The sequence below is a fragment of the Nyctibius grandis genome, chromosome 9, assembly GCF_013368605.1.
Source record: "Nyctibius grandis isolate bNycGra1 chromosome 9, bNycGra1.pri, whole genome shotgun sequence".
Classification (NCBI taxonomy): Eukaryota; Metazoa; Chordata; class Aves; order Nyctibiiformes; family Nyctibiidae; genus Nyctibius; species Nyctibius grandis.
In genome coordinates this window covers 22,702,469-22,846,647 of record NC_090666.1, presented here as the reverse complement: position 1 = coordinate 22,846,647, position 144,179 = coordinate 22,702,469, and the positions used below count along the sequence as shown (strand labels likewise).

General features: G+C 44.9%; 1 protein-coding gene across 9 annotated transcripts; it reads right to left on the bottom strand.

The window, feature by feature from the left end:
- Positions 1-34,351: 34,351 nt before the first annotated feature.
- BIN1 (bridging integrator 1) lies at positions 34,352-137,439 on the bottom strand. Of its 9 annotated transcripts, none has more exons than XM_068407450.1 (17): positions 137,249-137,438; positions 94,545-94,625; positions 87,307-87,361; positions 86,761-86,855; positions 84,767-84,862; positions 80,274-80,381; positions 70,230-70,315; positions 68,290-68,365; positions 66,201-66,283; positions 63,418-63,468; positions 58,468-58,618; positions 54,266-54,394; positions 45,827-45,919; positions 44,931-45,041; positions 43,432-43,533; positions 42,148-42,198; positions 34,352-39,944 (listed from the first exon to the last, which is right to left on the bottom strand). In XM_068407450.1, exons 1-17 carry the CDS (start codon positions 137,330-137,332, stop codon positions 39,837-39,839), a joined length of 1,560 nt encoding a protein of 519 aa, XP_068263551.1. In that variant the 5' UTR covers positions 137,333-137,438; the 3' UTR covers positions 34,352-39,836. The 9 variants fall into 9 exon arrangements, with proteins under 9 accessions (XP_068263551.1, XP_068263552.1, XP_068263554.1 ...); XM_068407451.1 differs by having other exon boundaries at positions 63,424-63,468; positions 137,249-137,437; XM_068407453.1 differs by lacking the exon at positions 63,418-63,468.
- Positions 137,440-144,179: the final 6,740 nt, after the last annotated feature.

Below are 144,179 nucleotides of genomic sequence, written 5' to 3'. Positions count from 1 at the left end.
TTGTGATCTTATTTGTGTTTCCTACAGGAGCTGCTGAGGGAGCAGGGCTGGTTTAATCCCTCCCGGCAGGCAGCACTCCCTGAAGTATGAACGACCTCTTGGAAGCAGCTCTCTACCCCCTCACCACTAAGGGAGACCACACAGTTTGATGTAGGTGTCTGCATTGTGGGTGGCTAAACTGGCCAGGTGAGCTCTGGAGACTGAAAAACGAAGAAAGAAAAAAGAAAACAAAAAACCCAAAACAAACCAACAACAAAACAAAACAAAACAAAACCAAACACAATAAACTGTTTGGGACTAATCTCATGATCATTATAGTGCTCATTTCACTGGTCTTTTTTGCAAGGCTTTATCACAAGCCATTTTTAAAAGAGGGGGTGGGAGTAAAAGGGTTATTTTTGCTTTAATTGCCTTAGTCAAGTGATCAGCTATTTGAGATGAAACAGAGCAAATGTCAAGAGGAGGGAGTGTCTAGATGCAGAAGAGAACCTTCTGCCTTGAGAATTAATCAAACCTCCACAGAAGTTCAGAAACCTTCCAAAAGTTTTTCCAGTTTTTTGATCACTACAGAGATCTTGTTTACAGCAATATATTGGAAGTCTGATCTTTAGAGTGCCCCAAAACAAAGATAACAATCTTGTAACAGATTACAGCGTACTCGATGCACAGTATCTGAGCATTAGCAGAAGAACTTGCTCTGCAAATGCAGATCCTTTCAGGAACTCATGGAACCACCTGAACCATCGGTAAACTGGAGCAGTCTGGCAAAACACAATTTCACTAATGCTACTAAGATGTTTTATCACAGTTTTCTTTTGAATGTTTTATAAGCTCCACACACCCATTAGTATGAAAATTGGACTCACATCTGCTCAAGAGCAAGCTGGAGCCAAGTTAAAAAGTCATCCTGTGTATAACACCTCTTCTTGGCAACCACGGTTTATCAGTATTGGAAAATATTATTTGTGGAAAGTTCATTTTGCAAAAGGCAGAAACTGTAGAACGAGAAATTCCCTGCAGTGTTTACTAACCTCAGTGGCCCTATGCAGCCCCTGCCAGTTACACCCACAGGAACCCCTTCAAAGATCAAAGAACAAGTTCATACCTTCTCCTACGAATCAGCTGAAATGCTCAAGAAAGGTGGGGTTTAGTTCATATTTACTTTTCCCTCCCACACCTTTTTTACTGTTACCATCTAAAAATCAGGAGGATGTGGAAATGTAACAAACATTTCTTCTCAGGCAGAGCAGAGATTTGAGAACATTGTCCAATTCTGCTCATACATTCAATAAATCCCCTAACTTCTAGTAGGATTACTTAGGTGCTGCATGTGCATATGTATCAGCACGCTTGAGATATAGGGCTTCACACTTGAATATAACACATTTAACATGATTTGCCATATGGCCTGGCAGCAAAAAAACTTTCTTAGTAAGGCAAGTTAGACACTCTTTCCTCTGTCCTTATTCTTACAAAGACTTAATTCCTTACTTCCTACTAAGAAGACAACAAAGCACACAAATTTTAGTCTGATGCCCAGGACATGGAGATTTCCAATGCCTCTGAAATGGCCGTGGTCCCAGGAGGATGGGGAAAGGACTTCAGGGAAAGAAAAGAGAGACTCATTCTTCCATTTTAAAGGTCCAGCCTCAAGACCTTGCACACAGCATGCTCAGATCCTCTGAGATGGGATGCAGTGCTTGAGAGGAAGGCTGTATGCTTATCGGAAGGGCTTTGAAATATATGGAAGAGCATATATTATGCTCTTCTGCAGCCCACTGCGTGACCAGTTTCCAGCAGAGCACTATTCCCAGCATGCAGGTAATGAGATCACACCATATCAAAAGTCAATTAAGACTTTGAAGCTCTGAATTCACAAAGACAAACTAATTCTTACAGTTTTTTCCTTTCCCAGGCTAGCATTTCTGGCAGGCATCTGAAAAGAAATGCTAACTAGGCACCGAGTAAATACAAACAATTACTGTGTTTTACCCATGTGTTATCCCAGCGGTACCTGGCATTTTAAGAGTTTAAAGTTTAATTACGTTTTTGCTTTTGGTACATTGGATAGCCATTCACCTATGAAGAAAAGCATCTGAGAGGGTTTCAAGCTCATTTAAAACACTCAGAGGCAAAAACTGCTGAAGCGTGTGAGGCTGGCTCTGTGTTTTGATGTGCTATAGAATAATGTATGGAATTATTTATGCATTCATGAAGTGGTGCATTTTCATTGTGCTTTCAGCTAACTTGCAAACTCCACTGGCTACATCTCAGGAAACCTTTCTCTCCCTGCTTGCTAACACTTCCAGTAATACGATGAATTTTTCCTTGCCCAATTGCACTGTTGTGTGGAAGAGATATTTGAAAGTCTGCCTAGGCTGCAGATGTTACAAGAAAGGGGGAAAGAGATGATCAAGAACATTTCAGTCACTCCACTGCTCACAGAATTGCTTATTTATTCAGATTTTCCACTCCCAACTTCTGCTGATCACCTTGGTTTCTGATACTTTTCCTGCCACTCCTTTGTGAGACAGGAGCTGGGGATGTCTCTGAATGCATTCATTAGTGAGGAGCCTTCATTACAGCATTAGGCTCCAAAGGCCATGTCCACAAGGTCATAACATGCTCCCCAAAAGAAGTCTGTCATGGCAGGCTGTGTTGAGGGGACAGAAATGGCCATGTAGAAGGCAGCTTTTGATTTTTGTTGGGGGCTGAGAAGCATGAGCAAAGGCAAAGAGCCACCAGTCCTATCAAGCTGGAAAGGCTGAGCAAATGGTATAGCCATGGCCTTGAGCTGTGAACCCTGCCACAGCTGAGCTAGTGGAGTAGAGCACTTTAAAACTGTCCCATTGCCTGAAGGAAATCAGGCATGAAAAATCACCAGCCTTCAAACCCCGCTTCAGCAGGGAGCCCACACCACCCTGGCCTGGAGGAGGCACCTGGAAACCAAAGACCACAACATGAGACCACAGAGGAAATTAATCCATGAAAGTCTTTCATATGTCAGGATGAAGCATATGCAGGTGTGCACACATTGCACTGTGCTTCGACCCCAGTGGTGGCTGCTTCATATGGCAGCAATGTGGGCTTGGAACTGCCCCACCATGGTGCCTGCATGGAGCTGGAGGCTACGGGGTTGGGGGAATGCCCATCACAGTGAATCACTGCAGAGGTTTCCTGCTCACCTGGTTATGTCCTGAGCCCCACGACCTGCATGTCGTTTGCCCCCTCCATCCCTCGCTTGCTGTCCTGAGCACTCGCCTGCAGCCACGGGCACGGAGCCCCCGCTGTGCTCAGCCTCCACCAGCCTGCGTTCCAGAGTGGGCAAACCGATTTCGCTAACACACGTCTACAAACACAGTTCTTTCTGCTGCGGTAAATCAACACAGCTCCACAGGATCAGACCAATAAAACATGAAGCAAGCTGGGGGTCTATTTCCTCTGCCTGAAGAGTGCTCCATCATGCCAAGTCATGATTACTACAGCCCCACGCCAGCAATCTTTTCCATTTCTCAGGTCCAGTCTCAGTAGTGGGGTGTAGAAGCATATGGTTGTTTGTTTTAATCTAATCACCATTTATTTTCAGTTATCCAGGGAAAAGAGAAAAATCTTTCACATGCACAAAGCCCTGTGTTTCTTTACTTCTGGCTATGAGTGGGCCGACTGCAGAAAGACAGAGCCTGGCCACATGGGTTCTGATTTGGGGAAAAGATGGGAAATGTGTTAGTGGGGAAGAAAAGTACAAAAAAGAGCACAAAGAAGCAGAGGAAAATATATGACCAAAGGGAAACAGCTAAAAAAAAGGTCTACGATGTCTTATACATACATGTATACATATATGACTATTTATATACGTAAAGTGGCTGTGTACCTATGTATAAAGGCATGCATGTATGTATAGAAAATTCCTTCCTCACCATGTGCGGGGTTCATTAGGAAAGCCATATTTTCATTCTGATCTGTGAGGGAAATACGTAGCCTGGTGCGATTTTTCAAAGAAGGTGGGGAGAGCATGTGAAGAAGCTAACTCCTACACTGCCTTCTCCCGCTTTCAGTGAGGCTTTTTTCCTCACTCAGAGCTGTCCAAAGGATTCACACACGCACACACACATATGCTGATCTCTTCGCTCAGATGCTTGAAAGGCTGTCCTGGCCACCAGCTACCCTCTAAGTCACAGGGGAAGCTTGTCTTTTAGCAGGAAACTTTATGAGATGTCTCTGGACTTCCTCACTGTTGTTTCAGGTTTTGTTACATTTTCTTATTTAGCTGCAGAAAATTATTAAAGAAGTCCAGCTCCTCACAGTGCCTTTCAAAAGCATTTCAAACATACCCCACTGGGCGGGGACAGCTGTTTTTCCCTTCTTAGGGAAAAAAAAAAAAAAAGTGAGGGGAAATGGAGTCCTTTTTTTCCACACTACAGACTTTCCTTTAAAAAGCCTCATGTGTTTCCAGTTCTGGCCAAAGTTTCATGGCACAAAGGCAGCATCTCCCCCATGGCCAGCAGCCTCAAAGAAGAAATGAGGTGGTTTGCAAGATCAAGTCACGTGCAGGCCACTGGATCTTGGGCAGGACTGGATTTGACTGTGGCAACAGATCAGGCTGCAGAACCCAAAACCATATACAGAACCAGGAATCCATCAATTTACACAGGACTGATGAGCAAACTGTCTTGCTGCTCTCCAGCTTTCTTTTTTGAGGACTAACTTCTCATCACTAGCATGGGATGTCCCCAGCTTGCACCAGGGAGCTGAAACTCCCACTAATTATGGTTAATCATTGTCAAATAACCCTTCAGACTCCAGTCCTATTGGGGCTGCTGCTGACATCAAGAAAAGGGATATTTTGGGATCAGCCCTTTCTAAACCAAGGGCCAGATGAGTAAATTTTCAGGCATTGGAAAGTTATATCAGAAATTATTTATAATCGTAGCTGTTACAGAGCAGCTCCAATTAAAACAAAATAGAACTGCTTTGACAGAAATAAAGGCAACTACAAAATAACCTTTCTGAGGCACTAGCATTCCCATGTAAGAGCCTGAAACCAAATCTAGACTGCAAAGAAATAGTTTTCAGAAAAACCATGCCACAGTCCATTGGCTGGGTCACACGTGAACTGAACTGTGACTCTAGGATCTAAAGACATCAGTCACTCCTGTCAGAGCAGCTTTAGTTGTTGGGAAGCAGAAACCAGGATCTGATCCCTGCAAGGGGACATAGACAAGTTCAGTCCGCATATTATTTGCTGTGTCTACCCTGACAGCTGGATCAGATCCAAGCCCCTTGGCCACCCTCTGCATTTACTGGAGGCTTTCAGCAACTGAATCTCTGCTTTAGCACAGTGGTGTGCCAGAATTACCAAGCCCTGCTGAGATCCCCAAAGAAGGGCTGGAGTAGGTCAGGGCAGCAGTAGCCGTGAGGAGAAAATGGCAGGTTTCTGTCAGTGTCCAGTTAGAGGGATTATGGCACCTCTGCGGGAACCTTTTCCTAAAATAAGCTAGGTAAAGATGTCATGTCTCTAAGGCTGATTAAGCGCCTGTCCAAGAATGCTGTCACTTGCAATTGGACATAAATAGTTACAAAGAAGAGTTTTGTGGCTGAATTAAGATCCTTTCTTCTTGGCCAGCAGTGGATACTTACTTTATCTTCTCAGAGAAACTCCTATACTGGATTGCCAAAGGACAGACACTGTGTTCAGCTACAGTGTCCCTGCAGCAACCTGTCTTGGTTCGTTAGGTCAAAATCACCCTGGTCCTGCTGCAGGATCTCACGTCTTCCAATCTGAAAAAGGACACCACAGAGTCAGGGCAGCAAGGAAAAAGACACTTCATGGTTAAGTTCTCAACAGGCTTAACTAAAATACAGCGAGCTGTGAACCCACCCAAGGGATACTCAAACCAAACCACAGCCAAAGCTCAGGCTCCAAATGAGGTTGAGGCAGAACATCAAGTTGCTGATCAGTACATTATTATACTGCAGCTGGGCTACAATAATTGTGCACACACTCTTCCCTAGCCTGTGGTTACACCCCAGACAATACTGCACGGCTTATCCCCTGGAAAAAAAAAAAAGTTACATCATGCTGCACACATTGCAGACTAAAAACATGTGAACAGAGGGGCAGTCACCAGTGCTCAGCTGCCTCCCAGTAACACGGTGAGCTGCTTTAATTTGGAAAATTGTCTAAGCCCCATATTTCATAGTATCTCTTTTAATATGCATGCCAGAGGCTGTTTCTGATGTTAGGCTGTGTAGCTTAGGGCTCTCCTGTGGTCTCTTAGGGAGCACAGTTTATTAAGTTTCCTGACAGCACCCTGTGCAGGTGCCGGTGAGGATCACAGGCATTACCCTCCATGCCAGGAAGACATGCACCGCTCCTCTCAGGACATCTTGCAGCCTCTCCAATTGTACAGGAGTGATCCCTGTGCTGTTTTATCCATTTTAAAGTCCCATTAAGGCTGACACTTATGCAAATGTAAGTGTCTCATCCTTATTAAAAGGGATGTTTAACTCTGAGCTCCTATAAGAACACATGTGCACTGTAGCCATCCAGGAGCCTCTCACACACCTTCTGCCTGCTGAGTTAAATGGGTCAACTCCACCAGCCACCCGCCTTCTTCCCTGTGAGACCACAGTCTGCCTGCACAAGGGGCTGAGGAAAGCCAGAGACATATCTACACTGACTGACTTGTTCTGTGCCTGCACCAAGGAAGGATGGACAGACATTTTAATCTTCATTAGCACAGAGCCCTGCATTTGAAAGGGAAAAATCAAACACTAGGAAAGGACAGGAGAAGCCTTAAAAATGAACACAAGGCAGCCTTCCCACCCCTTTTTTGTCATACAAGGAAAGGATGGTCTGATCAGGACTGTAAAGGGAGCTTCCCTTTTGTGAGAGATGTTGAGATAAGCCATTTTTCCCCATGCTCTCTCTCTCTCAGATGCCACTAAATGATAGTAGGGGAAAGCTAAGCTGCCATGCCTTTCCTGGAGGGATTTCCAGTTACTTTGCCTGTGTGTCTGGTTTTGGTCACATTGCAAGCTGTTAAGTGATCTCAAAAACCTTTTTGAAAGGTGATTCCTAGCACTGATCTCCTTGCAAAGAGGGGGAACTAAGTGCATCATGGTGAGGGACCTTGCCTGTGGTCTCTGGGATTAGGAATAACTGGAGCTGATTTTGCAGCCAGAGGCTGCATAGTCCAGGTTGGTGCTGTGTAGCTGCTGGCACCATCAGCTTTTGTTCCTGCAAGGAAACAATTATTTGATCAAGTGATTTCTCATACATATATATCTGGAGTGTACACATGGAATTAATTATAACTGCCTCCAATCTAAGCCACATGAAGTCATTAAAATTCATTCCAATTAATGGCAATGAGCCGAAAACAAACTCAACACCTGCAAACCAGAGAGAAATCAGTAGTTAAAATACTTTACATACCTTGGAAATTTTGCTGAAGCTTTAATGTGCAGAATGTGAACTGAAAATGGGAATTTCTCTGCTCAGACAGATCTTCCCAGATAAGGAGATCAGAGGAGTCAGTGCCCATGTAACCTCACTGTAGCACACTGCATGAGATGGTCCAGAAGAACCTGCCTGAGGGAGTTTGGAAGCCTTTCCCTCATCTTACAGCCAGAAGGAAAGGCACAATGCCATTAGAAGTGGCCTCTTCTGAGTCCCACCTTGAGCAAGGGCATGCGCACAGTTGTTTACCTGATCAGGGTCAGACAAGCAGGCAGAGTCTGCAGTCCCCCTAGCCCACACTGCTTCATCAGGGAGCTGGGAGACAAGAATAACCAAGAAACCTTGCTGCCAAAAGCAGGCACATGCTGGTGGTGAGAACAGCCCAACAAGCTGCTGTGGTCCAGCTGCAGCTGCCAACCTCTGCTCAAGGCATCTATCGATCAACTACAGCCCTCAGGGTAGGGAAGAGTGCCTGAAAGCATGAGAGTACACAGATTACTTGCAACAGCCCCCAACATAGCAGCCTCTCCCAGCTCTGCACCAGCCTCTGAACTAGAGGGGATAGAGCTGAGTACCCTCCACACAACCATTTCCCTTCCCAGGGTGCTCCCCAGCCAGCTCTGGAAGTGTTAACTCACGGGGACTTCACTTTAGTCTCACCCACATGAATATGCAAACTGTAGTAAAAGTACCTTGCTTTGTGTCACTCCATCATTCATAATCTGGGCTGATGGAGCTTGATGGCAGGAAAAAAGAAAAGATTAAAAACTTCTGAAATTCATGCAAACTATTTCCCGTGCTTTTGTAACACAGCAGCACTTCAGAGACAGAGCGCACATTGTGTTCATTCCCTCTCCTATCTGCAGCGTTGACATTTGCTTTAACGATCTTTTTTCATTTCTTCTCTGGGTGTTTGGTTGGAATCATCTGCATCTCTGTTCCCCCACCAGGAGTGAATGAACCACAAGTGCATTTTTGTAGTCAACTTAACAGACTGATTGACTTTAGACTAAGTTTCAGTATTTCCCATCTGACTTTCATTACCTAGAATAAGATGGTAAGTCAACCTGAACTGAAAGTAATTAAGGGAGCTTTAGAAGGGGTGGGGAAAGAAAAGAAGAAAAAAGCATTCACTCTTCAAACACATAATCGCAGGAAAATAACACAAAATGTAAACCACTTATAGATGCACCAATCTGGCTCTTTTATTGTCACTTTGAAGGCAGTAACTACGAAGGGCTAATATTTGTAATCTGCTGACACAGTAGTACTGCTAAAGTATGTTATTTAGCATCTTCCAAAAACACCTCCTGGGTTTATCTAGAGGTATCTGAAGGAAGCTTAAAAACCCCTTCCCGTTCAGACATTCTCCCAAAACAACGAATCAAGCAGGGTGTGGAATGGACTCATGTGTGTTAACATGTCCCCCATCTTGGATTTCACACAAAGTCAAGTACAGCCCGTCTGTCAGAGTGACCGGTTGCAAGATCAAAGGGATATGGCTCTAAGGGCTGTGTTCAAGGCCAAAATATCTTAAAGGTACCTTCTCCAACCTTAGGGAGGTTTATGGGCTGGTAGGCATCAGATAGATATTAAAGAGTGCTGAGGTAATGGGTAGATGGATGGACAGAGGGACAGATGTCTCTTACTGTTTTATTTTTTTACTGTTGTGCTGGTTTTGGCTGGGATAGAGTTAATTTTCTTCATAGTAGCTGGTATGGCGCTATGTTTTGGATTTGTACTGCAAACAGTGTTGATAATGCAGAGATGTTTTAGTTACTGCTAAGCAGTGCCTACACATAGCCTAGGTCTTTTCTGCTTCTCACACCACCCCACCAGCAAATAGGCTGGGGGTGCAGGAGAAGTTGGGAGGGGACACAGCTGGGACAGCTGACTCCAACTGACCAAAGGGATATTCCACACCATATAACATCGTGCTCAGCATATAAAGCTGGGGGAAGAAGAAGGAAGGAGGGGACATTCGGAGTGATGGCGTTTTGTCATCCCAAGTAACTGTTACATGTGATGGAGCCCCACTTTCCTGGAGATGGCTGAACATCTGCCTGATGATGAGAAGTACTGAATGAAATCCTTGTTTTGCTTTGCTTGCACATGCAGCTTTTTCTTTACCTATTAAACTGTCTTTATCTCAACCCACGAGTTTTCTCACTTTTGCTCTTTTGATTCTCTTCCCCATCCCACCAGGGGGGAGTGAGCAAGCAGCTGTGTGGGGCTTAGCTGTCAGCTGGGGTTAAACTATGACAACTGTTAATGATGGGAAACACTGTAGAAGAAAATCAGTACCTTCTAATCTTAAAGACAAGATGTCACAGACATTTGGTACCATCACAGTGAGATCTACTTCTGGACCTGCACTGGGCAGGCAGGATTTGTTGTGTAGCTACGATCAGTAGTAGGAGCTTCCAGCACTAGGAGATGACAAAGGGAAAATCCCAGAGAGCTATAAGGGACATCACAGAATCATGTTTGGAAATCATCTAAACATATTCCAGTTTGGTTTGGAAAAATTCAGACTCATGGGGACAACATGTGCTGGGAAGGCTGGTGATGTCACCCTGCAGCACTACCTGTTTCATCTCATACTTGTAAAAGCCTCTTTTCAGCAGGTGCCATTAAAACTCTGGTATTTGAGGGTAAATCAGGAATCATTTTGGTTCAGAAGCTGTTCTACTGAGCAGGGAGAGGGAAGACAGCAGGGCACAGTACACTCTGCCTCCAGCCTAGTGTAAATTGCACTCGGTCAAAAAATCACCTAATTGTGATTTCAACCTAGACCTTATGTTGCTTAAGCCACAAGGTCTCCAGGAAGAGATAACAGGCTCCATATACGGGCCATCATTCATGTTAACAGGGAGAGATTAAGCAGAAAAGACAAGGAGTGATGACAGCAAATCTCTAGGAATGAGGCAAGGACTGGGCAGGAGGAGGAATACATGCACTAGCTTGTTTGAGTCCTTACCTCGAACAGCTGATAAACTCCTGCCATTGAATCAGCTTTTGGTCACTCATCTAAATAACACTCCCCCTAAAGCAGAAGACTTCATCAGACAGGAATAACTAAGTGCTGATGTTAGAGCCTTCCTCCATCTCAGCAGCACAGCAAAAGATATTAAAGAGAAAATTTGGATCAGGGCTTTACTTCGGGGCAGGGCAAAACCACAAAGCACAGAGGTTGTCCTTCCCCCAAAACACACAGTGTAAACAGCCATTTCACTGCTGCAGCTGCCATGAGATGTCCATGAAAGCAATAGACTTCTGGCCACTGTGTTTTGCCTGTGATGCACAGACTGGAACTACATGTTGGATGTGCGTCCATAGCCTTTGGGGGCTTGCTTTGAGATAGCTTAACATGAGAAAATATTTTCTGTCCTGTTTCCAGGCAAGTGTGTGCTGCTGGGGATTTATCCTCTAAACAAGCTCCTCTGTCACATTAAAAACAGTCAAACCTCTTACATCTTATTACAAAGAAGAATGTGTCTTCAGATAGTGTGTTTAAGCATTCAACATAATGAAAGAGGATAATTTATACATCAAATAAGAAGCTGTCACTTTGCTCTCTGATGGTGAATGGTGTGAAATTCATTTCTTGTGATGCCTCCCAGCAGGAACTGCAGGGAACATGGATGTAAGCAGAGTGCCCTGGGTAGCAGGACTCTGCAAACCAGCATCCTCACCAGGCTGTGAGACTGCAGCACATCCTTTGGAGATTTACAAGCAAGAATTTCTGTATATGAGAAACAGTCAGGGAATACAAGTGTAGTGTTGTCTGCTCACCTGGTTTCTTTGTAGGCTCTTAGTCTGTGTTTGTTGCTGGTACCTACATGCCTTCCTGTCAGGTGAGAAATAATATGAACCTCTCTCATGCTGGGTCTTTCATTTGTGCTTAAGAAAAAAACATCTTCAATGTCTTGCTTGGTCAGGAACACATTTTCTTCTCAGTTTTATCGGGAGAGCAAGATCTGGCTTATCAAAGCTGCTGCAAGGAGCCATGGTGGTAAGAATATGTTATCCTCATAGCACACCTGGACTCCAGTGATATCAAAGCCCTTTCTGGAAACTGAGTCTCTCACCACTACATGGAGGGCCATTATTCTTCAAATCTAATTCTCAGATCTAACAAAGCAGATAGTAACAGTCCATCCTAAACCCTACACATAGACACCAAGTGTATCTATTTCTCTACCATCCACCATGAAAAGTCCTCCTGTCCTCAGGCTCTTTTTATGTCACATTTTGGCTCCAGCTTACATGGCAAACAATCCTTGGACAGCATGCCCCTGGTACAACACTGCTTGTCCCATGTGACATGACAGTGGCCAGACAGCCCTTTCCCACTTTCTGCTAATTTCTGGTGATGCCAGGTCCAAAATGGACATCGGCTATTCATAGCATTAGCTCTGGAAGCAGTGGGGACATGAGTTGAAATCTTTAGCAGTGACTGCCCTCTCCTCCTACCCCTACTGTTGTCCTATGACCTAAAGGAAAAAGCTTAAAATATATTTTTTTTTCTTGACTTATTTTTGAATTCGCTCAGTTTCCTGACCCTGTTCACAGTACCTTTGCACAGGCAGCGGTTGGCTGTGCAGCAAAGGTAAGACCAGGTGCAAACAGCAAGGGGAAGGAGGGGACTGAATACCTGACTTGGTATCCTCATGAAAACTTGTCTTGGGAAATCAAACCTGAATGTTCCCACCTGCTTCTGAGATTTTAACAACCCTTTCCTCCTAATTGTTTAACTGATTCATGTAATTAAACCAAAGTAGGACAATTGTCCCTAATGTTTATTTACCTGGAAGTTTGCTGCTTCTGTTTCAGACCCAAAGAAAGGATGTTGTGCCCAAAAGTTCCTTTGATTTTTTTTTTTTTTTTTGCTAGTTATGGCTCTTAATCTAATGATGAAAGATATTATCCCTGTCTGTCAATCTTGTCTTGTGTATTTATGGCCACTATACTGCTAGGGCTGTAGAGTTAGTTATTTGTCAATATCTGCTCACTAATTTATTTGTTCAGAATATTTTTCTTCATTTACCTGCAAGGCTGTTTTTTCCCACCTTCTTTTTTTTCTATTAAGCAATAGATCTTCCTTTATGACAATGATCCCAAGCACCAGAAACAGGGAAGAAGGCTCACACCATGAAAGCTCCTGGTTTGGGCTGCCTTCACAACGCAAGGCCAGAAGATGGGGGAGATGTTTCTTCTGCCTGTTCTAGTACAGTAGTTCTTGTGGGTTTGTGCCCCGCTTTCCATTGCAACCCTGTTCCTACGGTGTTCACTGACTGCTGTGCTCACCCACATCTCTCACCGGGCACTCCCCTACAGGGAAATTTGACTTCTTCAGGATTTCAACTTACAATACTTAAAAGAGGCCAGTTAAACTTGAACTAAATCTAGAGAAGCCAGGTTTGGTGCAGAAGCACAAGTCCCTCCTCCCTCACATTCCCTCTAAACTGTTTGTGTAAGTACAAGCACATAAGAGCTACAGAACTACATTTATACAGCCAGTCTCATATCCCAGTTGATGCCTTTAGGTCTCTAAATACCTTCAGAAAGCTGTCCCCAAGTCCAGTGGCTGGGAGAAACCCATTGCAGATCACCTTCTGAGCAGGACAGACACAGCTGGCAACCACAGCAACTTCCTTATTGGGAAGTTATCTTCATAAAGAACAATTTCAAAGCAATTCCAGGCTAAATAATAGAAAAAAAATCATGCTGAAAGCACAGCTGAGGTTGAAGGCAAAGGCAAGATGAGAATCCTAGGGGAATCTGGTGGGGCAAACACAAAGCCTTTGAGATGATATTGGGGAGTTTGGTAGAACTCTTCCCAGATCCACCAGGAATCTCCCATTTGACATTATGCAAATCTTTTACAGTAAAATCCTGAAAAATAAGGTTTATGAAGATTTATTCAAAAGGCCTTCCTTCTCTTTCACCCCTTAGTGCTATCTGTGTCATACAAGGAACTCATGGGGTGTTCATAGGCCCTTACTCAGGCTTGAGCAGAGCCTCTGGCTGGAGTCTTATCAATGAGAAAACGTGGGAGGGAGGGGGCTACCATCCTTTCAGGTTGCCTCAGTTGTACTCAGTGCAGGTAAACACCTCTCAGCTCCAGGGAGTTTCACCCTTCCTCCACTCGTCCCGTTTCTCAGCCTGATGACCAGTTTGGTCATTTGGGGGAATTTCAGCACCCTTCCAGGCCCTTCCAGCTGAGACAAAAGAGAGAGAGAGACTTTTAGACAAAACCGGCTCAATGGAAACACTAGCCTCTTTGTTTTTTTCAAGCACAAAAGCCCCCAAAACCTTTGATTTGGATTTGCTTTCAGAGGATATTTGCATGTCTGCAAAACACTGCCTGAATGCCAGGGCTGAGAATGAATCAGTTGGGCAATTACCCAACTGCTAATTTCGAAAAACAGAGCTGGAACGCGCTGGAAGGACAGAAGCCGCCAACCACTTTCAGCATGCATCGGAGCTGTTGTTCCTTTAACTTCAGAGGAGCCAGTTTATCTCCGCACCCCAGCAGTGAGCGAGCAGAGCGGCCATGTCAAATGCGAAATAAAAATGAGCAATGTCTATAAAAGAGAGATATCATGAGAATCTGCCACTTGGGAATAATGAAAGGCTCGAGCAGGTTGCACTGATTGTGCAACCTACCAGAGGCCTGTCAGCTTCGATAACAATGGCAGCCATCAATTCCTGTAAAAATGGCAACAGTGCGAATTGGAAATTGTGAAGCACCATTTAGGGTCGAAATGAGATTTTCTTCAGAATGCATTTGTCGGCATGTTCCCGCTCACTTGAAAAGCTCTGGACAGATCAGAAGGAACGTGAAGTAGCCAGGGTTGAGAGCTTTATTTTTTTTTTATTCCTCCTCCTTCTTACAAAGCACTTTTAAATGCCAAGAGCTTGCACAAAACAACAGCGGTTTCAAATTTGCCAAAGGGCAATTTGAAAGTGAAAGGTATTCTCTTCAAATTACCTTGAAAAATGATACATGTTATGAAAGGGGTTTACTTTTCAGAGTGTTAAAGAGATACCAAAAATCCAATTTTACTGGCAGATTATGGAGGCAGGGGGGTGGGGAGGAAAGAGCTGTGTAAAATTGCCAGAGCTCCTCTTTAGACTCCACAGATGTCTATTTGCCTTTCACAGACACCTACAATGAGGTATCAGACAGGACTGAAAGAGACAAAAAAGTTGTGATTGTTTGGAAAAATCTTTTTTGTTAGAATATTATAAACGAAGTCAGAAGTTCCACAAATGGTATGTATTAATAGTGGGGAAAGCACACAGCTTGAGACAACGCTCGTCAAACTGCCTAGAGAGAGGAAGGTTGAGCCAAAGAAGAAAATAAGTCTGTGACCATCTTTGTCAGCTCTAGATTACAGTATTTAGGATGCAGATTTTTTATATGGTTTTCTCCCCGCACCCTTGTGCATGGAAAGGGTTTTTTTATTTTCATTTTTGTAAACACCATGACATCTATTATTCCCCAAGGGAAAGAGCAAATCAAGTCAGCCTCTCAAATGTACGTTTTCTAACTGTAAGAGTGGATGGATGGAAAATAACAGTACAGCCCTTAGAAAAAGGAAGAAAAATTGAGTTTGGAATCTGATTAACATAATTGCTGTGTTCAGTGCAGAGGAGAAGGCAAACCTCAGGACTGAATTTTCTTCCAAGATGAGCAATGAAATGTAAACCAGGGGATGGGTTCAGACCTGATACAAAATAGAGTCTTTTGCTTGTAAGTCCCAGTTCTATTTTTCCTCTTTTCTGTGTTCTTGAATTGCTTTTGGTTCTTCAGAGAAAGAAGAATTGGCAAAAAGAGGCCACTTTTTGAAGAGCTTAGCACACTCAGTGTCCAGTCAGCAGACATTTCTTTCTCAGAAATGACAGAAGACTTCTTCCTTCTCTTCCAGGCCAGACTGGCCAGTGACAGCTTTGTCCCTGTGGCCAGAGATCACATTCATCCACCCAAACCCAAATGTGACAGTAGTGAATGACGCCCTCAGCCAGTTTCTAAGAGGTAAACTCTAACTGGAGTAAATCAGAGCGGTCAAATCCAGATCCCGCTAGGGACAGGTGCTCTGCGTGCTTATTTCAGTCCCTCAACAAGCACCAAGTAGTCAGACAAGGAGGTAAGACTGGCAAGAACTGGGAAGCCTTTTCCATCTCTCTATTTCTTGAAAACAGAAAGCAACAAGTTGCTTCCTCTATCTCAGAGAATCCTTTTTCAGGTGGAACCAAATCTGGCGGCCCCTTCCCAGAGGACTGTCCGCCTGCATTCCCCAGCTGTGGCCTTTTGCCTGTGCTAAGTCACAAGCCCCACCAGGAACTTTGTAAAGCTTAAGTCTGTGACTGCATATAATTTGTTTTAAGATGCACTAGTACTTGCTTTGCATAACAGGCAAGGGGCCACAACCTTGGTTAGTGCTCGCTATGAGCCCCGTGGAAGGAGAGACTGAAAGCACACTTACCTCTAACTTTCTCCTCCACCTGTGACTCTTAAAAGCACATCTGCAAGAAGGGAGCAAAGTTGGCTTTGTGATTTCTTTGAGCTCCAAGACCTGCCTTCGAGGGACAGAAACTGCAGCGTGATCGTGTGTGAGAAACACTGTATTCGTACAATCCAGTATATTGCAAATAATCATTATGAATCAAACAAGCTTCAGACAGCAACTCACTGCATTGCTTTTAACTTGTGCTTTCCTTGCCAACTAAGCTTCTACAAATGCACTAGGATTGACTGGAGAATTTCTTTATGAATCAGAAAGGCCAAAAGAAAAAAAAAAAAGGGAAAAAAAATTGTTTCACACTTCCCACTGTTGCTTGCTTCCTTTGCTATTAGAGCTTCAAAGTTCTATCATCAAGTAGGCTGCAGATCTGTGTTTTCTGATAATGAAGCACACATAGGGACACACACACACTCACAAAGTATCAATCCATTGCATCTGTCAACTGCAGCTGCCTCTTTCCTCCTGCACTGAAGTAAACAGTGATGTAGCTGAGATAACAGATTCAGACTAAGGGGGATTGAAAACTTTTTTGTGAATTTGTTACATTAGAAAGATTTCTTCAGTTTACAAAGCCAAACAAACCAAAATCAGGCATTAAGTCCTTTTGGAAAACCCTAATTTGTTTGTAACATCTGTGTATACATGTATGCACATGAATATCCTCCCACCACCAGAAGCTCTGACCATACCTGCTCTTTGAAAGCCAAAGTTTGTTGCTTCATGACTGGAAGGGAGGTTTCTAAGGAGAAAAACAGCTTGCTGCAGGAAAATAGCATTCATGATTCACATACGTGGCAAAACTGCTTCAGCTTGAAGTGGTAGGGGCATGGAGGGGCTATTTCCTCAGGTGGGATATTAAAAAGCCAGATATTTGACCATTTGTGGCAAGCACGGTTTGCCAGCGACTTTATCCAGGGAGGGCCTGAGGGCTGGTATTCCTCTGACTGGCTCTCAGCCTCCCTAATTACATGCTGCTCCCCGCTGGCAGCTGCAACTAAAGCAATTTTTTCACCTTCATATTTTATCCTCAGATGATGGCTTTTCAGTCTTACCATGTGTAGGTAACAGATGCTTCACTTTGCGGTGAAGAACATGTTTGACAGGTAGAGAGGGCAGCCTGGGAGAAAGAGCAGCTCCTTTTCCAACCAGAGCCCTTGGGTAGCACTTGGGGCAGGCTGGAGCCTTGGGTACCCACCTTATGGGAAAGCCTGGAGAGACTCAAATGGCAGAGCTGGATCTCAGTGATACACACAAGTGAATGGCATCAGGCTGTCAGCACAGCAGCCACGGTGAGACATTTGCAGGTGCCAGGGAGGCATGCTCATGCCTCTCTGGTAGTAGTTGCACACCACAGTCCTCTCCCAACACATCCCTATATACCCTGGGTGTCCTGTGCCATGCTTTGGTTGTTCCTTTCAGGTCATGGAGTGATGCAGAGTCAGCTCCCTTCCTCTGCCAGGGGACTTCTAATCATTTTTGTCAACTCCATAAACCATCTTTCAGTGATTCATTCTCACTGGAACCAAAGGGTTCAGTGAAGGCTCCTGCCTTCGCTTCCTCATCTGTCACCCTGCAGTGGCACAGTGATAATGAACGCATTAGAGACCGGGAGAGGTTCACGTGCTAGTAGGATGCAGGAGAAGGCTGGCACAGGCTTATTTCAGCCAGCTGGGAAAGAAAAGCCTTGAGAACAGCTTGGGGCTCAGTGTGTGTTTCTAGAACAGCAAGGGCGTGTGCTACACTATTCACCCATCTTTGATATTCCACTTCCATCATCGTCACAAAGAAGTAATCGATTAAAAATTAATACCCCAGCTCTGAGGTAGCAGTATTATTTCCCAATAAGTTTCTTGCCAGCCACTGCATGGCAGTAAATCTGACGTGACATGGTCATAAGAGGAAAAATATTAAATTTAATCCTTTTTTTTAAAATGTCTATTCAAAATTCACCCCCACACTCGCAAAAGTTTCCAGGTGTAGGGAACCTTGCCGTTCCTTTTTAAGCAATGTAAGGAGCAGTAGCAAACAAGAGGTAATTGGAGTATTTGGCTTGATGAAGCCTTTTGCAGTGTTTGGCAACACCCTCATCATTAGAAACCCCTCTTTTCTGGAGGGTACCTAAGCCTGTTCATCACATCACCATCTACCCACTGCCTGACAATTACTTTTGTGTTAACTCCTGGCAGCCTTAGAAGGCTAAATCTGAAGTGAGAAAGGTCTCATACCTCGAGCTACTAGTAGGACCTCCATTCAACCACTCTTTAAAATTTCTTGCTGAGAATATTCATAACCTGTAACACAGAATTTCATCCATTTCCCCTCCCTAAGGTCTCATCCTTCCCACTGCAAAAGGATGCTGGGAGCTGATACATTCTTGCCCCAAATCCTGGTGTTAACAGCTAGAGCAGGGTGTTTATCTATTACTAACCCCGTACCTCCTCAAATCTAGACTCTGCAGTGCCCAGACTGAGTTACTTACCTGCTGTGGCCCCAGTGACTCAATGTTCAGCGTCCTTAGGCCATTTGCTAGGTACAAGCAGACTCTGTTCGAAGTAGGGTGTTTCTAGGCAGAGAGGGGATTTAACAATCAAAGGAGGAAACAGCAGCAGTCAAAAGAAAATAATATTGACTTGTCAATTGTAAGCTGAAACGTCTAATAATAACCAATAAAGTCCCTCTACTCCCCAGCCTAAAAAACTTTGTTTTTTGGATTAACTCATAGCCTTGCCTTCATCCCTTTAATGTTTAACACAAAATATTAAAGCAGAAAACAATGCCCTCAGCTCTTTTTCAGGAAGCACTATAAAGTGTATCATAATCTGCCTCTTTATCTTTTCTCCTGGGGAAGCTTCTCTCTCCTCCCTTCATAAACCTTCCTGGTAAAGAGGTGCTGCTGATTATCTCCTGCTCTCTGTTGGACTGGCTTTACCATTTGCTTCCATTTAATTCTTTTTTTGCCATGGCCTTTTTGCTCTGAGGTTCACTCCCCATACTCTCAACAACCAACAAAACACCTGCAGAGTAATTTGGTTTTGGGCTGGGCACACTGTGTGCAATCTCTTTCTGAGGAGAAGTGCTGGGGTCCTTCACTCAGCTCCAACCTCGGGACAGAAAGTGAGATTGGAGAGGAGGAACCGTACGTGGGGAGGGATCTGATCCTTGCACACATGTGTACACACACATGGTGAACTCCCTCATCCAACAACAGCGTAGGCTCCTCCTGGTGTTGCTGGCCTCTGCCTGTGCCTGCCAGCCCCAGAAGAAACCAGTTCCTGTTTTACACTGCAACGCTGAAAGCAGAGACAACCAAGGGCAGAGTGAGCATCCAGCCTCCCAAGCGACAGCCCGGCTGCGGCACAGCAGCACGCAGAGCCCAGACCCCCTGTCTCGCAGTCCTCTGCCTAAACCACAGGGCTATTAAGCTAATAGGCATTAGTGTATGATTTTTCCCACAGGAGCATTTATTTCCTTGTGTGGTTAACAGCTCCGTCTTGTATTTCTCACTGCCATTGCTGTGTTGGCATTCTGCAAACCTCCTTATTTGCTGTTCTTTGCCCTTGTCTCTTGGGTTTCTGTCTGCACTGGGATTGAGGTAGACTGAGGCGTATTTCATCTTGCCTGCTGTAGTAATGATGTTTGCCATGAGAGAAAGGGTTTGATCAGGGAGAAGGAGGGGGGCAGGATTTAGAAGGGAAAAAAGCAGTGAAAGAAACATGAAGGAAACGCAACTCAGGCAGAGAAGAAGAGATTGAAAATGTTGATTTGAAATCTGATGCTTCGGAGAAATTCTTGGCCTTGTCTCCTAAACTGGAGCCTTTGTGCTCCCTTTCTAGCAGCAGCAGAAGCAGCGCAGCAGTGGAGACTTGTGCTGCAGACAGTCAACAGAATCTCTGATCCTCCAAAAAAGCAAATGCTGTCCCTGCTCTGAGGGATAAAATGCCCTGCCTGGATTTTGTAGGGTTTGCAAATCCTAGAAAACTGTGTTTGGCTCCATTTTACACACTGCTACTTCTCCTTATTCTTTGTCTTTTTTAATTTCAAGCCAAAAAGTCTCCAAAGCCTTGGAAAAATATCCCTGCTGTTTTATGCTTAGGGGAAATGAGCGCGGGAACAGAAAGCGAATCTTCTCTTTGATGGAGCCGTTTCCCCTTGGGCAACACCATGTTTGACTCCACATAGCCATAGCATTGTAGAAAACAGATTTGGCAACAAGTGGAGATGGTCATCCACCACCAGGACCAGCTCTGCCTAAGCACTGATGACACTCTGCTTTGTAAGCACAACGATTAACTCTGTTATGGCTCAGGGTTGTTACTTCACTGCACAAAGAGCAGATCCAAAGCACAGCAAGGGGAAAGGAACTGGCAAGGGAAGCCTGCGGCTGGGCAAGGAGCAGAAGTCATGACTCAAAAGCCAACTAACTGCTCTGGGCATTGCCAAAGCTCAGGGGAAGTCCCAGTGCTGTCTAGAACAAGTGGAGATGCTTTTCTTCCCAAATCAACAGAGCTTCAAGGATCTCTCAGGCCTTAGATCTGTCACTGCGCCATGATGGGATGATACCTCTGAGGCTGGAATAATCCTGAGTGATGCATTACAGAGAGGAAGCACACAGCTGTATATATGTACTTGCTTATACGTTGTGCCATGCAGCAGCATGCCTGCGACAGGACACCTTCCTACCAGGGCTCCCGAAATTCCCCACTGCAAAACTGACAGCCACAGTAAATGGAGGTGGTTTGGGATTTATGGTTCATATATAGATATATAAATGTATTTCTATATCTCTTTATACATCCTGAGGGCTGCCTTATTTCCATCTGGGAGCCCACAGACACATATATGTGCTTTTAAGCACATGGGCCACAGGTTCCACATAAAAAGCAAAGAGCATCCACACAGCAGATCTGCTGTTCAGGGGAAAGGCAACTGTACAGCATAGGTACCTTAAGTCAGACTTCACTGGAAATCCAGGGAAAATAAGGGAAATTCTTAAAATCAAGGTGGATATAGTGGACATGCCTAGGAAAAAATGTGATGTTTTATTGCCTTCATCTCTATTTATAAAACCATATCTAATTAGGTAGGTATGTACATTATATTAGATTAATAGATTTCATAGATAATAAATTGCACAGGAAAATAAATGAAACATATTCAGTAGACAGATTTTGCATCTGTATATCAGCTGCTTGAAGTTTCTGAAAGGCATAAAACACTGTCAATCATCCCCAGGAGACAGGTCAGTGCCGAGAGCACAAGTGGAAGAGCAACCAGCGCAGCACAAGGCTGTGTCCGTACCAGATACGTGTGCCACTGCTACCTCCCAGCCAGACGATGTCGAAATGAGGTGCTGTCCTTCAAAGGCTACACTTTCCTTTGGGACTGGGCAGCGCTAACGATCGATGGTGTGCCATTTTACATTGCTCCTTGTCCATGCTTCCTACAGAGGTTACACATTTTTTCTTTCTACCAGTCGCAGCAGAAATGTGTGTTTGGCACGTGTAGTCACTCGAAACGCACAAAACAGAAATAACCTTCTCTTCCTACAGGGCAGTGATTTAATATTGCCAGATGTGAGCCCAAACTCAGCCTTGCCGTAAAGCCACTTGAATTCCAACACAGCATGACTGCAGAGAGGTGTTACCGAACAGGGTTTTTTTTCAGTGTGCCCTTAATTAAACCCAGCATGGTGGGACACAGATTTCTGCAGTTTGCATCTGTGTTTTTTTTTGTATGAAACCCCTGATGCTCACTCTGGGGATACAGCTCCCTGCGTGTCAGCAAGAAAAAGAAAATCAAGCCAGGGAATGGTTCAAACCACAATGCAGCACTGCCACCCTGAGCTGCTCCTGCGGACGTGCAGACCAGAAAGGCAGAGCAAGAAGTTTAGCTGCATAAGGCAACAGGATCTTTGTGTTACCTGGTTTAGGCAGCAGCTCCCGTAGCCATGAAGAAAGCTCTCAAACTTCTTCTAGCTTCAGCAAGTTGCTTTCCTCTCTGCAGCACCTTTGGGTTACGCTACAGAAGCCACAGATGGTGTGGGACCCCAGGAACAACACTCCAGTCCCCATGTACTTGCAGCAGTGTGGGTGTACTCAGTGCTCCCAGCCTGGCTACTCACAGTTTGCAGACTCTCAGACATCTGCATCTGAAGACTGGGTTGTTTTGGAGACCTGAGCAGGGATCATGCTCCTCTACATATGTTCAAAGTCATCCCAACACCACACATCCAGCACCCATGTGGCTGATCTTCTGCCCTCTGAGGGTACTTGTGTATGGTTAATCACTCATATGTGGGGACTTACATGAGATTTCAGTTCCATATCAACAAGTGTTGGTCTTATATCAGGTGGCTGAACTGGAGTATTAGAAGTCACCTTTCTCCAATGATACCCACAGGGCTGAAGGGAGAACAGGCCTAAATTGGTGTAGATCTGCATAGACCTGACATGCCTAACTTCTGCTTTGGTCATGTGTCCACAAATGTAGCATGACTGCTCTCCTGCTGTGTGAGTGTATGTATGTACTTCAGATAGTGTGGAGGTATTGTGTGAACATGGGAAAGTTCAGTCCTGCTTTAGGCTCATGGGAAAGTACAAACCATTTCTGTCCACACATGGTGCAATTCAGCTCCCCACACCTAACCAAGCCCACCATGCTGGTGCAATCTATATCTGAGCTAGCTGGCTGAATTCCTCTTCAGTCAACAGGGACAACTTTGCCTGGCCTACGTTAGGCATCTACCACCAGATAAAATGTATTGTAACCTATACGTGCTTTCCTCTCCCCTCCTGGCACTGAACTGCTAGCTTAGTTGTAGACATCTTCTATAATAAGTTACCAAAGTGGAACAGATGTCTCTCATTCCTAAAGACCAAGTAATATGTCAATCAGACATTGCACCCATTTCTGTGCTGTCTAGATAAAAGCCTGTCAGGCGTCAGCTGCAACACGAGTCTATCAGTCCAGATTCCCTGGTTGTTCTGCATAGACAGAAAGTGAAGAGGAAATTTGACAGAGCTGTTCCTGAATCTCCCAACCTTCCTCAAGGGGAGAAATCCTGCAGTTCCAAAAAAGATGCAACATGAAGCACTTAAGGGAAAGAGACTTTGCTTGACACGGTGACATAAGGTCCTTTCCCATACCTGGGCATTTATCTACAAGCTGTGGCTGTGTCTCAGCCTTGACTGTAAGACCTCCTCTCCCTCCCCACAGTGTGCGCTTCCTCTTTGGCCAGAGCCACCCTTCATGCATCCTTCCCTGCTCCCAACCTGCCTCCTGCAACTTCCCCATGGCTGAGAGGCCACACTGCTTCCAGGGGACCTGACCACCTCCCGGGGACTATTTTGCCTGCTTTCTCACAGGGGCTCAGCCATTTCAAAGGAAGAAACATGCCTTTGCACAAGAGTGTCAGTAGCACACAGGTTCCCTGAAGGGTGGTTCATGGAGGTCTGCAACGTCCTGTGCAACACTCAGCACGCTGGCTCTTTAACATTTGGCTGAATTCAGGAGCAAAAAAAGAATTATATTCTTTATAATGCAGATGTCATTGCCATAAATCTGTCCTTTTATAAGTGCCTGGTGTGATCAGCTCTTTCACTACCTTTTAGCGTGGCCATAACCCATCCTGTGGCTTTTACTCACCGCGGGGTGTTGCAAATGGTGTTGCAATGGCTACTTTGGTCCAGCAGCCCAAGCACTTCTACACCACCAAAATTTGTTTTGTCACACAGTCCATTAAGGGGAAACGGTGCCACACTGCAAAGCAACTCTTTTCTACACCTGTAAAATCATATAAATCTACCAGTCTCACTGCCGGGAGTGACTACAAACATGCTGAGGGACTTCTGCAGGAAGCCAGGGCTATTAAGTGCTACTGACTGGACTTTAAAACACAGAGCGCTGCTGGTTCTTTTAAACTCTGTACTAATGACGGTAACACACACTCCCCAGCTCCTCATCTCCCTCCTTTTCTTTGGAAAAAGTGGCCTCGTCTTATTTTTTGCTGAAAAACACACCCAGCTGTCATTATCCTCTGCCCTTCTCCATCTGATGGCTGGACCACACTCCTGGGTGCGATCCAGCCTCAGACAACAAAATTTTTATCCTCTGAGGCTCAGGCAGCACAACTTGCTTCCCCATAGTAAGAAAACAGAAAAGAAATTACGAAGCTGGCAACTGTAGGGCTTTATCCTAATTACAGAGCTCTTTTCCCCAGCTGAGATAAGGCCTGTTAGTTTTTCTCCATCCCATTCCACGGACCAGTGACACCTGCAAGACAATTTCCAGACACAGCATGAGGCTGGAGTGGGGAGCAGGCCTCTTGCTGGGGCTCTACAGCATCCCTCCTGCTCCAATTTTCCCTCCCCCAAATGGAGAGCCGGGCTCAGACACTGCAGAGCTGAGATCTGTGTGAGATGTTTCTGCTGAAGGAAGGCAACTGTAACATGGTGGCAGCAGCAGGATCATAGTAAAAGCCCCTAATGCTGTAGCAGTAAGTCCTACACGAGCTGCAAAGGAACTGTTTGCAAGCAAGGACTCACCCCTGTCAAAGCCCAACTACCGAGCCAGCTGTGACTCTGGTTGTAGCAAGAGGAGAGGACAATCTGAATGTCATAAGGAACAATTAAGTCTGAAAGAAGCCAGAAGAGGAGGGCACGTCTTGTTCTCTACGTCTGACAGCTGAAGACGGCCTGCTGCCCTGTAACCTCGTATCTGAAGAAGTAGTCATACAGTGCTGTCTCTGGTAAGACTGACAGACATTTTATCCCTTCTGCAATGACATTTACAAGACAGACATGTTTCTTCCAGCCTGTCCCAAAGGGAGGATGAACCCCTAGGAGACACACATCAGCCTAGCATGATACCGGGCTTTTTGTGACAGGTTTCCTGCTGAGAAAACATGAACAATATTACTTCTGAGGATGAGATGCAGCCCATCTCGTCCCACAGGAAGCCCCTGGCTACTGCCTGACACCAGCCAGCCAAGAGAGAGTAACCATCACCCTCAGCCCACAACAGGCACCCACAGCCGAAGGTGCCCAGCATAGGGAACACCACGTCCACTTTGATGTAAAACCCTTTAACACACTGCTGAGAGATGCCACATGCAGCCACCACCTACACAGGGCTGCTGTGCAGGTACGTTGCCTTTGAGGGCAGGTTTTGCACATGCAAAATGGCTCCTCAGGCTGCTGCCTGCCCAGTTGGGATGAGCTCAGGCACGGGACTGGGCTACCCCTGCAGACCAGGGGAACGGGACAGATGTAAAATCCTCTGTAACAGAAAACCATATTTTATCTAAACATCTAAAGGAGACCAATGTGTTAGTAACTCTTGATAGAAACTGGATACAATGGCCATTAAAACCTGTTCAGGGACTAAAAAGGACTTGGGGTGAGGGACCTCTAAACTAGCCTCAACTGCTACATTCTCAAGAGCTCGGGCCTCCACGACCTCTTGCGATAATGCAGCAAGAGTCTGGCACAGGGCAAAGACCGAAGCCAGCTCTCCTGAAGCCTGCTCCAGCTGAACTTTCTTTCCTGACCCATCTACCCTTCCTTAGGGATTATCTCTAATATTTCAACAGCATCTAATCCAAATCCTTTTTCAATGGCAAGGACATCAAATTATACATTTATCTCGTTTACTCTACCTTGGCATTGGGTATTTTTGTAGCTTCCAGCTCTCCATGACACAAGGTATATTACCAATATTTCTTCTTACAAATGGGACTTTCCAGAAGCATCTCGGCAGCTCCAACACCAAAACGCTCACAATTTCAGTAAGATTTAGGCACAGAGGCTTTTCAGGCATTGTCAATCCCCGCAGGCACTTATCTGAATCTTCCAGCACCTAAACACCTCTGAAAATCCAGCCCAAACATTGCACTGTAGCCTCCCACTAGGATGTCTGAATCGTTTCATAATCGGCACAAAAACCCAGCAGCCCCCGTGCAATTATCCAGCTGACAGCTGCTTCCACTACAGCAGCACTAACATTTGTATGAGTGAGTATCAAAGTGGGAGAGCTTTTATACATCAGCTCAGGAATATTTGGCCAGAAGACAACTAAGCAGCCTATCAAAGCTGATGCATGTAACAACACAGATAACAGAAGACGGTTTCCAAGTACAACACAATGCATTCATTCACCCTTTTTCCCCCCGTTTTCTTTGCTTTTTTTCTTCCCTTTTTCCACTCAAGCAACTGCCTAGTGACTATCTCACACCTGAAGGCAGGCAAAGCAGAGGTGCTTTAGGACTGCCACTGCTGTGAGACACCCCATGGCTGTCAGCAGCAGCAGTGTATCACAAAGGCTTACGCTGGCTATATCTGTCTTGCAGAGAACGGCTGCTGAAAAATAGGTCTCTTTGCTACTGTTGTGCCAATGTGTCCCTTCACCTGTAGCCATGGAGAGCATAATTTTGTTTTCTTCAGCTCAAGATCTTTCTGCTCAGCAAGTGTGAGGGTTTGCACCAGCCCTGACCACAAAACCAACCCCTCAGTTTTAAAAACTAGGCTGAACACAGTCCTTCCTCTAAGGCCAGCAATGGCTTGTTGAAGCATCCATGCCCCTGGTCATACTGAGTAAGATGTGAAAACTGCTTGGATATAAAATGAACAGTACTATGCACAGGGCTAGGGAGGGCAGAGGCAGGAATTACTTTAGTGCTATATGTGCATGATGTGTTACATACATACATACATACATACACACACATGGGAAGCATTTCAGTTGCTGCAGCCTCCATACGGAATGGTGCAGCCATGATAGCTAATACCTTAGGAGTTGTGTCTTCTTCAGGCTACGTTCATTCCCTTCAGTAGCAGCATCATTTATACACTCATGCATTAATAAAAAGGGGGTATGGGAAGAACTATTCATCTCCTTGTGCAAGTGCTTTGATGGAACCTAAATGAGGACTTGCAGGAGTTAAAGAGCACTAGAACAGTGGAAAGTTCAAGTGGAAATGAAGAAAGGTTATTACAGATTTAACCAGCTGTATAAAACCCCCAAAGCTTAGAATTAAAAGCTTTTAAAAAGCCTTGGCTGGACGCACTGAGTCATCAAAATTTAAAGGCAGAATTATTTCAAAGGAGATGTTAGCCAGACCTTTAACTCAATGATGGAGAAAGAAGTGGGGCAGGAGAGGATTTTAAAAAGTAAAGAAAAAAATCCCTTCAAAGCCACTGATAGACTTGGGCTGGTCAAGCAACTGATTGCAGTACTTCTGAGTGGCCGTAAATCCCACACTTAATCTGCAGGGTGGAGTATGAGGAAAATGCACAACTGGAAATTGCATGGGAAGTTGCTACGAAAGGCTCGAATGTGCTGGGTCACCACACAGTCCCTTTCGGAGCAGCTCACCTCCCGAGGGCTTGCAGCTGCCGTGCCTGAGGTAGTGGTCCTGCGAGGTCTTTAATCCAATGACCAAAGGCAGCGGTAGACATTCAAAGCTGGGAAGGTCTGCCTGGAATTCGTGCTTCCTATGCTGTATCCACAGCTGTATCCCAGGAGTCACAGTGACCAACAGGACTGGTGTTGATTATCACTCTGAACATGGGCTTTCATCAATTTTTCCCTGCCCTTTCACATTCTTTAACCTAATTAATACAAGGACTACTGCATTTCAGGGCTGGGTACATCCTTCTTGAGATTCACAAACAGGGCTCAGAGAGAAACAGAAGTATAGAGAGCCCCAATTTTGACACCTGAAAAGTCTCCATAGGAAACTCTGTCTTTTGGGCGCCCTGATTCATATTGAAAACTCAGGGTTTAGTCCTTTCTTTTTCTGGCTATTTTAATATGATCACATCTAATTGAGCAGACAATTGCACTTTCTTTCCCCTCGGGTTTCTTAACGAAAGCTAAGCCCTACAGGATTCCTTCCTGCTGATGGAGGTGAAAATGGTGCAAGCCTGGGGCTCTTCTCCTCAGGAGTGCTCCTTTTATAAGCCAAACAAAGCTGGTCTGCACTCCTCCAGCTGCGTCACCTTATGTCAAAAGCTGTTAATTTAACAGAATCATAAAGTTTTGTAGAACTTCACTAACTTTGCTGAGAATATTTGTAGTAAAAATAACGTGGTCTAGTGTTTGGGGTTTGGTAGTACAGTTCTCACTTCCACAATAGCATTGTGTAATTAAAATCAGAAAACAGATGTTTATAATAAAATGGAAAAGCTGAAACAGGAAAATAAAGAAAATAAGAGTTCTGCGTTTGGCAGAATGATATTTTGCATTAGCTCATTGAAACTGAATTTTAACTTTTCATCTCAATTTACTTTTAAGGCAAATTTGGAAGTCTCAGGCTAGCCCACAAGTAGAAAATTAAACTTTTCTGTCAACTCCAATTCACATTCATCCCTGCATCATCTTCATCATGCAGAATTTATTTGATCAGGACAATAATGGCAGATGAAGACCCCATTTTTGGCTTTTGCCCAAACTTCCAGCATTAACAGACAATTCCTATGGATGGAGAAAGCTACAATTCCTGCAAAGTGATTTGGAAAACAGGCACACAGCTCTTTGAATCTGCTGCTATGGCTTCCTTGTGTAGTTCAAGTTCTTTGGCTTGTAACTAAAGCTGTTGCAGATCCTATGAAAAGCCCACTTACAAAGAGCTTGAGGATCAAAATGAATCACGATCAAGTAACAGACTACAGGAATGGCACCTGAAGGGAGGAAGCCAACAACACAGTCTAGTTTCAGGCAGAGAAGACCTTCCTAGCTGTCTCACACATGCATCACAAACCCATTTGTTTATATATTATTATTATTTGTGATAAATGGAAGGTGCTATAAAACCAAGGCCGGAAGAAGCTGTGCAGCTGCAATAAGATGCTCCTCAGATGGCTCCTCTGGTGAGACTGAAATGTTTTTGCAGAGCTAATTGCCTCATAAATTGGTTTTATTCTCCTGGCTGAGGCTAATGTCTTTATTTTAAAGTTAATAAAAAGAACTCAATTTGCTGATTGTTCTGGACTGGTACTAGCAAAAAGAGCTACTCAGGGACTCTGGAGGGACTCAGACAATTCCTCAAAGCCATTGCAGCTTGGATGCTAAGTGGTGACAAGCAAGGCGTTCCCCTCCTGCTATTTAATCTGCTTTCCAGCGATGCTGTCGCGCTGGGTGCCTTGGGTATCTCCATAAACGTCTGAGGGGGAGAGAATACAACTGACAGCCTCCTGTAGCAGACCCCAGGGCTTGGGAATTGAGAGCAGAGCACATGTTCACGCCAAAAGAGCATGTTATCAGCAGGCATGACATGAGCTATAGTGTCACAACAGCACTCAAAACCCAGCCTAGCCTCACGCAGATTGGTGCATGGTATCACGGCCTCCTTGTACCCATCCGTTTCATGGGTCAGTGCCATCAGCTAGCTAGCACACCACTTCAGTTAAAAGTGCATCCCTCCAGAGATCAAAGCCTGAACAACTCTGCAAAGGTTTGTCAAATGGGATCTGTACAGTTACACATAAAACCAATCCTCATTGACAAAACCCCACATGCAGGCAGGTATTCTGGTCTGTCCCACCAGCCCTAGATATCACCCACGGCCAGAACAGTGAAGCAAGTGGAAGGGCACCAGTATACACTTTTTTGCCCTTGGTCAGGTAAGATACAAGCTATTCCCAGCTGCTGATCCTTACCTTGACATCCAGAGTGAAGTGTGAACCCCTCACAACACAAACTCCCTGCCTGCCTAGCCAGGAAGAAAATAAACTCCTTACCCAACACACACCTGAATGAAACTCCCAGTAAGATCGCACGATCCAGATTTAAAAATCTGTGAACCTCCCTTTTGACTTATTTTCAATATTTCTTCTTTTCTGGTGAAAAAATTTGTCTTCATTGGGGGAGGAAAGTGCTAAAACCCTCTGTCACACTGGTGCTCTGAGCAATAGCATGAACTGGTTCAGGGTGTGCTCATCTTCTGAGGGGACACCAGGTCAACCGCCAGTACCGCCATGGCTTTTGCTCTTGCTTTAGATGCAAAGAATTTACCCAAATGCCAGTGTGGATAGTAGGGAATGGTGGTTAAGTGTTAAGTTAACCTTAAGTTAATCATCTTAAGTGGTTAAGACAGTACATTAACAGCACATTAGATATTGGTTCAACGATAGGACACAAGAGCTTTCAACAGACATCTATGAAACTCCCAGCACTGCAAACTCTCGGTGCCTTTACCCAAGGATGCCATGCACAGAGTGAGTTGTGTGACACTGAACCTGCCAGTGACCTGTTACCAGAATATCCATGCGGTCAGAAAGACTTGGAGGCAAGGCAAGAGCAGCAAACCCACCGTGTCCTCTTGCTAGAGAGGTGGCTGGATGTTCCATGCAATCATTGCAGCACCCTTTCGCCAGTTGCAGCCACCACGCATAGGGGAGCTCTTTGATAATCGGGAAGGTGTCAAACCTACAGCTTCCTCCATGGACACAAACTTCTCTTGAGTTAAGCAGGGACTGACTCAGGGAAGGAAACCTTAGCAGATATCCAAGGAGATTGCTTAAAACTTGTGCCCCTCAACCCCCCGGGCACTGAAAGGATCAAGTCCTTTCCTAGTGCTGAGTACAGGGAATTCATCTCTGATGCCGAGCTTCATTAAATAGAAATATGAAGTAAGAAAGAAAAGCTAATTAGATAGAAATGCAGAGTTACAGGATGCGAATGCTGATTAACCTAATAATAGACAATAATGCTGTTAAAGGGAGTTAAATGGTTTGTTTAATGGACGGAATGATCTATAGTATGCAATATATAAAGTACTTAACAGTAAACATTTAATTACCAACTTCAGTTGCATTTTTCTTCACTGTGCAGAGGAAGAGTGTTTCATAAAAATTACTGGATAGGAATAATTTACACTCCTGCAAAAACATCTGTGTCATATGGGAAAGAGCAACAACGTCTGCTTCACAGAACAGAAGAAAGCCTGAGCCACAGTGAGCAATGCTGGAAGCTGACAGGGGAGGGAAAAGCAAAATAAAATACCTGTCCTCCTGATCTGGGACATCACTGCCTCTGTGGGGCAGGACATACAGCCTTCCCTGACATGCCTGCTCATGGGAAAGAGGGCTTGGGAGGCAGAAGATGAGCATGAGACTTCACAAGACAGCTCCAGTAGCAACTTACTGAGGATTTAGGAAGGTGGCCACTTGTTACAGAGGAGCAAAGCCAGCTCCTAGTGTCATTATGGTGAAAGCTCTTAGAGGGATGAAAGCATCCCTCTGGCTAATGTGATCAGCAAGAGCAAAGCCATGGCCTCACCACTAAATCACCCTGCCTGCTCCCAGCACGGATGCTCTCAGTATGAGCTTTCCTCAGATTCCCTTAGAGGGGCCAGAAGACTGGCAGACGGAAGGCGTTCATCAGACATTCGGGATGTTTTGTACAGAGGTACGAGTGCCTCCATGTGGCTGGATCGCTGCACACCTAACCACAGCATCACCTTCAACAGCAAATACAGCATTTTGCAAAATCAATAGCGAGGTCTCTCCTGGAAGCCTCTAACAGAGATGTACGGTGGCAATCATGGACATTAGAAAGTGGAGGTTACTCCAGGAGGCTCTCACAGGTCTCTGGAGATTGGAGAAATTTCAGTCTGCAGCACAGGGGTTTCTGAACATGCTTGACTTCTGCCATAATAGTCAACATTGTGGCAGTCACAAAAAGTGCCCTAAAGGGGAACATGACCCCCTTTAGGACACAGGACAACAGGCTTGCACTGCTCCTCTTACTGGTGCAGCAGCAGCCCCGGTCTCATCATATTCATTTCACACCTTGGTCTGTGTCATGCTGACCAAATGACATGAATGTATGCAATTTAATTTTATTACTTTACACTCCTGCTAGAGCTCTTCTTTCTCCTACCTTACTGCAAAGCAGCTGGGACGGAAGCGACGACCTGCACTCGGTGGAGCTCAGCCCTCTGCCTGGCAGGGTCACCTCCACATGGAGTGGATCGTTTCATCCCGCTTAGATTTCAAAAAAAAGCCTTGCTTGCATGTCCTCATTACTGCACAGCTCTGTCACCCCCCTGCCTGATGCAGCATAGGTGGTACCTGAGTTAATATATAGAAATTCATGAGAAAGTGCTGAGACAAGCAGAGTACATGTGAAGAAGTCACTCAGCCTCGGTAAGAGGAAGAGCTCCCAAATGCAGGCAAGACATCAGATAACACCGCTGCTAGGAAAAGCAAAGCTGATATTAGATTGGGGCCCTGCCAGAGAATTGGGTACCTGGCTCCGATAACTAGCAAGTGCCCTTACAGATCTATCCTCACAGCATCTGAAAAAACGATCTCACCAAACACTTATCAGCAGCGCATCAAAACAGCTTACAAACTCTGCCCATCGCTCCTGGCAGAGGGCTGCACTGTGCCCAGTGAGAAGTGATGCTGCTCTATTACCTGCACCACGGGGCCGAGGAGAGCAGGCTGGCCATTAACTGCCCGCGATGACCTAATTAATCACGGGCACTTGCTGAATTCCTGTTCCCGCACCGTTATTAATGGCTCTGTGGATTGGGCCGTGCGGCAGACGGGCAGAAGAGGCTCCTCCACCTGCTGAAGCAGCAATCCTGCTCTGCAAAGGGCACCAGCTTCACCCAGCCAGCAAACAGGAGAAATTGCTGAGAGCTGCCCCAAGACCCAGTCTCCTCCTCCTTGGGGTTGCAGAGTGACTCCCAGTTCCACTCTGGGGCTCAAACTCCCTGCCACGGGGTCTTCCCAGGCGGGGTGGGCTGCCACTGAAGGACAGCCCTGGTTCCAACTTCTCCCTTCATGTGCGGATGCCGTGGAGCGACTGACACCAGTCAATGCCAGTCCCCTGCAGCACATAGTGCCCTGGCTTCCACCTTGCCCGCTCCCAGGCACGCTGTCCTCACCTGGTGCCGTGTGTGCCTCCTCTATCTGTAGAGGCTTCCTCTTCCAGCTGTGTTCCCAGAGCGAAGCCCAGCTCTCCTTGCAACATGGTGAGGGCTCTCAGGGGCAGACCCAGGGGCCCCTGGGCCTGTTCCTGCTCCAAACACGCTGCCAGGGCTCACATGGCCACAGCCTGCACATGGCCAACGAGCCCGAGTGCCGCTTGTTTGGAGCAAGAAGAAATCACTGGGAATGAATTACGCAGCTGAGCAGAGGCAGCTGACAATGAATTATGTACACTGCTTCCCCTCGTCCGCCTTCTCCCCTCCTGTTTTCTTTATATTTCTGGGTGATGGGAATGAAACTGCATGAGGAAGGGCAAACAGAAGGCATGCACGGAGCCCCCATGCCGCAGGGTTTCGCTCCTGACCTGCAAGATCCCAGCCCCGGCAGAGCTGGCCCAGCTCAGCCTGGCAGGAGCCATTGTGCCAAGCCGAGGCAGAGCCCGAGTCACCAACTGCAGCAATAGTTTCAGGGGCACAGCCTGCCTCTTCCCCTCCCTCCGCCACAAGATTTGATTCAGGTCCAACCCAGTGCCACAGAGGTGAGAGGCTAAAAGGCACTAAACCCTCCAGGCCGTCTGGAAACGAAGGAACCGTGCAAGCACAGTCTGGGCCAGCTCCCCGCGCTGGCTCTGAGGCTTGCACACCCACACGCTAAAGCGGAGGACTCTGGCAACCTATTCATCAGAGTGCTAATTGGCACCAATTTGCATCAGGTCATATTCCAGTCTTTGGCCAGCACTTGTTATTTACACACCGTGCTCTGTGTGCAACTGCGCCGAGCCTGTCTTGAATGAAGCATCTGAGGGAGTGGCCCCAAAACAGCCAGCTATGAACTGTGAATCCTTCTAATCCTGTCCCTCACTGGTCCCAAATCACCCTGGTTGAAGGGCAGAAACACCCCCTTTCTACAGGTGAGGAAAACGCCCCATTAAGAGCGGACCCAAAAGCCAGACTGGAAACTAAGACCTCACCCAGGTGTGCCAAGAGGCCAAAGGCAGTGGGGAGAAGTTTGGCCAGATGGGGTAGGGTGCCTATGTGGTGTCATATTGCCATCAACAAACTTGCCTTAGAGGATAAAGATCACATCACCTTGGGGTTAGTAGCTATTAAAAAACAAAGATCTCAAATCCTTCCATACATTGCATTTGTTTGGTGTCAGCAGGTCCTCACAACAGACCGGAACAGAGATGGCTGCTAGAAGTGTTTGTTCTGCTGTTGTACTTGTTCAGGAAAGGACCAGCATTGCCCTCTCCATCCCATGTGTTTGTAAGAACTCCCAGTGTTAACGGTGCTCCGACAAAGCAAGCCTCTTTGAAGCTACTCACCTCTTTGAGGAGAAAGAAGTCCTGAATTGTTTCAGCTTCTTAATATAAAGGCGGGAAAAAACAAAAGAGAGAGAGAGAAAAACAGACACTGGACTTAGGATGACACAAATTATATTTCTGAACATCGCCGAGAAACAAAATGGGACAAATCCATCTAGTACTTGTCACTGGAACTGAGCATCACAGCTCTGAATACAATGGGAATTGTTCAGCTTTGTTTAAACAAAACAAAAATTAAAATAATAAAAAAAACCACTCAAAACCCAAACATTTCCCAGGTCATTGTGGTTAAACTCAGAGACTGAATTAACAGAAGGAAAAGAGATTGCCAGTACATTGCCAAAGTCGTTGCCATTTGATTCAGTTAAGGAGAAGCAATAAGCCCAGGACTGCATCTGGCAGGTTTCAAGTAGGGACCATCTACACGAAATGCAGACTAGGGACAGGATTAGCAGAACACTCTGTAAGAACAGGTGAAGGAATTACAGCCATTAGACACATCAAAGTACAAGTTCATACAGACCAGTCTTCACAACTGTAGCTTCTCCATTTAGTTTCATAAACAAAATTTCTGAAATGGCCTTCTAATTCTCAGCCTGAATGTGTCACCGACAGACCCCAAGCTTTGCAAGGGCTGGTAGCACAATCCAGCTCTGGGCACTGCACAGGACCCCTTTCCGTCACAATTTTGCTACTCAGAAATGTCTAAACCAGAGCATGCAAGCAGAGAGGTGTCTGCACCACTGCCAGGTGTGAAGGTACCTATGTGGCAAGGAACAGCTTCCCTTTGGCAGCCCAGAGAAGAAAAGCTGTTGCTTGTTTTCCGGCTATCAGCATTATCAAGCTGCACTGTGCAGGATTTGCTGACGGACACATTTGTGTATCTTCTAGCTTTGCACCTAAGGCTGGTGGGACACACTTTATGCTACCATCATCCTCAAAGAGCACGGGAGAGGCTGGGAAGTAGGAGGAGCTGGAGAGTGGGGCCAGATGCTGAAAGACACAGAGGCTACTGTGTTAGAAGCACACAGGACTTGTCTGTGGAAGATCACTAGCTCTTCCCAGAAAGGGCTAAGAGAGACACCTCTGCATCCTCCAGCCAAGGACATTTGCTATTTTGGGGTATGGACTGCACAGCATCCAAAACATCTACAATGTGGCAGAGAGTGTTCAACCTGTCTCGCACAGAGCAGAAGAGAGGAAACTCTGGACTCTGTTTCCTTTGCAGAAGCGACACCTGTTAACGTATTGACCATGTACATCTATTTTGTTCTCAGACCTAAATAAAGAGGTTCTGGACCTTCCTGGAACCAAGAGGAGAGGCAGTCAGCACATCAACCCAAAATGAAAAAGATAATGTATCATCCCTCCATCCTCCCCCAGCATCTCCTTAGCCGCGGGCCTTTTCCCTTCAAGAGGCTGTTGCAAAACTTAACTGAGCTGATATTCCCATTGCAGCCAGAATATGGAGCCCTCACACTCACACCTGCTCCAGGTCATAAGAGAGACCCCTTTGGCTTGGGGGTGTTTGCCTTGGCCACAGTCTTTAGATAGAGGGACAGGAAAGGGTTCTGCAACCGTGAACAAAGCTTCAAGCACTGTGGAATACAGATCACAAAGCAGGACTAGCTCTGAGCAGCTGGAATGAAGCCTGCACAATCCCTTTCACTGCATCACCTTCACAGCCAAGAAACACAAAGGTGGTAAAAGCAGACAGTTGAGGAATGCCCAAGGAAAGCAGCACAGAGTATGCAGGAGCCTCGCCTGGAACAACACATTCATCTTTACCCTGGGACCTTTCCCTCACTCTATCTAATAAAGATATATTACTGACACTGCTAAGATAGAAAAAGGGAGAAAAAGCAATGCCTTATTTCCTTCTTATCACTTGGGCAAATGATAATTCCCACTGTACAATGGGATTAGGCTCAAATTGGAGTAGCATCATAAATCTATAGTCATAAATCTGTGACCAAATTGAGACCAACAGAGCAAGAAGCTCTCTAAGCCAGGCTACAAAATCAGTCAATGGTGTGGGATGAGAGATGCTTTTATTGTTCACCCAGTAAAACAATCCAGTGGCAGATTATTAGATGGGGAAAGAGCAGCTTTGCTCAGCCAGATACCAGGAAATCCCTGAAATGTGTCCAGTATACCTGTCAGTGGAGCAGAACTGGGCAATAGCCTTCTTTGGGTCCTCTTCAGTGGATAATGTATTCACCAAAAAATGCAGTTTAGGGTTAACTGAAACCAGTCATCAGATTAAGAAAAAAAGGCGAAGGCAAAAAGACTATTAACATTAAAACATTTTCTTTTAGCATTTTCAAAACAGAAGGTTTCACATTTTTGCTTCAAAGCAACTTTTTATAGCCCACATCATAAGTTTTTAAAAAAGTGAAAAAGCAACCCTACAAATGAATGCTTCGTTTCGGTTTGAAAGGATTTTTTTAAAATGTTGTGATTTTTTCCCCTTTTTCATTCCACTGAGAAAAGGAAAAAAAAAAAATTGTCTCAGGTCACCCTTACAACGTTTTTCCCAGATTTTTCAGTTCGGCCTGCAAACTGAAAAACTACTGTGGGCACAGCCTACTTGGGAGTTTACTGTCCCTCTTTCTATTTGAATCAGTCCTAAGCCAAAGAAAATGTGAAGTTCATTTCTCCAGGTAATACCAACCAGAATCAAGGTATTTAGCAGATGTAAAAATACTGAAAATGGGAAGAGCTGTGGCTGTTACAACGGGCTGAAGATGACCCAGGAGATAAGAGACCTCCTGGCTCCAAAAAAATTGCCATCTACAAGCTTCCTGCTATGCCACCCTACTCTCATATAAGGCAATTTATAAACTGTGGGTCCGATCCTGCATTTTCAGGATCTGACTGAGATGTGCTGACACCACTTATTTGCGAGCAATGCAAGATCCAGGTAACCCACTCTACCTGCTCTAAGCAAGAGGGTTTGGGGGTTGGGATTTTTGGGTCAGGGCGAAGGAAATGGAGAGAGATGCAACATCCTCCCCACTAGCAATATTTCAGCATCATTCACGTGACCTGAAAACAACGTCCCTTTTTTGCAGAGTGTTACCACTTCTGCAGGGACAATACAGTACTGGATAGCTGCTTTGCAAGCTCAATAAAATGAAAAGGCCTTAGGAGGATCTTTGTTGGGACAGTCATCTGGTTCAAACACAGCAGAAGACAACAAGAACAATAACAGCAAAACAACCCACAATAAATTAGGTATCAGCACAGCTTTCTAAATGCTCTAGAACAACTACTTGCAAGACAAAAATCACAGCTCTGGTACTTAGAATCTTGTCTTTTTTTTTTTTTTTTTTTTTTTTTAGAAAACAGTAATCCACAGGTTTTGCATAAAATAAACATTTTAAGCTGACAGGATTATGTTAACTGGATCAACCCGCTTTTTAATATATGTATGTCTATGTATATTTAAATGTATATTTTTATATGAATATTCTTTAAAGGAGTAATGGGAGTCACAAATGCATAAAAATAGGTATTTTGGAAAAAGAGTAATAATAAAGACAACGCCAGTGAAAAAGGAAAAAAAAATTCAAACACGGCAGTATTCTAAAGCAACGGCTCACCATACTATAACTTACGGAGTCCAGTCCTTCTGTATTGTGAGCAGTTACTCCTAAATACTATTGGGTTTTGTAACAGTGATGTAGAATATAAATTCCTGCACATTTAAAAAAAAAAGGAGAAGGGATTTGGGTATATAGGACAGATTTTGATGCATTACATTGCTGTAAATAACTAGCACAGATCATCTCCCAAGCTGAAAGCAGAAGGAACTCCAGCAACTCTTGCATTTATAAGAATATATTTTCTAATCAAAATCTGATCTGTACCTCTGAACTAAAATAAAAAAAAAAAATAATCAGAACAGATTGGAAAAGGTGGGATTTTCAGTAGTGTGTCAGCATTCCATGCTGCTTTGACAAAAGCCAGCTCCTAACAGTTAGGAAGATTATTTCAGAGAGTGATACTGTCTCTTTACAGCAGGAGGTAACCTCACTGTTAAAAATCCCTTCAAGGCAAAAAGATCATGAGGGTGGGGGAAAAAAAAGCCATAAAAAATTATAATCGCCCAACCTGCTGGCCAGCTGCATCAGTATTCAAGTAAAGTTTAAAGTACCTTTGTGGGACTTTAGAGTCTTGGAGGGTCAGACCAGCTTATTTTAACAAGTGTAATACGCACTTTGAAACAGCCTTGTCATCTGCTTGTTTAAACTAAAAAACAAATCTCAAAAACAAAGAGGAGCAAAGGAAAGGTATAGGAAAGGTCTCAGCATCAGTATTAGACTGCAGAGTATCTTCTTGACACTGACACTTTGATATTCTTGCCTTCCTTTCTAATGCATTAAAATATCATGAAGTCATGCAGCCATTTTAAATTAGTATTTCAAGAGTCCAGTCTTCATAGAGGTTAACTTGATCACCAGCACAGCACTGGAGAAAGCTTATCTAACAATATTTCACTTACAGAACTCTTCAAAGGAAAATAAGAAATACAATTCCACAAATAACAATGCCAATTAAAAACACAGAAAACAATTGTTTTTTCCTCAGTTTTTTTTTCTTAGATATTCTTTCAGAAAAAAAAGTTTCTTCCCTTATCTCTTTCTTTAATAGCAAATTTTCTAACCAGACAGATTTTAGAGCTATCCTCTATCTACATGAATCTAAGCTTTTCTGAAACCACCTACAGGGTTTTGGGGGCAGAGGATTCCCTCTCCTAAATTTCAGAGCCATCTGAATGGCATCTGCTTGGTTTGTCTTGTTTCTCCTCTTGAATGTTTCCATTCCCTTTAGCATTTCAAAGGCCAATACTACTGCAAGAATTCCTGTGACTGCATTTGAAAGAACTTTGGACTGAGCGCAGCTTCACACATTTCATCTTCTCCATGCCCTTGTCATGTCGTTTCTTCTATCTTCACATGTACCAAATCACAGTTTGTGTAACATTGTTTTAAAGGAAGAAAATAAAATACACACACACACATTGTATTGGTGAACACTACACACTAAATATTTTTTTTCAACAGCATAACAGAAAGTTTGGCCTACTGTAGGTTGAACATGTAGGGAAGGCTGAATTTTTACGGCTGCCATGCAAGCCATCTTCAAGACAAAACAGATGAACCCACCCAAGAGCAAATGCAGCTTCTACTCTCAAGCCATTAGACAAATACTGCCTTTCCAGGGATCAGACTGACATCTCGCCAATTCAGTCAATGCAGTATTTAGAGAACCACACTTGAGTTGCTTCTGCATCAGTCCTCTGAATCCAAATGCTGTTAATACCAAAGGGGGAAGAGGGTATTTGACTTGCCTTATTATTATTATTAATATGTATATATTTTGACAACACTTTGCATTTCAATTTACTTCTGAAACCTTGCCCTTTGAGAAGAACACACCCTTTAAGTTGACTTTTTTCCCAGGCTTCTGTTCCTTTAAAATTCTCTCTTCTCTTCATTTCACTGTTCTTTTTCAATTATCTACCAGAAAACTTGCTTTCTTCCAGCAGAAATGCGGTTGGTGGGCTTGGGCTTTCACTGCACCCGCTCTGTGAAATTCTCTGGGAAAACCCCTCGGCATTGGTCAAGTTCCTTATGCTGGATCCAGTCAGACTCCTTCACGCCCATCAGCCATCCTTCATCCTGGAGGAGAAGACAGAGATCAGATGCTGAGGGATAGATGTGAGCAGGGATTTTTCTTACAGAGTGCAGGCCACGGAGGCATCAAGGCATTATCAAAGCCATGCTCATATTTGGCTTGGAGACAATCCAGGAGGAGGATGGAGAAGAAGGAAAAAAATACTTTCATTCCCTTTTAAACAGGGAGAAGTCTACATCTCACCAGAGTCGGTACCAAAACTCCTATCTGACCCAGAGTGTCTGGAGACAGTGAAATTGTAAATAATTAGCAAGTGTAATAGAAACATGTCATAATTAACACCCACTGAAGCAGAAGAAATTCTGCCAAAGAAAGTCTCTAGAGCTACAGGATGGGAATCACCTATCTCACCTTTCACAATCTAAACAAGGGGTCCAGCATTCTCCATAGTCATAAAAGAGACAGGCATCTCCACAGTGTAATTCATCCCATTCACCTTGGGCACAGGTCTTTGGAAAGGACGAATCATTCCCTGGAGGTGCTCATCCCCTGCTCCAGTCAGGGCACCTGGACGATTAGCATTTTAGAGAGGTGGTACAGGCAAAATGAGTCTTGTTTGCTATGCTGAAATTCTGGTCTATGAGAACTGGGAGCTGAGGAGCTCAACCCATCTTCCCAAAACCCAGCAATCTGTTGGACTTGATGCAAGGTGAGGTTGGCAAAACTTCCAAACTTCTGCTACACATGATGTAAGACTCAAGGTATCTCACAAGGGTCCTCCCTAGCCACTAAACCTATACATCTATAAACAAGGATGAATTTTCACTGAGGCAAATTGAGTCCTGCCTGGTAGAATCTGCTCAGGAGAACCAGACTTATCACCCTCTGCCTGCAGGGTGCCTGGCATCAAGATTTCTGTTCCATCCAAAGCACATGAGGGAGATGAGATATTCAAGGTGGAAAGGCTGCACTGCTTGCAGCTCAAGTGTGCAACCGCTCTATTTTCTGCATGCCTTGGAGCTGCCACCATGGAAGCACCCCTTCAGCATGCAAATGTACCCACTCACGTGAATCACTTGCAGTGGGGCAGCCTATGGGTTAAGACTGCAGCGTGAGGCATGGGGGACCGCTGCCTCAAACTCAGCCGCCTGCTCTGCATCCACTCCTCTGGGCAAAGTATGCACCAGGTTCATTTAGAGGTATGTTATCACATTCAACTACGTAACTTGCCAGGGCAGAACTGCTCAGGCAACCAGATGCTCTAAGCTGTGGGGAAACGGGGCATGTGTGCGTGTGGTTCACACAGTTGTTCTGACACTTCTGCTTTCCTGGAACTGGCAGGAGTTACCTGGGTATTTACCCAAGGCCAAGCAATGCCTCCCTTGAAACACGTTCTTTAAAAACATACCTGCACAGTGCAGGAGTGATGCAGCCCTCACCAGGGGTGATCCATAGGGCACATATTGCCTTCCGCTGCCGTTTCGCAGCTTCTGCCCTCTTGTCCTGTTTTCTGCACATTTCATGCGGCAGCAGCTCAGACCAGCCATTGTATCTGAGTTCCTTCCTCCTTGCAGGCTGTACTGGGTGCCTGCAGGCCCAGGCAGCCCTTGCTGCTGTGTTAGATTTGAGCATTCAGGGGATGTCATGGGAATGGCATGAGATGGGAGCCCATCTGCAGCAGCCAGCTGCAGGGGCTGCGGAAGGACTGACGTGCCATAAATCAGGAAGACAAACGACTAGGCGGAAGATGCTGGGCCCAAGTGTCTGGAAAGCAGCTTCCAGCTCACAGCAAGGCAAGCACAAAAGCTCATCCATTCGCACATCGCATCTGTGCCATACAGCATGCATCACTCCCACTGCATCCTGCTACGAAGGGTCTCCTCAGCTGTAGGGATTAGACACAGGGACCCAGATTGACTCTTGCAAATTTTGACTCATGTCACTTAAGTGCCAGCTTAGAAGCGTTGCTGCCCTAAACCCTTTCTTCCGTCAACAGAGATGAATCCAGGGCTGGCTGATGTACCCACAAACTGACACCTAAACTGCAAGATGGGGACATGGATCATAGTCTATTATCCTAAGCTTCCTCCACTCACGTGCACAGTTCATGCACATGTTAAGAGCCAACATTTTCTGGCTGGATATGGTTGAGGTTAGGGAAATGAGCTGTAGCACAGGATACACTGTAGGAGGGTTAGAGGGCTTCAGTGCAGCTACAGCATCATGTTAGCAACACTCAGAGCTCACCCTCTGCAGCTTGGAGAGTCTCGAGTTCATGGCTGTTGCACCCACATCCAGCTAGAGTGCAAACACAGGGCATTGAAAAACTCTGCTCCACAAATGCCATCTCCTACCATAGAAACTAGGGGAGCTGCCACTCATTTCCCATACACAAAGCCTTCTGAGAAAGAAACACTCACAAATGTTTGTGCAGGGCAGTCCCACTCAGTGAAGAGTCTTGTCTCCAGAAGGAATCGCTGCCTCTTCCCCATACAACCCTTCCACCCACAGCACCTAGCTCTGCGGGAACTGCTGGCACATTATAGCTCCCATTTCACAAGCAGCAGCAAGATCTACTTCCATAATTCACAAAGCCAACAGCTGAGCCACAAAGAGGATCCACATCTTCTGTGGCCAGTGAACTACATCACCTTCCCTTTACCCCTTGTGGAATCCAGATCTTGTCTGGGCTTGGCCAAATCCAAAGGGCTGGTGACTACTGAATCAATTTGGAGAATTCCCTTCCTTTTCCAAGAAAAAACCTGGAGACGTGAGCGTGAATTTTATAACATCACCACCTCCCTCAGTCCAAGTAGTAAAACTGCTGCAGACTTTATCAGCTGGAAGCCCTCAAACACAGCAAGTGAGGAGGATTTAACTCAAGGCTTCTAGAAATAGCTCAGAATAAAGAAAAACATCGCCAATTAAATTCTGGTTGGAGTTGGACAGTAAGACTTCTCAAGGGCTGAGCAACCTGCTTCAGCCTTTAGTTCTGCTGCCATCTCCTGACCAAACACGGTCTTTTGGAAATAGCCATTGCTATGCTGAAGTGCAAGACATCACCCACAGCAAGCTGCTTTCTCAGACCTCCAGCATTTCTCAAAAGGGGAGAAAACATCATCATAAGTTGTGGGTCACTCCTGCCAATATCACAGTCTGCACTGCAGTGGTCACAGGGAATGTGCATCAAGTTTAGGAGCAGTGAGGAGGCAAAGTAAGGGGCTCTGTTGGGCTCCATGATCAAGGAAGCCATTGTATTGGCTCAAACGCCTTGACAGGGACAGGAAGTCACAGCTATTTCACATGCTTTATGCAGGATAACGTCTCCACTTTTCAATCACAAGCAGAGTCCTTCCCTCTGTTGCAGGAAGCCAATCTCAAGCTCAAGGACAACCGGCTCTCCCGCCAGCTCCCAGCCACAAACTGATGGCTCTGCATCCAGCCAGCCGACTGTTAGTGGAGGAAGAAGCAGCTCTGGAAATCCCCTTGGCTCCTCCCGGCCCAGGCTCACACCCTGTCTTCCCCACTCACCTGCTCCTCAGGGTTCTCAAATGGAATCACAAGCACCACGTCCCCGGCCTTCAGCTGCAGCTCGTCACTGTCAGTGGCCGTGTAATCATGCATGGCCTGGACCTACGAGGAGAGAAGAGAGCTTGGGTGAGGCCAGCCTTCTCTTACCCAGCTCTGCAACGGATGACAAGGCTTTCCACATCGTTGATTCACTGGATGATTCAGGTTGGAAGGCACCTTTGGAGGCCATCTGATCCAACCTGCTGCTCGAGGCAGGGCAAGCTTGGATCACAAATGCCACATCTACAAGAAGAACCACTTCCCTTAATCTAATGGCTACGTGCTTGTCCATACAGCCTTGCATGCAACTCGCCTTTGCCACAAGGGCATCCTGGTGAGTCTCATTCAACTTGTTATGCATCAGCACCTCCCTGTCCTTCCTTAGGAGGGTTGAATTCCCATGGTATGGGCCTAAAAACTTCACACAGTAGAAAGCCTGTATTCATTCAAATGGTGCCCTGTATTCTTTTTGCAGCTGGACTGCAAGAGTATTAGAGATTATAGCCTTCCATCTCTGTCACAGCAAGCAGGGAGAGGAAATGTAGAAAAGAGGATCTGTTTGGATCTTCAAGTGATTGTATCCTGCCATGTTTTCTCTTTGGCATTCAGCCTAATTCCTATCAACAGCTGCATTACAGCTTTTCTACTTCAAACCACAGCTCTCCACTTCGAGCATTACAGTCTATAATGCTGCCTGTAACCAGTCTAAGTGTGATGATGAGCCTCCTATTGTTCTTCAGGGTTTTGTCATTCTTCTGCTTTTGGTAGAAATTCCAGAAAAAAAATTATGCATGGACATGACTCAAGCAGAAGAAAAGCATTCCTATAGCAGGAGACTTTCATTTCTCACTTTCAGGGCATGATGCACTTGTGCTGTCTTGCTACCATATTCCATTATGCACGTTAAATTTGTGGCCTATCCTCACCCAGAATCACTCCCTCCTCCACACCTTCAAAACAAGCTGTGAGTGATCTTTGGCATATTCAGAATCCTCACCAGACTTTCCTGTCTAATCCTATATTTTTCCCCTGTTCATCCTGGCTTTCTAATTTCCCCAAACAGGAAGTCCTCTGTCCCTACTGGTGTTTCCAACTCTTCTTCATTTCCCACTTGCATCAAAGTTTAACCTTTCCATTTTGGAGCACAACAACTTATTTACTACCCAGTCTGTGACTGACACTACCACACCACCAGAGACAGAAATAACTGCAGCAGAGAGAAGGGGGGGTTTTGCTATACAGCACAGCCAGATATTTAGTCACCGATGCTATTATATACATCCTTTGAAGCATCTGAAACTGCATGAAACTGGGCTGCTGGAGAGAAATGTGTATCTCTCCTTCAACTTCCTTTCTCCCTTTCAATGCAGCATAGCGCATGGCCATGCTGAACAAAAGTAGTTAATTCATTACAGGAAAAAAATCACTAGGAACTCGGTGTCCCACCACCACACACTCACCTTGAACAGAAATCCTGGGGGCATGTCAGCTCTTTCAGACGAAGCACCTCCTTCCACAGTGCCATTGACGGTAGCAGGGAAAGTTTCCACAACGACAGCAGGCAGAGAGCTCTGGTAGGCAGCCACAGCCAGTGAATGGAAAAAAGCAATTGAGAAAAAAGAATCCAAAATTGCAGCTCCAAGTCCACCCTGGAGGCTCCACATCCCAACCCTACCCATGGCTTCAGTGGGTTTTCCCAGCACACCCATCAGTGACAAACACACCCCAAAGGACAGCAGAGGCAGCAGTGAGAAGGCAGGAGAGGTGACCACTGTCTTCCTTTGCTTAAGGCTGCAGAAGGGCAGAGAGGATTTAAAGTTTTTCTGCGACCATAATGCCTGGCATTTCCCATTCGCTGCAGTCAAGACGCAGTTCTTTTAGAGCCCTCGTGGAACAGACAACTCAAATGCAACAGCCTATAGGAACTAAGCGGGCATGAGACGGGACCTACTCCAGTCCCCTAAAAAGGTAGCAGTGTTAGGAAAAAAAAGAGGAATCCTGGATATTCAGGGGACACAGGCAGAGGACAGAGTAGGTAAAGTAAATGGTGAGCAAGAAGGAATCCAGTAGACAATGCAAGCTTAGCACAACATGGGCTGTGGGCTGGCTTCACAACATGTGTGAAGGGACAGTTCTTTTTGTGGATATTCCAGCAGTGCTTCGCCCCAAGCATTACACAGATAAAATGCAATGGCTAAGTCTGGCCTCTGAATAAGAGCATTGTAACTGCTGGGGTGGCAGGGATGTGTTTTTCCAAGCAGCCACACATCTCTTTTCCCAGCCCAGCCTCTCACATCTGCTGTATGACAAAGGAATGTGATGGAGAAAAGGGACTGCTGTCCCTCCAGGTGCCTACCGATTCTGAATCAGCTTCAGTTTTAGATGCTTCAGCTCCAGCTGCTGCTTCTGACCCAGCTGCTTCAGCTCCCGCATGGGCTGCTTCTGCAGGCTGCAATACAAAAGTCATTCAGGGGGAGAGTTACACTCATTACAGCTACGTGTGAGTGCAGAAAAGTGCAGCTCAGTCTGTCCAAGTGTTCTATGCTGTTGACTGCTGCCATCTGCTGACAAATAGGTCAGAAACCTCAGGGTCTTGCTAGGCTTCTGTCTCCCTCTTTCTCTGCAACCCAGTGAAATCACAGCAAAGCCTGCATCCTCTCACTCCAGCCAGCAGCAGGCAATATCACAGAGGAAATCAATGAAACGCCAAAAATCCCGAGCGCCTCTCTTTTCACGATCTAAATCGCAGACCTACTTTATACATGAACAGTATCTATTATTACATATAGGTTGCCCACCTGTATGTGAATACAAGTCTCCTTGCATGCCAAGGGACAAGGATCTCTCAACAGGCTACTGCCAAGGATTAACAATCAAGGAATATTTAAGTCTTTGCATACTCACAGAAACAGAAAGGTAAGGTAATAACGTGTCCAGATATGGAACTTAGTCTGGACCCAGCATCTACATGACATTAGCACTGAATAAAACTGAACTGAAAACTGTGCTAACTTACATCCAGTTTGATTTTAGGTAGGCCCAAAGAGTCACGAACTTGGATTCTGTTGTGAATATTCTAGTAGTACGAATTTGCTATGAATATTCTGCATGGTGTGTGCACACATGCACACATTCGCATTGGTGGAGAGGGAGTTTCTAATGCACAAAAGCTGCCACCACCAGGGAGAAATATTCAGCATCACCTACAGGTCACTGCCTTGCAGAGACTGTTCTAGGAAGCCTGGGGACAGGAGTTTCTGTGCACAACAAAACACCAGCCAAACACCTCTGATACACTTCCAGTGGTTCACGTTTTTATTCTCCCTTGCCTGAAGTCAGGCTAACTTTGTTTTAACACAAAATTAAAGATATTAATTTGTCCCTCCCAGAAACTGCAGCAACGCAGGAAGTAAGTTGGATCTGGTAGCATCAATGCTGCAGATCAGCCCCTTGGGAGACTGGCCAGGCAGCACCTGGGAAGAGTCCTGACAAGAATCTCAGGGGTCTCGTTTGCAGCCCGAGAGTCTTCGTGGCCAGTCTGTTCTCTGTATCAGATAGCACACACACCTCTTTGCAGAATCTAACCAGATACCCACTTTACACTTGCACAGCAGAGATTGCTATATAGAGATTTCCCATTTTTAATACATGTGAATAAACAAGCTTCAGCAAGCCTACATGCTTCATACATTTGGCAAACCCCTAAATACAACCATGTTCAAAACAAGGCATGGTCCAGATTTCTTAATGTTGCAACTCTCATAGTCCCAACCCTACAAAAGCTCAGCATGAAGCAACGACCATGGTAACCCTTAACTCTACACCCATCTGGCTACTAGCCATGCACTGGCACAACGCTCCAAGTAGTTTTCAAATAACAGCAGGAATAACGAAGAAATAAATCCTTGATTTAACAAGAAGCCATTATTTTTCCTCGCGTCTCCCCATCATCATGTCCACAGGCCTATACTGCCAGAGGATATTGCAAACAGCAGAGCTGTTCCCATCCTGCAGAGGGTTCCCACAGCAGCTTTGGTAGTGCTAAGGTAAATGTATGCATATGAAATGCTAAAAAGGCTTCTCCTGTTTAATTAGATTCACTCCCAGGTTGCTTTTTATTTGGATTCAGTGAAACTGGAACTGGGACAGATGCCAGCCCAACTCTATCTGGCCAAGCATGGTTTTGATGTGAGCTCCTTTTTAAAAAGCAGCTAATTTGCAAAACCAGTATTTAATAACCAGAGAAACTGAATCTAAATTAATCCCCTGGATTTCAACAAAGGGCATTTTCATGTCAGCTACTTATTTTTCTATTTTATGTACCTGTGGGCATCCCAAGACTTATAAAAGCATTTACAGTCATGGACAAATACTATAGGGAGAAGAGGAAGAATTGATCACTGCTGTTGCCAGGTTTGAAAGCTTTGCTTATTCTAACAGCAGCATCATGCACACCAAATGCAAGTTTCCTAGGCTGCAGAACTAAGCAAGTTCTGCTGCATCCAAGTTTCTGTGCAGGTGTTAACCTCATGGCATATGGGACTATGTAACCACATAACAAGTCTCTTCTCATCAACAGCTAAGAACAACATAAGAGCAAAAACACTTCAGAAGACTTGAAGAGCATGAGGATTCCCCAGCTATAGGGAGCTCTGCTCTTTAAGCGTGTATGGTATGCCAAGGTGACAACTGGCATGGTGAGAACATCATGTCTAGCAGAATTCCCCAGTTGATTAAAGTGTTCTTTGGGTGAAATCAGTTTCCAGGATCGGAGAAATGGCCCGAAACACTTTTTACACCCCAGACCATAAGCACAGCTCTATCAGATAGTCATACCTCACCCCTTGCCCATCCACTTGAAAGGCACAAGATCTTTCCTTGCGAAAACACAGCCTTCTTTTCTTTCTCACTAAGATAGACTGACAATGCACATACAGGGGAATGACAGATGTTAAACACTGATGGCTGATAAAGACACAAGGGAAACATCTTTCTCAGCATGACCCAAGCTCATATGAAGGAGAGCACTGGCCACAGTGAGTCCTTGCACCAGGCTCTCAGCAAGGGTTAAGTCATGTCCCCCCAAGTACTGACTCTAGGTGATGATCTGGCCCTTGAGAATGGAAAGGTTGGCAGGACTCGATTCCCCAGCATAAGCCAAGGACATGTGCTTAAATCTACCTTATGGGATACAGCCAGCTCAAGCAGCAGGCTTGAGTATCCAGACCAAGTGTTTTCTGTCCCCACTGCTGGTTGGTTGTCCAGAGGGGCTCAAAAGTAATTGTACTTGAAGTATCTTCCAATGGGCTAATCTGCAGCAATCTGAGACCTTCCCAGGGCCAATATATCCAGAGGGCACAAATGAGAGTCTGGCTTTGGTTCAGATGCAGAGCATGTGTAGGGTCTCCCTTGTCAGCATGCTCCAAAGCTGGGGTTGAGGCAGATGCCAGGTAAGTCTTGGGCCTGCGCTTTTGGTGTAGACACAGGCTGAGCTACTTCACATCAGCCTTTCTGGCAACAATGGTCAATGAACAGCAAACACCACAGATAATTCCAAACGTGTGTGTATACCCAATGGTACAGGCAGTAAGGATGAGGGTCAGCTGAGACATTTATGCATCGCACATAAGACCAAAAGGATGTACAGAGTTTAGGAAATAATGGTGAGTGGAGGCTGAGGATGATGCCACAGTGGGATTAAGTTTGAGGAGAAGGTCACAGCATCATGCCAAAGGAAAGATGAGTGAGTTAGCAGGGAAAGGCAATGGGGTTGTGTGCTGGTGGAGACATAAGTTTCAGAGCACCAGACCTGACTTGCAAACATGTGGCTGCCCCTGGGGCTTCGCAGAAGGTGCAAAAGTGGGTTCAACAGCACATGGAGCAACTTTGGTTTGGGGTATGCAGAAAGGAAAAGCAGCAAGGGAAAGGAGACAGGTATGTGTACAGAGATGGCACTGGCACATGCACAGTACATGATGAGAGATGAAAGCCATATGAAGTTCTTACCTCCCATAAATCCCAAGGTAAAGACTAAGCATGTCAAAGAGCAACAAAAACAAAACATGTTTATACGTGATTATTTCAGTGAGTACAAACATTACAGATGCTGATCAGACTGAAGCAGACATACACATTCAACAGCACTTATCTCTGCATGTTTGAAAAATATTTTTTTGGTACCTGAATTTAAACACCCATCCCCACTGCATATTCAAATTTAAGTATCAAGGCACCTGAGTAACGGTTTTTTCTACCTCTGGTATGAAGGGAGACAGCCAAGGCACATTCAGTTATCAGTGGCAGACCACATAGCCAGAAAAAAAAAAAACTCACGAGTTTGTGGTCCGTCAGGGTTAAATATGCTCCCATATATCCAAACCCATAGAGTTAGTATGATTTCAGAACAAGACTTCAGCTGATATCTTTGGATCAGTAGTGAAATATCTTAACCTCTTTGCCATAATGCCCACCCTATAGGAAATAAATTTGACTGCTTCAAAAACTAGGTGGTTTTCACTAGGTTTTGTACTGTGGTTACCACTAGAAAGTATTGATTTCAGAGTCTTTCTTTTAATGACTTCTAAAGCTAAAAATAAATACATTAGAACACCAAACATGCTATTGCTGAGCAGTTTTGAAAAATCCACTCAGTGTTTGTTGCTTGCTGAAAGGGTAACAAATAATTCCATTTTAAGTCAAATTTATACTCGTATCCTACACCAGTATACCCAATTATCCTAGATATAACTGGTGATTCAGAAAAACAAAATCCCAGTAAATAAATTTTTAAAAAGAAGCTTATCCTGGCATGCAGCTTGTTCTGTCAGGCAAGCAGACATGAAATGCCAATCTGCCCACTTAAAGTTCCAGAAAGTGGTAGCTTGCCATATTGGTGTGTATCAAACTATGATAATAACCAGTATTTTACAGATACAGTTTTTAATTTAGAAGAATCAAATGCCTAATGTTTGATCTCTCTAATAAGAGAGGTCTTATCACTACAAAAATCTGTCTCATACAGGCCTACTTGACATGATGATACTGGAAAAATACTGTAAACATCCCAATTAAGTTTATTACAAAATTTAATGGCAACCACAGGAAAAAAGTAACCATTTCATACATACGAAAAGTCTTGGTGAGGACAACAGCCAAATTCAGGATGCACTTCAAAGCCTCCAGCCATTTAGACATAAAATGAAGCACAGTCCACCTGCCTCTGACAAGTAGACAGGAGCAGGTACAGGCCAGACCAGAATCAGGCATCTTCCTTTTTGATGATGCACAGCACTATGCTCAGGGAGGAAGCTACTTCTTAACTATGAACAGAGGCTGTGTTATACCCAGAAAAAAAGGGCTTCACATCACTTGAATATCTATCTACAGCTTTATTCACGTTAAGTAGCTGCAGCCTATCAGAGTGTCTGCTTATTAAAAATTCCTTTGAGAGCAATTTATAGCAGGAGCACAGAACTGAGGCTGAACTCCCATCCACAGAGTAACAGTTTAAATCCATACAGCATACAGAGGATGCTAGTCTAGGGAGGGACATACATTAAGTTGAACAAGTTGTCAATCAGTAGATCATCAGAGCAAAGCACAAGCATCCCACAAACACCAAGTGCCAGACTGTGGCCAGGCCAATAGCCACCTGATTCTCACTGGACTTACACATCCAGCAGAGAAGACCAAAGTGCCCATCTGCAAGGCACAGGTCTGGGCACCCAGCCCAGCCACCCACAGCTCAGGTCCACATTATCATTCATGTGGGTGCAGGTTATGCCACACTTGTCAACAAGTCAGTTACAAAGGGAGAAGGAATTGTGATATGAACCAACCTGGGAGGCAGGCGTGGGGGTCTTCCCCACAGTGGCATCTGGTTTAATGGGATCAAAATCCAGATCCAACAGGCTGGCTCCCTCCTGGAAGGGCCCAGGGGCATCAAACTTGGCAGCAGTGAGGAAGAAAAGCAGTATGAGCATTAGACACACACACACACACGCACAGTAGAGGGAGGGTATGCGATATCCAGGAGCTAAGGCTGCAAGCGCAGAAGACATGGTGGCAATGCAAACACCTGATGTGACTCCTCACTACAATCACGGGCAGTTCGCATGGGTGACACTGTAAACCAAACCTGAGCCTTTTCCACAGGACTCATTCATCTTACCACCTGGCCAAATGACCTAACCTGCTGTGGTCAAAAGGATCACTGCCACTGACAACTCAGAAGTGCTTCTCTTATATTTATATCTGTTCCCCATAGATCATCCAGCTGCCTTTGTACTGAAGGCCCAAGACAGTCTCCCTCAGCCACATACAGAAGAGCTGCCATCTATACAACTTATCTCAGGAACACGGATCCAGGCAGAAAACCACTCAAACTGCTGGAAGGCAAGTCTGAGAGACCTCAGAGCTAACTCCCAAAGCTCCTAATTCCCTTCTGCCTTCTGAGACAGAAACACAGAATATGGCAGCTCACGCTAGCTAAGGGATTTGAATCACTCCCCAATCCAAAAATACTGTTTTCAATGGTTTCCATTTCTGGGCATCCCAGAAATATGCACACATGAGTCTTCTAACAAAGCATAAACTTGAGAGGCTTTGCTACTCTCTTCAAAGTCAGCAGAATAACTCCCTTTGACTGATTAACGCTCTAGCTAAAGACAATGATAGCACATTTGCTGATTACCCTTAATAAAACAGTCACTACAAAGGACATGAGTCATTAGTATTCAAAACTGAACTATCACTTTTGGTTTTTAGATTTAACCTAACCACTACAAGACAGTCTCTTCTACTCAGCTTCAGAGGAAGCTGCTGTCTCCAGGAAGTCAAGGAAGATTTGCCCGTTTCCACTGACCTACCAGGTCACTGGCCCTACTGCTTCAGCTACCTTTCCAGCAACACACAAAGTGTAACAGGTTAGTCTCCACAGTTATATCATAACCCCACAATAGAAAAACTCCTGGAAAGTAGGAAGAGACATCATTTAAGAAAAAGTCCTCTGAATACAACCCACACCACCATCATTTTCACCTTGTTTAGTTTCCTCTTACTCCCATTCTCTTACAGATTTTTCTCTCACTTATGAACATCTCTTTGAGATCCACAGGGATGAGGTCAAGGAACCAAGCCCTCCAACATCACAATAATAAACCCTGACCAGTATGCAAAAACCAACTGGCATTCTAGTATGCTCCTCCAGCACATCCAGGCCACCCCTCAGAGAGGCTCCAACCCCAATCTTTAGTTTTGTTTGGTAGTGATACATCAAAGGCTCCAGTCATGGAATAATTTTACCTGCCATTCAAGACTTACATGCAAGGGTTAGCACCCCTTGCCTTTACCCAGGTCTCCCACAAAACAGCTCATTGAAGCTAAGATGTCTGATGGGAATGGCCCTGGGCAACACACTAAATGCTAGTGGCTGTGGGGTGCTTCAGTGAAGATTGTTCTGGCAACCAGAGTCCTCCCTCAGACTGGAAGTCACAGCAGATCCCATCCTGGGTCAGAGTACTGATCAGGTGCAGAAGAGTACATCTGACTAAGGGCTGGTGTTCACATGGTAATACATGATACAAACCATGGGGCAGATAGAGCTGTCCATTATGACACAGGAGAAAGAAGCATAGAAAATTATAAGATAGTTGCTCAGCTGCCTGTGGTCCCCACCTTCCAACTCTGCTGTCAAATCATTCTCTGCTCTGCAAGCTTTACCTATTGCAATGCAAAATCTGACATGGACTTCCTTCCCTGCCCACTCCACCTCTGCTCCTCAGCAGCTGAGTGGAAGGTGGCAAACCAGAGGCAATGGAGCAGCATGATGCAAGGAAAAGTAGGGAATGAGTCATAGATGAGCACTGATAGAGACATTACTTGTGCTTTAACAAGCATTCAGGAAAAATATATATATGTATTTATATATTAAAAAAAGTAGATGCAGGTATCTCATGATACAGCCAGAAATCTGGTCAGGCTCCTGTATACATAAGGACTGCCATTCTCCTAGATCCAACACAGAATTCCCCAGCTGAGCATCCTCTCTTGCAGTGATGTAAATCAAAAGGAAAGTGAAGAGGAAAATACATAATTTGAAAGTGTTTTTCCTTTTTCAGGGCTTCAAAAGGTGCCACATGACAAGAAAGAAATATTCTGATGGGAACTGCTGGCTGGTGAAGAGTGACAGACTGTGTCAGCAGTCCTGAATTCACAGCAGGCACAATCCTGCCCATCCAAACTGGGGGCACCTATTCTCTGCAAAGAGAACTTCATGCAATTCCTGTTGGCCTTTCCTGTGCAGGTGTGGGCTTTAAACCACAAAGTCCATGTGTGAAGGCACAGAGAGCACAGAACTGCCTCCTCCCAGAGCTGGCACATGCCAGGGTCAGCACTTGGGGATGTACAAGAGCAGAAAACACATACTTCATCCACACCCAGGATCAGTGGGTCTGGAGAGAGCATATCATGGGATATGAGGAGAGCCATAATCCATGTGCATTGCTGCTGAACAAATGCAGTGACTACTTTCTGGCATCTTCACCAGTTGCATTTCTCCTGTTTCTTCTATGAATGAAAGCTCTCAAAGGGCAACGTGTTAGTCTAAGCTGCCTTCTAGCCCCCCTCCCCTCTAAGTTAGCCTCCTATCTAACCCTTTGCCTTCTGAGGTCCAATGCTGAGCTTGCCATCCTCCTTCACCTGACCAGGTTTCATGGCTTGACTCTACCAAAGAAAAGAAAGGTCAAAAGGAAAAGTTCAGAGGCAGATAAATATAAGGCAGGGCATAGCAGCTAACCTGCGAAGGGGTTGTCACACTTATCTCAGGGACAAAATTGTCATCAAACAGACTGATGATGTTCTCCTGCTTGATCTCCTTGGAGGGGGTGACTTTTGGAGGCGGAGGCACCGGAGGCCCTTTCCTCAACTGCATGCAAGTGAGCACACGGCCACAGCACAGATGGCGACACCCAAAAAAACCAGAGATAGGAACCAGGTTAGCCACAAAAACTGAGGGTGAGGGAAATCACAACCACAGGCACAGAGCAGGGTCCAATCAACTCCATCTGAAGAGAGAGGGAGGGAGGGTGAAGGGCTGAATTGAAACAAAACAAAAAAACAACCACACGCCTCCAGAGAAGGTTTGGCATCATTAGTTACACTTCAGCCGTGGGCAAGTTTCCCTCTGCAGAGGAGAAGCGTAACACAATTAATATGCATTGACAGGACATGCATACATAATTAAAGCATGTGCAACCTTCAAAAGAACCACTGGGAAGGGAGCAGATCAATTACTGAGAACACAATTCAATAGACCAGGCCAGCACTGCCTCCCTTTGCCGTACTTACCGTACCTAAGGGAATGAGGGATCAGACCCAATTTGTCCTATTATGGGTAGGTGACCATGAGGACAGACTCTGATCTGCCCAGTACTGGTTCCCTGGTGCACTGGTTATCAGCATACCATTAAGAAAGGCCTGAAGGAGCTCTTGATGGTGTCTTACCGCTGCTCAGCTTTAGGCAAGAACAATTCAAACTCCTGAGAAGCCATGACTGCTGTGGGCCCAACTCCGCTCTCAGTTTCACCAATGAGCATTGACACTAATGAAGTTGTGTTTTCCAAATGGAGATCCCAGAGAGTGCATAACAAAGTCTGACCCTCTAACTCTAACCCATCCTAATACCCACCACCATGCTAAAAGACTCAGCCTGACACTGCATCCACAACCCCGTGGGAAGCTGTGGTAGACCCTCCCTAGATTAACCCATCCACATCGTTTGCACATTTTCCTGTGCCCAAGGCTCAATGATCATTTCTAGATTAAATCAAACTTTCAGGAGCTGCTGCTGTGTTGGAACAAAGCAGTCATACAAGTTCCCAGCACCACAGCAATGCTCAGCAATGACAATGCTTTCCATTTACAGTGATATTTTAGTGTTACTTATCTTCTCATTGTACCTAGGATCCCAAGGCAGCAAGACTCAGAGACCTGATGACAGGCACCCAGTATATCAGTGTCAGGCCCAGATCTGAAACACAGCAATCCCCGACTCCTAATCATGTGTTCACACTCCTTCAGCATATAACTGAGCTCTACAAGGCATTTATTCACATCGCTAAGAATATGCTGAGTTTTCTACTCAGTTAAACTACTTTAGAGAGTGTGAGTGAGTATGCAAACACGTATTTTCCACTGAATAGCTGGCTAGGTGAAATAATGAAAGTAGTATGTTCACTTCCAGCTTTTCACTGTTTGCAGAAGGTGGCACGTACATATTTCCTGAGAACATATTTCCCTTCCTGAAAATCCCCTGCTTGACAGTTGCAAGGAGAGACCAGAAAGTTCAGGGAAAAGCTATTCTTAGAACAGAGCTACCATCTGCAGAAATGGGTGGCTCCAATTACAAACTCCAAAGTCAAAAAGATCCCAATTCTTCTGCTATTTAACTCTCTAAAATAGTCAGTCTCCTTCCTTCCAGTGCATTAGTGTCTCGGAGACCACCACTTCCACAGTGTCCAGCAGCCTAAAACCATATTTCAAACACAACAGGACTGCATATTGATGTTGGGTTATACCCAGAAATTCATCAAGCACAAACAACTTTGCCGCTTAGAATAAATCCTGTAAAACTTTTCTGCTGACTTTGATCCCACAGGGCTTTACCTGTCTGAATTCAACATAGTTGCACTCGTTTCAAAAGTGTCATTACAGTGTTTCAGTGGTGTAACTGAGAGCAGAAGCCCGACCTTTGAAATTTCACAGACCCCTGAAGTCCTGTGTCATCATCAGATTACTCAGTGCAGAGAGCTGATAGCAGTCGCTTCTTCCAAAAGACCAAAGCAAGCTGTTTTCGAGAATTAAAGGACAGTAAGAGTAGAAGAGCTATTTTTCTAGCACAAGGAACAGTTCAAACTTTAGTTAGTATTTCTTTTGTCTCTCCTGTTTTTCTGTGTTTCTCTCCACAGCCTTTGCTTATGGTTTGCATTAGTATTTCAGACAGAGAATTGTACCTGCTTGTTGCTTTTTGCTCCATCCTCCCCCAGAGGATGAGGCCCCTAGCCTCCCTAGGAGGACCCTAGAGCAAATCACTTACCCACAGGTCAAAAGTAATGCCACCTGTGAAGGTTTCAGCATTAAAGTTGAGCACTGTTGACAGAGTAGATGCTTGTGTTTTCCAGCCGGCTGGCAAGCTGACACACATTCAGTTTCTAGACTTTATCCATACAGACACCAGGCTTGGCTCTGAGTATGAAACCCTTGTCCTTGTCTTCCCTCCCTCTGAAGCCAGCTCCATCTTTTAGCACCTAGTATGAATATGGAGTGAAGCTCTTGTTCTTCACTGTAGTGAGGCCCGGGAGAATGAATTAAACACAGATTGGGAAAGAGCTGCCGGGCGGTGGCAGCATTAGCTGCAAATACCATTTCAGTCTTGCCTGTGGCCCATCTGAGGTTCCAGTCAGGGCTGCACTGGAACATTCTGCTTGCTCGACAAGGGGTGCCTCCAGCCCCATTCCTGCGGGCAGGAAGGCAGCAAGTGAATGAGAAAGCACTTGCAGGCTGGCAAAAACAAGGCTTATGTGTGCTATTTAAAGGAAAGGGAAGAAGCCAAACTCAGCAAGACAAGTCCACAGGCAGGGTGAGTGAAGTCTGCAGTGAACAGCTCAATAAACCTGTACTATTTCTTGCTGCAAATTTCAATCAAGTTATGGCAATCTGAAAAAAAAAACCAGGAAGGCAATTCTGGATGCACTATCCTCTCTCCCCGATACACATACCCTACTCCACAGTCCTAGCCAGGGTGGTGGCAGCAAAGCCACTCTAGGCTGTGCAGTGCTGAGCAGTGCAGAAACCCTGGAGAAGTCCTGAAAAGACACTCCAGGCATCCACACATCTCACAGGGCTGGAAAATACCCTTTTGCGAATGTACAAACATCCCCTTTTTGTCCCTAGATAATCCTGAAAAACAAAAATGCAGTGGAGGGAAAAAATATTGTGAGAGGCTATCCAGAAACAGGTGACAGCCTGCACCACAGGCCTGGATTTGAAATCACACTGCTATGTATGACAACAGCAAGGAAGTTCTGGGTTGCACCCATCTCTTTTCAGAAGCAATAGATTTTCTCTTACCAGTTTGGCCAGAACCCCTCTCAGCTTTAATTCTTCCTGGAAGACTCCTCCCTGGTGTCTCACTTACTGAAATGCAAGGATTGGCACCAGACATAAATTTGGCCTAGTTACTACTTTTCCCTACTAAGCTTTTCCCCCACTCAGCAACAGAGGGATGGAAGAGGAAGTGAATGTTTTATTCTCCTTAAATCCCAAAGTAAAACATAATATGATATGCTGAGTAGCAGGAGCTACATCTGCTATTTTAAGTATGCCCCTGGGTATCTTCTGTGTAAGGAAAGGACTAACAAAGGCCACATGGAAGGTATTAGACTCCATATAATGGACAGTCTTCTTTGTGGTACCCACATAATTTCTTCATAGTATAAGAATATGATGTTTTTATTTTTAGCATAATACTTTAACTTGGAATTAAAGTAAAACATCATGTAAAATACAGATGTTCTCCTTATCAATATTAAACTTTTTTCTTTGAACCTTCCTCAGTTACGGAAGTTTTTGAGAAGAAGCTGGACCATTGAATTCCAGAGGTTAATTCAAATGTAAAGAACAAACTTCCTCGCCTAGCTACAACTCCATCATCTCTGGATCTTCTTGGCCATCCTACCAGACAGCAAAATGTATTATTGGCCTTCCCTCTGTATAGGCATTCAGAGATAGCTTAGTTCTTCCCTGTATGATACAGAGATAACCAATGAGCAACTTGTATTCTCAGGAACCACTGAAGGAGAACAACCGTCATGTCATATTCTCTGTGCTCAGTAGCAGTGAGAGGTCCAAAAAAGCAACTGATGGATGTCTTCGAGTCATGGAGCTTGTGCCATCAACGGTCATTCTGCAGAGACATGGTCAATGTCATGGGGACACTACCTGAGATGGTGACTTTGGGATGCTTGCTCCAGGTGCTTCCAAAGTGGACGGTTCCAGCTCATGGTTGACAGTCTTGGTCTCAGGGCTGGTGATGGGAGATCCATCTGGTGGAGGTGAGGGGCTTTTATTTGCTTTCGCTGGGGTGCTGTCACTGAAGGAAGTGGAGAGAGAAAGGGAGAGAGGGGGAAAGAGAAAGAGAGAGAAGAGAAGTCTGAGCCAGGCCTAGGAGGAGTTGTGCTAACCAGCACAGATCAGCGGCCTCCATTATCTCTTTGCTTCACTGCCCAGACACGTGATGAAGACATTTGAAGCCTCTACAGCTTCAGAAGCATCTTTGCTGAGTCACTTGCAGTCCAACACACCGCAGCAGCATTACTGTGCAGCAGGCTACTCACTAAATTCCTACTTTGGAATATACTTTACCCAGACACAGAAAAACAAAAACAAAAATCCAACCAGGCATCCTTAATTCTGCGAGACTCTGATGTAGTGCCTGACATTAAATCATAGTCTTTTAATGGGAAGCAGATGGGGGAAGGAGTTCTGTGCAGCTCATTTAGTTTCAAATTCTACAGATAAGAATTTTTCTGCATGGTGGTGTACTGACACTTGCATGGGTTATGACTAATAGATTTGCAACACCTGAATTAAGGCTGTAATCATAGAATATCGTATTCCTCTATGTGGTACAAACTGGCTAAGCTGGAAGAGGGGCAAAGAAACGAGAGGTTTCACAGATCATTCCAGACAGCAAAGAAACAGTGACATTCTGACTACTAACAAAGATTTCTCTATTATGCAAAGTCTCTGCAGCCTTGTTTTCAACATTCAACTCCTTCTGCCCTTGCCTTTCCAGTTGGTCCTTATTCCAGGACTGTTTCTGACACACAGTAAAGAGGGATTCTTCAGGGAATTAAGATGCAAGGAGCATATGCCAATGGCATTTGTTCGTTCATAACTTGGCCAGATTTGGACAAATTTTTCAAAGGAATGGCAAGAGGCACATGCCTTTCCCTAAGGGCATGCCCTGCCTTCAAAGCACAGAATCATGAGATTTAGTAAAAAGTTGGTTACCAGAAAATTTCAACAGGGATAAAGGTAAAACCATTTTCCCAGCCTAAATTTCAGGAACAGCTGAATCGTCCTGGCTGAAATTCAGCTCTCCAAAAAGCAACTAATCAATTTACCTCAAGTCATGCAGAAGCATAGACACTGGTAGGGGATACTTTAGCAGGAGTGGTTATAGTTTGGCAAAACTACACAGAGCCGAAAACAGAATATTACAGAATATTGCAAAAGGGCTGTGCAACCTCATCTACAGGGAGTGATATTTGCCTCCGCTTATGAAGTTGAAGTTTCTGCGAAGTTAAAGGCCTTGGGAGAAGGCTGAAAGGAACAGATCCTTTCCTACAGTAAATCCTGGCATAGAGCCAGGACTACACCAATGCAGACCTGATTCAAGGGACATCAAGTTGACTATTTCTTTACTCTGTCCTAATAGAGCCCTGAGCTCCAGACACATACATCTACTTGCACTCGGATGCCCAAGGTGTGGTGGTCATTGGCTAACATGCACAATGGCCTCATTCCTGAACACTTGCAAGTAGGGGGACAGCAAGAGGAGAAAGGGATAGCAAGGCATTTCAACAAACCTCGCCTTCCAAGCAAGCATCTCCCCCTGCTCAGCATTCCAGCTTTCAAGCTCCCCGTCCCATTCCCTCTTCATTCACTTCACCCTCACCCATTCCCCCCACTTTCTCCCCATATCCACACCCCACACGCACATTTCCCCACAAAGCACTTGTTCTCAGGTCTGCATGCAGGTCGGGTGTTTCTGATGACACTGATGCCAGCAGCACACCATGATGCAACAAACCCAATTGACGTTCTCTGCCAGCAGCTCTCAAACAGGGGCACACACGCCAAGGGAAAAAAAGAGGGAAAGGAAGAGGAGAAAGAGAAGAGGAGGGACTAAACAACATGTATGCCAACCCCTGCAGCTCTTCAGTTTGACTGGATAGGCCTACAGCGTCCTTCCACAGGGGTCCCCAAAAATCACTTCAAAACAGTGGGTTGTGTGAAGGATTCTGAAAAATTGACAAGGCTGTGCTACAGATTAAAAGAAGTAATGGTTTGAGGGTGAAGGTAGGGAAGTCCTGCTCTAAATGGGAGTCACCAGCAAACAGCAGGAAATGACAGAAAATGTCCTCTGATGCTAGAGTTGGGGAAAAAAATACATGTTACCTTTCCTAGAGTTAAAAGCACTTTGGAGAAGATGATTAATATTGGGATTACTGGCTATCAGCTGGCCTACCAACACAAGGGTAGACTTTTCCTTCTAGGGACCTGAAGAGGCCATTTCTCCCAGTGAGAAAGGAGTTCAGACTTATTTTCAAAAGGCCATGAAACAGCTTTTTAGTGCCTTATTTCTGGTGCCTGGTAGTGACTTAATTTGGACATATTTTGGTAAAAGGCTCCCACACGAGAGGCAGCCCAGCTTCTTCCCTTCATCCTACAAGGGCTGAGAGGGCCCCACACTAAAGCCTTCATTAAGTCACTACTATTTAGAGCTTGTTTGATGTGTTGGCTGATCCCCCTAGGAAAATGCCAGTGCTAATTTTGGCTGAGCCTTTTCCAGCCCCCCGAGTGGCACCTTCATTCCTGCACTTGTTGCTTTGCACGCATTTAGCCAGTGCAACCAGCGTCAAGCAAGTTTGTCACCAGGATCCTCTGTCCATCGCGGGTCCCTCAAGAGCACACACTGCCCACACAGAGCAAAGTCCTGTCTCCAAATGGACTGCTTGCTCCAGGAAACACGGGGAAAAGCAAAAGCGTGGGGACTGTCCCCACTGACCAAATGTGAGTACCACAGTAAAAGCAAGTCAAAACAACAAGGTCATTGCTCTCTCTTCTTCCTTTCCCTGAGCAACTGGTAAGTGATGTCAAATCCAGGAATATCAGGCAGGGAAGGGAAGAGGGTGTCAACTTTCTTCTGCAAATAGAAAGCCGGGAACAGGGTCTAATGCAGTTACTGCAGCTGATGGGAAAGTCAGCTGATGGGAAAGTCAAAATCCCCCAGCCTCTTTTAGTGCTGCTGAGCTCCCAGATCCCTGATGGAGCTGCCTCATCTGTTCTGGAAGAGCAGAGTAACATCTGCAGATGGGGTTCCCGTGTGCTTGTAACAATCTGATGTTAGAAGATGAAACCTACTTTCCAATATGGTAGAAACAGAGCAGTCACCTCCTGGCAAGTTCTCAAGTTAAAGAGAAAAAAAAAAAAAAGGTTGGCATCTCAGCTAAGGCTCACATAGGGCCTTTTAGCCAGAAGTAGGGTTTTTTTTTATAGCACCAAAGCAGGCTGGAGAATTACTTAATAAACCCCCCGCCCCCCAAAAAAAAAAAAAACAAACCACACAACAAAAAGAGGGAGAAAGAAGGAAAAAGCACCTACATACCCCAAACATACATTGGTAAAAATGTACATTCTTGCTGCAGATCAAAGAGTGATCGAGTCCCAAACCCTCCCACCCTGTGCTAGGGGTTGCACATTTCATTTCTGTGACTCCAGCAGCTGCTCTGACAGCAGAAACCCCCAGCACAGCCAGGTCAGGCACCTTAACTGCTGGGCCAGTTGGACTTTATCAGGGCAGAGCAGGAGGACATTGTGGCTAGAGCTCATTGAGATGAGATTTACTAGCTCTCCCTCTGCTGTAGCATCCATCTGTTCTTAGTGACTGGAAATATTAAATCTCCTGCCCAGTGCACATACAACACTGGTCCAACCAAGGACCAGAGACAGACATCTAGAGAAGTACTCCTGTGAATCCTCCTTTTCCTAGAGTAGAAAACCTCAGAATAGTAACAACACAAGACATTCCTTCCCTACTTTTTATTTGAGGATATAAAACAAGATTTGTTGATCAGCTTCCCTGTGAAATTACCATTGTCCACCCTCCAACCTCCCACTTTACAATGGATGCATAGCAGAGACAAAGGGTTGTGTGACTTGCCCTAATCAGTGGGAAGCCAGGATCAGAAAAGCAAGGATCCCAATCCACCAGCACATGCTTTTATTGCTGGCAGGACATCATCTTGAGAACTATAATTATTTTTTTTCTTCCTATAAGGACCCCATGGAGGGAGTACCAACATAAAGACTAAGAAAAACAAAAATTAGAGGAAGTTTCCATGCCATTATGCAGCAATTCCCACTTTGCTCCAGAGCTTGCTCTTGTCAGAGTCCTTGACCTTGGCTATGGTAACTCTAGGCACTGCAGCAATACAGTTATTCAATGCCATCACTGACTTGAAAGGCAAGATGCTGATATCAGTCTTTATACAAGACCACAGGCTTCCTTTTCCTTCAGCCCTGCACAAAAATTTAAATGGATGGAGCACGATAATAAGGATCCTCAAGGACAGAGCAAGTAAGGAACAAAACTGAAAGTGTCCTTCTCCTACCTCATCATCTTCCAGCTGCAACAGGTAGATAGGATAGGACTTCTGTGAGTGAAAGACCTGCCTCATGGTCCTCCCTGGTCAGGCAGGGAGTGAGAATGCAACATTTCAGATCTGTTCAAAAGGGCATGTCCCACTAGGTAAAACTAGAAGTTGTTAATCACCAAATTTGCCCATATTTCCCATGGAAAACCCAGCACTGCGCTTTTAGTCACACAAAAACAACTGAATAGACGATGCCTGAGCATTTCGCACTGCCTTCTTAGATAAGAAAAGAAGCAAGGATTCAAACCAGGCACACAAGCAGTTAATGGGATTATCCAGACACAGAGAGATCTCAGCAGGACCCAGCAGGCTATGAACATATCGTATCATGCAAAGGACCCCTCTCCCATCACAGGGTTAACACGTGCCAGGCTGTTAAGAGTCCAGCAACAGCCTCTCCAGTTTTAGGAACTAAATCAAACATGTATCGAAATGCTGCTCTCCGTACCGGTACCTGCTCATCTTTTTCCTCAGCCTGGCGAACAGTTTAGTTTTCTTTCTGTTGAGGATGGCATGCAAATCATTTCCGTTACAAGATGGCACAGTCAAACCAGGGAGGAAAACTTAAGCTTCCGAACACCCATTTGCTTGGTGGCACAAAACTCACTGTAATCAAGATGACAAGATCTCCTCTCTCTCTCTCTCTCACACAAACACACAGATACACACACAGAAACACATACACACTCCCCTTGGTTCCTAGAAAGCTATGGCCTAGTTTGGAAAGGGCAGAAGAGGGCTTTTTGTGCCTGTCAAACATCTACACATATGTGAGCAAACTAGTGTTTTCCCCACTCTTTGGAATATGGGGGCCAGGGTGTACACGGAGAAGAAGAAAAAGCAAACTGTATAGACCAGCAGAGAACTGTAAATGTCCTTTTTTCACAGGTAAGCACAGCCCCTCACTCTCCCCTGTAAATATTGGTACACAAGAAAAACTCCCCATTCTCCTTTACTTATGCGATCTGTGTGCAGCCTTATACATGGAACCTAATCCCAGCAGCTTTCCTACTATGTCTTTTTCCAGTTTGTCCAATCATACTAGGATAATGCTACAGATCTCCTAGGTCTTCTAGGCATCTGAGCCCTGAATGTTCAAACTCTTTCAGAAATAAATCCCAAACATATGTCTGAGGTTCCCAGAAACACATCAGCTGCTCTGTGCTACTGTGCTACACAGCCAGCATCAGATTCATCAGCCACAGTAATATTTCTGTAAGGCCTCGCATAACTGCCATAAGGATGTGCACAGATAATTGCCTCTCTTCTCATACCTCCTCAGTCATTTCCTGACATTGTATCCATCTCCAATCCCCTTCCCAGTAGAGAAGGGTTAGGGAAGCATCTGCTCCTACTGCAAACCACAATAAGCAATCAGATCAGTGAGGGCTATTTCCTCCTGCACACTCTCACTCCAGCCCTGTGCCACGATGAGAGGCCAGATGTGCAGGAGAGACAGAAGTGCCTCACAGCATTTCCTGGTCACTGCCAAACATATTTACAACCCTGGCAAACCTTTGCTACATCCCTCTACAACACCCTCCTCCACTGTGCTCAGAAGGAAGAGAGTCGCTCTGGGGCAGGTCTGGCATCTCAGCCGAGATGCAGGGAGTAAGGGATGAAGCAGCTACACTGAGATTTCTACCTGCACAGGGACCTCTGTGTGTGTGCTTGTTTTTGGGTTTTAGGACCATGTGGTCTCATAGCCAGCCAAAGAGCACAGAACTGCAGCTGAGACACCAATTACAGCCCCAGATGAAGCCAGCAGTTTGTGGGGGCAGAAATCGTTAGGACAGGTAATCTATTCATTGGAAGCTCTTTCAGGCCAGACACTTCATGCCACAACAACGAACATGTCTGGGCCAGGCTGTCACTACAGCCTGCAATCACAAGGAAGGAGGAAGGAGCTGGACAAAGCAATGGCTACAGCCTTCATCTGTCCTGTTACCTCAACCTCTTCAAAGGGCCGTGGAGGATGCTGCTATCAGAGACAACATGGAACATGGCAACAAAAGGGTGGGCACCACAGCCTCCTCACAAGGCTCTGGTCTTGTTGGGTTGTGATGATCAACAGACACCACATGCTAACTTGGGAAGAAGATGTTATTTTCACAAGAGGCATTCCTACTAGCATCTTGGAAATTTGGTGTTAGCAATCCAAAATTCAGGGGACAAATTCAACTCAAATGTCCTCTTTCTTTAGAGCTGGCAAACACCATACACATTGCTGGAACAAGACATGCAAGTCATCTATGGGCGAGTGCAATAGGAGGTTAAACTGGGAGGAGAGACAAGGGAGCACAGAGGTCTCAACAGCTGATCTAGCCCTTCCGAATCAATGCACTCAGACCACAGCTTGCCCTTACTTCAGGCTGACTTCACCTCCTCCCTCCGTCAATACACCAATTGAGGACTTAGGCTGTGCTCCTGCTTACCCGGCACGTGGGATTAGCAGCAGCTGGAAGCCAGAGCCCAACACTGTTTCATCACTCACGCATTTGGATGGGAGCCAGGCAGCCTCATCCAGAGCCCGACCTCTCCCTCCCATCTCAGTGCTAGAGAATGTGCAGACTTGCACTTAACCATACAGGACTGGACCCAGCTGAGGAAAGAAAACTAAAGGTCTGGAGAATATTTACTCCTTGCATACATGCTGAGATCAGGAGGCCTCATATTAGTGAGGCTCCAACTACTTCCACAACACACACAGAGGAAACGCACCTCAGCTGGGTACACAGGAGGGGCACAAGGCTTTGGCAAACAGGTGGTTCCAAGTTTGGAGGGCCAAAGAGGAGGCTGGGGAAACAAATGGGCTCTTGGTGCTCAAGCTCACAAGCTGCAGGTACATGGTGGAAGCTTTTGAGGGAAAGCACAGGACAGGTGCTGGGCAATCGGACCCAGAAGGAAGGGCAGCTCAATACTACATGTCAGTGCATGGAATTCAACTTTAAAAAAGCAGAGCTGAGAGTCAGTTGCCTAAGTATCAGCACCTAGTGAAAGCTTAGGCCTTCAGATGCTATTCTAGAAAGGTAAGAGGTATTGCATTGTGTCACCCAACCCCAAGTGAAATTTTGGACACACTCTAGGGAGTCTTAGGAGGGCACTGGCTGGCTACATGCAGGTAGGCAAATCACTCCCCAACTGACAACATGGAGGTTTCAATACTCCTGGCAGAGACATCCCTGTCCCTCCTCCCCTGCTGAGTGAAAGACTTCTCCCACAGTTACTGACCTGGGCTGTGCTTTAATGGGAAAGGCATTGCCTGAGTACTGCTTGTCTAGACTCAGCAGGACATCATGGAGGTTTTGGTTCAACTGCAAAATACAAAAGAAAGAAAAAAAATGAGAGAAGAGCCCAAGTGCTAGAAGACAGTCTGAGCTGGCCTGCACAGGCTGACCAAACACAGGCTTGTGCCCAGACACATGCACATACTCAGCTATCCCAAGAGAGGACAGCCCTACATCTGTTTCCACTCCTCTGTGGGGTATGAAACACTAGAGCACTCAACTGTTGAAGAGCTGCTGGCACTTCGTGGGAACACTCTGTCTCCCTTACACATTATCCTCTTTGCTTTTCTATCACCTGCCCTCACCAGTGTGCTGCCAGGTACCATTGCAGAAGCAGGTAGAGTCTTTACGTAAGGGTCTGTGTGCTAGAACTGAAGCTTCACTCTGGATTTGTAGCCAAAGCTGTTCCTCAGACCTGCTTACAAAGCTTGGGATATGGCCATTTCAACTGTGGAGCCAAAGGCAGATAGACTTCCAGTCAGCAACAAGACTTGACTTCACAGACTGCCTGGGCCATCTAGGTTTGGGCAGGACCTGCATATCTTTGCAGAAATGTAATATTAGGGGTTAAACTCTCCCTGGCACTGATGGCTAAAATATTCACTCCAGACAATCCTGTTCTGAAACAGCCAATTCATAAACAAGATGAGATGCCAGATTTATCATTGGTAGGAGGAGGGATCCAATGCAATCAATGTTGGAGGCATTGTGCCAGCAACACCAACAGTTAATTGGATGCTATAGCAGTAATAAGAAACAGATGGTTCTTACGGAACAAAGCAAAAGCCCTGCTCTCATACAAAACTCCTCAGGAAAGAAAAATCCAAGCCATGATACAAGAAGAGAATTCCTGTCCAACAAGCATCTTTCCCATGTTTTGCTGAATGTAAGTTAGCAGCAACAAACTGATAATTATAACAATCCTCCCTATTCTTTACAATCTGTTCATCCCTCAGTGGAGAAGAGCAGGCTATTAATTGGAAAGGTCCCCATGAAATGTCAGCAGGGCTCAAAATTGATGCATTACACCAAGGCAGAGGGCCCCTGACTGCTGGGAATTGAAGGACTGTAATATTGCTTGTTGCTTAGCGGCTGTCCTGTTGTCAGGATGACATTGGGGAGGGGAGGGAATACAAGAGTTTTCCAGCTGGGCTCTCAGTCGCTCATCAAGATTAGTGCAACGTTTACAGAGGGCGTGCAACTCTTAGGAGCAGCGTACAGACCTAAGGAATTCAAGACTTCTCTAAGTTTTTAAGTGAAAGAACAAGAACATATTTGTAAATGAAAGCAGCAACGGGGGGCTTTTGCACAGGCTATTCCTGAGGTCTCTGACGGGTGCTGGGACACAGCACCAGTATCCAGCCTGCCATCACCAGGTTACAATGCTTACTGCTGTGATTCCCAGCTTGTGGCCAACTGATACCCCATGCAAGGTCCATGCTAAGCACTCAAATGCTTTTGGGTCACAGGGCAGGAAAGAAGCCAAAGCAGAGAGGTACTGCTGGGAAGTGCCTTCTTGAGGGGCTGGAGCGAGGCGGGTCTCAGTCTTCAGCCGACTTGCAGATTGGCAGATTCCCTGCTGTTTTCATCCCCACAGCTAGATAGCTGAGGGTTCACAGCAACTTGCTTCCAGGCAGCAGAGAAGGAGGCAAACAGATATCAGGCTGAGGGTGCCCAGGTTATAGGTTACAAATCCATACTGTAGATGAACTTAAAAAGGCAGCAAATGATAGGCTTGGAAGTGGCTTGGCTTCCCTTTCCTCTGTGGATCTGCAAATGAGCCCTGCCAAGTGACACAAACTCCCCACTGCTGCATGGCCCTGTGGTCTCTTCCCTGTGCTCCATCCCTTTACATTACTATCTCAGACAGCCTTTCTCCCAAGTGGCTCAGAAAAAAATAAGGGTTAACATTTTTCTCTGATGTAGGGCAAACGCTCTGTTTTCTCCAGACATTTTTTTCAGTTTTGGGTTTTTCTTTTTAAATAACAGTGAGGAGAGAGTATATTAGTAGGATAAGCTGTTAGTTGCCTTACCTTGCTCATTTCTTTATGGAAGTTCTCTTCTAGGCCTGCTATACTCTGGAATGTGTTGACGTAGAAACCAACACGACTGCCAAATGAAAAACGAGACAGAAGAACTCAATGGACACAATGATCTCCCAAAAAATTCAATTCTGCCCCTTCTGCCACCTCCTACACACCATTCCCACTCAAACTCAACTGTGTCAGGTCTGGTACATGCTGGGAGAGAAAGGCAGTAGAGAAGCATAAAGGGGGTGATGAAGCAAAGGCCAAGTATGGGGCAAACATGTCCAAGGTGAGGAGGAGACCAGGTGGAACAGGATCTGAATTTGCACTGGCTAAAGGGAGAGGGAGGTGCAGAGCAGAGGGGAAAGAAAGAAAAACAAAAAAAAAAGAAAAAAAAAGAAAGCCAGTGGTAGGCTGATGGAAAGGAAAAGGATAGAGGCTGTGACGCAGATGGAGTGTGGGTAGAGCTGGGGGAACTGGCAGGAGGATAGATATTAATTCACTCTGAAGTCCCTCAGCACCACGGTAAGCAAAAAAGCATTAACTGTTTGCTTCAGGGGCAGAAGAGTAAGAAGGCACAGGATATGCACAGAGAGCAACAGGAAAGCAGAAGGATCAGCTGGATAGCAGGAGCCTGTGAACAACCTGTGGCACCTCAAAATCCCAGCAGCTGCCTGCTGCCCTCCTTCCCCTAGCCAGCCTGCCAGCTGCCAAGAGAGTGCTGTACCAGCACCCAGCTGGAGGAACAGCAGCATAAGGGAGACGCTCTCTAAGGCCAGTGGCATCACCACTCTGTACACGGAACAACCCAGATGCCTGTATCCTTCCCAGATCCTTCCTCAACCAGACCTGCACACTGCTTTGAGCAAAGAGTCCTGACCCAGGCTGGGAGGCAAGGGGAGTGAAGACAGACATCAGCACTTCGCCTTCCCACCCTGCTGCCGCCCACTCTCTCCTTCCCCCACAGACCAGCATTGCCAACTCAGACATGATCACTGCATTTAAAAATAAGAACCTGGACACTCCTAAGATGATTTTCCTGCTTTCCACTGCGCCCTCCCCATACATCAGCTTCTGCTGCCCTCCAGTTCACCCTCCAAGCTAAAAGTTGGTCTGTTTCTTTCTCCTCCCTTTTCATCATCATAATCACTGATATGGCAAATCCATGGTCTCTCAAGTCTTCTTATTCTCTCAGCCCAATTTCCTCTGCCCAGGCTATGTTTTGTTAGACAGAGCACAACAGGACAGTTATAACCACTAGGTCCTCACTGGGTCCTGTGTCACATAGCCAGGAGCACGTTTAGGGGCAAGAGAAGGCAGCCACACCAGGATCCTTCCCTCATCTTTGTTCACCCAACTGTCCAAACCTGAAAGTGGCACCCAAAGCAGAGCAACCTGTCCTCTCTTTCCCCTCTTGTGTTAAATCTGATGCTTCACTGGGTGCTCATAAGCTTACATGTCAAGATATAGTGATCAAGGCATCACCTCTTGGCTCTCTCCAACACTGGTGACTGTATAAACCCCTCTGACATCTCATTTTCCCTTCATCAGTCAGCTGACATACCCACTCAGCTGCAGATGTCCCTTCCAGACAGCCAACTCCACACCCAAAAATCTTAGTGATCCAGCCTGCTCTGTCTGCTGCCCACAGCAGAAGCTGGGCCATTGTCCAGGAAAGATGGGCAGAGTTGGTGGGGTAAAGGGATTAATCAGACAAAGCATGGAAACACAGTTTCTCTTTGTGGTAAAACTGAGTTTTTGATGAGGATCATGAAGCAAAGCACAGAGAGCCCAAGGTGAACCTGGCTGGGGGGAATCCTAGGCCAGACTCTCTGACATGATCTAGAAAACAAGAGTAGACATCCAGCCCAAGCTAAGGAGAACAGTGATACAAGAGCTTCGGTCTTTGCTTCCAACCAGCCCTCAGAAAAACTTCCAGCACTCACCTATTCCATAGTGAAGGCAGCTCCTCCTGCAGATCAACGTTCATCTCTTCAAATACCTTCTGAGCCTTTACTAACTCTTCTTCAGCCTTAATAACAGAGAAGAGAGATTGTCAGCTTCAGCACAGACAAGTACCCTGCAGGGCTGGGACAACTGTGACTCTTAACTTCCTTGGGATACTAGGAAGAATTCTGGCATGGGGTAATCCCCATCCCAAATGAGTCTCCCAGGAGCCAGGGTTGCATCACAAGTGACCTGATGCCCCTTCAGCTTGCATGTGTTACTCTCAGGTTTTCTCTCAATGGATTTCCCTGTTTGGATACTCAGAAAGTAATTCAAGCATCCACTAACGTGTTTTGAGTTCTATAAGTTTCCCTGGCTTCAAAAACTGAATGGAGCTGGTCAGGCATTTCAGCCTCCAGCTTGGATACAGATGAAGATAATCACAGAATCATAGAATGTCCTGAGCTGGAAGGGACTCACAAGGATCATGGAGTCCAACTCCTGTCCCAGCACAGGACAACCCCAGAATTCATACCATGTCTCTGAGGGCATTGTCCAAATGCTTCTTGAATGCTGTCATGCTTGGCGCCATGACTGCTTCCCTGGGGAGCCTGTTCCAGTGCTCCACCACTCTCTAGGTGAAGAACCTTTTCCTAATATCCAACCTAAACCTCCCCAGGATATCTTCCTGCCATTCCCTCAAGTTCTGTCACTGGTCACCAGGGTGAAGAGGTCAACGCCTACTCCTCCACTTCCCCTTGTGAGGAAGTTATAGACTGCAATGAGGTCTCTCCTCAGTCTTCTCCAAGCTCAACAGACCTAGTGACTTCAGCCGCTCCTCGTACAGCTTCCCCTCTAAACCCCTCACCATTTTGGGTGGCTCTCTTCTGGACACTCTCTAGTATCTTCATACCCTTTTTATACTGTGGCACCCAAAACTGCACACAGTACTCAAGGTGAGGCCGCACCAGTGCAGAGTAGAGCGGGACAATCACCTCCCTTGAGCGGCTAGCAATACTATGCTTGATGCACCCCAGGACACGGTTGGCCCTCTTGGCTGGCAGGGCACACTGTTGGCTCACGTTCAACTTGCCGTCGACCAGAACCCCCAGATCCCTTTCCACAGGGCTACTCTCTAGCCTCTCATTCCCCAGTCTGTATGTACATCGAGGGTTGCCACGTCCCAGGTGCAAAATCTGGCACTTTTCCTTGTTAAACTTCATGCGGCTGGTGTTCGTCCACCTTTCTAATTTATCTAGGTCTCTCTGCAGGGCCTCTCTGCCCTCGGGACTGTCAACAGCTCCTCCCAATTTTGTGTCATCAGCGAACTTGGATAGTAGTCCTTCAAGTCCTGTGTCCAAATCATTAATGAAGATATTGAAGAGCACTGGCCTGAAGATGGATCCCTGAGGAACCCCACTAGTGACCGGTCGCCAGCCCGATGTAACCCCATTTACTATAACTCTTTGAGCCCTACCCATCAGCCAACTGTTCACCCATTGCATTATGTGTTTATCCAGCTGTATGCTGGACATTTTGCCCAGGAGGATACTGTGAGAGACAGTATCAAAAGCTTTACTGAAATCCAAAAAGATTACATTGACTGGCTTCCCTTAGTCAACTAGGTGGGTAACCTTGTCATAGAAAGAAATCAAATTTGTCAAACAGGACTTTCCCCTCATGAACCCGTGCTGGCTGGGACCAATGACTGCATTGTCTTCGAGATGTGTTTCAATAACTCCCAGAATAATTTTCTCCATAATTATGCCAGGCACCGAGGTGAGACTAACAGGCCTGTAGTTAACTGGGTCATCCCTGTTGCCCTTCTTGAAGACTGGGACAACGTTTGCCAACTTCCGGTCAACTGGGACCTCTCCAGATTCCCAAGAGTGTTGAAAAATCATTGAGAGAGGTCTCGCTAGGACGTCAGCCAGTTCTTTAAGTACCCTTGGGATGAATCCCATCGGGCCCCATTGATTTGTAGGGATCCAGCTGGAGCAGCAAAACCTGCACAAGTTTGGGGTTGATGGGAGTGTATCATTCTCACAGTCACAGACCTCAAGCACAGGGCTCTGGGGGTCCCAGCGCCCATCATTGGTGTTGAAAACCGAGACGAAGAAAGCATTAAACGTCTCCACTTTATCTATGTCCCTGTAAGTGAGGTGACCATGCTCATTGAGTAACGGGCCAATGTTATTTCTAGCCTGCGTTTTGCTACCAATGTATTTTAAAAAGCCCTTTTTGTTGTCCTTCACAGTACTGGCCAGCTTCAACTCTAATTGAGCTTTGGCCACACGAATTTCCTCCCTACAGTGGCGAACAGCATCTCTGTAATCCTCCCATGTTGCCTGACCCTGCTTCCAGGAGTTGTACACTTTCTTTTTTTGCCTCAGTTCAAGAAGATCCCTGCTCAGCCAGGCCAGCCTTCTGCCTCGTCTGCTTGACTTTCGACATTTTGGAATTGCTTGATCCTGTGCTCTTAGGAGGTGGTACTTAAAAAGTGACCAGCACCGATGGACCCCGGCCCCTTCAAAAGCTTTTTCCCAGGGAACCTTATTAAGTAGTTCCCTGAGCAGCCTGAATTCTGCTCTCCTCATATCCAGAGTAGAGGTCTTGCTGGCAGTCTTCCTCCTGTTACCATAAATTTTAAACTTGACGGCTTCATGGTCGCTGTGGCCAAGGAAGCCACCAATCGCCTTCACCCACAAGACCCTCTCTGTTAACAAGCAACAGATCGAGGAAGGCCCCTTTCCTGGTTGGTTCCCTTGGCACCTGAACCAAGAAGTTATCGTCCAGATGGTTTAGAAATCTTCTGGACCTGTTTGTACCAGCTTTGAGGTATTCCCAGTTAACATCTGGCAAATTGAAGTCCCCCATAAGGACAAGGGCAGATGACTTAGATGCATCCCTTAGTTCCTTAAAGAATAACTCATCTGCATCATCAACCTGTCTGGGTGGACTATAGTAGACTCCCATAACATCTGCTTTATTTGTTTGTCCTTTTATCCTTACCCAGAGGCTCTCAACTGTGCCATCGCCAACTGTAAGCTCCATACTTTCCAGCCCCTCCGCTACATACAGTGCCACCTCCTCACCTCTCCTGCCCTGCCTATCCCTCCTGAAGCGTCTGTAACCATCCATCATGGTGCACCAGTCACAGGACTCATCCCACCAGGTTTCGCTTATGCCAATAATATCGTAACCCTGGGACTGGGCCAGTGCTTCTAGCTCCTCTTGCTTGTTCCTCATAGTGCATGCACTTGCGTAGAAACACTTCAAATGCGGTTCATCGTGCCCCTGCCCTTTGCCAGGTCTCTGAAAGAGTTGAAATCCATCCCAAATGGTGCTAAAGAGTCCTCCCTCGTGGGGACTCTCTCTGCTAAGGTAAGGTCATGCCAAAGCCCCATCTCTTCTGAGGAAGGGAGGAGGTCTGCATCCTTGGCTGACAGAGCTCTGGAGAAGCAAGAAAGGATACAAAAAGCATGAGCTGTGCCAGCAGGAGGCCAGGTGGGACTGCTTGAGCATCAGGTTTTGGCTTCAGCAGTCTCACGTACTCTCATCCGTGAGGATCTAATACAAGAGCAATCCCTGGCTGGCTGTTGGCCACAAACACCAAAGGAAATATGCCTTGTACAGGACCTCTTTCTCCCGCTTGAGAGTTTAAATTTGATCTGTTCATTTGACCTAGACACTGACAGACCCCAACACTGATACACGGATTCTGCCAGGTTTCAGTGACAAAAAGGACGATCCTGGTTCCTGTTGCTGACAGCAGACACCAGCAACAAGCACGTTCCCCTTCCCATGTTTCTTCTAGGTGACCTCTTCCTCTTTTCAGTGCCCTGACTTAAAACTCAAAGCTCGGTAACTAAAACATTTTTATTCTGTAATTTGCAACAGAATAGCATGCTCCCATAACCCTGTGCAGTGGGACACAGGATGGCAAACCCCTGCATGAGCAACTTGATGACACATCTTAACAGGAAGGTCAGCATGAGTGCCTACTTCTGTGTGTGACAACAGCATGAATGTCACAACACCACAGGGCTCTGCAAAGAGCCTGCAAGCTCCTGGGAAGTGGGTCTCTCTACAAGCCTGCAGTCAGATTCCTACCCCTTCTATGAAATGCATTTTTATCTTCTTTGTGCCAGTTTAATTAAAGAAATCGAGCTTACTGCTCCTTAGTGACAGGTATAAGCAAAGATAAGATTGATGGAAGAAAGGACTTACAAATATTTTGCAGTTCAGAGTCCTGTTCCTCAGAGTGTTGTGTAGGATCCTTACACTCTCCATTTCTCTCCTGACTTATGAGCAAGCCATAGAAACTCCTACTTTTCCAGCTAGCTCCACCTTTCAGAGGGTCGCTCATTGCTGCCAAAGGCAAGGCTAAGACTTTGTACTCGAGATCAGTGTCCTGGTTTGGCCTAAAACAGATCAATTTTCCTTTCAGAGAAAGGCTACGGCCATACCACCCTGAGAATGCCCAAACTCGTCTGATCTTGTAAGCTAACCAGGGTCAGGCCCAGTTTAATAGCCAGCCCAGCCTTAAACCGTGACAATCAGGAGAGAAAGTTTCCCCCAGAAAAAGACACAATTGGGAGGTATTCAAAAGTTAAGCCGACTTTGCAAGGAACAGGCAGGGGAAGAAGAGGCCATGATGCTTCCACCCAGAAACCCCTGTATTTCACTGCTACACTCACTGAAAAACCCAACATTTTGAGAGAATTTGCACAAAACAAACAAAAAGCCCATTTAAACAGAGACAGAGTTTATGCTGGATCAGAGACGATGATCACAAAGACTCATTCTGCCTTAAAATCCCTCTACAAATGAATGTTTCTAATGCCACTATTTTAAAGGGAAGAAAAAAAAAATCCCAGTCCATCCTTTGGCTTTATCTTGTTCTAATTTCCAGACTAGACTGGAACCAGAATCAAGCCAGGAGATGAGGCACCATTGAATGCTGTTAGTTTTTCAGATACAGTGAATATTAATAACAGTCTTTCTCCTCTCTCATTTACCTGGTCCTGAAGGTCAAAGAACCTAGAAAGCAACGTGTGACTATTGTGACATCCCAAGGCAAAGGCAAAAATCAGCAACAGGCAACGTTCACTCTAGAGTAGCTGTAGGAATCAGGGATCCATCTAGTGCCTGTGGCTCAGCTAGTGCTCAGTCCCAGGTATAGCACTGAATTAACTCTTCACTCCTTTGTCAACCCAGGGACCTTCTCACCAGTGGGATTTATTTTGCTTGGAAGCAGGGGTCCTGACACTGGATAACCCTGACTGCTTCCAGATGGAGCCAAAGACATATATCAACTTGATCATGAGCCCTGCTAGAAGAAAAACCAGCTCATGCAGTACAGTGGGGAAAGGAGGAAAGACACAGGTTTTAGGGGCAGAGCCCATTGCTACCATATCTGTGCACTTTCTGTTTTAGCTGTCATCCTTGCCAGCCTGATGGAGAACTGAGGCAGAAGGACCTAATGTCCAGGTCCATGAAATGTGATCCCATAAAATTCTTCCTCTCCTCTCCCTGCCTGAAAGCAAGAAGGTTTGAGCAGGAGTTGGACAACACAAATGGTTTCCTGACCTTCCTCCTAGCCAAGGCTCAGAGTGCCAAGCACAATCAGTTCAGTTGTGACAGAGGGGGCGGTTATTCCCCATTACATTTCCTACCATCGTGCATCCCAGCACTCATTAGTGTCTGGCAATATCCAGCCTCGTGCTTTCAGGCAACCTGGCGACCATTTCTCTTCAAACACTGTGCTGTGAACTGTGGTAATTACGCACTGCTCAGTAAATAATTTTACGTAAGGAGGAGATCTGGGCACCCCACCCCAAGCCCAAGCCCCCACCAGTCCCACCCAGACCTGCCTCTCAGAGGGCAGCGTGGCCCAGGACTCAACTTGCTGCTTTTCACTGCAGCACCAAGGAAGTTCCTTTTTAATCTGTATTTAGCATTTCAGGGGAACTTAGCAAAAAGGCAAGAATTTGCTGCTCTAAGCCATTTTCCCTTTTGTTTCAAAAAAGCACAGTCACCAAAATTTGTAACAGAGAGCATGCAACAGCAAACCCCCCCGGAGACTTTACAGAAAACCCCCAGTATTGTTTTTGTTAGTATGTGCTAAAGGCCTAAAAAGCCAGCAGTTTGCACACTGGAGGGAAGGACTTGGTTTTACGGTAGAAATAATAGATCTTGCTGACCCCATTTTTGCTTGGAGTTTGTAAAATTATCATCAGGCAAGAAGAGACAGCAACACAGCTGTTGGTAAGCGGAAGGACTTTTTTTTTTTAGGCTCAACATTCTGAAGCTCTTCAACAAATGCAGTGTCATCAGCCTTCCTGCTTTTATCAAGAGCTTAATGAGATTTAGGGTTGTCAGTAACACCTTCAGTCTTGAAGTCACGCAAATATAAAAACTTAAGCTTTTTTTTTTCCTGCCTGCTCGTGTTTGTGAAGAAAAGCTGGAAAACCTACAGGTTCAGAATACAAACTAATCTTCTTTATTGAAATTTTTTTTGTTAGTCCCCAATCAAAGTAAAAATTAAAAAAAAAAATCAAAACCTAAAGACTCGCACAAGCAGAAACAAAAATTAAGGCTGGCAATAGCATTATTTAGTTCAAGAATGAAAGAGGAAAAACTTAAAGGAGAACTTAACTTAATTTGAAAATATCTGGGGTGACTGAAAATATTAATGTCACTTAGTAGGAGGTTAACACCCTGCAAGACAGCAGTTGGAAAGATTACATACTCCCTTCCCACCGGGCAAAGTCACGCAGTACAGTGAAATTATCGATGGACTCTCAGTAACCTGTCTAAGATCAGAGTGCAATGGATGAGGGAGCACTCACAGGCAGTGTTTCTCTAGGCAATCTGTGGCGGTGGTATTATACCCAGTCACCTCAGCCAGTCTGAGAAGAAGAAAAATGCCCAAGATCTGATTTATTTATTTGTGGCTTGAGAAACTTCCCGTACCTGCTTTCTAGTCCTCCAGAAATACCACCAGCCAAACAGACCAGTCAAGAACCACAACCATGCAGATTGTTCCCAGTATGGCAGAGGCACAGGAGGAAAAGCCCGTGGCAGCCTGCCAAATGTCCTTCTCCCTTCAATCAAGAATGAATACATATTTCCTCCCTTTGCTATGCATCTCAAGCAGGACTGCTAACAGCTCTTCTTCCCCCAGGCTTTACTGATGTGGTAATCTGTTCTTTTCCCTGATCTCCAGTCATAAACTGACTGTGAAAAACCCAGCTGCTTTATAAGGTGAGAGCGATTTAGTGTTTCTAAACTGCAATTCATTCACTGACAAGGAATGTGAAAACGCAGGAGCATCTGAATGAGAACAGATGAGCTTACCAGGAACTTGTGAGCAGGTAACTGGCACTCTCCCAGTCTGGGTAATGATTTACTATCCCTTGCCCGTTGAAAGCATTTTCTTCTCACCGTTTGTTCTCTGTCAGCTCCCTCTTATCCCTCAAGGGGCTCCAAGGTAAATACCGAGGGAGATTTCATCAGGAAGCCACATTTCTCCTATGCAAGTAGGATTGCAATTCTTAGTCCCTGCAGTTTCCTTGAGCTGCTCTCATGTCCCTCAAGATGCTATAACCTAAATGTTCGGTCAAGTTCTGCTACATGATGCAACCATGACCTCAACCTGGAGCTGTTCACATATATTACACGGGGTGCAAATTCCCTGGTCTGGGCCCACCTCTTCTCCTACGCAGACTGAACCTCTGTACACCTGGAAACAGCTCATTTAGACCACAAGAGCCAGGAGAGTGCCCATTTTGGAAACTTGGATTTTACCATGGGAGAACGTTGCAACTTAACTCAGCAGCCATAGAAATTCCTTTTGAAACAATGTGGTTTTGTCTGGCTTTACTCAACAGCAGAAATGCAGAAGCCATTTTTCCCAATGTTTTCCTCTTTTTTCTTTCCTTTTTTTTTTTTTTTTTTTTGAAACAGCAACAATAACAATTGACTGCTTCTCTTAGAAGAAAAAGAAAGGAATAATTAGAGGAACTACACTACATCACCTTCTGCCTTGGCGTTATTTCATAGCCTTTCTTCATCCTCATTTCATTTTAGGGGGAGAAAACAATAGTCCAGTATTAACACACCTGATTAGAAATCAATAGGGCAGGCAAATTCATTCATTGGTCAGCAATTTCCACATGTCCACTGTGGCTCAGGAATATCAGGGAGGGGGACTAGAGTGAACGTTGCCTAGAGATTAGTTGCATGGTACAATCTAGAGCCCAAAATAGCACATGCAGGGTTAGAGCCAGGTAGGATCAGCAGTCACCTGATTTCGAAGCAGATTAGTTTGCGCAACGAGGTGAGCTTGTAGCTTCCCTTGACACCACTGAGGCGCGGCTTTCTCAAGCAGCGAAACAGGCTGGGAGGAGGGAGCATGTTTGAGTGAAAAGAGAAAAAAATAAACAGAGAACAAGAGACACGCAAACATACATCTTTTAGGATTAAAAAAAATAAAATCACAACAGAGAGTGTATTTAGAGGCTGGGCCAAACCAGTATCACCAAGGCGAGAGAAAAAAACAAACATCCTGGGACTGATCAGTTATAAATCCTTTGAAGCATGCCAAGTCTAGCAGTAATTAATGCTCCAGTGTGGGCTGGGATACTGCAGACCAGCCAGGCAGCTGCAAAGAGCAACAGATATAGTTGTTAGTGACCTAGCACACAGAAACCATACTCCGAGTCATGACCGTGAAGTAAGAGCTCCTTAAAGAGAGGTCAGGATTAATTAACCACCATAATTATTTGCATGCAACAGCTGAAAGTCCACAGTGCTTTATTTTAATGGTGAGTTGTGGCAGGAGTGCTGAGTAGGAAAAGAACATCCATATATGTAGAGAAGAAAAAGAACAGACCATATAGCTCCAAAAAGTATTCATATTGCTGTTTGTGTTACTATACCATGAAACATCGACCAAGTCAGCTCCCATTTGTATGCTGTGTCGTAAACAAGATTTCTCTTTCCTAGGGGCCTGTCATCATATTCCAAAGTACCTTACACCGGAACAGCCCTACTTCAAAGGTCACATGAGCAAAATCACAGTCACAGGAATGGAGAGGTGAACTTCCTATATCAGCCTAGTGCACGCTGAGCCCTGGCTGCTGTCCACAGCCCTGCAGAGCAGTGTGACTGCAAGTGTGGGATCACAGGCTGGGCTGTGAAACCTGCCCATTTGGAAAGAGCATACGTACATAACTTCCAAGGACTCACTGCTCCCATCTTTACAGGATCAGGACAGTGCGAAGTGTCACATATTATCCCATGCATGAGCTTACAGCCATGCACAGAGGGTGGAATGATCTGATCCAGTGCACATTTTGGCTAACGAGAAGAGTCCAATCAAGTACTAAGAGACACTTGCACAGGCTGAATCAGGAACAGAGCACCAACTCCTAAATCTCAACATTTCACTCTTCAAACTGCACTATTCTTCATACTTTAACAAAAGAGCAACAAACAATCCCTTGTTAATAATGTCTTATGTGAGCATTTGGGGCAACACAAGCGAGTGCAGCAATGACAAAGGCGGCCAGCCTCTTTGGTGCAGAACACCGTGTACCAACCCGAGTAGATGAATTCCTACAAAACCATTTCCACTGCAGTAAAGACCCCACAGGCACATACCAATAACACCACCACGCCCCAGGGAAATTCTGCTCTTACCCTCAAACACATTGAAGTACTTCTTTGAACAGAAGGCACAACCAGCTAGGCCTCATACCTTGCATACAGAACCAGGACTTGCTTTGCCTTGGCCTTGGCTGCCAAGAGATGTTCACTGACAGTGGTGAATCTGAACCAACACAACAGAGACCATCCTGCTTTCTAGAACTGAACAAATAAGAAGGAAATACCTAGCCAACTTCACCAGTTCACAACATCTCTCTGCATAAAACATACCCAGTGAAGAGCTAGAGGTGTACTTAAAAAACACTCAGTAGGCAAATGCAGACCTCATGAAATGAAAGGATGGCTGCACATCCTTCTGCTTGCTTTACCTTTGCGATTTTGGTTTCATCCTTCTTCTTTGCAGTTTGCAGGGCTTCAAAATGGTGTCTGGCACTGTCATAATCCACAAGCTTCCTTCCTCGCTTCGCTATACGAGACTAAAAGACAGAGAAAAGAGTTGTGACAATCTTCCCCAGCAGCCAAAACCCCAAAGCCTCTCAAGCAAAACCCCACTCCTCTTCACCCAACCTCCAGAGCACCCCATGCTCTGCCTGCACAAGGACATTCACCTGTGCGACCACCATTCTAGAGGGAGCTCCTCAGGAGAGTGCAGACCCAGCCAGAGAAAGCAAAGGGATCCAACCAACAACAGGCCCCACCTCTGGATGACATTAATGTTTTCAGAACTGTAGCTGCGGTGCTTCCTAAGCTTCCCCGTGTGTCTGCATTCCACAGGCACCTGCTTTATCATCTTCAGGGCCTCCTGAGGGCTGCAAGCAGACTCTAAGTAACCAGCTCACAGCCCTAGTTTGTGTGGAAGCTCAAAAGATTAAGTTCAACATTAGAAGGCATTTGCTTTTGCTGTGCTGTCAACAGACTCATCCATACACTCAGGATACGCCTAGGACAGCACTTTGGACCCTGCCAGTGGTCCATTGTAACTAACTATTAAGCAAGAAAAGTGAGAGGGAAAACCTGTAGCACTGTGTCACTAATAGGCAAGACATACTGAAGCTGTAACAAATGCAAGGAGGGAGCCAACTGTGTACCAGACTCACGTTCAGGAATGGAGTCCTGATGGGTCCATGGGTGAGAATCCAGAATAGATGGAGTCAGGCCTGTGGCCTGATCCTCCATTACCCCTCTTCATCTGAGGTGCCTCAGGCTCTCTCCCTCACCAGAGATTCACCCAGGCGAGGCTCAGGCCCACTGGATTAAGAACCATCCATCCCCCTTAGACCCTCACCCCCATGCTCTCTACAAATACCTCAGACTATCCGGGTTGGAGCACGGGTCTTCCCAGCCTGACCCTAGCACCATTCCAGCTTGGAGAGCCAGGTCCAGTGTCAGTAATCAGCAGTCTAGAGACAGGCTGGAGAACTGGAGTGAAAAGGCACGGCAAGGAGCCAGAAGGGTTTCTAATTAACCGCAGCACCCAGGGAAATTGAAAGTGCAAGATGAAGAATCAGTATTGGGATTTACTTGCAAAAACAAAATCACCCCCTCCACCGCGCTTGGCAGGGAGATGCAGTCTCCTCTCCCTAGGCTCCTGCAGAGAAGCTGCAAAACCGCACTCAGGGCTGATCTTTCTGCCAGAGCAGCTGGGACTAGTTCGCACGTCTCCTACACATGCTCCTCTGCACTTTCAGCAAACGCTCGAGCAGCTTTGTGTGAGTCACGGCGGATCTGCAGGATCTCAGTCACAAGCATACCCAAACTCACTCTGAGAAAGGAATCATGAAGAAGCTGAGCCACCTCGCAGCCAACGTCACTATAAGACACCTCGCGGACATCACGCTGCCAGCCAGGCATGAAGACAGGATGTCACAGGGGGCTTTCAGCAGTATGACAATCTCAGAGATGCTAGTTAATGCATCTTCCACATGCACCAGATAAATTCATGATCTGGCCATGTGTTTTAAGAGACAGGATTTTTCCCCAAGGTCAGACTGGTAGAGATAGCTGGAGTTTTGCCCACCTCTGTGATACGGCAAACAGCCACTTCTAGGTTTCCCTGCCATCCCACCAGGGAGTTTGATTCAATGTCACCCATCTCTCACCAAGGTCACTCCTGCCCTTTTTTGCAGTCCCCAATCTTCTAACCCCCACCCTCACATTTCTACTTGAGTACGTGGAAATGCTGTGTGCTTCCTCCTGGAATAACCACTGATCACACGATTGCCTGTGATGGCAGTAATGGGACTTAGCGCAGTCCTGGAAGGCTGCAGGGTAGCTTCCTTGTATGGCTCTAGGATCGCTGCAGCTACCCACCACTATCTGATGGTAAAAGCTAAACTCCAACAGAGTCTACTGCTTTGCAATAAATCCATCTTAATTTAAGCCTCCTTTAAAAAAAATAAAATAAAACCACCAAATAAAAAGCCCAAACCACCACAAAACACTTCCCTCCCCCTACCCCTTACTGATACTGGTTTTAAACCTAGTAGAAACAGGGCACCAGTTTCAGTGCAAGACAGAAAATCGTCAATTTCACAGCTATTCAGAACTTGGGTTACCGTTTACCTTCTCTGGACTCACTGCAGAGACATGTACTCTTACTGTGTACTCTGCAACCTCAACCAAAAACTCACCCAGAAATACTATAGATATGCAAAAGTCCTATTCCAATAAGCTACAAATACTGACCTGCAAAGAAAGGATAAAGTACTTTTTGAATTCCCGTTTTTCAGGTTCGAGAAGACAGAGGCTTTGTTCACCCCTCCACACCCAACATTAAAAATTATTCCCTTTAACTCATAAAAATTCCTGACTAAAGGAATGCTATGTTTTCACATTCCTGCTGTGGATTCTGTTGGAAGTCAAAAAAATTCAAGGGATTTTTTCCAGCCCCTCAAGTGAAGGAGATTTCAGAATTTGTTAGAATTCGACAAAAAATAATGCATGCATGATCTAACTCATCATGCATTTGAATTACTGGGTCGTTAACAAAAAACAGGCCTTCACATAACTAAATTAAAATCATCTTCTCTCCATAAATCATCTCTCATTATCACAGTAATGCCAGAATTCCAGGAAAAGCAGAAAGTTTGCTTTTGTGGAAAACACAGAACAGAAAACAATTACCACAACAACCAAAAACAACTGAACTATTCTGTAAATTACGTAAGACTGGGGGTTTTTTTGCCTGCCATGCTCAAGAACTCTAATTCCTTATGTGAAGTCAAACTACACTTTTGCACAACTGTAGCAACCTTCAACAACAGTATTTATAAGAGTTTCTACCAGTCGAAGAAACCAGATTTGATTTGAGCACTTCTCACTGTTCTGGGGTAAGTAGGATGACGCATTCAGCTGAACTACCAATAAAAATATATTGACCTTTTTAAATTCATACCACTGAAAGTCCATTTTAAACAAATAGCCATCTCTGTGAAATATATGTGTATCTTATTGTGGGAACCAACAGAAAGCCAAATTCTCACTCATTTTAGGAAGGGAAGCAGAGGTGAGTAGTGCTCTCTTTAAAGCATTACTTAAATTGTGCACAAAATTGCTTTAACTTCCCGTTTTCTAGAGCATCATCTGAAGACTGAGAAAGGGACATTAGTAATAAACAGGTTAGTGGCACATTTGGAAGACAGAAAGGATCCATGGGAGCTCAGTGCCTAACACCTTGAGTTTTGGTGGAATTTCGTTTGTCCCAATCTTGTGCTCCTTTTAAAATCCCACCATAAAACCTCAGCGGGACCCCAGCAGAATTAAGAAATCGCAAAGATACTAAGCACAGCCAACAAGGCTGGTAAAATGTGTTTTGGACTAAAACAGTGCAGAAGTGTGAGTCTACAGGGAGCCTGAAATAAAACCTTCTGCTTAGGAAGCAGTGCGTGAGCCTCTGCGCTGCTAACTGAGGCACATGGCATCACACTACGGGGAGTGATCAGCTCTACAGCCTTGAGCTGTAGAGGCTCTACAAGCCTTTTCACCCTTCCTCACTTCAGACTTCCAGGGACAGAAGAGACTGGAAAAATATGCAAAATCAAGAAGCCCGAGGAGGCAGGGACACTGATGTTCAGGGCTCATTCCACAAGCCTGTGACCTGCCCCTCTTTGATACAGCACAATCCTCCTGAAGCAACAAATATTGACAAACGTTTTAAGAGGCATGTGGTGGGGAAACAGTTGTTTTCACTGGGAAGAAGCCAAGCTGATACTTCCCATATGGTGATATCATTACTAGCGCTTCCATATGGTGAAGACATTTCCTGCATAACCTTCTCAAAACAAACGGAGAGGAGAGAACTGTGAGGGAAGGGAGAGGACATCATTCAAACCCAGGTCCTCAGATACAATCTCCCCCAAAAAGACACCTATCTAGCATTCCTTCTTCTCTGCAAAAAGCTGGTTATATGCACAGCAGGACTTCAGGGAACACACAGAAATCTGCCTTTCATACCACCCTCTACCTATAAAGCACATTTACCACCCACTACTTCCTCAATGCTTTGTACTTACAAGGAAGTTAAAAAAACAAAGGACTGAAGACAGACTGAGAGCTTGCGAGTTACTGCTGACACTGCCCTCCTGCATACAATAGGAAATTTTATGGATCCTCTTACTTCACACTTATGTTTTCTCTTCAGTATCCTTCCCCTGGATTCTTCACTCTCACTTCAAGCCCAAAAGGAGAACACAGTATTTTCACATGACCCAAAGCTGCAAAGATTTTGTCTGCTCTGAAAGGAGAGCTTGCAGCAGCACAGCACACACATCCTCCTAAAGATGATGGGGATGCAAGAAATTGATTCTTATGAGGTTTCATCTGCTGTGACTCTCTAGATCAAAAGGTTTAACAAGAATCTTACTTTAATATCTGGAAATTGTCCAAGGTACGTATCCATGGTGAGAAGTGCCTGATCCACCAGCTTCTGATGGAAATCTGTCCAGAGGAGATCATTGTTCTAAAAAACAAAAGTAATGAGTTAACTATTAAGAACACAGAGTTCTGCATTTCTGCTTTTCTTCGTGAGTGCTATCGTCAACAATTTCAGTCCCCCAGAGCTCTTAAGAAATAGTCTTTTCTTTGGGAAAACTAAGGAGCAGATAAATTAGTTGAAAACAGTGGTCATGTCAGAAATGTAGAAACAGTGAAGAAAGCCTGATGTTGCTAACTCAGGTGACCTCTCCAAGGACATAGTGCCCTTTGTGAATCTTCCTTTGAGGGCCTGTCTTTCCCCCCACAGTGCTAGCCCAAGTCCATACAAGGGAAGGAAAGCTGAAGGTCAGGATGGCTTTACCTCCTTCTCCCAGCAGCCACAAAAAAATGAGACACCTGATACCACTAGGCACCATTTTCTGCTTTTCATTACAACACAGCTTTCTGGAGGATTACAAACAATAACAGAAAGCTATTCTAGCAGTTTTCAGCCCTCACACCACCTGCCTCCACAGCCCAATGGTGGTCATATCCAAGGCTTGCACCCCAACCTGTGCACACTTTATCCTTGATCTTATCTCAGGCACAGTAACTTCCCATCAACACCTTGGATTAGGTGGAAATTGCCCCTCTCTCCTGTTTTTCCACTTGAACAAAGGGTTTTGGCTAAAATATTCAGGAAAAATGCCCACTTTATTATTTATTATTTTTTGGCAGGAATAGCACTTTTCTCCTGCCTGTCTTCTCCTGATGGAGAGAAATATAAACAAAGGCATTAAAGGGGGAGGTGGAAGGCTGGAAATATTCCTGCCAACCCTCAGAGTAGCTACAGTTAGTTCTCAGGACTCATGCTCCCTTTGACCTCTCTGGCTCAAATTCTCTGAAGGGACAGTCTCCCAGGAGGTACTGCAGTGGCTCGGGAAGAAACAAGGCCAACAGAGAACCTAAAGCCAAACCAGCTGAATTACAACTCCATTATTTACTGCAACAGCACTTCCTAATGGAAAGTTTCCATGTTAATGCAAGCATTGACCTGGAAATGTTCAGGTTTTGTTTGATTTCTCTGCTTTGACGTCAGTATTTCCTGGGCAAGATGCAAATGTTATCTCAGGTGAGATTTTCTTCAGGAGAGAGCAGAGGAAGGGAAGAATCCCCCTCCTGCTCTCCTCTCTATTCCTTCCCCACTGCTCCAATGCCATAGACAGCTGCAGATAAGCCCAGTCCTGCAGTCTCATGGCAGACGGATCCACAGAGCTGAACTGCCACAGCTGCTGCTCAGCAGAACAGCTGAGCAAGAGAGCAGAGGGCACCTGCCTCCAGCTGGACCCACTGCACACACATGCCAAGGGGGGTCCAAGCTGTTAAATGACAGGCTGTGCCCTAAGCTCCACAGAAAACACCTGGACAAGTTGGACAGCCATCACTTCACCAAGGGATGAGAACAGCAGGTTGGGGTTAACACATGGCTCAGCCAAACAAGGTGGCAACCAAAATATGGCAGCTGGTGGTACTGCTGTGAGTGGGAATTTGTTGCAGCTACACAATGGCTGTTCTGACCATAGTTTGGCCATATATTTAGCCTCCCCTTTCTCTTTCACAGAGAGTAAGCAATACATCCAGTTGACCCTACTGACTCTCTTGGCATCCTCTGTCCTTGTTTAGCCACTGTTGGAGGAACAAATTGCTTGTGGGCATAAGCATACAGCTCTGTGTAGCATTCAAGCATCTGGGGACAGTGTCCTACACAGACAAAAGTACAGGCCACATCCTTTCGGCTTTCCCTTCTTCCCAGTGCTGAGTTTGTCTCTCCAATTTTTCTGCAGAGTCATATGCCTGAAGATATGTGGCTCACTGACACGGCTTCCAAAGCTCATCTCTGCTGACATACCAAGCCTGGTGACCCCACATCCTGGACAGTCTTACCTCTGTTATTTTATTTGTGTCATCTCTCCCAGGCCAATCCGGCTCATAAACTTCCTGCAAACACTCTGTCAGCTTCTTGGAGGCCTCGTGCATGGCTAGGAAAGAAGAGGGAACTGCTTCAGGAAGAAGTAAATGTGTGTTCCTCACAGTTTAATGCTCATCCCGAGGAATGGGGACACAGAAGGGTTATAACAAATGCGAAGCTCTTCTTTACAGAATGTCTGACCCTTGACAACACAGAGATGGAAGGTAACCGGAGGGACAAGGAACCGAGGATGCAGTCGCATCAAACCCTTTATGTTTGTCCTCCCCTAGCAGGAGACATGAGTCTATCCGCTAAGACAGCACCACCTGTTTGGCATCAAAGCACAACCTCATTCCATCCCAGCTTGTCCTGACCGATTCTGAAAGATCCCCCACCCAGACAAGGCTGACCTTTCCTACAACTCATGCGTGAGGAAACACCAGGAAGGAGATGGCTGCAGAAACCTCACTGTGTAGGTAAGCGCTAGAGGGGAAACAATCCTCTGCTTATGCAGACCTTACCTTTTACGGAAGCCAAGTAAGTTCGGAGGTCCTTCTGCAGCCTCGTGCCTTCGGACTGTGAACGTAAGAAGACCATTAGTTATTCTCTCATATAAAGAGAGTGTAAGAAGGAGTCAAGCATTTCTAAATAAAGAAAAATGGTCTTGCAGGTGGGTTACACACCAGCCCTATGACCACATGAAACAAATGTTAACAGGGAGACCACACAGCCCTCTGACTTCATAAGCCCACGGTCAGTGACCTACAGGCATGTTTGGCCAACAATACCACCAAGGTATCGAGTAACTTGATGTGGGTAAAGCTGTGATTTGCTCTTCCCAGTAGAGCCAGCTTTAGTGTTTTGTTTTCATACAAGCAACTAGAGAAGGTCCTAGGGGCAACAATTAGTTTATAAACCAAGGGCTAGTGGGCCTATACAACAAATCAACTGAAGGGAGTCTGTAGGATATAGACTTATTTTGTACTGGTTTGGGAGCAGTTTAGCTCACCACTTTTTTCCTGCCACACTGCAAACCAAAGCCCCAGTGCAAAGCGGCTACAAGTGACCTCTGACCTGCCCAAAAATCCTGTCTAAATTCTCCTGTGCATCAGGGCTTGCAAATACAAAGTTAATCATCTTTTTCTTTAGCTTCACTGTGGAGGTGGCCTGCGAGCAGCAGAGCTCATTCACTAGGAAACAAAGGATTAAAACCAGAAGCTGGGCTGAGTTTTGCCAGTTTGAGCCTTCAGATGACACACCTGAGTGCAGTGCAAGAACCCAGATTAGAAAGGGTCATGGAGATTTTTACAGCAAAGTTGGTTCAGACACGCACATGTTCACGCGCTCCCCATACAACTGCTCTCCTGCACTAGGATAAGCATACTCAGGCCCATTCCCCCTCTACCTTGCCATGTGTCATTGACAGTGGTGCAAAGCACACAGGGAAATACTCCCAAATCCAGACAGTGACATTATACAAACAGAAACAAAAGGAAGAGCAAGGCTTGAGTTGACCAATTCCACCACAGAGCATGTCAAAACAAGGGAAGGAGCAAACATTGAGGATACCTGTGCAGATAACCTCTGGAGTATGCAAGAAGTACAGAAAAAATTTGAGAAGCAAAGTTCTCTGTTATAAAAGGGTTTCCCTTACCCTGTGGGATCTCACTGGACCCCCACAATCCCCCAAAGTAGCTGTAAAAACAAGAATTCAGGAAATTAACCGCTACACCTCACACCTTCCTCACAGCCTGCTGCCATTCCCCCTCTTCCTTCCCAGTTTGTGTCCCATTGGGGGGCCCCCCAGCATAATGAATTTTGACAGCTGAAGACAACTCCAGAGATGGGGAGTTCACAGGACATCTCTGACAGCTGCCTCAGAGCTACTAGCTTCAAAAGCAGATGTTTCCCATCAGCCCTCCCCACCACTCAGGCATCTCTTGCCTTAACTGAGCTCATGCTGTGATCCCTTGTGCTCTCAGTGCAGCTGTGCTCTCTAAGCAGAGGCTAAATCTGCCCAGCTGTTGAAGCGGCAGTGCTAGCACAGCTTTGTGGAGAAATCCATCTGCTTCCAACACTATGGCCCAATTTGTTTTCCTTGCCTCGAAAGTTCTGGATGAGTTCACATTTGTTCTTTTCCTACTACCGTCAACAAAGGAAACAAGGGATAGGAAAGAGCTGGCCACTTTTATGAAAGAAAGTCAGACTCCTAGTCTGGTGAAGCATTGGGAACTGACCCAATGGGAGTACAAGAGGAAAGGAATAATGACCACATCGGCTGCAAAAGTCCTAGGAGTTCTGAAAACACAGAGCAAACAAACATAGAGCTTTTTGCTGGCTTAAGGTGAGCGTAGAAACCACCAGGGAAGAGGTGCCAGAGTAATCAAAGAGCACACACACAGAGGACCAGCAGGGAAGTTGAGGTGACAAGAAGCAGTTCAATCAAGCTGTAATATGTGTTTGCTTGTGCCCAATGGAGGAAGCAAGAAAAGCTTAGAGGAAAGCAAGTGTTGTCTGCCTAGAATTGATCCATGCTAGAAACCACAGACTGGAACTGGCAAGATCAGGTGTCAGAACACAAGAGGAAATGGCACAGAACTTATCATGCAAAATCCCTCAGATGGATACATTACCATCCTGAAGCTGTATCATTTTTTAAAATGACTAAATTTGAACATGCAACTTTGAAGTTATCAGAAACTAATCAGTAGGGAAGGTCCTCTGCAGAACTTCCCACCACACTTGGGCACTGAAATGTCTAGAACTTTAACTCTCAAAATTATAGCACCTAAAATCAGAAATCACCTCTAAAATTGTGCCCATACTTCCCTGAGTCCAAAGCAGCACATGACAGAACCCAGGCTCATCAACTCTTCAAGTCTCAATACCCAGTCCCAAAGTCACAAGGACAAAAGGATCCTCTGAGAGGTACACAAGCATCACAATTAAACATCAAATCAAGACTTTTAGATATACCACCCGAAAAACCTGCAGGTCAGGGCCCAAATACTGGAGTGTCCAATTGCAGCAATGCACAACTAGCTGCCTGCATTCTCCAGGCATCCTCAACACCACTTGTCTCGCCACGATGTGCAGTCAGCCAATATGCAGTGCTGCATCCTGCAACTGGAGTGGTCTTTCTTAGTCACCCCTTGCTGATGTTTAAAGTCAGAGTTGCAGCTGATCTCCTTGACTATGGGATTACCTAAGCTTCTTAAAAGTACCAAGCCTGTCAGGGAGAACGAATAGACTTTACAGCCTGTAAGATCTGCAGGCAGAAAGGTTTTCCAAGAGATGCCCATGTTCAGAGTTTTGCCATGAATCCCATTTCGCCAGCTTCCCTGGGCACCTGGAGTTCCCATCCAAGTCCTTCTTTGGCATTTCCATTGCTTTCACAGAATCACAGAATGTTAGGGAATGGAAGGGACCTCGAAAGATCATCTAGTCCAATCCCCCTGCCGAAGCAGGATTACCTAGACCATATCACACACAAAACCTCCAGGCAGGTTTTGAATGTCTCCAGAGAAGGAGACTCCACAACCTCTCTGGGCAGCCTGTTCCAGTGTTCAGTTACCCTCACTGTAAAGAAGTTTTTCCTCATATTTATGTGGAACCTCCTGTGGGCTTTATTTCTTCTTCACATGTAAAGCAACTCCCTCACTTGCTACAAAGGTTCCTTTTTATTATTTTAAGCATTAATGCTTTCCCAAGAAACTTTGGCAACTGCTTTCTCTCTGTGCATGCAGCACCTCCTTTCTTCAAGCAGGCTATAGCGAGCTGCCAAGTACAGCCACGACTCTGCATACAGACCTCTTGCAACACAGTTAGACATTGTCAAATACCATATAGAACAGAAGCTTTCAACACTCTCGAGTGCACATTTAAAAGATGCTTCCTAAACTCAGAGGTTAAAAAAAAGTAGGGAAGAGAGTTAAACTGGAATCTGGAAAATTAATCCACTTCCCAGTTATCAAAGAGCAGTAGGTTTAAGAGTGTGCAGAGAGAAGTTATAGAGGTATGGTTGAATCTAAAGATGTTAGAAAAATCTAATAGCATTGTAATTTTTAAATTACAAGAATGAACAAAAAAAAAGAAGAAATAGTGTGTGTCTCTCTGAGTAACAAAACTCCACAAAATGAAAGTAAAACTAGGACAGAAATCGAAGACCAGTGCCGATTCTGAACCCCATATTCATTTCTCATCCCTGCACTAACAAACTGCCTTAAAGCCTTCACACAGGGACAACGACACTGTGTCTTGATGTAGAAGTGACCGGTGTAAGTTTTTCTACTCAAACACACAAGCATCATCTCATTTGAGCAGATTTTGCCATACTTGTAATCACAGTGTAATTCAACCCTGTGAGCCTACAACACAAGCAGGTATAATATGAAGGACAGTATGTATAGGAAGATGCTTATTTAAAAATAGAAGTGCTATGCTTGGGAGGCTGGAAGAGCTCTCTCTCCAAAGACCTAATGAACAACCTATTACTTATAGCTCTTAAATTAAAACACAAGAGTGGTTTGGTTTCTTTTTGTGCTTTCTCGTTTTGTTGGGGAGTTGTTATTTACAATACCTTTCACTGAGCACTAGAGCTGTTTCTTGGTAGTAGACAGGTTTCCTAAAACCCTTTTTTCCCCCAATCTTTAAAAGAAATTCTTTCATCCTAACATTAGACTGCAAACCCTTCTTTACATAACCTACCTGGTTTTGCAGTTCCATTGGGAAGGATTTTTATTATCAGCAGGGATGTTCTACACCTGAGAGGGACATGTAATGTATGTTCCAGATTAGATTAATAAAGAGCTGGAAGAGCAGACTGTGGAATTATAAGGGGCGGGGGGGGGGGGAAGGGGGCAATGAAACAACTGCTCCAGATAAGCCTCCACTCAGCGAAACTTCAGAGCTGTTAAGACACAAAGCATGAACAACTGGTGAGAAGCTCCCATCCTGGGGTACCAGGCAAGCTGTTAAACTTGCTTTGCTACATAGGGCTGAAACAGAACCTGCTGGGTGTGAAGGGTTCTTGCCTGGACAGAAAGACTCTATCTGAGCCACTGACTATAATGGTCCACAGCCAAACCTACACTGCAAGAGCAAAGATTAAGCCCATGCTGCTTGCCCTGCAGGCTGAGGCTGTGCCAGACACCGTGGGGTATAGGCAGAGATGGATGCAGCCCATGCCAGCAGCAGCTTGTCTCTCATGCATTTGGTGTGAAACACTGTAAACCAACCCAGAACTTCCACACAAGTGACAGCTCATGAGGGTATCAAAACCCAGCTGTTCTGCCAGGCAGAAACACAACATGGTGCCAGGTGTAAGGGCTGCCACTAGCCTCCCACTCTCTGTCTCTCCAGTGAGTATTTCAAATGCAGGGGAAGAGAATCCAAAGCCTGGCACGTCTCGGGCAGGGCTGTGTTACACCTTTGCAGCAGGCCCCTTGCTCCCAGGTCTGTGGGGACAATTTCCAGGACAGACCCTTGTGCTGGTACCTGAACACAAGTGACACTGGGAAAGGGAAGGAGGGGGGGAGCCTTCGAATGAACTTTTTGGGACATTAATTGCAAAACATAATCTGTCATGAGGGGGTAGTATGAGGAACAGTTGTGCTGCTTGTCAAGCCTTCAAGAGACACAGGCAAGCCCTGTAGCCCTGCAGAAGCATGGTTATGTCCAGCTCATTTGTCACACAGCAAATCCATCTGTCTGAGCTAAAAAGCTCCTACCATTCAGAGTCATGCTCTTATACGAACCTCAATGGACAGAGAGCTGGGAAGTGCAATGCTTTCCCTTATGTCCACTCAACCACCGTTTGAGAGAACCACAAGACACCTTGTGTAAAGTGATTTTTAGACCTGCTCTCCATTCATCAACAGCCCACACATAGGAACATGTGTCAAAGTGGCCCAACACAGTCATTAAAGTCAGAGGAGTCTTTAATCAAGCAGCAAGCAAGGCCACTGCCTGGTCACACCCCAGCCAGCTCCACAGGAGAGCTGTTCTGTCACAAGCCTGCAGCAAAAGATCAGCTTTCCTCCAGATTTACATTTCCCACTGTAGCAGACTTTGTAAGGAAAGGCCACAGAAATCTCACATATAGCTATACTACACACACATATCATACATAAAAAATAAAAACAAGTGTGTATATGTGCACATATATTTGAAGATTTTTCCCCAGTCTGCTCGGCATCATAATAACTCCTCAGCCCTGGATATCCTAACAATCCGGCTAACTCACATTTATGGTTTGCCCTTTAACACAGGAATTGTTTTCATTTATTTTAGTAATAGGGAAACTGAGGGCCAAAGCAAAACCAAAAGACCCCAAGCAGCAAATGCAGAGCACCCTCCAGCTCCTTTGATAAATTTTTGGAGAATTTAGTTCATGGCCTGCAAGACAGGAAAAGAAATTCCTGGAAGGGGTACAGAGGCAGTGCTTCTTTAATAGGCTTCAGGGTGCACCACTGGAACCTGTGGCTTCGGAAACAGAAAAGCCATCCCAGACAGACAGATCAAGAAGTTTAGAATTGAGCATTTCAGTATAACCTTTAAAATGGCTATTTTCTGATTGTCGGTACTTAAAAATTATATGGAAAAGTCACACCTGGTAATGTCACGTCATCAGAAAGAAGCCAAACGGTATTCCTCTGTGTACAAGAGAATATCATTGGTGGACATGCTATAGAGATGTTGCATGAACTTCTGGAGCAACAGCTACTATCACTGCCAAGAGAATAAGCATTAGTCTCCAGAAATCTGCACTAAGATCCGGTTAGACGTAAGTCCAAGTCAGACTGAAAGATTTTCATTATATTCAGCTGTGGCAAATCCCTTCTCAGCCGGTTTTGCGACACATAACCACATCTGCTCAGTCTTAACAGAAACGATGCAGCTGCCACTAACAGCTCCAGAAAAAGGTACTAAATATGTCAGGGCACAAAGGGGCTAAAAGATTTTTGCCGCACCACCTTTGGTTTGGTGTGGAACGCATTTCCTACCTTGAAACAGAAACAATACTTTCCTTAACACCAAGCACTACAGTGCAAATCCCTTGAGACAACTGATGTTTTTCCCCTCCTCTGCGTGGCTGAAAGCTCCAGATAAAAAAAGCACACCCAGTTCAAGATATAAACCGACTGCTGTTGTAGTAGGAGGGTGGGGGAAAATTGCTACACTGTTAAAATATTTTTGTGAGCTAAAATATAAGGATGAAGCAGACACGCAAAAGAATAATGACTCAGGCCTGACACAGTGATTGTGCAAGGATGGGGAGGAAGTCAGATTTAGATCTTAGGAATGCATGTTCCCTTTTCACCATTTGCTTTCTTTGTCTCTTTTGCCCTCCGCTGCACTTAGGAAACTGCATCTGCCTTGTTCCGTTTTATTTTTGATTTCTAATCTGTTTCCCACCCTATCCATCTTTCAGAGACACAATGTTGCTCTTATGTCTCTGCTTCCAGCCCAGCAGGAAAAATTACATTACCAAGCAGCTGCTAAGTGAAGGAGCTATTTCTTTCACTAAACTTGGGTCTAGAACAAGTATTATTTTTCAGCATACACTCTCACTGACTCCATGATCAGGACACTGGAAGACACAGAGTAATTTCTCATAAGCGAACAGCTACAGTGTGGGTCACTTCAACAGGCCTATGGCATCGTTTAATTTCATGGGCTTTAACTGCATATTACAGCAGATGACTGGAAGCTAACCCTAAAAACCCAGGGTGTAATTACATACCACCAATTATCTTACCAGCTGTTTGTTAAAGTTCTGCACGCACTGTTCAAACTGCTCATCCTTTGTTTCATCTGCTTTCCCAAGCTTCTGAAGGACCTGCAGAAAGAGAGGAGAAAGAGAGAAGACTTCAAACACAGATATGGCAAAGCAGAGACAAAGAAACAGTTGCAAGTTTTTGCTCATGAGGCTGAAAGGAGGAAAGTTAAAAAGTCTCCCTTATTCTTGCACTCAGAATTTCTGGAATATTTCTTCATACAGTCATAGTTTAAAAAAGAACTTACAGACAAATCAGGATGAACTCAGACCTCTTACACTTTGCTGTACGGAAGAGCATGACTGAGGTTTGTCCTTCACTGGCCTAATACTTTCTGCAAACAAGGCAATAGCAACACAGTTGTTTATATCTCCTGGACCAGCAAGAAACAAACCACATGCCCTATATGCCTTATGTTGTCTGGTTACACTTATCCTCATTTAACACTAGTCTCTGGTCCAGACAGGGTAGGTTTTTTTGCTCCCAGAACAGCTGGACTGTCCTCAAACACAGAAAGCCATGCAGAGACCTCCTTAGAGAGAGAAGGTAGCTGGAGCAGTGAAAGTCCCACCTTCTTTCCACCTTTTCTCACTATGCACGTGCTTGGCAGGAGCTGGCTGTTGAGAGCAACTGGGGACCTTACACAGTGAGTCTACGTGACACTCATTCTAAGTGTCATGTCTGAGAGTGTCAGCAGCCAGCCCTGTTCCTCTCACTGCCTCCCTGCACATCACAGCTCCCCACAGCCTGTAACAAAATCCTTAATCAGACTACTTTCCTTATCACACTTCTCTCTTAATAATCTCTCCATGCAGCTAAGTGGATCGCTCCCAGGCTTGGAACAAAGCACTTCATTTTCTGGGCAGGAAGGCAGGTCCATTACAAGAGGGCTGGGTAAACTGGAGCTGTGGAGGAGGACAGCAGTTATTTGTCATGCTCCAAGCAACTCCAGCAGCAGGGAGACAAGAATGTAAATTATAGCTGGTTAAGCTCGATTACATCGTCTTTGTTAATCGAAAATAAAACCTGACCATGTCAAAAAAAAAAGCCTTGTCTCCCAGGGCCAGTAAAAACACAGAGAAAAGCCCATCCACTCCTGAGTCACAGGAGGTTCTGGGGAGCCAGAGGTGGGCTAGAAAGGGTGCTGAGGGAACACTTCGAAAAGGGAGTCCTCGCTGGCAAGAGCATGACTGTCCAAGAGGCAGAAAGCACTGGAAAGCTGAAGTCTCTCTTGCTCAGCTGAGCACAGCAGTCCTTTAGCCACAGGTCTCAGACATCATGTTCAGCCCTCTTGGAGAAAAGAGGATCAAGATGGAAAAGCAGGTGCATGTTACTGCCATCAGGTGTACAGGAAGGCCACTAGTAGTGTCTCTGGACCAGCTGCTCTGAGGGACTGCCAGGTAGCCGTGACAGCCACCCAAACCAGCTTCCTCCAGCTCCCCTTGCTACCCACAGATCTTCTCAGAGAACGTAAAGAGGATTTTTCCCCTGCAGGGCAGGGATCAGACTTTCATGTTTGGTCCCAAAATCGTACCACAGAATCACACAGAATCAGCCAGGTTGGAAGAGACCTCAGGGATCATCGAGTCCAACCATTGCCCTGTGTTCAGCTATACTCCCCTAGGCTACCAGGTCATACTATGGAGCACAGATTTCCCATCTGCTGGGTGACTTCCTAGATGTCCAAAGAGCCATAATGCCAGTAGCACCCATCACCAATAATGATATAAAGTATGCAAGCTGCAAATTCCAAAGCAGAATGACATTCCCAATGTGCAGATCAATAGAATTGTTGGGGATACAAAGAAGTTTTTTATGGGGCAATGCATCTGTCTGGCTAGTCAGGAGACAAAATGCTTTCAGGCCTGGAGGGGAGGGAAGGAGACTGTTTAACTGGGAGGAATCTAGAATATGTTGCCAGGGTCAAAGGTTGAGAACAGCCTCAGTGCTTCCTGGTGTAAAACACTGAGCAGCACCCACAGACTATTCATTGTGGTGGCCACACGCCTGCTTCCCACATGTCCAAGAAGTTAATCTGCAGTTCCACTGCTCCTCTGAGGACAGGCACACTGAGTTGGGGGTCATCCAGCCAGCTGGGAAGATCTTGTTCCACTATGCTCAAGTGCTCTGCACAAGTCCTGCAAAACGCTGAGCACTGGAAAGGGCTCTAACTCACAGCCTGTCTCTAAGGACAAAACTCCTGCTGCAACAGTGGTGCTCAGCTAAGGAGCAGCTCTGAATGAGGGCGGAGGAAGTAGTAAGAAACCCTGCATTTTTCCACAGTAGTGACATAGGGAGGGTGAAACAGAAGACTTGGGAACACCAGCAGAGGAATAAGGCAAGGAAAACAAAACCAGTTACAAGAGAGAGGCTGTGAGAAGTGAATCCCTGGCTACACCAAATCTTCCCCTGTCTGGTAGATGAAGGCTTGTGCCCCACACCTGCTGACCCTATAGGTGAGTCAGCCATACAGCCCACTCTGATCCCTTTATTACTTGCTATGACACAGCAGAGAGACAACAGCCCTGGGCTGCAGCAGGGCAGGGGTTATCTTCTCATACTGCTCTGCCTAAAAAACAGATCTGCCCCATAAAAACAGCCCAGAGGTGAAACCCTAAAGTCATTTGAGCAGCATAAAACAATGGCTCCACAAGGCTGGCCCTCAAGCCTGCTCCCAGCTCTCCCATCAAAGAGCCATACAGGCAAGCTATACTAACAAATCCCTCTGGACCCCCTAGACCAGCCAGGGATGCAGCAGATGGCCCTGGGGTGTGCTGCTGACCACAGGCATGTCTGAGCTCCCTGCTAATAACCTGTGAGCTCACAGGACAACTCCCTTCCCCAGGCTGGTACATGCCGTCATCAGTCAGGCTATTCCGGGTGAGCCACGGCTGCTCCCTCCCTTCCCCTGCGACCATCTTTAATCCTCCAGCTTGCTGCAAAGCCAGATAAAGTTCGGATGGAAACTACAGGCTCTTTGATAGCTATTAATGGAGCAGATCTACCAGGGTAAGAGTCAGGAACCCGCTGTGGCTCCCATATCTCAGGGCGATCAGAGATGGTGTGATCTGTCAGCTGCTGTCTGGAGGCAAACCACACCAGGCAGCGGGCATGGATCTGGCATTTAAAAGATTAAGAAGCAACCATGGCTCCCTGGTCTGCCCTTGACCTGAGAAGTCCTGGCCCTGCATAAGGACAGGGACCACCACAAGACGGTGCAAGCTAGAGTCAAGGAGGGAATACTTTGTATGAATCCCACAAAACACCTTGTGGGATGGATTTCAGAGAGGCCTCCAGCATTGCTGTTGGTTCCAGTCTTGGCTCACCATGGATTGACTATGACAGGATGAAAATGTCATCCCAGCCAACGTTTCTGGCCTCAGGCACCTGACATATTTGGATACTGAAACATCATTTTCCAGTGTTGCTCAGAAACCAGGTCTCTTCCAACAAAATGCAACAAGAAACAAGGAGATTCAGAGTTTGAGTGAAGTTTTAAAAGCACTAGGAGGCAAGATGCTATTAATAAATAAGTAAATGATCACATTCCTCTCATATCATGGATGTATTTGTAATTTGCTGTTGCAGGCAGAACTATTTGCAGGAAGCCTGGAATTTATACACTTTGAAAAGTAAGATAACAGAAGAAGTGACAGAGAACTCTGGAAATCCTCTGTATCAGAGATCTGGCATTCTGCCAGCAATGGTCAGAGAAATAAAGGTATGAAATAGCCTTTAAAAACAGCATCTTTTCCCAGCAAAATGGAAAGTTTGCTTAGGGAAATCCAAGCTGCAGGTTTTTCTCAAAAGCAAGACTGAGATTCACGTGAAGACTGATCATTACCTACACACCACAGTTTTGTCGGACTCAAAAGGAAGCATCTCATCTGGCTGCAGCTTACCCTCTTTTTTCCAGGTGTACAGGAGGAAGCATTCCCAAAAAGCAAATCCCTGCACTGCTTAGCAGAGGGTGTCCCATGCTCTGCTTTGAGCACTGGGCATGAAGGAAATGGAGATCTGTAGATCAGCCCTGCAACCACCAAACTCTCATGTAGAACAGCAATCACCACAAACACTTGCCAGCAGTGCAGCAGCTGCTAGCATCAAGAAGGAGTATCAGGCCAACCAAAATGCGGTTCTGCTTTGCTCTAAAAAGCAAGTGTAACAGATTCACATTTATGCTTTCTGATAGAGAAATATATGCCAGCTGCTTAATGCCCACACAGTTCTCACTCAGCACCTCCCTTTGCTCTCTTCTGAAATATCAATGCCACAACATAAGCCCTGAAAACCCAAATACTCTCAGCAAACACCATGTACACCCATTATGTGAACCTGTAACCTAATAAAACTCTACTTTTCATGGCATATGGGTCACTCAGGCCAAAGACCAGTTTAGAGAACGCAGGCAATTAAATAGGAAGGTAAAAAATAAATGCAGCTTGCGGATCCCAAATGGAGCTAAAATCTGCATCTGAAACATCTAAATTTCAGGTGGTCCAGCCCTGATGAAGGAAGAGTCATTAAGTCCACAGCCAGAGCAGACACAGCTTGAGCCCTCGCAGGTCCACCTCTTACTCCCCACTGTATCAAAGGAGGGGCTGCGGTTACATCTTACTGACATGGGCCTAATGCTCCTAAATCACTCCATATCCTGACCTTTCCACCCCTCAGAAATGATGCCTCTGACTTGCGCTGGATCTGCCAACTCCAGTGCATTATCTCCAACTACCAACTGGGCACAGAGCCAATAAATACTGTGACTAATTTTGAATTGCAACAAATTGGCATGTGCCAATGGGTCAACTAGCAGCAGAACAAATAAATCTTTGATCTCAGGCCACTGCCTGTTCTTCCATGGAAGAGATTATACTCGGAAGATGGGGAGAAGAAAATAGTATCCAAGTCAGACAGAAAGCACAAAGCCACGTAACTTAATAAAGTACAAAGCAAAGAAGTTTCATAAGCTTTTTTAAGCCTGGTCTCTTCTCTGCCCAAATGAAATGTGACTTGCTCAATGAAGCAGATTTGCACTCATGGAATAATTTGGTTTTTGCACTCAGACTCAGGGAGAAAAGCAAGAGCGGTAGCAGGAGTCCTGCTCCCCCTCCGACCCTCCCCGGGAGCAGGGCTCGTCCTCCTGCCCTCCGCGCCTGCCTCTAGGCTGGTTTTGGGGACAGTCTGGCTTTCCTCATGCAAGCTTGGCACAATTAAGTCTTTCTTTGAAACAATGGGACAAAGGAAGATGGGGGTGGAGAGGAAGAAGCTCCAAACATATTAACACTTCATTTTAAATTGAGAAAATTATTCCTGTGGCTGAGCAATCAGCAAGACCCTCAGATCACTGGAAGATGGGAAAGGGCAATGTCACCCTTGGCGCAGATAGAGCTTTTCTTGTTTGCTTCTTACTTGATGACAAGGTTCAATAGATCCTGCAAAGACAGGGCTAATCACTGGGCTAAGAGTTGAGAAATCAGGGTTCAATACTGCATTTTGTTAGAGACTTCCTGAATGACATGGAAAATCCATGCTCTATGTCACATCCATCCAGCTGTAAAGAGGAGTGTTTGTTCAGCATGTCACAGGGTCACCAAATTCATCCCTGGCATCCCCAGCTGGCAAATGGGAAACAGAGGTACAGAGAGATGAGATAACCAGTTTTGAGTGCTCCACTCCAGACACACTGAGTTTGATTTTCACATGTGTCCCTCCAATTGAAGTACATGAGAGCCTGCATGCTTAGCCATATTCTAAAACCCAATCTGACTAGGGGAAAAAAACCCAAAACAACTAAAACCATAATTTTCTGGTCACATTGCAGCGTTGAAGTCTCAGAACATCCTCCAAAAATATGCTAAGAGTGAAGAATTTAAATCATTAGAATAGATTGCATGGAGATCCTTTGCTAATGAAAGACACTAAAAAAAGTTAGACAAGCATCTCAAGTGTCATTTAAGCCAGATCCCACTCCACATGGGGGATGCGCCTTGTAAGGCACTTCCAAAGCTAGTCTTCCCAAATCCGCAAGATGACAGCAACAGAAGGTCAATCACTTTGTCTCCAAACAAACATCCTTCCCAAAAAGACCTCACTCCTTCCTGTATATCACAGTTGGAAGTGATATATCCAAGTGTGACTAGATAATAACGGCATGTATAGACTATCATCAAAGAAACACGTCACTGCCACCTTCCCTAAATGGCACCACATAGCAAAATTTCTGTAGGAGCAAGAGTCATGCTCAACTCAAATATCTGCCTCTGACAGATGCTAAAGAGCAGCCTCACCGTGACCTGCACCTTCAGGACACACCTCAAGTTTAACATGACTCAGTGTGGTCACATTGGGTTGCCTTACAAGGTTCATCTTTCTCCCTCACTCTGTAGTCAATAGGGAAAAAACCAGCTCATTCTGAATTATTTTCTGGAGAAACCTGCTTCCCCATAAAGGGCTCAGAGGGAGTTCACGACAACAAGTTTCACCAGGCTGAAATTAGCATCTTAAGAATATCCCTCTGTTTCTGATCATGCCAGGTGTAAGACAAGATGTAGAAATAAGCACAGCAGGTGCAGGACTTTTTTCAAGTCTGGTAGCTTGGAATGATGGTCAGCTTATCCTCAAGGCTGAGTCATAAGTAGTGAGTAATATCCCCAAGAAGGGGGTACACAAAGGACCTGTCCCACTTTTGAAGCTTCATGGTGCACCATGCTCATCTAAGAATGACTGCTTTATTTCAGTATTTTCCTTTGAATACAATGCTGAAGACTCCTCTTCTATGAAGTATAAAAGGAGGATTGTCTGGCTGCAGCAGATTCTTCTATAGCAGTTGCCATCCTTGTTCTGAACTCAGAAGCCTTCCTTGAAGCAACTGCAGGGTACAAGCCTGTGGCGATGGCCCTATGGGGACAACCTATTCCTAACTGCACCACGTGCTTCACCCAAGACCTCAAGCAAATCAAAGTTACTGTGCTCAGTTTCTCCTCATGGGGCGAGGCAGCTAGCATCCACCATAAATGGATGCAAAGACTCAGCTAGCTGCCACACAGAAACATCTCAAAAAAAAAAAAACATGTAGAAACATGTTAATCAATACTACTACGGGGAGGATATCACTTTCATATTTGCATTCACTGTTCTATAAAGGTACTTACATTACTTCACGATATTCACTATGAAGATTAATTGGAGCAAGCTTGTGAAATCTTTTGCTCTTAAGATGCTTCCTCCTGCACTTGGCTCCCTTTGGGGACACTTTTCTCAAGTTACAGGCTATCGAACAAGGGATTCACATCACTCATAGTACTGGTTATCACACAGTACATCATTATACATCGTACATCATTATCAAGCGTCCTAAGGCCGTAGGTAAACACAAGAACTAGGCCTAACCCTGACTTGTTCAGCCCAGGACAGCCAACAACGGGAAAGAGAAGGCTCTGGGTACTTTAGCTTTGCACACTGCTCAGTCTCCCATGTCCATCCCATGACCTAAAGATAAGGAATGGCACTGTGGCACAACAGAGTGGTAGCAAAATTGCAAAGTGTGCCCAAGGTCCAGAGACTCGCATTCTTCCCACGCTATAAGTCTAGTAGATCTCAGGCTGTTCCTGCACCTGTAGCTCAAGAAGCTGGCTCCCATGCTATGCTAGGAGAATTGCTGTCTTGCTTTGCAAGTCAAAATTGCCATGCTCAGCCCAAGATAAAGAGCCCTCTTGAACACAGGGCCAGAACCCCAATTCATCTTCTGCACTAGGAAAAAGGCCAGAGTGATTGTCATCACCCAGGTTACCTCCTTCTCTGTTTCTACTACTCTCAGCATCTGCAATAATATCTGCTGACCCCACTCCTTGTCTCAGCAAGACCAACATCTCTGAGGACCAGCATAAAGAGTCTCTTTGTTTCTGGAGTAGAATCTGCAGCAGGTTCCTCCTCGGCCCATTCCTACCCTACTGACAGTACTCATTTCTTTCTGAGGGAGGTACTAAGCGCTTCGCTTTCAATTTCCACCCTGTGATCAAATGACTTTTCTAAATTGGGCTTTGACATTTCCCTGCCTTAATGCCACTCGCTCTGGGAAGCCTTCATTACCAGGATCTGCTAACACTGTCTCTAACTATAGTATATTGTCAACAAGTAAATTAAAGGAAGAAAGTAGGAAGGAAAGAAAAGATGCAGCACAAGCGGACAGGCTAAAAGTTCCATACCTGGCTGGCACAAACTTCTTTGCAAAATCTCTCCCTCTTAGAGGAAGGAGTCTGTTGAGGACCACAACTTCCTGAGTATAGCATTTTTCTCCAAAAGTTGAAATTTCCTTATCCAGAGAAGTCAAGTATGATGACTTCAGAGGACTGAGACAATAATTTTGCCAGCCTCATTCTGCTTCCTGCTCCCCTGAGTCTGGAGAGTAATTCCAGAAACCCCATTCTTAGATACTTACCCAGGTTTGAGGTTTCTCCTTCACCACCAAAATTTATCACATTCGGCCTACATAGCCTTTCCACAGAACAGGCAGCATCTTTTTGCAAGCTCAAGTCACATTGTTCAGACAGTAAAGTGTAACTGCTCCAAACATCAAAGACAGGAGCTGAGGTTCTGTATGTAGGCACTCTGCTCCCCTTTCTTAAGGCAAAATCCTGTATGCTACAAGAGTCGGTCACTGCACCGGTGTCCATGTTGCTGAAGTTTCCTAAACATGCATATATTCACACATGTATATTTCTGTACAACTCACCAAAACTTTAGGGCCCTAACCAATCTGAACCACTGTAGGTGGCTGCTAACAGAAAACGCTGGAGAAGAGACAGTCCAGAGACCTGTAGTAACTCACTCGCACACGTACAGTGATGTGAATTTAGTCTGTCTGCAGACTGTATCAGCTGCATTGAAGGCTTGTCAGCATTTATAAATGTTGATGAACCCATGAAAGGTTATGCAAACTGTTATGGAAGGCAAAGCCATAATATTCCAGCATGCTATACAGAATAATACCAACAACACCCAAAGCATTTTGTTTATTTATCCAGCTAGTCTACAGGTTTCAGAAAGACAAATCCTCCAAAAGAAGGCAGAACCAGGCAAATCCTCATGATCTAGAAATAAGCAGTCATATATATAAACCAGTAAGTTAAAAACCTACTGAGTACCCTGAAATCTCCACTCTTCAAGTACCTTAATTTTTTTTCCTCTCTTTGCACTTAACCCTGGACTACTTCTTATAGGAAGCCTGGAAGCCCACTTGCCTATAGGTCTGAGCACTGGGCATCAACTGTCCATGGTTTGTGCATTTAAAAATAAAAAACAAGACACTGCTGCAACTTGTATTTTAGCTAGTACCCACTAGAGAACTGAGTTTTTGTCAGGAATTAGGGTGGTTCCAAAACAGCTGTCTGCTGACTGATTTCCATGACCCCCTTCTCTCCTAGGCATAGGCTTGAGTACTCCTTTGCTGCTCTAATCTACCACATTGCCTGGAGCACTCAGAGTAACAAGCCAACAGCTTCTATCTCACCTTTGAAACTTTCACGCTTAGAGCAGGATTATCTCTCAGGCTACTACAAGACAGTCCTTTTTATCCTCCCACCTTTGACCATACAAGTACCTCATACCCAATGCCCTTCGGCAAGCATTACACAAGTAGGCAGGAAACCAAGGTTAAACCTATCACCTACCCATCCTGCCTCCAGTGGCCAACTACTCCCTGCAACACCCCTGCAGCTTCCTGCTGCTACTTTATGAACAGTTTTGCACTACACATTAGAAGCATCTGATCTGTGAAAACATGCATAATGCGCAGAGACTTATGAATAAATGACTTTATTCCAACAAATGTGGGTTAAAGGAGCAGTGTAGTGTTTGGAGTTTTGGGGGTATTTTTTGCTTTGATGCAGAAAGGTCATTTACTGACCTAGCCCTCTTCTTTTCAGCACTTTCTCCAAGTTCCCAGGATATCATCAGGAACCTGAATTAACAGATGGTTTATTCCATACCTCCTGTATAGGATTCACAGCATGCTAGCAATCAGATAATGAGTGCAGTACAGACACCCAGCCAGTACAGAGATGCTTTAAAAAACATTCATAGTCTTTTACCGTATTCCAAAGGCTCACTGCTACTTCGCACACAACTGGGCTACAATTATCTAAATCTCAGCAAGTTTGATGGGTTGATTCTTGGCTTTCCACAAAACAGCAGTGGGACTTGTTCTGCAAATCAGCGTTCTGAAACCAAAAGGCACAGGAAGTACCGTGCAGCTAATTCCAGACTCGTACATTAAGGAAAGAGATAAAGATGACATTCAAGTGTACACAAAGCTCAGGGGCTCAGTCAATTTTTTGTGGCATCAGCTTTGGCAAAAAGCCTGTAAATAACAAGATCTTTGAAGAAACAGGCAACCTCTATATGCATCCCTTGCTTTCACTCCAGATAGCACTTTAAGTGGAAAAAAAAACTTGTTCATAGTACTTTTGAATGGATCCAGCTGAGTTTTAAAGAAAAAATAAAATCAAACAAAAAAACAATACAAAACCAAAAGTCCCAAAACCCCAAACTCAGATCTTCCCAATATCACTAGAATATATTTAAAAGCTACACCACAAGCACAATGTTCCATCTAAAACTTTATGTAAAGTCTTTTTTTTTTTTCAAACGAAAAAAGTCACAAATAGAATTGCTCCCCTAGCAGTAGTACAGTGGACAGCTAATCCAGTACTTTTATTAGCTGTCTTAGGAAAAGTTCAAAATATGCTCAAGGACTGGTAAAACAGATAATGTGGAAGCTTTCTTTTATGAGAGACCCTACAGTAACATCCTCTCAGTGGTCAACAGTGAAAAGACATTTCTGAACAAATCAGCAGGTTTTTTAAGTCATATGAACGGTCCCCAGATTTTCTTCAGAGTTTAAGAACGGATTGCCAAGCAGAAGCCCTCACCTTCCAACAACAACTACCGTGAACACATGTACATCAGGCAGGTTTGCTCTGTTAGCTACCAGCAAGATGGATACTGAACTTGGAGATCTTTAAATCTCCATGGAAGATACCATGGAAAGACTAATCCAGGACCACCTGGCTGGCCTGGCAGCAAATGCTTCCATCACTCCAAAGCTCAGATCCAGAATGCTTCACGCTCTTCTCCCAAAAGCACAAATCAAAGGTGAAGGGTACAAGGACACCTGACATACCCGTGTACACTACAAATGACATATTGCTTGATATTGCCATTTGTGGAGAACAGGCCCCTTTCACACTTCACCGTCCTGCCTACATCAGGCACGGATTTACCAGCAGTGTAAAAGGGGATGCTATCCCCATGTTAGCAGTCATGTATGTGTTCCCACAGCAGGCAATGACATGAGGAGTTCAGCTGCCCCCTCTTCCCAGCTAATCACCATTATGTCCTCTACTGTCCATCAGTGTTGCACAGACTTCTTAAGTGTCTTTTTCTTATGTGGCAGAAGATGTAAAAGCCAGCCAAGAGAGCCCAGCTCAGCTAACATCACCACAAGGCAGAAAGGGTGCTGTGCTGAAGCTCTGTCACACTTGCACCAGGCCACAAGGATTGCTGAGTGTCTGTATCTGTGAGTTTGGCACACGAAGCCAGAGAGTGGGAGAGGAACCTCAGGGTGCTTTTATTTCTTTCTTTCTTTTTTTTTTTTTTTTTTTAAAAAAAAAAGGCAGGGGGACCAGAAGAGAGAGGGCTCCTCCATATGCTAGAGTAGCAGCACTACGTTTGTTACATCCTTAAACTGGGTACAGGACATAGCAATTCAAGGAAAGTAGTTGTTCATGCTTATCCTCTCTCAAACCTTCATATCAAGATCTCCCAGCCAAGGCAAAACATTAACTGCTCTTTATTATCAATTCAGCCACTTCTGTCCTTCATGCAGTTTCCAGTTCTCAGATAACCAGATCCGATTCAAGTTCAGCAGCTTTTATTTTTGACAGTAGTCTCAGAGCTCAGTTACCAGCCTTGGACAACAGGGCTCTCTGCTCAGCTCCAGGCTGGAAGGGTGTCGACAGATACTGAATATATTACGAACAAGTGGATGTGAGCTGTCACTCCCAAAGGAGAAGGAAAAGGCACACTGAGGAAACTTTGTCACTATAAATCAATTGGAGGGGGGTCTGTTAAAAGATCCCCACCCTGCTTTTATTCGTGCTATGGACCATACATTCATCAGCATTAAAAACAGATCCATGAAACAATATGGGGTGACTGTTTAAAACTGCTGCAAAAGATCTCAAGGAGAGCATTAGGGAGGTAGGTGGCTACTACGCAATAGCTCAAAACATCTCTTTAATCTGACAGGTTGTGGAAAGAAAAAAAAGTTTCCCATTTCATCTCCCTCCAAGAAAGGCAGTACCAATCTACCACTAGTATCTCTACAGATGTCACGTGGAATACCTAGGGGTTTTGGTATTATCCCGTAAGTAGATACTGAAATAATAAGATTCATCAGATCAGCAGAGCTCTGCACCTTCCATTCACAGGAGTGCTGATGGACTGACTCCTCCCCCTCACCCACACCTGTACACCATGCCCCAGAAAATCCCAATCCAGGCAGCCCAGATTGCTGATTACAGCACCAGTGCAGCTGCAAGCTTGGTCTGCTTTGCATCATCGCTCACTGTATGCAACCTCAAGGCAAGAGGCCTTTCTTGTTCCAGATTTGTTTGATTACAATGGGATCCCAATCCTGGGGTTTTACCCTTCGGAACTGCTGCAGTACTTATGCATTATCACACTAACAAGACTGAATCTGGACCACGTGTCTGGCTTAGAAAAGGGCAGACGGGTTGCAAAGCACATTGAACTGAAAATCCTCAAGTCTCCTGCAGACAAAAGATGCAGCTCACTAGGCAAATATCAAGTGACAGTGTAAAACACTGCTAGGACTGCTTATGTAAGTGCAGTTTTACAAACATTAAGAGTAGGGAGCAAGGGAAGTGGAAACAGAGAGAAAAAGGAATGGTAAAAGAAAATCCTTTCCAGCAAATCTTTTTCTACCCATCACAGATAGCCAGTTGTTCCTGACAAGGAACTCAGAGGTGAGGTAAGGCAGATGCAAAGACATGTGGACTGCTAACATGATGGAGCAGTTCTGAAGGGCTTGATGCAATCAACTCCCTCTGCCTTGATCATACATTTGTGCCTCCATTTTAGACAAAAGAGGAGCCAAACCCAGGAACGTTCCTTCCCTATAATGTATGGCTGAAACCACTTCTCTAAACGCTAGTGTTGTTCTGAAATGTGTTCATCTGGTTTACAATGAACACTCTGCCTCCAGAGAGGCAGATGGCCTCTCTGGACACTACTTGCCATCAGACCTTTCTGCCTAAGTAACTCTGTTAGCACTGTCTGAAGTCACAGGTGAACTCTCCAGAAACACGTGGCAAATAAGTTGCTCATGATGTTCACAAAAGGTTGAGTTCCACCAGCTTTCATAGTCCGTTTTTCATCGTAATGCCAGGCTAACATAGGTGCAAATCCTTCAGACATCTAGTGGAGGATACAGAGTGTTTAGACCTCAGGGCCAAATCTAAAAGGCAGTTATTTCTAGTTGGGTTATATGACCTGCTGCCAGACCAGGCCTTGGAGAAGACAGTATCAGAAGAAAGTCATGTTCCTGAAAGAATGAAGGCTTACCAAATGGGAGACAAAACCATTCCCCTTTAGGTCATTCACCTGAAATAGGCTGCTAAGTGACAGTGACCAAAAGCTGTTCCCACTCAACCACGATTTAATAGTGTAAAGTTATGCACAAGCTCAGGACGCCTCTGGCTCAGCCATCGCTGGACAGGGATCTGCTCTCTCACTCACACTGTGCTTCAGCGCTACTTGCTTGAGGATCAAATGGGACAAGCTTCCCTGATAGTGCTCATCCTTCAAGGCAGGGCTGAGAAGCATGTTGCCAGCTCTGTTCTCCTGGGCTTGTCTGCTGTGGGAGGGAGGAGGATTTTTCTCTTGTGAGTGGGTTCATTAACAGGAGAAGCTTTTGAAAGAGTAACATGGATGCATGACAAGAAATGAAGCCTCAGCAGTCAGCTAAGGTCACATGCTATTTCCAGATGGCTTATGGACACACACCCACAATACATGTCATTAGCTGTGCACAGGTGGGACTAAGGCTACCAGCCAATTTCAAGTGCAGCTTGCCCAAAAAACACCCCCAAAAAAGACCCCATCAAACAGACAGCCCCATAGTTATGAATATTTACCACATATTTCATGAGAGCAAACCAAAAGTGCCACAGTAGGTAATAACCCTTCAACACTGTGATATATTGAACAAGGATCCACGGCAACCAGTCCATGAAAATCCATGCAGGTTTAACGCCTCCCTTTTTCACATTCTGCCATGGTTTGAAACTCCTGTTCCATTTTTATTCGCAGAAGCCCTCTCCTGCTTTTTTATCTTATTAAGCACACACATGCAGACAAACACAAAAATCACCATCTAAACTTAGACTGGAGAAGTTAGCTCTGCTGTAAATGTCACCAGGTTTAAGCCATGGCTGGGAGGAGAGCAAGTTTGTGTTACTGTCAGTCAAAGTCAGGCAGACACATATTGCTGTATCAAACACCATCGTCAGCTGTCTCCTCTAAAGCAAACGCAGAATCTATTCTCAGAACCTGAGAGCCCTTGCTGTGGCCGTTAATACCCAGAGGAACTGTCAGAAATCTGCAGCTCTCCCAAGGGCCTGCTCCACAGGCCACCACTTGATGTTACAGCCTCACTCTGAAAGGCTTGAAATTGTAAGTGGACCTGCATCACTCACGGAAAGCAAAAACATTTTATATATTAATAGGTGCATCTGCCTCTGGTCCGCACAACAGCACACAGCCTGGGCTCAGCTCACCTGCATCATCGCTCAGGTGAGTGCCGCAAAGAACCAGCATTTGCTTTTCACCGCCCCGTCCCACCAGTCACATCCTGTTACAGAGGGAGATGGAGGCAGCCTTGCACCTGCAGTCTTTCAGCTCTTAAAAGGGCTCTCTGAGAATGTAAGACTCTTTGGGAAACCAGTGGATTCTCAGTGATCTGGGAACAAACTCCATTGCTTTTGGCTGAACGATTCCAGGTTTGTGGCAGTGCTTGTGGACAAAACCCAGCTCACTCACTTCTGTTTGTACCTCAGACATGAAAGGGTGTAGAGAAGGAGAGGTCTTATTATACACTACGGACTCTAAATTTCCAATACAGACCTTTTAAGGCAGAGCAGAAACAGTCCCTAATGAAAAAGTAGAGTAACTGAAAAGCAGACATGATTTTCGGCTTTCTGCATGGAGCAAAGTTGGGCAGTACCTAAAGAAGGGGAGGTATATCCCACACCCTGGTTCCTAGGCATGCATATCACTGGAACTACAGCCACCAGCACCTGAGCGCTCCTTGCCCACCACATTACTAATCATCTTTCTGTTTATCCAATATCTGAAGACCATCCACTAAAAAGCACTTGCATGTCTACAGACATCATAGCCATTCCTTCAATCGTCCTCTGTCATCATAAGACTGATACAAATATCAGCCGTAATCATAAAGATTGCTAAGACACCCACGTGCTCTAGTGATATCATCCAGCTACTCTCTCCTGGCTTCTCTCTTGCTCTGTGATCTTCTGTTCATCATCCTCACATATTTTTATTATACAACTGGTACACATTTGTAGTGTAGAAGTAGTGCCACAGTTATAAGTGGTCTCAGCTCCTTCAAAAAAAGAGTCAAGCACATAGTTCTCACCCTTCCTGCATGGCTGACTTCGCCCTTAGCACATATTCAGAAGAAGTTCAGAAGAAGTTCAAGGGGCCTCTTGGAAATTCAGAGATCAGAGTCTGGGCTTCTCTATTCCCTCCTGCAAAAGTTGTGCAAACCAAAGTCCTTTTTAAACCTCTTGAGCTGTTACAACGCATAACCATAAACTTATCATGGCCAGATAAAAAACAAGAGCAGAGAGACGTAAAGTTACAAGGAGGGTAAGTTACCTTGCCAGAAATTATTAACTCCAGTCACATTTTCATTAACAACTCCTTTCCTATCCCATCACACTACTTGATAAGCTAAAGCCATCTGGTCTTTACACAGGTTAATGTTTCTCATTTAAAAAAAAAATGGTATTAGCTTCACTCCAACATAAAGAAAACTCCAGAACATTTTCAAGATGACATATAAACCAGTATTTGCAGGGTGGCTCTGACTTCATTCCTTTGACTGTGACAGTTGTGATGTTTACAGGAAGCTTGAAATGGAGACAAAATAAAGGTATTCTGGTCTGAATCCTACCCTGCTCCTACAATGGGAGCAAACTGCTGTGCCTTTCGTACTTGTGGCATAAAGGCCAGCCATGACCACAGAAGCTGTTAAAAGAAAGGGGAATGTCTGTGTTGTAACACACACTATTTAGCATAGATTTTATTTACTATGGATTCACCTACTCATTAATACTATGAACACTAAGTCCTCATGCTGGAGCAATCATTAGCAGCTTGCAACCTATAAGTACATGAGTAAAAGCAGCCCATGAGTCAGAAAGGAACTCGCCCTCCAGAAGAAAATCTGGTATAGCTTGTAGCTTCAGCTGTGATGTCCATTATACCCTTAATCAGGAAGTTCGGTATCACCTCTGGGTTCACCACAGAGCTAAGGAGAAAGCATCACTTTCTCTCCCACCACAAATTTCCACGAAATCTTTTTCATGGGTTCTCTAGGGGAATTTTCAGCTTTTTGTTTAAAAAAAAATAAACGAAACAAACCTTTTCAATAGGTTTAGTTTTGATTGAAATTGAGAGTTCCTACAGAAAACACTTGTCACTGAAGAGCTGATTTTGTCAAAGTTTTCAGCCACATTCTGTCATGATAATGAAAATGCCTTCATACCAACCCAGTTACAGAAGATTAAAGACCACCTGACTTGTTCTGTGAGTCATTTGGTGCTAATCTTATTATACAGGCTAACAATAAAATCAGATGTCTGTCCGGAGCCTAAAGGCCTTGCTGACCTTCTGTGGTTAAAGCATGCTTGTTTCTATAGCTAGCAGCACTCATGGGAAAAGGAAGGCCAGAACTGCATCTACTTGCTTTTATCTCCTCTTGCCCAAGAGCTTGTTTGCAAAGGGTTAGGAGGAGGCAGCCAAGAATAAGTCCAGGTAAAAGTCAAGCTCATCTCTAGATCAGAGCAAGACTCTTTAACCACATCACTGCTGTTTAATAGGTGTCATGCCCATTCACTGTTGCCCGCCCTTGGTTATATCACCACCATCTGCACAGCTGTGCAAAGTATCCTCTATCACTCAACACAGGCTGTGAAAGCACCACCAGAAGGATATCTTTATCTCCAGTGACCAAATCTGTCTTTGATGCCAAGATTTCAGTATTTCATGAACTTTTTTTTCATTCTCTTTGCAGTACGAAGAGCTAGTGCCTTGAAATTCCACCTTACATAGCTTAAGTCACACACTGGGCCTGTGTATACTAGGGCAAATCAAGAGACTCAAGGTGGATCTGAGTGCTTCTATCCAACTATCTGAGGTTATATAAGCTGTAAACCCTTTGCTCTGCACCACAGGGGAAAAGGATGTTTTCATGTCTACAGACCTTCATGATCTACCATGCCAAACAGGTCACTGTACATCTTCATCTTGCCCGCTGGCTGCTACAAAGCTGTCCCACTGCAGGTGAACCAACTTGTCAGACTACCTGAGAGCTGGTGTACGAGCATGCTTTTTGCCTAGGACATGGACCACAGGAGCTACCAGACATAAAACATCACCCAAAACTCTCAAGGACAGAAACAGTGCTTGAACCAAAGAAGCCCTCCCCATATCTAAGAGCGTTCACAGACTCTTACATTTCATTTCATATTCAACATGTTAAAATTGACATGTAATAGACACTTTGGATTTCACTGGATGACCAAGAAGGATTCAAGTATACAATCTACTTAAGAAGTCAGACTAAGGAACCTGCTAATACATCTCTGGTCTTGGACTCACTCTGCAGCAATTGGGACACTCATGTCCCAGCCATTCACAGAACTTTGCAGCTAGTTAGCCCTAAGAGGAAGGCGGCCAGATCCCTTTTCTGTTCAGTGCTGGGTGTGCAAGACATGATGGCACTGTAGGGAAAATACAGAGACCTGACTGCGTGCATCGGAACAAGAACAAACTTAGTGTGGTATACTTTCTATCTCACATTTGATACATCACAAGGATATCCACTAACAAGTCAGGCTGTGCTCTGAGACCAGCTCATCTTCTTAATGCAAAAGAAAAACAGTTCACCATCACAGTGACAAAAGCACCAAGCTGTGACCTTGAGGCAGATTCACCAGCGGAGCTCCCAAAATGCCAGCACTCCATTCAACTCACTCTGCTGCACGATCATCGGCAAAGTTTAACGTGAAATCCAAATAGCAAGAAAGGAGCAGACAAGCTTTTGTGCTGCTATCCAGCAGGATGCATTTAAATGCTTTGTTACAACTAAGAGGGCAAGTCATCTATGTTAAAACCTGCCTCATTCAAACATTAACTGTCTCCAGACAGTCATGTACAACTTTGGGTAATAATCAGTCTCCCAAAGAGCTTTTTGAAAAGCTTCTGCCTCTGGAACAGGGAGTACCATGTTTGAATCTTTATAATAAAAGTCAACATTTTAAGCATTTATTATTCCAGATTATTATGCGCAAGTCAGTGTGTCCTCCCTTGTTCCACACATGAAATACAGCAGGGGCCTTTTCCACTTGCCCAGCTCCTCGCAGTGGATTTGCTCCATTGTTAACTTGAGATTGACTTTTGTTTTGACAGTCACCCTTATCCTGGTGGTTCCTCATTCTGTTCCTGTTCTTGCCACTGCTGAAGTCAGGGAAGAGGCAGAACCAGCAAAAGAAGGGAACTAAGATTTCAATGACTAGAGTGATTTAAGGTTTTGTTCACCTACTCAGAAAACTAAATTCCCAGAGAATGAACCCCGCAGAGCAGAGTCCATATCTATGAAGGGGAACAGGGAGGGCAGTGGACGAACACATGAATAAGGCAGAAACAGCATCAGATGACCTGTTACTGTAGGAAGCATCAGAAAGTTGCCACAGCTGACACATGGGAGTTGCTGTAGCAGTTAGCTACTGCTTCTCTGATTGCCTCTGAAAGCAATATCAGTCAGGAGGTGAGATGAACTGAGACAGCCAGGAAGACATAGGCATCAGTCAGGCAACCTCCACCATGCATTGCCAAAAAGCATCCTTCTCGGCAGAAACAAGGGGTTCAACAAGGAGGGCGTTTGGTGCAAAGTCATCTCACCACTCTAGCAGCCAGATCTGAGCAGGCAATTTAGCTTTGCCCATGTTTGGATGGGCATAGTGACAAGCTCTCACCAACATACTGTGCTTCTAGTGGTTCAACATGGCCTGGATGGGGGTCACCAGGTTTTAATAAAGCAAGTACCTCCAAGAATACAGAGAACACATGAAAGGTACACTGTCAGCATTCATCTAACATCTTCAGAGTGGAGAGAAAATGCCACTGTTTTAGACCATTGCCACAAACAAATCTGCTACATTAGGTGCTGATCACTGCAGGACTGGGCCAAGAGGATTCCAGATGAAGGAGACCATGCTAGGAACCAAATAAAGGTCCAAGCTCACTCTGCAACAGTCATGCTAGGTTTTGGGCTGATGGTTGAACCTTTTTCATTTTGCAAGCCCCTAAAAACATTTTCCCATGAGGGTACAGACCCTCCAGAATTTTCTCGTACATAGAAATGTCAGGCAAAGAAAAGCAAGTTCACTTGAGTGACACACAGCATCACAAGCTTTATGCCTCGACCAAGGAGGCCACACCAAATGTCAGAGTTTGAGAAGGAGGCCAAGAGCAGAGCTGTTCCCCCATGCATCAGCTTCAGGGCTGACCCATGCTACTTTCTCATCCTACTCCATGCCTGCCATGGAGTCATGCCAGGTCTACCAATGCCATGTTTGGACAGCTGTATATCCCATGTTATACATTCAGTAAGGCTCCTAACCCAGCCACTAACCTTCACGTTAGGCAACACACGTGTTGTGACTGCAGCAAACTGCTGCAAGTAGGTGAAGACATACGTCCCTCCTCAGTACATGTAGGCATTTAGTATGTAGGCAGCTCCTACATACTAAATTTGGCTTGGCATGATTTTAATAAAAATGAATCTTAACAGCAACCAGCAAGTGTTCCACGGCAGCTGCTGCTATCCACACTAATAACTCAGGAAAACGAACACGATGTGCACACTGCTCCGTGCCTTCATTCCCATGAGGCAAGTGCCATCACCTAAATACTTCTACTATCACCTGCGAGAAAGAGGTGTAGGCATTGAGGCTGCCGTGAACAGTTACTGCAGCACCTGCCCGATTCCCCACCACGCTGGATAATGCTGCAGATACCTGCTGAGCATGGGAGACAGCGTTTCGAAGATTAAACAGGAGCTTTTGAGATCTCATTGGCAAGAGTCATGCTCTGCTGCCTCCCTTCCCCACCAGTCATGGACACAGAATAAAACCTCCCTGCTGGATCCTATCCTGACACAGGTTTCTCTTCCCCCTCCTTAAACAGCTCTGCGACCACAGCCAAGCAAGGACAAGAACTGAAGTGCTCCCACTGAAGGGAACAGAAACCCGAGAAGGGAGGAGGACTTCTTGTACCAGGTGGGCGTTCCCCAGCTCATGCCTCTGATCCCAATCTGCTTCTTCAACTCCTCTCCCCAGCAACCACTGCACTTCAGCATTAGTGCTGTGCAGCCTGCAGAGCTTCAAAAGTATTAAATGCTAGTGCTGCCTGAACAAAGACAAGTTTTAGAAAAAAAAAAAACAAAATAGCACATAACTGAGGCTTAGCTGCATAAAGCCATCTTTAAGACTTAAGATAGAAGAGAACAGGGAACAAAGTCTATTTGTTCCTATTGATTCACTGTTTGTTATCTGCACCTGGCTATAAAGGGTCATGTTCACCCAATATTTAGCTTCCTCTTGTGCAAACCTCAACCACCACTTTACTCACACCTTTTCTCTCCTCCCTCTCCCAGAATATGACAACAGGAAATACTCCTGGCCAGTGCCACAACAGCGAGCTGAGGGACACACATCCCAGGAGGCAGCAAAATCACTGCGTGATACCCTGGGAAGTGCCAAGAAGCACATCCATGCGCCTGGCTGCAGCTCCCAACAAAAGGAGCCTTTGTCCCTGTGGCTTTCAGCACGGCCGCACCAGGATCGACAGGGATCGATTCCAGCAGTGCTAGGAAACAAGATGGGGCAGGAAAGAATAGGCTGGGCTGCTCCTACCTTCTGTGCACCTCTGACTTTGACATGCAGCCCCCCTCAGTACAAGAGACCTGTGCTCTTAAGAAGGATACCATCCTAAAAACCTTCAGGCACTGGCCAGAGGATGTGGAAGCCATCGTCTGTGGACAGGTTATATATACAAAACATTCAAAAGTACTGCCACCTAATCACTTCCAGGTGAGAGATCTGATGGTCGCAGTTTCCAAGGTGAAAGCTCTACTCTAATTCATCTCCTGCAAGAAACAGGACCTTCCTTTGAAGTACATTCTCCAGCATAGATGGACAGAGCATCTCCTCCACCTTCATTTCGAGAACGGAACTATCCTGCTTGGGGGATGAAAAGAAAATTTGCCCTGGACTGGAGAATTCCCCAAAGCACAGAGGAGTCTTTGGAGACACCAGTTTCATGAATAAAAGCTTTCCCAACAAGGACACTGACAAGTCTCACTTCCCACTCTCTTTCCTGCCTCTACATCACTGTCTCCCCTTGTGCTAACCCAAGCATTTGAGCAGCCATGTGCTAAAAAGGATTGAGAAACAAACCTCAATTAAAAATAGCAATACAGATCCATGTTAAAAGTAACCAATGGTTTCTGATGTCCCAGCCTGGCTCACAAGGGGTGGAACTGATTTTCTCAGCAGCAGTGCCTACTTACGTCCTCTTACAAAGTGTTGGGCCATTGTTTTCACAAAGTCACACTGACTGTGAGGGTGCATCTTTGGCTAAAGGACTAGACTCAGTGGCTGGGCAGTTTGAACAGAATGTGTCCTATTTCTATCCACGAAGTCAGTCCCTGGAAAACACTTACTGAAAACTTTGGCTTCACTCACCAAGAGTTATTTCCAAACCTCAGTTTTCTGCACACTTTCTGTATTACTTCAAGATTTCACTGAGATTCAAGTGTCATAATAAAAAAAGTGGGAATCTCCTGTTCTAAGCCACATACAGTATGACCCAAAATTATGGAGATAAATCTGTAATGGCAAAACTCTAAAGCACTTCTGCATGCCCAGCTTCCATTTAACTGCTCCACAGAAACAACATCCAACTATGAAGCAGACAAAATTCCTTGGATTTTCTACCAGAAGGCAACAAATGCTCCCAGGAAAATGTGAAAACTTATGGGAAGGCAAAACTCAGAAACCAGAGGTTTCACAGGCATCATGAACTCAGTGTCCTATCTACCATATGCCTTTCATTTAGGTATAGTGAGTACCAAGAGTAACAGGCATGACTGAGCAGGAATTGCACTTATGAGTATCCTGGGTCCCTAATTCCATACAACCACTCCAGAGCACAGAGACTACTGTATATTGCCCAAACCTCTAATTAAACTTTTGGATGAGAGAAGAGCCAATGCACCTTGATATGTTATTTCCTCAGCAACAACCACAGCCCTATCATTAAATGCAGGTTAGGATCAAAGAGTCAGCTTCATTTGGAGTCTGGTCTGATTGCACAGCTGCCACAGGCAAAGGTTAAAGATGATGGGAAGAGAAAGAAAAATTACAGCAAGAAGGAAGTAGAACAACAACTAAACAGATATTACTGTGGAACAACATGGATCCTGAGAAAGAAGTGTTAGCTTGGAAGAGGAAGGGTTGCCTGTGTTTTGGCTTGTCTAGAATTAGAGGACAGAAAATCCAGAGACTGAGTTGTTGGATGCGACAGCTTAAGTTTTTCCAAGAGCAGGACAATACAGTCAAAGCAGGGGCACTTTTTCCTACAACAAAAAGGAGCTGGGAGCACAGCAACATGACCAGGCTCCTAGGGCTTCCCCTGGATCTCACTGAGGAAAGCCCTTCTTGGTAGCTGTCAAGGGCATCCAGACCTTTAAGCAATTGGCTTCCTGCCAAGTACAGTGATGGCTGGAGATTACTGTGGGGATTGAAAGGAAGATGTGATTGGAAGGAGCAAATTTAATGATGTGCAGCTGATGCTATCAAGAAGTTAGGTGCTTTGCTAAGCAGATGAAAGGAGAGAAATGTATGCAGAATCATAGCTGATCACCAATATCTCATGAAGCATAAGTATCCACCTGCAGCTATTTTTCCACATGCACCTGCCAGTGTACGTGAAATGCGAGGACATCCTCCTCTGAAACAAGCAGAACTTTCTTCTGTATCAAAAGAAACAAGTGCATCACACAAAAGCACTGGTACTGCCCCAGTGCACTGCCAGCACAAAACAAAACACTTTCTTTCCCATCTCAGACTCCAGAGCAGGGACATAAGCCAAAGATGCTTGCTGAAAGCAGGCAGTCCGTCTCTGCTGATCTTCACCACCACAGACAACACAAGCCTAACAAATTTCTGCTACAGAGAACAGGGCAGTCTTATCCGCATTATAACAGCGCTGTCAGGAGTGGAGCAGGCAACGTGCGATGGCTCGTTGCGCGTATGCACGTATCCAAAGACTTTTTTCACCCCAACACAGAATCACTTCCTCGTTATCATTTGCAGATGTCAGAATGAGACCTCTAGCAAACAAGTAACTTGCCCATGGCTATACAAGGAGTCTGCACAGTGGTAAGAAGCAACCCTAAATTACATGTAGGTCAATACTAAACATTAGCCTCTATTACAGAAGGAATGGAGAAACTATCACAGTTCCCTTCAGAACCAGGAAAAGCTGCACTGAAAAACTGCCTTTGTCACAGATGCTCTGTTTGGTTTTGTATAAATCATGATGCCTTTCCATATCATTACCTTTCCTTTCTGTCCTAGTGGGACTAGTATTCTCACATAGGCCCTGAGAAGGCAGGATAAAAATCAAGTGTATGATTTCACAACACCTGAACATTGTTCCTCACCATTGCTGAGACTATTATGCTATCAGTACACACTTGCAAGATAAGATTTCTGACAAGCCCAGCTATTGCTGGAGGAGACAAAGATGTTAATTGGGTTCCTGGCTCTCTTTCAGCCTTCCAGGTTTCAAGAACTGGGTGATGGTGAAGGCAGGATGAAAAACTGTTTACTTTTGCAACATCAAGTCAGCTTTGCACAGGCTGAATCTCAGGCACACAGGGTCTTTTCCTTGCAAAAAGCAAAGACACCAACTGTGTAGTGAAAGCCAGTCTAAAGGGTTCAAAATAACATTCCCAACAAAGTCAGACTTACTGCTTGAGAGAGACAGGATTGAAGTATACAGGATACATAGATATTAGTCCCAAGATATACCAACACAGGTAAATACACAACAGTTTCTCGAAGCCTCTCTTTTTTGCCACCCATTGTGTTGTTTAGCTAGAACTAGTTCTGAAGCCCAAAGAAATGAGTTGCATCAGTCCAGCATGCCTCACCGACAAAGCAAAGGACAGGGGAACTGAACATCACCTCCTGCTCCTCTTGTCACCCCTACAATACTCTCCCAGAGCAGCCACAGCTGACTTCAGCAGAGGATATCTCGATTTGCACCTTTTTTTTTTCTTTACACAAATGGCAAAATCAATCCAAGCCATCCCTGACTGACAGCTAGAAGAAACACTAGAGAGAATGACAGCAACAAACAGAAAGCAGATCAAAGGATTTTAGTAATGAAGCAGTACAGCCAGACAGCAAAGGCAGCAGAAAGCATTAAACATGAATTTTCGTCTCTCAGCCTGTCACTGTGAAAACACATTCTGTTTTCATACATCTTCCTCAAGTTTCCAGCCACTTGTTACCATTCCTGTTTATCCTGGCTACAGCTTCAGGACAAAACACTAAAAATCTATCCAGGCTGGCACCTGTGCACGGGGTTAACAGAAGCACTACCATTACCACTGGGGACGATACTCTATGATTAAAAATATCTTTAGAACGTTACTACAGTCAGAAAATTAAGGAAGGTGGCAGCAGGAGGAAGAAATGAAAGAAGAATTTGTTCTCTTGCCACACACTCCCTTTCCCATTTTTTAATCATCATCATCCAAAGACTCATTACAGGTGAGCACTTAAGAATGGCCCAAGAGCCTACACATCTTTCAGCCCCCAGGTTTCCCCTTCCCTTATCTTCCCCAGCTGCTTCTCCACAGAAAAGGTCTTATCTTGGAGGGGGTGGAAGAAACAGGAAGGGCTTAGATAAATACTCACAGCCCAGCTCTGATAAGCAACCCTACAATAACAAACCAGAGGAATTGAACAATACACTTTGCCTGAACAAAGTTCCCCCCAGTCCAACTTTTTTTTTTTTAACAGAAGGGGACATTAGTCGAGTCTTTGATTTTACAATGTTCGAGGCAGTCGAGGTTTACATTAAGAAGACATGTCTTAGTGCCACAGATCCACTAACAGCTCAAGGGGGAACAGAGAAGGAAGCTCTGAAGGCAGCAGGGTCTGTGCATGACAAGTTCACCTCCAAAAATAAGTACTTGTTTCATCTAATGAGGAAAAAAAAAAATGCTTTGCTTTCTGTTCTCCACTCCATGAGACAAGGAATTAGTCATCCCTTGAAGAGGACACCTGGTTCCTCAGCATCAGGAGGCTGAAAACGCAAGAATAGCTAATTCTTTTCTTGCCCCTTCAACCCTGACCCCTACTCATTCTAGCTAAAAATATCCATCAATGCTTTTGATACACTTCCACATGACTGGCTTCGGTCCTGTGCCATCCCCAAGCTTGAAGTATGTGCTGCAGGGTGCCTCCCCCAACTCAGCGCCAGCTGTCCCTTTGCCTCCCACTGCCCATCACCAGAGGTTGGCAGGCAGGTACTGCAGGCTCTCAAGGAGGACTTTATGTCCAAGGTCTGCCATTCCACTGTCCCATCCTGGTTTTCATTCACAGCTCCATTCATAATGGTGAACTTTCACTCACCCAGGAAATCAACTTGCGTTACTGTTACTTCACTGGACCAGGGGAACACATATCTGCGTCTCCAGGGCTTTGAGGACAGACACGCTTAGCATTGCACATGGAGCCCCCTGCCAGGGTCAGCAGTGGTGTTAAGAGCCTGTTCAAGGGTAGGACCCAGTCCCTGCAAACACGTGTTCCAGAAAGACAAGGCAGACCATCACTCTCTAGGGATTTCTTTGGCAATCCCTTTCTTTCCTGTCCTTCTAGAGTAGCACTTTTTCCAGTAAGAACTGGCACTAGTTTCACTTCCCCTGCAGAAAGTCTCATTTCCTCCTCTGGAAGCCCCACTCCAGCCCTTGCTCTCCGCCATTCTTCATTATCCCTAGCGCAGTTGGATCCCGTTCCCGCTCAGCTCTCTAAAACACACTTGTTCCTTCTACACGATCAGATCTTCTCCTGTGACTAGGAAACCATTTCCATTTCCTTCCTCATCAGCTTGTACAATTCCCACCACACTGCTGTTTTCAGCCACTAGACATCAAAAGGTTTCTGATGGCCAGGTCATTCCTTCATTCCCTTCTGCCACACGGCCTCCTCTGTCCACCACATAGATGGGCAACTCCTCACTAACCTTGCCCACTCATGGCCGGTACAGAGATCAGCCTGCTGTGCAACGTATGCTCTAACTGCCTTCCATTTGTGATCCCAGCATCCCACTGGGTAGGACTCTGCTCCTCTTACACCGTGGGAGAGGGCTGGAGCTAGAAAACATGGAGGTTTTAGAGCAATTCCAATTTAGCTGCCAATATCTGGAGGGACAGAGGGATCTTTTATTTTTTCCACATTTTATTCCAGAAGACTTTACTGAATACCTCAAACACCACCACAACTCACTAGTGACAATTTTAATGACCCAACTTCCCACGCAAGCACCTTCATATCTGCCTCCTCAAGCTCTTCAAGGCAGGACAGTTCCCCCAGACCTGTTTCTTTGGTTTACTTTTTCACAAGCAGACAGCACTGTTCTGCATAACAAGTCTGACAACTCAAATTCACCTCCTGAGCACCTCTCTCTTCCTCCAATTATCCATCAACTCCCATTAATCTGCCCTCCTGGATAATCAGAATAATGCTCTTTAAGCATACAACTATGACAGGGCAAAGCCACTCCCTGGCTGCAAGCTGCGTTAGAGGGCACAGTGACCCTGCAGGTAATGTAATTGGGAATATTATGCTCCAGAGCCTCCAAATACTCCACTTATGGAGTCAGCTCCCCAGAGCAGGACATGAGCACTGCAGAAAGGGCACTTTTGCTGAAAGAGTTTCCTGGCATACCGAGGGATCCCTGGCTGGATAGCAACTTACTGCAGTCCTGAATCAAGTGTTCCCTCCCCCAACCACCCTGGGCATCTTCTTACCTAATTTAAGAGTGACTTAGGATGAATAATTTATCCCTGTGTGGAAGGAAACCATCTTGAGAAGTGCTAGCAGCATCATTTTGCCCTCCTTGCCTGGTAAGTCGTTCAGGTCATTGGCATCCATACTGTACTGCAGTTGTCAAAGTCGATACATTGGGATACTGAAGGAGAAGCCACTCAGCCTCTTTACCATCACAACAGACTGCTTTTCTGAACGTTAACCACTGGTTAAAGGTGGTAGCACTCACCTTTGAGCAGGAACTGAAAAAGAGGCTTTGGCACCCATTGCAGGAGAAAACAAACTGGTGCAACACAAACCAGCAGAAAAGGAAAGCTGCTGTTAGCACCCATCAAATGCCATGAAATTAAATCAAGGTGGCAAGGAACTGCAACATCATTTTGCTTTCTCTTTTGTCCCAGAAAGAAAATTAGTTAGACTTCATTAATCTGTGCAGCCATAGCCTCACTCCTCACTCCCCTTTACATGCAGCAAGTCACAGTCAGCTTACCATGTGCATGAATGGACTGGGAGGGGGGATCTTTTTCATTCATGCCTGCCAGCCCGAGCTCTGAGATTTACTGTGAATTCAGCCAGGAGTCTGGCAATCAAGGGTAAAGACAAAGTTTCTTCATTTGACAGTACCAACTGATTTTTGCTGCCACTTACATTAAAAACAAAACAAAATGAAATGGGGGTGATGGGGGAGCCTTACCTGTTAAGACAGGCCACTAAGGCTGTGGTTATTTAAATACAGACAAAAATCCCTCAGGTGACTTTCAGAAATGACCAAGATGTAGCACAACTGGCCCAACACCACAGCAACAAAAGCTGTAGAAACAGGTGAAATATTAGTTGTTTGATCTAAACTGAAATCTGAGTGGAAGCAAAGATCTAACTTAAAAATCCGTATTTGTTGTTGCAAGAGAAAATTAATACACATTCTATATTTTTAATATCAGCCTTCAGAAGGACTGCTTTCCACAAGAAAACAGGCATACTGGCAGTTTAAGAAAATACACAGTACATCTCCAGGATGCAAGAGCTATTTTCCTCAAGGCAATTCTACAGCTTGTTTACAAAAACACACAAATAAATCCTCAGTTCTCCGGATGTTTTGCAAGCATTATCTCTCACCACCTTTCCACATGGCAAATCAGATAAGCAGAACGGCTCTCTTATGTATGTAACCACACCACAGGCTCAAACCAACCATCTCCTCTCCCACAGAGGGGACGCAGAAGAGGGACAAGTCTTGAGCTGGTCAGGGCCCCCGATGCACATACAGCACAGACCCAAATCCTGATGTTCCAGGGTTTTTTTATATGAAGATTTTATCCTCTTGACTGTTTTCAACATTTCAGGTTGTTTCTCCCTCTCTCTCCACCCACTGTTTTTGCAGTTTAGCTTCTAGCATTATTCAAGTCTAAATTAAGTCATGATACAGCAGGAGTGGTGCTGTGACAGACAGTATAGAAAATAAATTTCTCTTCTCACTGACATGACATCCTAGCTTGGTCTCTTCAGTCATATAGTGCTGTACTCACACACTTGCATGCAGTTCAGTGTCTGTCTACCCCTAGGCCATCCAAGAACCTTCAAAACCAGGTTCCTTTTAAAGGCTCCTGCTACACTAGCTGATTTCGTCTTGTTCTGTTACTCCTCTCTCTCGCCCCTTTCTTTAGGTAATTTTGCATTATGCCTGCCCTGTACGATGGGTACAACCCATGTGCTAAGCTTGTACCCTAGCATAAATTCAAAGGTTGGTTCTTAGCTATAACCAACAGTATGCAAGAAACTGAAATAAGAATTATTTCTTGTTTTTTCCTTCCTCAGATATATCTGTGTTCCTACCCCCTCACCCACCCCCAAACAGCTGACTGATAGATACAACATCTTCCCTCCAGGTCTAACTCACTGTGTTATTAAGCGGACTTTTTTTACCCCTTCTATAAATGTATGAGCTTGCCTTGCTTTATGGAAGTTTATTGGGAAAACATACTGCTTTTTAGTTATATTTTATTTTGCTTGACAGATTTCAGCTGTTAAAAAGAAAGCATAGATTTCTCCCTCTCCTACCTCTTCTTCTTCACCCCCCTATTTATCTTTAATAAGAACATGCAAATGCCCTTTTCACCACCCAAGCTCCTCAGAATAAAAACAAACCTGGCAACTGTCATTTAGACTTCACTTTCAATTTTTTCCTCATCTATTTTATATCCTTCCATTGAGAGTTTCAGAGAGTCAGAATATAAAGGAAAGAGTATGTAAAATTAAGAAGTCGGGTGCTAGCTACTGGTCTACTCGAGCTGAGCTGGGAAAGAGGCCACGGCCCCAGCTCAGGCACCACCCTGCTGCCCTGTGGCCCTGCTGGTTCAGCCATACTTGCATTGGGTCAAACTTGGGCTTACTTCCACTTTACAGAATCACAGAATGACAGACTGGCTGGGGTTGGAAGGGACCTCTAGAGATCATCTAGTCCAACCCGCTGCCAAAGCAGGTTCCCCTAGAGCACACTGCACAGGGTCGTGTCCAGGCGGGTCTTGAATATCTCCAGAGAAGGAGACTCCACACCCTCCCTGGGCAGCCTGTTCCAGTGCTCTGTCACCCTCAAGGTAAAGAAGTTTTTCCTCATATTCAGATGGAACTTCCCATGTTTCAGTTTGTGTCCCTTGCCTCTTGTCCTGTCACTGGGCACCACGGAGAAGCGTCTGGCCCCATCCTCTTGACACCCACCCTTAAGGTATTTGTAAGTGTTGATAAGATCCCCCCTCAGTCTTCTTTTCTCCAGACTAAACAGACCCAGCTCCCTCAGCCTCTCCTCGTAAGGGAGATGCTCCAGTCCTCTAATGGTCCTCATAAGGGTAGGTAATTACCCTTACCTCAGGGCAGTTCCTCTCTTGAGCACCTCAGATTGCTAGTCTTTCCCCTGTCCCCATGCTTGTTGCTGCCCCTCTAGTCCCCCCCATCCAGAACTTACTATCAAATGCACCTATTTGTGAGGACAGGCTTGAAAGAAAAACAGGTAAAGCAGCACAGTCTTAGAGTCGAGGCAGAAGCGTGCAGAAAGGAGGAGAAAAGCAGCAGCTGGAGATGACACATCTCAGTGGTAGATGTGGTTTAAGAGTGATGCAAAACTGCTGCCCCAGTGTGAGTAACTGGGTGAGTTCAAACTGTTGGTTTGACAAAGACAAGGTTTTATCTAGAGGCGAGCGGATGGAGACTCAAAGTGCTACAGCAGCAGTTGTGCAGGGCAGCAGGATAACCATTAGGAAGTGGTAACTTCTTCCTCCAGACCGAACTCAGAGCTGGAAGCAGGCACCTACCTCAAGAAGTGTAGGGGGTTAAGAATCTTAAGAGCTTAAGCCAGAGTTTTCAGACGTTGAATGCTTCAACCTTGACACCTTCATACCAGAGGTGCTGAAAACTCACAGCTTCACCAGAAGACACACAGGCTCTATTAGGGTTATGTAGACCATTCAGCCTTGGTTTGTCAAGTCTGGGGTGCACAGGCTGCACATCTCTACCACTGTACCACATAACTGCACAAGAGACAGACCACTGCACACACAGCTGTTAGGCGTGCTTGTGCAACCAAGCCATCTTGGCCATATGCGGTTGTATGCTTAATTCATAACTTTCTGAGCAATTTTTTTTCCACTTGGTTTGCTCTTATTCAAAGCAGGCAGGTAAAAACACTGAATTCCCCAGAGTTCCTGCTTTTCAGCAAACCAGAGACTGGGGAGAATATGTATCTATCAATACTCTGAAAGTAAAGCAGCAGGAAATGTCAGTCTCCAAGAAAGAAGGTAAATTTCCACCCCACGTTTTGTCTGCCCTGGCCTTAAGCCGGTACCAAATCAGAGACCAAAAAAAGTGGGCACAACTGTGGAGCTGGATAGCAGCTGCATCATCTCTCTGTAGTTAATAAGGCCAAATGGCATCACTTAATTCAGCTGGCATCAATGTGACATTCCAGGCAACAGGGCTTCAGCGACATCAATGTCTATTACTTGGGCAGGCATTTAACACAGCTTCATTAAACCCTATATATAGCCAACAGTAACACTAGTAAGAGGAACAGATAGCATAAATAGTACTGTTTGCACAAATCCCCCTTCTCAAGTCCTCTGCCACCTCCTCCTCTGCAACACTCATTTTAAATGCTGATACATTTGCAAGAAGTATTTTTATTTTTATGCAGGCCCTAATGCAAAATGAAGCAACCAAATCTGGACAAAACATAAAAGGCATTTGGGGCCATGCCTGAGCTGGAGAAAGAGATAAAGGAGCAGGTGTGTGCTAGGAGGGAGAGCAGCAGAGGAGCTGAACGATGCGAGAGAGGGACTCCAGAAGGGACAGGCTAGATGTAGAGCTCTCAAGAGGCTAGGAAAGCTCCTGAATGGGATCACGACCACCTTGCTGAACAAGGATAGCAGTTTCTCAAATGGAGGACAGATTTGGAACACATAACCTGCATGGTGGGCCGAAGGGAAAAGACACGGACATTTGGATCAATTGTTGGGACACCCTGAGCCAGAGGGCGATAGCTGCAAGGGATCAGACATGGGGGAAAGATTTAGGAATGGTGCCCTCCACAGCCAGGTTGGGTTACAGAGTGTGGCTTGTACCATCGAAGTGGGAACATATGGAGCAAAACAGATGATCAGCTCTTGTTGATTCTTCCCAAGCAGCTTTTAAACAGCTCTTTTTCCTCTCCACCCAAGAGGACTGCTTCTACTTCAGAAGAGCTGAAGGATGAGTGACAGCAAATTTGAGAACCGGGCTTGATGGGCCAAGTTCTCCTGCTGTGAATGGGTGTAAACCCACCGGCTTCTTTGCCAGAGTATTGCGGAGGATCTGGGCCACATTGTCTTTGGAAAGAAAAAGCACCACAGTGTGCTCCCCAAAGAGCCTCCTCAAAAATTAAGGCCTCAACTGGAGAGTTGGGACTGACAGCTTAGAAGACATTCCTGCTAAAACCACCCTAGCTCTAAGTTGATCACCTTCATCCAGCACGGCAACACAGCTCTTTTCACCTACTATACCCACAGCCTCATCATAAGGGCATCCCGCCCCAATTACACACGCTTTCTCCTTGAATTATCTATGTTCACCAAGAGTCAGGAAATAAGGAGAGCATAACCCACCAGCTTGGTAAAAAGTTCTAGTCTAGAAACTGACTCTGATACCCATTCACAGACAAGTCCCAGACAGAATCACACAGAATCACAGACCATGTGCAACTGGATGTAGCATACCACTACAGGGCTCTACGACCGACTGACCATGCCACCCTTCTGACTTTCGCTGACCCTCCCACCACCACACCACAGTCAGTCTCTGAACCCTTCCCTCCCAGCCCTGTACACACATCTGCTCTTCTTCAAAGAAAGCCAATCTCTTTTTCCCATTTCTTCAGCTTATGTATTTTCCTAAAAATTTTGCTGTTCAAAAATAACCTTGCACCATTGCCTACAAAACCCTCCTTAGTAAACCTCTGCAAAAATATCTGAAAACCCTTTGAAGTCTTCTGGAATACAGAATTTTACTGAAACAAACCAGGAGTACCTATATGAACTGAGACTGTCCAACATTTACATTGGAATTGTTTCAGGATACCTTATGTTACGTTGTGTTACGTTATAACACAATCACACTGCAGATACTAACAAATAATCCTACTGTCTGTACACATGATGAGGGAAACATTATCAGAGTGGCTACATTCTTTCAATGGCTCAAGTTTATTAACACACAGCTAGGCTTGGCTTTTTGCAATGGCTGTTCAGTCTGAACAGTCAGAAAAGAGAAAAATCTCTAGTATTCTCCTATTGTAGAAGTTGGTTCAATACACGGAAGAATAGTGTTTCTCTCCTCTGCTGAAGGACCTATACCTTAAGGAGCGTTTCAACGCAGAACCCAAGTATATTTCTCCATCTGAATGAATAAACTCTTCCCGAGCACCATTTCCCTCGTAGAACTTGCCATCCCCCTGAGCAGAATTTTTCCAAAATATATTTTCAAAGTAACCCCTTGAAACATGTTGTCCCGTGCCACAGTAACTCAATCCCTTTTTTGGTCTCTTGTGTCAGAATCAACATTTGGACCAGAGGGGTCATGTACCACCCACAGATGGAAGGAGGAAGTAAGTATCTCCCCGAGACACCGCTCGACTGCCTGAAAATTCAATGAGCTGAAATTAATGAGCTGAACATCCAAATTCCAGGAAAGGAATTCCCTGCACTTTTAAAATATACTATTTTTTCCCCTGAAGTTTTTGCTCTTTTTTTCCCCACAATGGCTGAGGAAGCGGGAATGGAAATAAGGTTGGTCCTTTCACACTCACACTCCTGGAGCTGATAGGATCAAAAGACTTACTATAACTTACAGGAATGGGTAACATTACCTACAAGACTACTAGAGAGCTACAGGAACAACATTTCTGTTAAGGAACAAGATGTAGAGATCAACATTTTCTTCAAATCTCAGTCTTTATACCTTATTCTGTATGTGTTCAGGTCTGATGCTAGTACCATTCCAAATAAATCCAATGGGATATAATTGCTTATTCACTCTGCAAATACCTTCAAACCCAGCTCTGAGTTTGAAGGTGAGTCATCCATTATTGTTTCTGGCCTGACAAAATGTGCAACCAAGCCAAGCAGCATGAAGATAAAAAAAAATAAAAAAGCATAAACACTTCTAGCTGTGTTTTCAAACACTGTAGTTATGGTACAATTGAAGTTCCCTTTCCATCCCCGCTGGCAAACAAGCACTGCAGTTCTGCCTAACACAGTTTCGAAGCACAGTGTTAGCAATTGCCCAGTGAAAAATGTTTGTACTTCAGCTATGTCAACTTCTAATCTCCCTCCTGAAAAGGTGCCTTTGAAAAGAACTGAGAAACTAGTGTGGCTCTTAGAGGAAATTTAACAAAAAGTTCTAAACCAACTTAAAATATACAAACCAAAAATGATCAATGAAGAATAACTAAAAAATAAATCATTTCAGAAGAGGTTACCAGCTTTCTGAATCTGCATGTCAAATTCTTGGAGAGAGGCCAGTACTTCAGACTTTGATATCTGTGTATCATCAAGAGATTAAATGCAGGCTGTGGTTTTCACAGAGGGATTAGTTGTTGTTAAGTACTGCTTTCCTCCTTATTGGTAAAATTTGCACTCTCCATCCTGCCTGGCAGCCTATATTAAGAACAAACTGCCACCTAGACTTCTCCTTTCTTCTAAAGAAAGGGACAAAAAGAAAAGTGACACTGTCTGGCTTTTGTGACTCTCCTAACTGCACCCCTCTGAAAATGCTGACTTTCAAAAACTTTAACCTGCCAGCCACAGGTCTGAGCAAAGTTTACTCCAGCACAGTCTAAAGAGTAGGAAAATCTATGTTATACATGCATACTTGCAGAGGTGTGAGCAAACACAGTACCTACTTCTCATTTCATAAAGCTGCTTCATAGTGATTCTGTGAGACTTCTGTCTAGGTCTGTGTAATGTCCCAAGCTCCAGCTTCCAAGTCTTCCTCAAAACATAACTAGAATCCAAACCTTTCCTGAACACAAGCGCCCAACATAATGAAGGAGAAACTTAGAAAAAAGGGTAAAAAGAAGGGAAAAACTAATTAAACAACTGTAATACCCATTCAGGTTGGACAGTTTCTGTTCTCATTTACCAGAGCTGTTCCTTCAGAGCACAGAACTACAAATCTAAAGAGAGGTACTTTCTGAGTAGCAGCTAAGAAACAAAACTATGCAAGCAAGTTGGCATAACAAAAATGTAACCTAAACCAAAAAAAGATTCATTAATCCTACTTTCTGCTAATAACTATATTTCCATTTTTTTCTCTAGGAATGAGGGACAGGACCTATCCTGCAGTACTTGCCAGCTTTGTGAAGATCAAGCAGCTTCAGAGGCTAGCAAAGCCAGGAGATGTTCCAAGGGAAACCTGAACTGCCTGAGGTCCATCAGTCACTTACATGCACCTGCTGAAAAAACACCTGCCAAGATTTATTCCTCCTTTGCACTGCTGCCAGCAGTTCAGGCGATTCTGCAGAGGTTCCTCGCTCCTGTTCTGAAAGTATTAAATAGTCAACTAATAGCATATTTAAAATTGATTTTAACTAGCAAGACAATGTAAATTACCTTCTTCTCTCTTCCAACCCCTTCCCCGTGAGAGATGCCCCCTTTTAGCTCAGCAGTATGAATGGCAGAATGGTACAGGTTTGCTGGCACTCATGCATTCAACATTGCAGGTGTTGGAGAAAAGCAAACGTACAATCCCTCAAGGGAAGGCTAAAACACAGGCTGACGTCAAAATGGACCTTGATGCTCTATTCCACCTGCCAGCAGCTCTCCAAGGAAGCTTTATCCATATTTTAATATTAGTTCCTATCTCACTGCTCTAGGCTGGAGAATGCACAGTCTCCTGGTCAATATTAATACAACCTTATCCCACAGCAGAAGCAGCTGGTCTGCACACCCTGGCTTTGCCAGCTCACTGACGGAGCTGAGCTGAGCTGTGGCCAGTTGAAGAAGACAGGGCTACAAGTCTGTTCTGCTTGAGCAAATCAAGTCTATCTTCATGATAATGTCAAGTTGCCAGTACAGCACTTCTGGGAAGAAACTCTGATCCCTGCACGTACAGGTAGACAGCCAGGACTGTAAGATGATCCTTGTGAAGCTGCAGAACTCACACAGCGAGCAGCTCAGGTGTCTGGTCACCATCACAACAGCAGGAAAAAAACAGCCACTGTAATACGTGTCAACCTAAGCTACCCTCTTGTCACTCCAAAATTTCTAAAACCAGAGCTTTATGACACATTTGGTCCCAAGCAACAGGGTCCTGTGTCTCTGTTCAAAGAGTCAGGAACAAAGGAAAACTTGCATTATTCACAAAGACCCCAGTCTGGCTAGATGCTGAACACCTCAGGTTGCACACAGCTTTCCTGAATGGCTTGGCTAGCCATGTCATTTGCTAGTCATGTGCCAAGAGCACCTGTGATGTTGCAAAAAAACATTTGTGCCCGGAAACACAAAACCTTGCTTAACGATGCACAATGGAGGGAGAGGACAGACACGTTTGATGGCACTCCCCTGATAGATGAGCACTGTAACACTAACTCCTATACTGCCTAGAACCTCACCAGAAGTCTTCACTGAAAAGAGATCTTCCAGATACTACTTTACGGACCTGATCTCCCAAGAACTGCACTGAAGAGGACTGGCTGTAAAACACAAACTTACAAGGAAGATAAAGTGACCAGGAACAGGTCTGGGCCTTTTCCAACCAAAAAATTCATCTGCTTGTGAGATTCTGCCTCTTAAAAGAAATCTGTTGCCAACACCCAGACAGAGGGGCACCTTCACCAGGGCACTGTAAGCGCCTTGCCAATCAAACTATTCCATGGGAAAGGAATCATGTGGAGCCTGGTTTCCTATTTCACCTTCTCCCTGCCCCATGTCGATTATCTTATACCCAGTAATACAGTCTGAGCTCATATTGGAATCATCTGTAAGTCAGGGGTATTAATTCGCATCTCCCTTCTCTATCCAGTGCCTGTTTTCCAGCAACCTTTACGCACAAAGTACTTTTGAGACTCAACCTGTCACCTAAGCCCTGCCATCTTGAGAAAGCAATCTAATAGATACAAAGTAAGAAGCCCTTTCCTTGCCTTTTGGGAAGTTCTCCAGGGAAAAAACCAAGTAAGTTTCATGCCAGATCAGCAAGAGAACAACTCTTGCAGCTCTTCCAGCTTTTTGTACTTCACTGGCACAACAAGTCAAACTGCATAGGGTAGGATGGTTTGGTGGCAAAGTCAAGCAAAACCCATAGGAGCTTTGAAGAGGCACAAGAATCCCAAAGGAAAATCAATAAAGAACTTCCTTCCTCCCAAGTTGGTAGATGTGATACTTCCTTCACAATAAGAGAGCTTTCTGCATCTACCATTTTTTATATAAAGCCTCCCTCCCCATCTGCAGAGGTTCCACAGATCAGGCAGCCTCTGACAGCTAATTCCTGAAGACAGCTGTATTTAAACTTGGTTTAAGGTTCTTGGGTGCTGCTCATTGGTATAGACTCCCACCTGCTTCAACAGGGCTGAGATTTCATTCTAGGTGTTTTCACCTGCCATGCTCCACCTATTGGAACATGTCTTATCAGGGCAAACTCAAAATGCAAGCCAACCCTTCTGCAAACCCTGTTCCACCCAAATCACAACCTGCTCATGTTCAGCAAGGGATTACAAGGGGAAAGAAACATAGCCTAAGGTTCTGGGAAAGGAAAAGATCCTTTCTGGACACAGCCTGTGCTGCTACAATTGTTACATGAGACAAATTAATTGCAAAAAGCATTGGGACATCAGGCCACAGTGCCCTGCCAAAAGCAGCCCTCCCCCTTCTTTTCTCGGGCCAGTGTCCTTGGTTATTTCTCCTTGCTGGGCTGCAAATTCTTTAGCAAAGCTTCTGGTTTACTGGCATAAATATCTTTTTTTGCGCTGTAGCAGGCAGGGAATAAGCATCAGCAAGCCTGGCTACCAACAACTACGGTCATACTAGCCCTGTGAGACCAGGAATACAGCCCAGTCTCCTTGGACTGTGCAGCCAGAGGAGAGCAGAACTTTGCTCTGACGGAAGGTTTAATCAGGGAAACTTTGCAAACTTTTTTTACTTAGTGAGTAAACATCGGTGGGATAAACAAAGTTAAGCCAAGAACAGAAAGCAGAAGTGACATCTCATGACAACATGGCAAGTCAGTGGCAGAGTCTACGACCTAAATTATACCCTCTAATGCAAAGGAGTTTGGATGTCCAAACTAAACTTTGACAGGTCCTGAAACAAAGGCTTCCCTTTTGGTTAGGGACAGAGAGAAAGACAAGGGGGTGCCTTGGTTTGTTGGTACATCAGAGTAAAAACATGAAAAAATATGACAGCCTATTCATGTCACAGAACACAGACTCCTCATTTTGCCCAGCTTTGTAAGGAAAAGAGAGCAAGACACCACCTCTCCGATAGGATAGGAACTTCCCACACTCAGTCAAAGTCTAGAAAGGGAAAAATAAGTTCATCCCTTTCTACTCTCCACACAAAAACAAACTCACGAGGAAAAACCTCTCCTTCCAATGTCAATTTTACAATTCATCTCCTTAGACATGTCTATTAATCTGTATGCAACTTCAATCCTCAGTCAGTGTCCGCACAGCCAATACCCCCTTTCCACTCTGAATCTCTGCCTAACCTGCTGGAGGAAAGCAAAGAGCTTGATCCTGTGACAAGGACCCTCACTGCCAGCCAAGCAACAAAACCCCAATTCACAGAATCACAGAATCACAGAATGTTAGGGATTGGAAGGGACCTCAAAAGATCATCTAGTCCAATCCCCCTGCCGGGGCAGGATTGCCTAGACCATATCACACAGGAACGCGTCCAGGCGGGTTTTGAATGTCTCCAGAGAAGGAGACTCCACAACCTCTCTGGGCAGCCTGTTCCAGTGTTCAGTCACCCTCACCGTAAAGAAGTTTTTCCTCAAATTTAAGTGGAACCTCCTGTGTTCCAGCTTACACCCATTGCCCCTTGTCCTGTCAAGGGATGTCACTGAGAAGAGCCTGGCTCCATCCTCTTGACACTTGCCCTTTACATATTTATAAACATTAATGAGGTCACCCCTCAGTCTCCTCTTCTCCAAGCTAAACAGACCCAGCTCCCTCAGCCTCTCCTCATAAGGGAGATGTTCCACTCCCTTAATCATTTTCGTGGCTCTGCGCTGGACTCTCTCTAGCAGTTCCCTGTCCTTCTTGAACTGAGGGGCCCAGAACTGGACACAATACTCATTCGCTTCCCGTACTCAATCCCCTCCTGGAACCTCACAGAGGAGCTACCCTCGCACTAGGATTGCATCAAGTCACCGAGACACTGTTTTAATTTGTTCAAAGAAGAAACATTTGTGGATGTGCAGACTGACACATCCAGAAAAACCACACTCTGAGCAAAACAAGAACTGTGGAAATTGGAGAGTTTTTTTAAAATTGATCACACATCAGAAACATAAATTTTAACCGGGATGATGGATTACACACACAAAGAAAAAACTTCAAATCCTTACTGGCAAAGTTTGAAAGAACTTGCAAGCACTAAGCTCTCTCCAAGACACCATGGCACTGGAGGCATTACAATTTTACTCCATTTTAAGCAGTTCAGAATTATGAAAGGCTCAGAGCAAATCCGAAAATCTGAAAATGCCTCAATCCGAAAATCCTTCAGGCTAATTACAGGATGAACCAAGCGCAACTTCCAGCCTAAATCTAATTGTTAGTTGGAAAGGATGATATAGGAGTTAGCAATGGTTTCATGGGTCCTTTCTGTTAGGTGGGTTCTTCTGGACAGAGGCATCAACTTATTTGATACGTTTAACTGGACAATGGGCAAATTATTGCCAAGTATTGTACTTGAGGCTACCTTTGTATAGAGAGAGAGGTTAAAAGGGTACACAGCCCATTTGCAAACATCATCGTCAACCATTCTGCCCCATACTTCCTGCAGAACTGAGAAAGTGTCTTCCAAAAATAGCCAATAGCTTTGCTGAAAGGCTCAAAACAAACAGTACTTCTGAAGGAATATCTTACATACTTTACATAATAGCCATCTCAGAAGGAAAAAAAGGATGTGTACAGTGTTTCAGTGCGCATTCTGCATTGAACAAAAAGACATCATTCTTTGCTTAACACAAGGCTTAAATTCACCATGAAGGAACTTGCTGAAGTCAAAGCCTCAGCGGCTCATGTTGGGAGATACCACTCTGAATGGAAGAATTTTTATCCTAGGTTCAAATCGAAAGAAGATATGAAAAGGAACACTGTCAGATTGTTTAAGCCTCATATTATACCAGCCTCAAAAAGGAAAATTCAACCCCACTCAGCATCCCTTCACCAAAATCTAATACATTTTTAAGTTCTTGGTCTGTTGTGCACCCATATCTACCGCTGCACACTTCTGCTTACCTTTTTTTTATATATTTTTAAACACCTGGCCCTTATCTCCAGCCACATGGTTTACCCTTCCTGCTAAACATAGTATCACGTATCATAGCTTAAAACAAAATATCACACGACTAACACCAGTATAGTGCCATAACCACTGGTGCCTTCCTCTTCACTTCTAATTCAGCTGTATCTTTCCTCACTAGCCGAAAGTTCACTTTGACATGCTTGCCTCAGTGAAAGTCTGTCCCTTAGAGACGAGGGTAAAACACCTAGCACTCCACAAAAGAGGAATTGTTAGAGATGAAGCTGTAACAGTATGAAGCAGCCAGTCAGACAACGAAGCAAGCAATGTCATTTTTTTCTTTTTTGAGAGCCCAGAGAGCAAAGTTGTTTCATTTGCGTTAGGTTAACAACAGCCAAAGGGCCCAGAATTTGTGTTAACTTATTAAACAAGTTTGTTTGTTTTGGGTTTTGTTTTCCTTTTATCCTTAGAGGGAAAAAGAGCTGTGCTTTTTCCTGTGTAAAGAGACAAACTGATTTCAGATCACACAAATTACCTGCAATACACAGCTAAACTCTCGATTATTATTGTTGTTGTTGTTCCCACATCCCCAGTCACCACCAGGGAATAAGCTAGGAAGTGAACTGGATCGCCAGTTGAGAGGAATTTGTGGAAAACTCTCTCCCCAGGCAAAGAACCTGCGTGTGTTCAGATAAGAAGCCGGGGAAGGGCCTGGCAGGCCACACTTGGCTCCAAGCTGCACCACTAAACGCAATAACTTCATCAGCAGGCCAAGGAGCTCAGCCTTTACCACCTATCTTAATATTAACTAAAAATGTGGTTGCCATCTGGTGGCTAACACAGAATGAATTTAGGATCTATGATGAGTTCAGGGTAGACCAGCTACCAGGAGACAGATTCCCTGTCCTGTTCCCTCCCGGAACCACAGTAAGGGGAAAAACCACAGATGCGGCCACGCTCCCTCGTGTACAAAGTGAAGCCAGGACCTTGCTGCTGCAGCCAGTTCCAAACTGGATGTGCTATTCACTTGGGGTTTTTTCCAAGCAGTCAGGCAAGTTCAAAGCACGCTCCTAGTCTCAGTAAATTTGCTTAAACCTGTGGAAGCAGCATCTGCAAAATTAGGCCCAACAGGTTTGGGTTGCCATTCTGACCCAGCAGCATTTTGTAACAGTGTCAGCAACCAGTACAAGGCTCAGGCCAGCACTGTATCCAATCCCAAACCTTCTAGATTAAATCTAGTTGCTAAAGATAACTCCCAGGAAACAAGAGCAGCAGTGGGCAGATCCTTTCACCCTCCCTCCCTCCCTCGAAGATGCACCAGTCCTTATTCAGTCAATGTCATCTCACAGCGAATCACTAAAAACCAAGATGAGCGTGCCGGAGATAAAAGCAGCTGATCAACGTCCTTGCGTAAAACATCCGATAATCCCTACAGAGAGCAGACATCTGGCATCAGATGCAGCATGCCAGAGAGATGAACATGAAAAGTATCCATTGCATATTCCTGGCACCTTTCGCTGGCACAGGGGTGGGTGGAAAGCAGTGAGAGGGCTCCCGGGATTCAAAAAACACCCCTCCCTCACCAGACATCGGCACTATCTTCAAAGACAGTATGGTTTTTGCCTTACCACCATTCCAAAATCTGGAGCTCGAGGTCAGTAAAGAAAGTCGCGAATGTCATGCCATGCTCTTAGAAGATAAGGACCCAAGTGCCCATCTCCTTTTTCCTCACTGTCTTTGAGGTTACGTATTTAGCGCTATCGCAAAATACAGTACTGCTCTTGAAATTGCCGCATAAAGCACAACCTAAATACCATGGAAAGCTGTTTCCTGCTGAAACATGAAACATCCACATATTAAAACAAACGCGCGGCGCTCTGTCCTCCCTCCCCTCTCCCAGCTCAATCCGATGCCATGTTTCTGCTCATCCCGAGCGGGCGGACGGACAGTAAATCCTTACAGGTCACAACGACGAAATTTTGCCTTCTCAGGGTGCAAAGGGGCCCTAAATCGCAAGGAGAAAAGGCAACTGCCAGACCCTCCCGGGGTGGGGGGGCACGGGTGCCGCTACACCCGCTGCGAGATGCATCTCTGCTTTAGGGAGAGGGTGTCATCCCCGGTACCCGCATCGCCCTCCGCATCCCGGGGAGGCGGCAGCCGCGCACCCACCCCCTCCCCTACCTTTTCCTGCGCCCGGGTCAGCTTCTTCTGGACGTTGCTAGCGATTTTCCCGGCGGTAACCCCCTTGCTTCCTAGCTCGGCCATCTTGCCTCCTCTTTTTAACGGGCGGCTGCGAACGACGGGCCGGCAGGAAGGGGGGGAAAACCCCGGCGGGCGAGCGATGGCCCCGGCAGCAGCCGCCACCGCCTCCCGCCCGGCCGCCCACCGCCTTTTAAAGGGACAGAGCGCTCCGCACCGCCTTAAAGGGGCATCCCGGCTGCGAGGGGGAAGAAGAACTGGGGGTAGGGTGTTTGCCGGATTTGCCTCACCCTGCCCGGAGGAGACAGGCAGGGTGGGAAAAGCTTGCAAGCATCTCAAGGATGGAGGTGGGATGAAGGGAGACATGTACATTCTTGGGGGGAGAGGGTATCTGTAAGTGAATCAAACCCCTCCTTTTAAAAAGCGAGCTGAAATTTCAGAAGATTTCATCCTTTAATGTACCAGCCTATGATGGAACCCAGGTAAAGGCCTTCACCTCAGCACTGTCTCTTTGAAAACTGGAATAATCAATAGACCAGCTTGTTTCACAGGAACATGAGGATGGCTGATTAGTTACTGTTTGTACAGAACTGTGAACGTGCTGTGGTAGCAGCTTTTTACATGGTTTTGGATTTGCCCGAGAATTTGGATTCAGCGTGGCTGCACGTGGTGGCTGCTTCAGTTAGGGAGTAATGGTGGCAGTGGAGTGAGATGCTTTGTGTGTCTCCACCGCAGAAGACATTGCAGTAACAGGGCATTTACCAGAAGAAAACCAACCATGGCTGCACAGAGTACTTTATATGCCTAACTTCCCCGTAATTCCTGCTACCTGAGTCGTGCTTTGCTAGATCGACTGTGCAAATACCTTTTGTGAAACTCTGTTCCTTTACAAGACAGGACAAAGTTCTGCTTCCTGGAATACAGGAAGCCACCTCAGCATTGTTATTCACATCCTAATACTCGACTGCCAAAGCTTCAGTCAGTTCCACACACTGGGGCTGTCAGGTGGTGGGAAGCTTCCTTCCTAACCTGCTTCTGCACTTCTAACTAGTCCTACTGCTTCTTTGTGGGAGCTTACATCTGCTCTGTGCACACACAGTAACCCAGTACAGTATCGACCAAACCAATGCTCTGCAGACAATTTAGATACTTAAGGAACTTGCATTTGCCTTTAAGATGGAGAGTTGCATCTCTTACACCTATTTTAATTGAAAGATGGTACCAAAACCTACCTGTGTTCCAAGACAATTTCACACACTCTTCATTTTGCCAGCTGAAGACTGTTATCTCCAGAGTTTCACACACATAGGGAGTAGTGTAGCACTCACTATTGTGATCTAAAGCAACAGAAAAATGTTGAAGGTGATTACTTGAGAGAGCTAAGCCAGATTTTTCATCTTACATTTCATTTATTGTTTCCCATTTCTGCTTTGGTACTATTTCTGTTCATTCAGAACTTGGAATAAAAACAATTGTATTGCCAGAGCCCTTAGAAACTGTGGGCAGAGAACCTGTCAGCGCCTCTTTGTGAGGCTTCCTGAGATAGCGCCTCTGCATTTCTTGCCTGTTATGACAATGGCTTTTTTTTGTTAATGACAAAAGCCCTCACTCAGAAACCAGTTTAAATCCATGGTATACTTCTATTATGTTAGTAGACCTACTATTCCTATTTGATAAAACACTTAGGCATGTGCTTTGGTTGTATATGAGAAAAGTGCAGTGTATAAGACATATTGAGACTCAAGCGTGTGCACCTCTGTGATGCCATACTGTATTGCAAACTGCAATTTTATTCAATTCCTTCCTGCCTTTACATTTAGTATTCATATTTCCGTGTGTTTTTCTGTAGATACACAACTGTATATTTGTCCCAAATGCCTCTCATTTTGCCCATAATTTCAGCCTTACTACGTATTTTCATATTACTTTCCTTGTCCAGTATCATCTATAATTTTGCAGCATCTCACTGCTCACTATCATCTGGAAACATAATTAATATCCCATTTTCTATGTTGCTTACTCCCCATCTCCTCCTCCTTAGCTGAGCTTTTAAGAGTGAAAGATGCACATGCGGTTAAACATTTGTAACATCATGTTTAAAAGAGCAGATGTTTCAGGGTCAGAGCACATTCCTGTCCATCCTACCTCATATATTTGCTTCTCCTGCTTAGGTCTTTTCTTCAGTGAAACTGGTTTTGAAGGGATTTTTGTCTGATTACGTCCTTTCAAGTGAAAAGCGAATGACTGCAGCACATGAGCTGGAAAGAGAGTCCATGGCAAACATCAGACAATTGCGAAACAAAAGAGGCCAGACACACACATTCACCACAATGAAAAATGATGACAAACTCTGTACATTTTAAAAGCTGGGATTAATAGCAAGCATCCACCTCTCAGCGTGAGTAATTTCCCAGTTATTTCTGTGCTCGATTGGATCAGCACCAAAGCTGGAAAGCATTTGCGGGGCTTCAGGTGTGTCGCAAAAGGTATTCCCCTAGCATGACCCAGTGAACATCACGTATGATGAGTGGCTATGCGTTTGAATGAACATATAAGCCATTTTAGCCAGGTGAGATAGGCTGAAGGCTGTTGCTTTGTGAACAGGAGAGGTTTCAGTCTCACATCTATTCACCATTGTTCTGATCTCAAGCTTACAGATTTTTACAATCTTGTAAAGAATTTTGTATGTCAATAGGATTGAATATAGTAATAAACATACAGGCTAGCAACTTAATGCTTATACTCATTTGTGGTTTGTGTCATTGTGAGGCAGAGCTGACTAACCTTTTAGAAGCCGTTAGTGACAGATTCTGCACAACTGGAGTTAAAAGAAATAGAATTTGATGCTTATATCCATCTCCTGCAATGAGATTCATTAGGTTCAGTATGTGCATAGTTGTCTCATTTATTCTAACACTAGACCCTAGGACACTTCATTTCACCTAACTGTAACCAGCTATGCGTATCTAGTTTAATATAAGCTGAGTCACCTAGGCTCCTTTTATAGTCACAAGAGAGAAATCAGTACCTCCAAAGGATGATAAAAGGTAAAACAGCTTCTAGAAACGTCTCCCTTCCCCCTTAGCTACAGAAGGAGGGAGATGAATAGCTTAGATAGCTGAAGAAAGCCAGGTGGGTTATGAAACCCACCTGTAGTCCATCTCCTTGGTGACAGTATGATTCATTTACACAGTTCATAGGGAAGAAGCAAATCTGTCAAACACACTAGCACAAATGCAGATATTTAACACATACATACCTACCACTGCTTTTTTATTGCTTTCTTAATTGATTAATACTCTAGTCAATAATGCCTATGTTAGGTCTCAGCCCCATAAGTGCATTTCACTTCTCAGTTGTCTCATTAAAGAGAGATGAACTGCTCACCTGTTTACAATTAAGCATATGCTTAAGTGCTTGCTGGGTTGGAGTCTATTATTTTGTAGTTAGGTACAATTTATTCCCTTCATTGCACAAATTGTTCTTACATGTCTTTTTTTTGTTAATTATTATTCCTGTTTTGCCAAGTTTGTCCATCTGGGAGCAGGATGTTTTCTTAATTATTCCTAATTTAAATTGGTATAAAATTTTGGTTTTTTAAAGAGTGATTTCAGCAATGTATCCATTAACATATCTTTATTTTTTGTGACTTGAACCTTTGAATTGTAGCTTGTGTGTTTAGAGCTACAAGCTCTGATAATCAAAATGTATCTGCTTCCCTGCTGCTGGTGGCAAAATCTTTCATGTATAATCCAATTCATTTAAATAAAATAATTTTTAAATTACGATAGTAGTGCTCTCTATCATTCATGAAACTAGAAGTACATGTTCTCTGTTCCAGTTACAGAGAAGATTAAAACCCAGTAAAATTTATTTTTGTTTATATTCAGCAAGGAGTTCTGATTTTAAGTTTATAATTATTGTTTTTTTAAAATATTAGTAGAGCTCAGTTAATTAAAGATGTTTATGGTAAATATAAATATATCATTATTGAATGCTTAAAATATTTATATTCATACTCAATAATATTATTTGCAATAAATTATTCCAAGAACTCTAAAGCCCTTCTCCCCAAGTACTAACACAATGCAAGATCGGTCTATTTCAGTCATGACTTCTTGTTTGTATTCAAAGCTGAGGTTCACATTTTAAACAACCCCAAAGCCTCTGTTTGTTTGGATCCATAGTCTTGTTCTGGCTCTAACTCTAGCCATAACACTTCAAGTCAGTTGGCCTCACTCATTGCCAGCACAACTCCCTTGCTTTAGTGATGTCAGTTGAAGGACTAATTTAAGACAGTAAATCCAACACCTTGAAAACAACAAATTACACAAAATATACTATGTAGCAAAATCTAATCAAGTTCTGACTCCAACCTTGCTTGCCTTAAACAGCCTGCTCCCTTTTGTCTTTCCATTGCAGTTCATGCATTCTTCTGGGACAACATTCAGAAAGAGTTTGCAAAGGTGACTTCTATCTTTTACTTTAACCTGATAACATTATCAAGGTTTCACCGTTGTTATCTAGTTTACCTTAACATTCCTTTCTGACTGACTATATTCTCATGCAAACTCTCCCTTTGTTCTCCCACAGAAAGCTGCTGGGAAGGATTAGGAAGTTTCTGCCATAAAAATAATAGATAAAACCTCGTTGATTATGTGTTCTGTCCCTTAAAACAAAAGCAAGATGAAACATCTTTGATTTAAAAACAGTGTCCAGAAGGAGTTCTCTCCCACATCTCTCAAAAACTCACAACTTCTGTTGAACCTCTTCACTATCTTGTTATGAGAAATAGAAGATGATGCCTAAATGACTCTTCTCATGTCCCAAACACAAAAAATACCTACTAGCATAGCACAGGGAAGTCTCCAAAGCTGAGAGCTTTGCCAGTCTGGTTCAGAAAGACTCACCCCCTCAGAAAGGGGGAGAGGCAGGAAATAAAATGACATTAAAACTTTGTCTCATATCTCACTGAAGACTGTTCCTTGATTTCAAGCTTGCTTGAATTCTTGAGAATTATGTGGTGTTCATGATATATTTTACTGGGACCTCAAAACTTCAGCAGATTTTTCACTGAATTTCAAAATTCAGATCAAATGTCTTTTCCATCCACATGCCATTTTGGATGCTTGATTCAGCTGCATGGAGCTATTTTCTGTTTTCTGCCTGTGGGAACTGGCCACCACAAAGTCATCTTAGGCCTTGAGTTTGTGGCAGATTAGGTACCCTTCACTGATAAATTGAGTAAAGAATGGAATGGGAATGGTCCGTAAGCTTTGCACAAATGCACTTCCAAGCATCTTACCAAAATTTCTATGTGCTCCATCGTGCAGGAAAAGAAGGGATTTGGCACATATGAAACAGATTTTTTTTAGTTTTTCATTATCATCAATCAACAAGGGAGCAGGTAAGTGAATCATGTGCTTGCTTTGGAAATTATTCTGGGAATTCTGGAAGCCTTCTACTATTTATTAAAATATGTTAAAAATTGTTATTAATTATGTACTCTAATAGATGGGCCAATTTATCCCTGTCTATAGCTATGGTAGAACACATGGCCCATCTGGTGGAATCACACAAAGGATGTCGTATCACCAGGATACCATATCAACAGCACAAAACATCAGTGAAATCCAGAAAATATTTTATATAAAACTTACCTCCACAAGTTTTCAAATTGGTGATAAACATACCAGGTAGACCTATGTAATGGTAACAGTTGCCCCAGTTGCAGTGTCTTCCTCCTTGCTTCCCTTTACTGATAGCCTCGTTTCATTTCCTTGGTAAGGAATCTGAGTGACTCATTCACTACAAATTATGCACAAGAGCTATATCACCTTCATTTACTGTAAGCTCACTGTCACTTCAGATTTGTTCAGTTTTCAAAATCATCCACCTCTTTGCTGTTGGTGTTTGGGATTTGATTTTTCAGAAAACGAGGACAGTAACCTTCCGGTTTGGGCGAGTGCAGTTTTCTGCATGTGTTCAATAGACCATTACTATACAATCTATTCTAATTAATAATTACCGACACTTATAATAGTTTTTTCACTAGCCCTGGACCAGGACTGAACTACAGAAAATACAACACAGACAAATGCAAAAACATGATTCTTACCTGTAACAACTCAGCCATTTCCACCAGCTGGCTTTTATCAACTCTGTTAAAGACTTTCATAAAGATTCAGTGGAAAACAGGGAAGAGCTCAAAAGAATTAAAGACCCACAGTAAGTAATTTAAAAGTTAACAGTGCATCTTTACAAAAACCACTCTTGGAGTCCTAGCTTTTATTACAGGTAAATCAATACAAAAGTTTGTATTTCCAGTCAAAAAATACAATATAGGAAAACAATGCTTCTGGATATTATAGGGACTTTAAGGATTTTTTCAAACTATGCATGTGCTTTGTTCTTGATACCATTATTTGGTGTACACTGAAGGTTTAGTTTCTAGTGGAAAGAAAAGAACAGGCTCAAGAGAATTAAAGTAGATGTTTACTGTATGTAAACCTTCATGCACTAGAATCATTTATATTATCTAGATGCCAGCTGCATCACTCAAATATTCCACCTTAAAAATAATGTGGGTCCACACATTGTGACAGTACGTGTTTAGAAAACCAGGAACGACGCATAAGCCATTTGAAACAAAAGAGCACGGAATCCCATCAAAATGGTTTTTAATGTGAACGGCTCTTTACTATTCCAACCTAGATTCTTACCTAAATTCTAAATACTGTACTTGATTGCTGCAGATACTTAGCTGTTTCGAACTTTGGTAAATTACCAGTTTTCTTTTATTCATAGACAAATATTTGATCTGTGATTGACAATGAAATTGACTTAGAATTGAGGGTCACCTAGTTAGAATTGATATGTTTCTCTTCACAGATTATGTGACATTTTTACATGT

Bases quoted from the DNA above. Each gene is read 5' to 3' on its own strand.
- BIN1 (XM_068407450.1), bottom strand. From the start codon at position 137,332: ATGGCCGAGCTAGGAAGCAAGGGGGTTACCGCCGGGAAAATCGCTAGC. The intron at 87,362-94,544 runs GTAAGATAATTG...TTACGTTCACAG, and splicing joins AGAACTTTAACAAACAGCTG to TCCGAAGGCACGAGGCTGCA. The intron at 39,945-42,147 runs GTGAGCTCTGAG...CTTCTCCTCCAG, and splicing joins GACTCTCCAAGCTGCAGAGG to GATGAAGGATGGCTGATGGG.